General features: G+C 49.6%; 2 protein-coding genes across 3 annotated transcripts; both read left to right on the top strand.

Moving 5' to 3' along the window:
* The first annotated feature begins 75,246 nt into the window (after nt 1-75,246).
* On the top strand, nt 75,247-134,661 carry LOC142571207 (longicornsin-like). Of its 2 annotated transcripts, XM_075679478.1 has the most exons (4): nt 75,247-75,402; nt 75,469-75,564; nt 87,640-87,681; nt 134,400-134,661. In XM_075679478.1, exons 2-4 carry the CDS (start codon nt 75,522-75,524, stop codon nt 134,570-134,572), a joined length of 258 nt encoding a protein of 85 aa, XP_075535593.1. In that variant the 5' UTR covers nt 75,247-75,402; nt 75,469-75,521; the 3' UTR covers nt 134,573-134,661. The 2 variants fall into 2 exon arrangements, with proteins under 2 accessions (XP_075535593.1, XP_075535594.1); XM_075679479.1 differs by lacking the exon at nt 75,247-75,402 and having other exon boundaries at nt 75,410-75,564.
* A 3,904-nt stretch (nt 134,662-138,565) lies between these two features.
* LOC142570712 (uncharacterized) lies at nt 138,566-143,407 on the top strand. The gene is made up of 4 exons (XM_075679059.1): nt 138,566-138,784; nt 141,087-141,440; nt 142,026-142,149; nt 142,796-143,407. Exons 1-4 carry the CDS (start codon nt 138,566-138,568, stop codon nt 143,392-143,394), a joined length of 1,296 nt encoding a protein of 431 aa, XP_075535174.1. The 3' UTR covers nt 143,395-143,407.
* Nucleotides 143,408-144,179: the final 772 nt, after the last annotated feature.

Genomic DNA, 144,179 nt, shown 5'->3' with positions numbered 1-144,179 from the left:
GGCCCAGATGGCGTCACTAACAGTATGCTGAGGAATCTCGATGATGAGTCGATCAACTTTCTTACTGAAAGCATTAATGAAGTCTGGCGCAGTGGACAGGTCCCCACACAGTGGAAGGCGGCCTGCACGGTACTCATCCCCAAACCCGGTAGAGCACCAGGAATAGAGAATCTAAGACCAATTTCCCTGACGTCCTGTGTCGGTAAGGTGGCAGAGCATGCCCTGCTCAACCGGCTCAAGGTGCACATCGAGGCCAATGGCATGTACACCCACAATATGATTGGTTTCAGAGCCGGCCTCTCGACACAGGATGCCATGAAGCTGATAAAGCACCAGATCATCGACCGGAGCATGGGAGATACCAGAGCCATCCTTGGACTAAACCTGCTGTAGGCGTTCGACAATATCTCACACGACTTCATTCTCCAGTCTATTGCCGGCCTCGGGATCGGGAAGAGGGCCTACGACTTCGTCCGATCCTTCCATAGCCAGAGAACTGCCAAGCTCAAGATCGAAGGATACCTTTCGCAAGAAATCACCCTCGGTTCACGCGGCACGCCTCAGGGCTCAGTCATCTCGCCAACATTATTTAACATCGCAATGATCGAGCTTTCTAAGGAGCTCGCGAAGATTCAAGGAACCAACCATACCATCTACGCAGATGACATCACCATCTGGTGCGTCGGTGGGAGCGATGGCCAAGTTGAAGCCGCCATGTAGAGCGCTATCGATGCGACCGAGCGCTTCCTCCTCCCCACTGGGCTCAGATGTTCTCCATCAAAATCTGAGCTACTTCTCTACAAGAAAAAACCCAGAGGCGGCGACCATCGTGATTGGAAACCGGCGTCCGAAAGCGAAATACGGCTATTCACTGGTGACGGGTCTCCGGTGCCCAGAGTGGACTCGCTCAGAATATTGGGGATGTATATCGAGTCGAACGGTTCCAATGGAACCGCACTCAGAAAGATCGCCGCCAAGACGGAGAGTGCTCTAGGCCTCATTCGGAGGATCGCCAAAAGGCACCGGAAAATCAAGGAAGGCAATCTCATCCGCATTCTACATACTTTTGTTCTCTGCCACCTTTCATACTCGGCAGCCATGCATAATTGGCATGTTGCAGAGAAGAACAAGCTCAATTCACTCATCAGAAAAGTCTTTAAGCTTGCCCTCGGCTTACCTGCAAGCACCAACACAGAAAACCTGTTGAACCTCGGAGTCCACAACACGCTCGAAGAGATTATCGAGGCACAAGAGCACTCACAGCTGCTTAGGCTATCCGGCACCACGACGGGCCGCAAGATACTCGACGAGATGGGCCTCAATCCTGTCGACCAGTGCCCTGACGCCGTGCGGATTCCCAGCGACATCAGGTCTCAACTGCACATCGCGCCCCTTCACCGCAATATGGACCCCGCAAACAACGTCGGCAGACGACGAGCCAGGGGTACAGCTCTACTCGAGCGTGTCCGCAATAACCACATTGAGGCAAGCTTCGTGGATGCCGCGGCATATGTCCAGCAAGAGGCATTCGCCGTCTCCATCGTAAACTCCAATTCAAGGCTCATTTGCTGCGCTACGGTACGCACTTCGAGGCCCATGGTAGCCGAACCGGTTGCAATCGCGCTGGCTGTGCTCGATGGTCGCAGAGAGGCAATATATAGTGATTCCAAGGCAGCCATTAAGGCCTACCAAACCGGTACGGTCCCCCCCCCCCAGGCCCTCCGCATTCTCCAAAGCGCCAAAAGTATCTCTCCGCATTCTCTCATTTGGTTTCCCGCTCACTTGGGGTCGATTGAGGGTTCTCCCTCTAACCCTAACGAGGGCGCACACGAGGCCGCGCGAGCACTCACTGACCACGCCGCCTCAGCAGTCCCCCTGCCCCGCGGGGAACCCTTGCTTACGTATAATGAAATCACCACACACTACTATCTGTCAAGACGGGTATTCCCCCTCCCGCACCCCGCCTTATGCAGGGCGCAGGTGGTTACCCTTCGACTTTTACAAGCCCGTGCGTACCCTAACCTGGCGGTTCTTCATGCCATATACCCTGAAAGATATCCCAATGCGGACTGCCCTGCCTGCGGACTAAGGGCAACATTTGACCATGTGATGTGGGAGTGCGAAGCCATCGGCTCCTCCTTCAGCGAGGATAGGTGGGCTGCGCTCTTGGGCAGCCCCGAACTCAGTGACCAAACCCTGGCCGTCCAGAGTACCCGGGATCGGGCCGTCAAGCTCGGCTTGGCGGTCCCTACGTGGGACTAGCCGGGTGGCGCGGGGTCTCCCCTGCGTCTTCTCTGGACCTAATAAAGTTATTTCACTCACTCACTCACCATGCAATACTGAAATTTTTATTGCGTGACTTTTACATAACAGAAACACCTCATCGTACCAGCACCTAAATCCCGTATTGATGACCAGTACGAATGACTTCGTGCGATGAGGCGTCGAGCAGAATGGAAATACAGAAGGAACGAGTCACCATTAGACGTCTCGGCATCTCGCCGGGCTGAACATCATGCCCTACGGTACCTTGACAAGCTCGACAAACAACGCTGGAGAACATTCTGTGGCTCTCTGGGCCCAAGAAAACCTATCTGAAGTTTCGAAAATTGTGCGAAGCCTTCGATTGCCTCTACAACAGCTGCACCCGTTCACACCTGCGACCATACTTTCCGTCAAAGCCGGCGTGAAGTTGAGGTCACCGAAGGTTGCTTGTGAGTGCCTCTAGCAGCTTACCAACGCAAACACTATTGGTTTTTCGATCTAATGATCGCCGTCTGGATTCGCCTTTCACTAAACACGAGCTCGACACTGCGATATCTGCTTCCCACCAGTCATCTTGTCCAGGACGATGGAATCACATAGTCTGCAATTTGTCATATTGGTGTGGAAGCTCAAGAAATTCGCCTGTCGCTCAACAACTCTACTTGGGACTCAGCGACTGTGTCTGACGACTGGAATTGCAGTCGTCCTGTGGTTCCGTTGAAACCCAGAAAATGTCCGCATGATCTTTCACATTATCAGCCGATAGCCCGGGCATGCTGTGTTGGAAATGTGATGGGGCGAATTGGGGGGGGGGGGGGGAGGGGTATTGAGCAGGCTGGAATGGATACTCGAAAAATTGGTGGATTTTGTCATTTAATCAGCGGATTCCGGTGAGGCTGATCGTCAATTGACGGTGTGGTCGACCTGGTATCCTACGTCGCAAAGGAATAAAAACGCCACCGTCTGGAAATATGCAATATTTATGGATATTAACGGTGCTTACGACAACGCCTTGCACCATTTGATTCTCCAGGCGCTTGAAGATTTCGACGTTGGTGGCTGGATGCATCGTGGCTGTACAGCTATATACAGCGCCATTTTCATGTCCACTGTGGATAGCGAGACTGACAGACATGACATTCGCAAGGGTGTTGTTGTTGTTGTTTGTTCAATGTTCAATTGTTCAATGCTGTACTGATGGGCCTTGCAGACAAGTTACCTCAGAAAACACATATCACCATGTACTCGGATGAGAGATGTATCTGGTTATCTGGGATCACACGGCTCCAACTGCGTGCAAGGCTTCAACGTGAGGCTGCCATCACAGGAAAGTACTTGCGCCATAAAGGCCAGCGACTCCCAGCAACTAAGTGTTCAGTGTTGGCACTCGCGCGCAAATGAATGCCGCAATATCCCGTCGCCGTCGGCGGAACGGCGCTCTCTTTAGTCATCCACCACATATTTCTTGATGTCATAATAGACCGCAATCTTTGGACAAAACATGTTACTGCGCCTAGGGCTAAACTTACAAACTTTATACACGTTCTTCGTTTCATATCTGGAACGAGTTGGGCCCTTCTGAACGCAGTTTGCTCCGAGTATACCAGACACTTTTCGTGGACTACATACGCTACACCATGCTTGTGCCATCTAAGGTGGGGTCATTTTGTATTCGCACGCTGGAGAGCCTTCAGGCGGAAGCACAGTGGATATGCCATGGCTTTCCACGCTGCACTTCAACTAAGGGCTAAATAACGGAAGCACAGGTTTGCCGAATCGACATGTGCAGGTCCTGTGAACCTCTGCGAACGTATCTCCGCCTGCTGACCAGACACTCACAGAATCCTCTGTCATCGGTTCCAACAACCAACCTTTACTATGATTTTTCTAAATACATTTCATGTCACGCGTGCATTATACCTGCAAGGTTCTAGGCCACCAACATCCTAGAAACACCGCCGTGGACAATACCGTAGTAAGGCTTCAGAATACGAGTAGTAAGGCTTCAAATGCCTGGAAGTACGAAAAAGTCCCACATATATTCCATTGGCTTGAAGCAGCTCACCCTGTCTCTTATATTTACATTATATATTGGAACTGTAAAAGTATATACCGATGGTTTGGCCACAACTGCCACAACGGCTGCATTTGTTATCCTGCAACTTGGCATTACTCGGCGATTTCAAGTGGACCACAAATCGACGTTAGCACGGTGGAACTGGCAGTAATATGGGGGGCTGTCCGTATTATGAGAACGCAGAAACCTCATAAATGGACGGTGTTCTGCGATGCCAAGTCAGCGTTGCAGGCGCCAAATTTTTTTTTGAAAGACAAGGCTATATTGCCTGTCCTTCCTGGAAATCGCTGCACTTCATCACAGTGCCCAGCGAGATGACCACTTGCTCCTTCTTAAATGGGATGCCTGGTCATTGTGGTGTGACAGGCAATCAACTCGCTGACAGTGAGGCAAGATTGGCATTTTTTTTCTTCTGATGAAGTTCGGATTGCCTACTCGCGACCCCACACCAACCGAATGATCGAGGCTCTCTTGCAGTACCTCACTAAGGCATACAGAACTCATCCTAACATCCACAAACGCCCACATATTATTGACTCAGACGGCAAGCTCTGTTTGCCCCGAAGGTTACGCAGAGCAAAACATCACTGCTACACAGAATGCCGCTGGGCTTTGCTTTCATCCGCCGCTACACACACCTCACCGGCCAGTCGAACAGCCCTGACTGCGAACACTGTCAGACGCCTGAAACACTTAAAGACACACTGTGCAATTGCCCAGCATATATGCTAGAGCGAAGAACGTTGGATATTTCCCTAGCCAGCGTTGTCAGATGGTGGTAACAACTTTATTAAAATTCTGCCCAGATAACATGCGTCCTAGCATGACCCCTCACAAGGATCGACCCTTTCGGCTCAGGCAATGAGGGCTTTTTGTAGTCTTTGATCTGGCGTTCTCAGCAGCTCCCCCCACGTCTGTTGTGAGGGAGCTGGCAGGAGCGGCCTCGGAGGGGGTAAGCCCTTGCGCCCCCAAAGAATGAGATTTTGGGTAGCTAACATTTGATTTGTGCAGTTTCGACATATTGGGTTCCATTGTCCATTGGCCAGCCAATGTGGGCTGGGGAACGAATTAGTCTCGATTGGACGCAGGATCAGGGCTTGTGTTCGCGTGAGGCTTCCGTTTGGAGGCGGATAGATTCGCCTTTTGTGCTTGTAGTAGTTTGTTATTTCGTGGTGTGCCGTCGGTACCTCATCCATGGGATCCGAGTCTGAAGGGCATGCCGCCCGGTTGATTAGACGCCGGGCTACCCAGTGTGCCTCCTCATTCTCTTAATTCGCCGGAATGGGCAGGAACCCATACGGGTTCAATAGTATTTTCGCTTGTGAAGTCCCGTAGGACTCGCGCTGCGCAGACGCCTATGCTGCCTCTCGAAAAGTTGACGATTGCCCTTTAGGAGTCGCTTATGACGGTTTCCACAGAGGGATTCGTGATGGCCAAAGCAATGGCAGTCTCTTCCGCTTCCACAGTGGGCAGTGTTTTTATGGTCGCGGCGTTGGGGATACTTCCCTCTCTGGTCACGATGCCCACTCCATAACTTTGGTGATTTTACTCTGCTGCATTGACGTACTTGGTGTGCTGGTTGCTTTGGTACCTTTCTTGAATGGCCTTGGCTCTGGCAGACCGCCTCTTGTGTCTCTCAGGAAGCATGTTCTTGGTTAACGATTTTATAACCAAACGGCGTTTGACCACACCGATTATTGCCGTTCATCCTGCTGAATTCATAATGGAATTCAGCCCGAGTTTACTCAGAATGAAACTGGCAGTTGGGGTGCTGGAGAGTCATTCATGTTGGGCTGTTTTATGGGGCTCCATGAGTTCATGTAGGGTATTGTGTATACATAGCTCAAATAATCTTTCAGTGCTTGCATACCTCGGGAGATCTAGCGCTGCTTTATGAGCTGTGCGAATGACACTGTTAACCTTTTCCTTATCAGAAAGGCGCAGGTCCAGCGTTGGCAGCCAACCACTGTAGGAGCAAGCTATTTTCAGTTCATGGCCTGATATTGCAACTTCAATGCGGACAAGTCAAGCCCTGTTGAAGCTTCTACATGACAGAAAACTAGACGAACGGCTCTAGTAGGGTCATTCTCTAATGTACATAAGCTCTCACCACTTCGTTTATCATCGTCATCTACCCCAGGACTTTCACCTCCCTTTCCTCTTCACCAGTGCAGAGTAGCAGACTATGGCGCACTAGCTCAGGTCAGCATCTGCCTTTCACACCAATAAAATCTATCTCACTAACATGAATACTACTTTCAGCGCCCTCAATGAAAACTTATCACACTACTTGAGTTTCAGGTAACTGTACTACGGCTCTGTTTAGATTAAGAATAACCAGTGAAGTCCACTGGGAGCGAACAGCACGTTTACTTTGTTTGGTTTGGTTTGGTTTGGTTCCTCTCGGTATGGTGCAAACCACTACGGGGGATCGGTCATGAAAAAGGGAAGAAGAAGACGCCGGAGTATGCGGACGAATTCTATTCGGCTCTTGTTTCTACCAATGTTTTCGTGGCGATTTTTCACGATTTCAAGGAAATATTTCTGCAAGACGGCTTTGTGAAGTTGCACGGACCCTGTGGACACTTTCCTGCACACCGTGAGTGTTTATCTCTACCATCTACAGCGGTTTTGCCGTCGTCACCCGGCCGCCGCCTCGCTAGCCCTAACGAGGGGAGCTTCTAATCTGACGTGTCGAGCGCGGCGACGCTTCTGGCGCGTTGCTCTCTATTCCACGTCGTCGCCGCCGCTGCATGGGCTACAATTATTGTGCTCAGACATGGAATACCAAGTGGCTGGGGAGGACATTGCCGTGGAGGACATCACCCCGGATCAAGGCTGGCAGACTGCCACGTCTCGCCGCGCCGCAGCCAAACGTGAGAGCGTTAACCATACTCCGCCATATGGCGTACTGAAACGTGGAGGAACTGAGACCCGCGGCCATGAAAACGTTAAAAACACTATCATCCGCGCGAGCAGAATGCCGCCGTTGCCAAAAGATGACATCCGTATTATTATAAGGCCTCGTGGGGGACTTAACATAGCAAAGGTTGGCCCTGCGGTGGTTGCCAACGCCATTGCCGCCTCGGCTGGCCTCAGCCCGGCACAACAACACTCGGACACGCTTTGCCCCAACAACAAACAAAATATCTTAGTGGCAAGCACTCTGCTCAGAGAAAATGCTAGCCGCTACGTGCGAGTAAAGCAAATTTGCATCCAAGGCGTCACCCACGAGATCAGCGCCTACGAAGCGGCACCACAGTCCACTTGTAAGGGAGTCATCCGCGGGGTCCCCGTGGAAGATGGGCCGACGGACATTGACTCGAAAATCGTCAATGACAGAAATCCACTGGCATTGGCCGCCAAGCGCATAGGCACTACCACCGCAGCAATCCTGGAATTCGACGGCCATTGAGTGCCCGATTTCGTGCACTATGGCTCGGTCCTCATGCACTGCACGCTGTACCGCAGGCAGGTCGACATATGTTACGCCTGTGGTCGGCTCGGCAACCGTGCGGACGTATGCCCAAACCCCGGGGACGTTATTTGCCGAGGCTGTGGCGCCCCAAACCCCACTCGGGAGCACCACTGTGCACCCAAATGTAAGCTATGCGGTGGCCCCCATCTCACCGCCGACAAAGCCTGCAAGGAACGCTACCACATGCCATACGTGGTCCGTCGACGGCGATGGGAGAGAGCACGCTCGACGAGGGACGGCGACGACTGCACTACAATGCCCAAGTCCGCCATCGCTACCACCGAAGACGCCTACCCGCAACTCCCTGGAAGTGCCCGGGCCGCTGACAACAAGCGATCCCACTCCAGATCCAGGGGCCGATCTCGGAGCCGCTCCAGGCGGGCATCGACATCCCGGAGCCGACCACGGGCCCGCTCCCGTGGTGCGCCGCGCGGCGCATCTCGGGACCGCTCCATTTCTCGCTCCAGGTCCGGGCCCGGGTCCCGTTCCGGGTCCCGTTCTGGATCCCGCTCCGGGCCCTCTTGTCAACGATTGCCAAGCTCGCCGGCACCACCAACAAGCAACAAGAAACGAGGTTCCCTCACCTGGACAGATGTCGTCCGGGGAAGAAGAAACGACACCACATCACAGGTAGTGTCGGGCTCACTCCCAGAGCACGTTACAGACACCAACACATCCGAGATAGCGTTACTCAAACGCGAAAACGCCGCTATGAAAGAGACAATCCTCAAACTTACGGCCGCGATTGCCGAACTACAGAACGACAGGAGCGCGCGCGCAGCCATTATGCCCGCCGCCAAAAACGCTGCGAAGGCAGTAGCCCCGTCACCACCGCCACACCCTGTTAGCGCTGATAGCGCGGACGGCGAGAGCGCGCTCAAGAAACGCGCCGTAGCTCGCGCCATACCAGAACAGAAACCCGAGTTAGAAGAGATTAAAAATACGCTGTCGGCAATTAAAGAGAGCCTCCGCTTTCTCGGAGAGAATATGGCCTGCGTACAGTCAACCTTCGCGGCCCACGGTAATCGGTTGGGGACAGTCGAACATTATCTCGAAAACGTCGAAGCCCCCGCCATTGCCGCTGCTAAGCCGGTCTCGACACAACACCCCACGCTCAATCCACCCACACACGCGGCCCCCTTCCAACCGTCAAGCGCCCGGGCCGACCCCTACAAGCATCAAGATGGCCAGGCGAGATGAAGCGTTCCGCATGTGGCAGTGGAACTGCAGGAGTTTCACTGCGCGGAAAGCCTCCCTGCAGCAATACCTACGCAGCCACGATGCCAAGCCCCAGTAATCCTACTGCAAGAAACTTTAACACACACCGCCACGTTTACCGGTTACCAGTGGTTACCAGGCCTCGCGGGAGGACGTGGTACCGACACGTTGGTCTCTAAAAAGCTCACCTGCCTCGCGCATGACCTCGGCACGTCCGAGGTGGACAACGTCATGACGGAGATTCTCCCAAGCGACGCGTCCCGACAAAGTGTGTACATACTCAAAGTGTACAGCAGCCCCAGACAAACGAGTCACCGTTTTCGACGCCTCTTCAAGAGAGCCATACGTCTTGCTGGCTGAAACCCGCTCGTCATTGCTGGCGACTTCAACGCTGCGCATCGCACCTGGGGTTACGTATATGACACCCCCAAGGGCACCGCGCTGTGGCAGCATTCGAACGAGCTCGATCTCACCCTAGTGATAGACAAGGCGTTCCCTACCCGTATGGGCACATCCACACACAGAGACACCACTCCAGATCTCTGCTTCGTGAAGAACACAGCCGATGCCCGCTGGTCCAATCTTGCGGGGGATCTTGGCAGCGACCACCTCATACTGGCCGTGCACTTACCCAGCATCGTCAGGAAGCCCAAGTCGTACACGTGGGTCGACTGGGACTTCTTTCGCAAGACTCGCGCCTCACGACTTCCTCCAGACACTGCCCCAAACCTCGAGACGTGGACGGCTCAGCTCAAGGCCACGAAAACATTTAGCACGGATATGCCAACCGAGAAGATGGACAGCCGCCTCGCCCACTTGCTCGAAGCCAAAGAGTCTCTAATTACATGATGGAAGAGCCAGCGTCTCAACCGCAGGCTCCGCAAACGCATTGCACAACTGAACCAGACCATAATGGAACACTGCAGAACCCTATCCAAACAGCAATGGGACGAGGTGTGTAACTCCGTCGACGGACAGGTCCGCAACAGGAAGACGTGGAACCTCCTCAAACACCTGCTCGACGACACCAACACCCGCACAAACCAGCGCCACTCGCTCACCAAAGTCCTTCACCAGGCCAAAGGCACCGCTTCGCCGGATGACATCGTCAAGACGCTTGTGCATAAGTACCTGCCGATACCCAAAGGCCCGCCGACCCTACATCCCGATTACACCGGTACCGACAACAGTCTCCTGGACGCCGATTTTTCCGTCGAAGAGATACGCCGGGCTCTCCACGAACTAAACGGCCGTTCCGCCCCGGGCGCCGATGGCATAACCAACAAGCTCCTGCGAAACTTAGACGACCCCTCGGTCGTGTACCTCACGGACGCCATCAATGACGTGTGGGGGCGGGGCGAGTTACCTGATGCCTGGAAACTCGCCCAGACGATCCTCATTCCGAAACCGGGCAAGGCGCCTGGCGTCGATAACCTTCGCCCCATCTCGCTAACGTCGTGCGTGGGTAAAGTGGCCGAGCATGTCGTACTCTCGGCCGGTATCTCGAATACCAGGACTGTTACACACACCACATCATCGGCTTCCGACCCGGGCTCTCGACTCAGGATACGATGCTTCTCCTGAAACACCAAATCATAGACGCCGGGGCTACTTGGGGCACCCGCGCCATACTTGGCCTTGACCTGGACAAGGCTTTCGATAACATCCAGCACTCGGCAATACTAAAGGCGATCACGGCCTTAGGGCTCGGGCGCCGGTTCTGCGAGTTCTTCCGCTCCTTCCTAACCCGTCGCAAGGCCGTGCTCCGTGTCGGAGACCTCACGTCGGAAGAAGTCGAGCTCGGACAGCGTGGCACCCCCCACGGCTCCGTCCTCTCGCCGACGCTGTTCAACCTGGTGATGATTGGGCTCTCCGAACGCCTGTCGAAGATACAACGCCTCAACCATACGGTATACGCGGACGACATCACCATCTGGTGCTTCGCGGGGTCGGACGGCTTTATCGAATCCGCTCTGCAGGAGGCAGTCGAAACTGCCGAATCCTACCTCGACCACACGGGCCTCAAGTGCTCCTCCGCCAAATCGGAGCTGTTGTTGTACAGCCCAAAACGACGAGGCAAAAGGCCTAAGGGATGGAAACCACCGACCGAGCGCAACATCACTGTCCGCACCAGAGACGGTCGCCCAATCCCCAGGGTTGACTCCATCCGAGTACTGGGAATGATTATCGAGGCAGGCGGATCCAACATCCAAACGGTCCACAAGCTGATGACAAAGACGGACAACGCAATACGACTTGTACGCAGGGTGGCCAACCGTCACCACGGCCTCAAAGAAGACAATCTGCTGCGTCTCGTACACGCGTTCGTCCTATGTCACTTCACCTACGTCGCAGCAATGCAGAAGTGGAAACACTCGGAGCGTGACAAGCTCAATACACTAATCCGAAAGGTAGTGAAGCGGGCCCTTGGGATCCCCATCACGACGCCGACGTATCGACTCCTCGAGCTCGGGGTGCACAATACCCTTGAAGAGATCGCTGAGGCTCAGGAGAGAGCGCAGATGATACGACTGACGATGACGAAGACCGGCCGTCACATCTTGCGCGAGCTCGGGTACTTCCCACTGAACACCCAGGATCCACCGGAGCTTACGCCGGTTCCCCGCGAGCTCCGCGACCTGATCACGATCGCACCCATTCCGCGGAACGTCCATCCGGAACACAATCGAGGCAGGCGCCAAGCCCGGGCCACCGCGTTCCTCAAACGAGTAAACAAGAAAGCGGACGACGTCGCTTTTGTGGACGCCGCCGCCTACCGATGCAACCGAGCCTTCGCCGCGGTAGCGGTCTCGTCCTCGCAACGGACTTTAAACGCCACCACGGTACGCACACGTGATCCCGAGGTGGCGGAGCAAGTGGCCATAGCCCTGGCAATGCTCGACGATAAGCGAATGACAATATTCAGCGACTCGAGACCAGCCATCAAAGCGTTCGAGATAGGAGTCGTCTCCGTCAAGGCGTTACGCATCCTCCGCGGCGCTGATCCAAGCACCCTCAAACACCACACCGTCATCTGGTTTCCCGCCCACCTGGGTCGGATTTCGGGCGCCCCACCCAACCTCAACGAGACAGCCCACGACGCTGCGCGCGCGCTTACCGACCGCGCCTTCACGCCCGGGCAACTACGTCTCGATGAGTTGGAGGCGAACAGGGATGCCCCAATAACCTACAATGAAATAACCAAACGCTTTTACTTGGGACGACGTCTCTTTCCGCCCCCGCACCCCAAACTAAACAGGCCGCAGGCGCTAACGCTACGCTTATTACAGATACCTATCCAAACCCGGCCACCTTACACATAATCTACCCGGACGTCTACCCAGACGATGCGTGCCCCTCGTGCGGGGTCACGGCGACACTCGCACACGTGCTCTGGGAGTGCAGAAACACTCCGCCCGACTCTACCTCCGACAAGTGGGAGAAGACCCTAAGAAGCCCGCTCCTACAAGACCAGCAATGGGCCGTCCAGCAGGCTAGCGCAGCGGCCGCCAGGTATTCCCTGTCGGTCCCTGCGTGGGAGACGCCCACTGCGCGCTGTCGTGCGTCCTGCAGGACTTTTATTAAAGTTTTTCCAATCCAATCCAATCTTATAGAGAAATTTGCAAATTATTACCGAGATCTTAAATATATACTAACCGTTAATGTCAATTTTAGGCATGTACCTGTATCATATCGTACCTGTAACCTTATCAGGTTTGTTTTCACGGTGAAGCAGTAACACTGATGAAATTAACATGTTAGTATCTTTGTTTCGCTTACAAAATTAAATATGGCATCTTACCAATTACGGGCAGTCCAGAAGGCCCATGATGTGGCTGAAGGGCTCGGCCTGACAGTCCCAACGTGGGAGCGGCACGCGTCAACCTAGGGTTGCCCTTCAGGACCCAGTAAAGTTCTTCATACCATACCAGATGCGTTTATGTTGCAGTATCCTTCCACCACATGCGTGGTTTCCTCTTTCCAATCCAACAATTTCCTTGTCGTGTCTGTCTTATCTCCTGCTACATAACATCTACCGGTTCCTTATATTTCGAGGCTGTAGGAGGATACACCTCTATTTTCTTCTCTATGTTTTTTGCAATCTTTGTTATTTGTTTTTCATTATCTTTTAGAAATTATGGGGCTATTATGGGAAATATGAGGGTGAACCGGCCATATCTTCAAGTTAAATTCCAATTGACATCGTGCACGTTGAGAGTCGGACCGACGATCTTTGATGGAAGTAGAATCCCCGACCTTTGTTTGTAGTCGAACCCATGAACTCTGTGGTTAACTAAGGCGAAGTTTTTTTTAAGGCACAGTTATTTAAGATATAGTTGATTAAGGCACTCGTACCCACGATATTTGGTAAGAGTCCTAGCCCCGATATTTAGTGGGAGTCGAACCCACTTGGAGATGTGGGCGAACCGGCCTTATTTCCAAGTTCGATTCCAATTGACATCGTGAAGGACGAGAGTCGAACCCACGAACTCTGGTGGGAGTTCAACCCGCGACCTCCGTGGTTAATTACGACGAAGTTAATTGAGGTACATTTAATTAAGATATAGTTAATTAAGGCACTCGTATCCACGACATTTGGCGAGAGTCGAACCCGCGACCTTTGGTCGGAGTCGAGTCCACTTGAAGGTATGGGCGAACCGGCCTTATCTCCAAGTTGAATTCCAATTGACATCGTGAAGGACGAGCGTATAAACCGCTACCGCTGTTGTAATTAGGGCGAAGGTAATTAAGGCACTATTAACTGAGGCTGAGTTAAATGACGCACTCGAACCCACGACCTTTGGTGGGAGAAAATAATAGGATGCAACAACGCATTAGAATTAAAACGTCATTTAAACTAGTGAATGTCCCGTGAGCGGGCAGGCTCTCGCCTTCATCCTCTTTAGCGTTTGCTAAAATGAGTGTCAACCTTTCTCCCTGTTAACTACTATAAGGTTCTGTTCATCACACAGATCCAGCACTGGCGAACCGTTGTAATCAGTATATGCGTTAAAATGTTCCATGTGCGCGCGCATTCATACCTCCTACAAATACTACTTGAACCGATTTCTTGAACTTAATAATAGAAAGTACCAATTGTTGAAATTATTTCCGTTGAGTTATAAGAAAGCCATGCGCTACACGGGAACATTAAAAAAATATATCTGGCTTTCTTAAATGAAAAAAAAGGTTTTATTTCTTAATGGGAGCGAAATTTTAAAACATTTACGCCAAGTTCTCCAGCATTCAGAAATTACAAGGTTGCAAGACAAAATTTTTTACCGTACTTAGAACATTTGGTTGAACCAAACAGCTCTTAACATAGGCCGCCATATATAAATGATATTTGGCTGCAAAAATGCAGCGACCCATATGGCTCTTCCTGCCCGTTCTGCGACACCACTATTAGAAGCATGAACGTTACGCATCTGCTGAGCGTTGTGTTAATAAGTGACTTTCCAGTGGTCATACATTTTTTTTTTACTTCTCTAATTTATTGGTTTGAACATATAAAGGTTTCGCGAAGAAAACTTCTTTGTAGCCAATGTTAAAGGTAGTCTCGCTATTGCCACTTGCGAAATAGTGGAGAAAGCAAACCTTGAAATGTTTTGATAAATTCTTGCGGAATCTTCAGCGACAGGTGTTCGCCTCCACCTTTCGCGCCTTTGTCAGAGCACACCTACAACATGCATTTTATGTGACCGCCAATGACGAAAACTCCAATTTCACTTCGAGACATTGTTAGCGCAAGCGTCACATTAGTTTTTCGTGGCATTAGCTGTAACAGGGCAACCTTTCATCAAAGTGAAAGTAGGTACTTGCCACAGATTCACGTAAGGCGCCAGAGGGCACCTAATGTTTGCATAAACCAGAACGGGCCTTCTTTGAGGCTATACTTTTAAACGAAGGGCAACATCACTTTCCAGAAAACTTGTTCCGTTTACTCACTTGCGCATTTTCCACCCATCTTCATTACCTGATTAACTAAACCCATTAACAATAGTAGCGAAGAATTTACCTCGGTTCATAGGTGCAGAAAAGAATGATTTAAGCGTAGCCTAATTAATTTTTAACTGCTATGTTTATTAGCAACAACACTAATGAACAATCCTCAGGCACTATGTTTCGAAACGCCTATTTGCATAAACCTCATTACCACCTTTGAAAGCCTGAGCTCATTAGTGATGTCACAAATGAATTAACCCCAGGGCGTGTGCGCGGAAACTGACATTTCAGCGGAACGCACTGTAACCTTTTTATCCCGTGAACTCATTAGCAACACTAATAATGAATGGTCCACAGTTCGCAGATGCGTGAAAGGGCATTTACGCAGAACACATTGACATCTTTCCAAGACCTGAACTCATTAGCAGAAACACTTATAAATAAACCGCCAACGTACAAATCAAATAAAAGCAAGTGCAGAAAAAATATATTTCTCCGAACCTGTTATAACCGTCTACTTAGGAAAGGCGCTTCGAACGAAGATGAGGCGTAGAATAGAGAAGGGACACATGCGCCATGTTGTCCTCCGATCTAAGCATATTTCCAAAGAGGAATTCGTGCCAACTTGTCTAGTTTGCTATCAATAATTTTTGTAATATTTGTATCATCTAAAGTCATAAGCAATACCAGGACTGAAGAAACATCGATTCGCATGCACAGAAAAGGGCTATAAAGCACAACATATTACCTTTTCTTTACCTGTACTCACTCGGAATAGGACTGATGAATAAACCAAAGGTATCATGTGCAGAGAAGGATAAGTATTGCTCTTTTATCATAATTATCGTCGTCCTCACTGGTCCACCGCTGGACGACGGCCTATTCAAGCGGTCTCCAACTAACCGACTACCACTGTCTTGCGTCAGGTGACGCCCTGCTATGCCTGCAGATTTCCAATTTTTGTCACATCACCTAATGATCTGCCATTCTCAACTACATAACTTTCCTTTATCACCCATTCTCAAACTATAATAAAGAACCAGTTATCTACCCAAAACATTACATCCCCTGCCAAGTTCCTTTTTTTTTACTTCTAACGTAAACTAGTCTATTGGCTACCCCAGTTTCAGCTTTAATTTACACCACTGTCTTTCGGTTCCTTAATGCTGCGCCTAGCATTTCTGGCTCCCTCGATCTTCGCGTGCTCTTCAAGTTCTTCTGAAACTTCTTTGTTAAGCTGCACATTTCTGCCCCATATGTCAGTACTATTAAATGTAAATATCCCGCACCTAACCATATCTTGTGAGTTCTGAATGTGAAAGCATTGATGTCCATTTGAACGCCGCTGAAAGATCCTCCTAGTTAAGAACTCATCAAGGCAAGCGAGCGAGTTGAGACTTTAGGCCTACGCCTCCCAAATACGTTAGCCCAGTGGGTAAGACGCTGGACTTCTGAGCATGGATCGTAAGTTCACAACTCACTACCGCCAACGTTTTTCCTTTCGAATTTGTTATTTCTCAAAGGGAACGTTTCTTTGCCTCTTCCTTCGCACTGCTGCTGCTGCTGCCTGGCACACTTAATCGGGGGGTGTTTCAGAGCACGCGTAAACATAACAAGAGCACGGTAGAAAGTAAAGGCGAGGCGAGAAGCTCGTTTGGACCTTTGCACCGCGTCGAATAGGCACAATGCCCTCTGGAGCTTTCTGGGCGTCGCAGCATTAGCCCCTTGACAGCTGTGATTACTCGTGAGCTGCTGCAAAAGAATTGCAAAAATTGCGGCGCTTACCTTTCTACTATCATACAAGCTAAGAGGAAAGCTACATAAAATGGAAGAGGAAAAGAGGGAGAGGAGGCAGAGAATGGATAGAGCCGACGCAGTCGCAAAACGAGTGAATAACAGCCTTTGCAGCTCTTCTCTTGCCGTTCCCATACAAGGGAGGGAAGGAAGGATAGGGAAAAGGTGACGAGAGAAGGCAAGGAAACGCTACTATTATAGACACGACCGTGGTTGCAGGCAATTGGGCTAAACCTAAGTTCAAGGTACGGTAGTGTACGTTTCCGCTATTTCTAGAAAACATTCGTGGGGCCGCAACATTCATATGGGGACAGGTTACCAGCGAAGCTGTTTAGGCTGCATAGATGGGCTGAATACATGGGCTGCGTACATTATGAAATCATCCTTCTTTTTCTTATGGCACCACACTACGGCGACACCTCCGACGCAGGTGACGTTGTAACCACAGAAGTGCAGGCCACGTGCACAGGCGCCTTCGCCGCACTCTTTCCCCCTCTCATTATTCATCAAACAGAATTGACACAAATAAAACGCACGAAGGCCAACTTGCTGCACTATCTTATATATATATATATATATATATATATATATATATATATATATATATATATATATATATATATATATATGTATATATATATATATATATATATATATATATACATATATGGGTGTGATCGAGAAGAAAGGGAACTGAGGGGCCTGAGAGGCCCGATTTTTATTAATCATAGCATGAAAAAAGCCTACAAAACAGACACTAAGGATAAGAATGGGGAAATTACTTGTACTTACTAATTGAGTTATAGCAATACTAAATTCATGGAAATGAAAGTGGATAAAAAACCAACTAGCCGCAGGTGGAATACGAGCCCACGTCTTTGCATTACGCGTGCGATGCTCTTATTAAATCAGTTACCACGGCGCCGTTTTGCCATCCAGTTTCTCGGGTATTTATGTTTCCAAGCGAAGCTTGTATTGCCTCACCCCTGTTGGCGTCGGTGTTTCCGTACAAAAAAAAAGAACCAAAGTCGCGCGAAAATAAAAATTGCTTGTTGGGCTTCGGATTCGAGCCACCGACCTCCGGGTTGCGAGACCACCACGCAGAGTCAGCCACTGTCGTTTTTTTTTTTATTATCGCATGGAATCATCAGTTGTGTCAATCCAAAATTGTTACATTACATTTGAGCATACAGGAGAAACAAATGCACGCATGGTACGCAGTCCCATGAAAGTCCCAAATTCGGGCAAACAAACACAAGCGTCCAGACGCGAAATCCATTCATGTGCGGGATCAAAGGTAGCAACCACACTACGCACTTCAGCAGCCTCTTCGCGAAAGATAGACCTTGTTGAGCGAGGCGTCTCGGCATGTCTATCGATCACTCGGCTTCTCCACAATGAATGAGGCCCTAATAATATTGTTACGGGAGAAGACGCAGACGAAAAGCTATGTACAAGTATATTTACAAGAAAAAACGCTGCGCTTGGCCAAGAGGCAACAGCCCGCGCTAGCTTCAAATCGCCGTCGTCTTCTTACTGCTCGGCTCTTCGTCATTGGAAATACTATCCCGTAGCACTACCCCCGGCGGCAAAAGCGCCGTCCCGGAGCGACTAAAGGCCGGAGTCTGAAGCAGTGTAGTAGGTCTTGAGCCTACTGACGTGCACGATATCAGTAGATGCCAGAGTAGATGACGAGGTTGAGCTCACAGGAGCAATTTCGTAAGTCACAGGCGTCACCTGGCGCAGCACGCGGTAGGGCCCTGTGTATCGCGAAAGGAGCTTTTCGGAAAGTCCGACGTGACGAGAGGGCGACCACAGGACAACGAGTGCACCAGGCGAAAACTGTGCGTCACGGTGGCGGGCGTTGTAGTGACGCTGCTGCGTGGTTTGCGAGTCCGTCAGTCGAGCACGGGCAAGCTGGCGTGCATGGTCGGCGAGGGCGAGGGCGTCGCGCGCATACTCGGTTGTTGAGATCGCAGCAGGAGGAAGTACCGTGTCAAGGGGCAAGGTCGGTTCGCGACCGTAGAGTAGATAAAATGGAGAAAATCCGGCGGTGTCATGCCGGGAAGAATTATAAGCAAATGTGACGTAAGGAAGGGCAACGTCCCAGTCGTGTTGGTCCTTCGAAACGTACTTGGACAGCATGTCGGTAAGAGTACGGTTTAACCGCTCTGTCAGGCCATTGGTTTGAGGATGGTATGAGGGAGTCAGCTTGTGTTGAATAGAGCAGGAACGCACAATGTCGGCGATAATTTTCGAGAGGAAGTTACGACCACGGTCAGTAAGCAGCTGTCGCGGGGCGCCATGCAGTAAGATAATGTCACGAAAGAGAAAGTCCGCGACGTCAGTGGCGCAACTGGTAGGGAGAGCTCGCGTGATAGCGTATCGGGTGGCGTAATCAGTTGCGACGGCTACCCATTTGTTCCCAGAGGATGACGTGGGAAAGGGACCGAGGAGGTCTAATCCAACACGAAAGAACGGTTCCACAGGGACTGTGATCGGCTGTAAATAACCGGAAGGTAGCACCTGAGGTGTTTTCCGGCGCTGGCAGGGATCACAGGCAGCAACATAGCGTCGGACGGAGCGAGCGAGACCAGGCCAATAGAAGCAGCGGCGGAGATAGAGAGAGAGAGAAACAACTTTATTTGCCACTGCAGGGTAGGAAGTTAGGGCAGGTAGGCCTAGTGTGGCTCCCAGATGGGGGCGACGTCTTGGGCCCACGAGACGAGTGCCAGTTGCGTTTTCTTGTCTGCTCTTGTCAGCAGCTGGTTTCAACCCTCCTCGGAGGGAGCTGGCAGTAATGATTGTGGGGGAGGGTTACCCTCGCATCCCCAGAGAATGTGTGCCCGAGTGGCGAACACTCCATGGTCGGACTTTGTACATACGGGGTCGTAATCCCCTCCAGTGATTAAATAAAGCCTAGAATGACTGAGAATTGAATCAGTCTGCAGTCTGCGAAGCATGGTGGCTTGCGCTCGTTCGAGGTCGGGGTGGGGAGGCGGGTACACGCGTCTCGTCTCCTTGTAGAAATTTGTAATTTCAGCATAGGATTTGGGGGCCTCTGCGAGCACATCTGGGTTCGAGGGGCCGGCCTCCCGGTTAGTTAGGCTTCGGGCTAAACGGTCGACCGCTTCGTTCCCAGAGTTCCCCGCGTGAGCAGGTACCCACACTAAGCTTACAGTTCTGTCGAGAGCGCAACCGCGGAGGATGTGTGCGGCGGGGAGACAGAGTGGGTTTTTTGAGAAATTTTGGATGGCTTGTTTAGAGTCACTGAGGACCGTGCTTGTGCGGGGATCCGCGATGGCTAGCGCGATAGCGACCTCTTCGGCAGTGGTGGAGGAGTGCGTGCGCACTGTAGCGGCACTGATGAGAGTGGTGGTTGGCGTCGCTACGCAGGCTACGTATGTGTTAGAGTCGCATTTCGCCGCGTCCACGTACATGGCATGTTCGTCAGCGGAGTAGGTGACGTCTAAGGCTTGTGCCTTCAGTTGGCGGCGCCTGTCGTGGCGGCCGGGTAGCATATTCTTGGCCATGGGTTTGATGACCAGCCGACTGAAGACTCCAGTCGGGAGGGGAGCAGTGGGGTGGATGTCACCTGTAGGGTTGATGTTAAGACGGTGAAGAATGCAACGACCGTGTTTGGTGCCAGAAAGACGGTGTATCTGTGCAGTCTTGTGTGCCTCTATCAGCTCTGTGAGGGTGTTATATACTCCAAGCTGGAGCAGACGCTGTGTGCTGGCGGACTGGGGCAGTCCCATTGCCGCCTTATACGCTGAGCGGATGATGCTATTTACCACCTCTTCGTCTTTGCGGCGGAGGTGGTAATAAGGATATGTGTAGACAATCCTACTAATGAGGTAGGCTTGTGTGAGGCGGCAGAGGTCGGTCTCCCGCATTCCCCTACGGTGAGTGGCAATGCGGCGGATTAGGCCGTCGATTTGGTGGGCTGTGGTTCGGAGGCGTTGGATGGCTTCCGAGTTCTGCGTGTTGTTCTGCACCAGCATGCCTAACACGCGGATGGTCTGTACGGGGGCTATGGGGTGGGTGGCAATATGGAGCGTGATCGGCTCTTGAGGGTCGGCGAACACGTCTGTCTCGTACAACTAACAGTTCAGACTTAGTGGGCGAACAAACGAGACCGTTTGCCTGCACGTAAGCGTGGACGGTGTCGATTGCCTGCTGAACTGAATCTTGTATCTCGCCGTCCGAGCCAGAGTTTGTCCAGAGGGTAATATCGTCGGCGTATATTGAGTGCTTAATGTGGGGTATGGTGTCGAGAAGTGTGGGAAGGCCTCGCATTGTAATGTTGAATAGGAACGGGGACAAAACAGCTCCCTGTACTCGCAGCGATAGGTCTCGGTACTGCTCATCGGCGATGTTAGCGAAGGCAGACACAGAGAAAATGCCGTCGGCAGTACTACTGTCGGCGTCGTCAGGCTCGTCTACCGGGTAGCGAGACAGGCAGTCAGCGTCCTTGTGTAGTCGGCCAGATTTGTAGGTGACGGAGAACGAATATTCTTGGAGGCGTAAGGCCCAGCGACCAAGTCTTCCTGTAGGGTCTTTCAATGAGCATAACCAGCAAAGCGCGTGATGGTCTGTGACAACGGGAAAGGGTCGGCCATTTAAGTATGGGCGGAACTTCGCAACCGCCCAAACTAGGGTCAGACACTCACGCTCAGTGATGGAATAGTTGCGCTCCGCGGGCGAGAGGAGCCTGCTGGCGTAAGCGATAACACGGTCGTGGCCACGCTGGCGTTGTGCCAGTACTGCGCCAATTCCGTGACCGCTGGCATCAGTACGGACTTCGGTAGGCGCAGAAGGATCGAAATGGGCCAGAACGGGAGGCGTTGTGAGAAGGTCGATTAGAAGCGAGAATGCAGAGACCTCGTTATCGCCTCACTGGAAAGGGGCGTCTTTTTTCAAAAGCTCGGTTAGTGGTCGTGCTATGGCCGCGAAATTTTTCACGAAACGGCGGAAGTACGAGCAAAGGCCGATGAAGCTGCACACATCCTTGACACACTTTGGAACAGGGAAGTGCGTAACAGCATGGATCTTGCCTGGGTCCGGTTGCACTCCGTTCGCGTCAACGATATGTCCAAGGACGGTAAGCTGGCGACGGCCGAATTGGCACATCGGTGCGTTGAGTTGCAGACTGGCTCGCCGAAAAACGTCCAGGACTGCTGAGAGGCGCTCGAGGTGCGTAGCGAATGTTGGGGAGAATACTATAACGTCGTCCAAGTAGCACAGGCACGTGGACCATTTGAAACCGTGAAGAAGGGAGTCCATCATGCGTACAAAAGTGGTAGGAGCGTTACATAGACCGAACGGCTTCACTTTGAATTGATAAAGACCGTCGGGTGTTACAAAGGCAGTCTTCTCGCGGTCGAGATCGTCCACGGCAACCTGCCAATAGCCGGAGCGAAGGTCAATAGAGGAGAAATAGCGAGCACCGTGGAGGCAGTCAAGGGCGTCATCAATCCGAGGTAGGGGATACACCTCCTTTTTGGTAACCTTGTTAAGGTGCCGATAATCCACGCAAAAGCGCCATGAGCCATCCTTCTTTTTTACCAGCACAACAGGTGACGCCCATGGACTACATGACGGTTCAATAATGTTCTTGGCAAGCATTTTGCGAACTTCGGTGTGAATAACTTGACGCTCAGCTGGTGATACTCGATACGGGCGGCGATAAATAGCAGGGGCATCGCCGGTATTAATGCGATGTTTGACAGCTGTTGTTTGGGCCAAAGGACGATCGTTCAAGTAAAAAATATCTTGGTAGGAAATCAGCACGCGGTAGAGCGCACGAGCGTGCTCGGAGGGCATGTCGGGTGCAATCATTTTCTGTAAGTTGGCGATGGTACAAGTTGCCGACTGCGACGGTAGAGGAGGACCGGCTGAATGGTCGTCTACTGAAATCGATGCTACAGAGTGATCCTCGAATGAGCAAAGTTGGGCCAGAGACATACCGCGTAGCAGAACTTGTGTCGTCAAGCCAAAATTGACAACTCGCAGGCAGACGCAATTCGCCGTAATAGATAAAACTGTATGAGGTACTGTGATCCCGTGTGTAAGGAGGACGTCTTGCATAGGAGCCGCGATGTAGTGACCGTCGGGGACTGGTGGGGATGACACGAAGTCAACGTAAGTCAGTGCCGAAGGTGGCAAGCGAACGAAGTCGACGGAACTGAGGCGAGTAGGGTGTTGTTCAGCGGGATCCAGAACAGGCAGGTCGAGGCGGAGAGTACTAGCGGCGCAATCGATGAGAGCAGAATGTGCGGCGAGGAAGTCTAAGCCGAGGATGATGTCGTGGGTACAGTGAGCGATGACTGTGAATAGCACGATTGTTGAGGGATCGGCGAAGGAGACGCGGGCGGTACACATACCAATTCCGGGGGCTGTTCCGCCATCGGCGACACGGACAACAGGCGTCGTGGCGGGCGTGATAATTTTCTTGAGCCGGTTACGAAGGTCAGCGCTCATTACGGACAAATGCACCCCAGTGTCTATGAGTGCAGACCCGGAAACACCGTCGACTTCCACATCAAGAAGGTTCAGATGAGTGGGCAACGTCAGGAGAGGATTTGGCGGCGTAGGGAGCAATGCAGCGTCACCTCGAGGCGCTGCATCGTCTGGTTTTCCGGCTGGGAGCGGCGTCCGAAGGGAGTCGGCGAATAGGAGCGATGGGGCTGGGGAGAGCGAGATTGTCGTCGTTAGGGCGAAGGCGAGCGAGAATAGGAGCGGTTCGGTGCAGGACAATCAGCGGCGGCGTTATCGGAGCGTGCGGCATAGGGACGAGAAGGGCCACCTGGGGCCGAGAGTAGGCAGTATAAGTAGGCCGGGTCGGGGAACTCCAGCGACTGCGACAGCGCCGAGAAAGGTGCCCGATTCGATGGCAGTGGAAACAAATGGGCTTGTCGTCAGCAGTGCGTCATGCAGATGGGTTGCGGAAACGTTGGGGGTAAGAAGATGCGGGACGGGGCGGAATCGAAGAAGCCGGGCGGGTATTAGGACGATGGGCCGAGCAGATGGTGTGAAGACCCATGTTTTCGAACTCTTGGCGGACAACTGCCTGGATCAGTGAGACCGTGACTGCAGATGTGTTGGTGGGACTGGAGTCGAAGGCAGCCGGATAGGCGGCCTCGATATCACGCCGGACGATCCTAACATCGGCAGTGTTGTTGGGACGGGGAGTGTCGGCACAGGAAGATGTCGCTGGGGTGTTGGGCAGACGGGCAAACTGGTGGTCAATTCGTCGGCTTTTAGCGAGTTCCAGGCGGCGGCACTCTTCTATAACAGCATCCACCGTCGCTACGCTGTTTCAAACGAGCAAGTTGAAGGCGTCGTCGGCAATGCCTTCGAGGATGTGGGCAACCTTGTCGGACTCAGTCATGTGGGTGTCAACTTTGCGGCACAGAGCCAAGACGTCCTGAATGTACGTGACATAGGGCTCTGTTGACGTCTGCACACGGCCGGAAAGCGCCTTCTGCGCGCCAAGTTGGTGACCGTAGGGGTTGCCGAACAAGTCTCGAAGCTGTGTCTTAAGTGAATCCCAACTGGTGAGCTCATCTTCGTGCGTGCGATGCCAAACTCTAGGTGTGCCACCGAGGTAAAAGACTACGTTGGCGAGCATAATAGTAGGGTCCCACCGGTTATTGCGGCTGACGTGTTGATACAGGCTGATCCAGTCATCGACGTCTTCCCCATCTTTGCCCGAGAATACGCCAGGATCACGGGGAGCGGGGAAAGTGATGTAGGTCGTCGAGGTGGCAGCAGGTGTCGGAGCCGGCGGAGTCGGGTTGTCGTCGCCGGGAGCCATGAAGAAGGCTCGACGTACTGTCCACTGCGAAAATCCGTGACGAGGTACAGGGAACATCCACCACCACCAGATATGTTACGGAAGAAGACGCAGACCAAAAGCCATGTACAAGTATATTTACAAGAAAATACGCTGCGCTTAGCCAAGAGGCAACAGCCCGCGCTACCTTCAAATCGTCGTCGTGTTCTTACTGCTCGGCTCTTCGTCATTGGTAATACTATCCCGTAGCAATATTGTCACAGTCGGTAATGTGTGAAGAAGAGGACTATGAGGGTGGCCTGAAAGACGACGAGGAAGAGGGTAGTTCTTTCTATCGCTGCTCTACCCTTGTTGGCCCAGCCATTAAAAGCCATCTGTAAATAGACGCACGCTTCTTCCTTTCCGTAACATCATTGGTGGAGGTGCGGGGTAATCACTTGCGCAAGACGGAGCGCCGCAGCGGTCGTAACCTGGCCACCATGCCATCCGAAGGAGAGAGTTCAACCACGGCCCCGTCGTCGCCACCGACGGTCATCCTGGCCCTGCCTCGCGACCCTGGCATGTTTTCCGGGATCGATAACGTTGACGTCGATGACTGGTTGCGAATTACGAACGGGTCAGCGCACACAACAGGTGGGACAACACGCTTATGCTGGCCCAATATAATATTCTACCTCAAGAAAACGGCGCGGGTCTGGTTCGAAACACACGAAGAAGAGATTACGAGTTGGGACCAGTGCAAGCAGAAGCTTAGAGATTTGTTCGGCAAGCCCGTCGGCCGCCAACGTGCTGCGAAGAAGGACCTTGGGACCCGTGTACAGACGTCCACTGAATCTTACGTGGCGTACATCCAGGACGTCGTCGCTCTTTGCCGCAAAGTAGATAACAATATGGCAGAGGCAGACAAGGTCAGCCACGTCTTAAAAGGCATCGCGGACGACGCGTTTAACCTGCTTGTTTATAAGACCGCAACAACGGTCAATGAGATCATTAACGAATGTCGCCGCTTTGAAGACGCGAAGAGTCGCCGCATAGTTCAACAGTTTACGCGGCTACCCAATACCGCAGCTTCATCGACGTGCCAAGACGTTTGTCCACTGCGTGAGCACACCTCCTCCGAGAACGTCGTACGTATCGTTCGGCGAGAAATGGAAGCAGCGTCTCCTGTGACGCAGTGGTTTGACGATTCCAGCCACTTGTGTCACTCATTCAGTCGGTCATTCACCAAGAACTTGCCAAAGCAGTTCTTCCGTCCATCTGCTCCGCCAGCCGTCCTGACTTTGCTTCGTCTGCTGCCTCTGCCCCTGTTCGCCGGAGCCAATACGGTCCATATCCGGGCTATCGCAACCCCGGCCGAATGGCGCACCCATGATGACAGACCCATCTGCTTTTACTGTGGACGTGTGGGCCACATATCTCGCCACTGTCGAAGCTCCTGGCCAGCCCACTCTCGACCAAGCTTTCCCGCCTACCGCCGCTCCCCACTGAATCCTCGCCCGCCATCACTCTCCACCGAGGTTGAAGACGCACCTGACAACGCTCGAGCCACCGCGACCAGCCGATCGCCATCACCACATAGTCGCCGCTCCCGTTCGCCCCAGCTGCGTCGCTCTCCATCCCCAGCTTACCGTCGCCGCTCTCCGACGGGAAACTAACTGGGGCAGCTCCTGGAGGTGACGCTGCTCTAGAACACCGGCCTGAAATGCCTCTGCTGACCCTGCCTACTAATCGGAACCTTCTGGACGTGGACGTGGATGGTTTGCCCGTTACAGCACTCATCGACACTGGAGCCCAAATTTCCATTACGAGTGCGGAGCTTCGAACAGGCTTGAAGAAAGTACTGACTCCTGCTCCGACTCGACTGCTCCAGGTCGCCGACGGTGGAACTCCGGTTGTGCTTGGAATGTGTACTGCTCGTGTCAGTGTCGCCGGTCGCCACACGTCCGTTTTGTTTAGTGTGCTCGAACGTTGCCCTCACAATGTGATCTTCGGACTCAACTTTCTGGCCACCCATTCTGCTCTGATTGACTGTTCCGCCGGCGTTGTACAACTTGACCTACCCCTACCTGTTCCCGTTGACCTTCCTGCTCAAGCTCCAACTCAGCTTTGTTCCGCGGATTTTATACGCCTGCCATCTCTTGCAGCAACCTGCATCCCTGTCTTAGCCTGCCCACCTGTACCTGACGGAGACTACGTCCTTACTCCCGCGACTTCAGTCCTGCTTTCTCACAATGTCTCCTTCCCACACACCATCGTTTCTGTTGCGGACAATCAGACATGACTTCCCATCCTAAATTTCGGACAGTGCCCACAAGTACTTCCTCGAGGCATGGCTCTTGCCACGTTGTCACTGACGCACGAATGCCACATTTCCGCTCTATCTGTTGCGCCGTCTTCGACCAATGCTCCTTCTCCGCCGTCTACATCAGCCCCCACCGACGACTTTACAAAGATGATTGCACCGGACCTCTCGACCCAACAAGCCGCAGAGCTCCGTTGCCTCCTCGACTCCTACTGCGACATTTTCGACCTGTACGATCGCCCTTTGTGTCAAACTACGGTCGTGAAGCATCGTACAAATACCGGCGATGCAGCACCTGTTCGCCGACGCCCATACCGGGTGTCGCCTTCTGAACGACACGTTATCCAGAGCGAGGCTGACAAGATGCTTGCCAAAGGGATTATTGAACACTCTTCCAGCCCGTGGGCGTCCGCTGTTGTTCTCGTCACAAAGAAGGATAACAGCTGGCGATTCTGCATTGACTATCGTCATCTAAACACGATCACCAAGAAAGATGTATATCCACTTCCCCGCATTGACGATGCTCTGGATTGGCTCCACAGTGCCACTTATTTTTCATCTATAGACCTTCGCTCTGGATATTGGCAAATTGCCGTGGATGAAATGAACCGTGAAAAGACCGCGTTCGTCACACCAGACGGCCTATATCAGTTTCAGGTAATGCCTTTTGGCTTGTGCAATGCCCCGGCGACCTTTGAACGGATGATGGACATGCTCTTGCGTGGTTTGAAATGGTCCATCTGTTCGTGCTACTTGGATGACGTCATCGTATTCTCTTCAACTTTTGCGACTCATCTTGAAAGACTTTCATCATATATGGTGTATTACTGGCAGTCTTTTTGATAGGAAGGAACCGGATACCACAAGATGTGAGAGGAAAGCCTTTTTGCTAGTTTTTTGTAAAAACATTTTTCTTTAAGCTGCACGCCTCCACCCTGCCGGTTAAAACGTGGCATCAGGAAAAAGGACTATGCATACCCTGGAATACAAATTGTAGACTTAGTAATCAACGCGAGACAGTAGAACATTGTTTTATACTTTGCCGTCACATATTTCATTTTTGGGACATTTTACAAAAAACTATCAGCCGCTGTCGGTTCATCATACGCGCCCTTTAAAGCGTGGTTTTATATGCATGGAGAAGTACACGCAGCGCAAGGCGGGATCCAACAACAGGCGTCCCCTCCTTCCTGAGGAGGGAGAGAGTGTTATCGCATGTTCGCTAGCCTGGCGCCTGCCGTTTACCGCCAGTTAAGGCCCTGCAGTCAGATAACTGCAGTCAGTTAATGCCCTGCCGCGTTTGGTTTGTTCTGCCGAAAAGCACGCTGCTTTGAAGAAACGGCAGCGGGAGCGGGCCGTGCGTCGGGCGTACGGCCGAAGAACATGCGGCGTTTGATGAACGCCGTCGGGTACTCGCCCGAGAAAAGGCTCGTCGTCGACGTGCCCACCTCGCCGTGAGGCAGCGCGAAGCGGAGGCGTTACGACAACGAATAGCCGCGCATCCCGAGCTTCGCTTTCTCCCCTCTTCCCAGTAATGGAAAGGCGGCAATCATTTTCTTTTCGCTACTATATCTAACCCTGGGGAATGTTAACCGGCACCACTACTCACGAACCTTGGCGGTGGATGTTGAACATCCTTTATGCCGTAGGTGTCAACAGTACGTGATCAATTTGGGTGACAGCAACTGGTTAATAAAGCCATACATTCTACCTGAAGGCATCAATCTTGCCGGCTTCGAGATCTTCATGTTGTAATCAACGAGAGCAAAAGGAACAGAGGGGCCCGATTTTTATTAATCATATCATAAGAAGCTGAGTGGCGTTTCATGCGGAGGACCGGTCTTAGAGACAGGCTTTAAGCAATGCCATTTTCTCCTTTCCTGCTTCTCTTCTATTTTTGCTCTTCCTTCTTTTTTTTCTTTTCTTTAACACCTCCTTTCTGTTATAATTTATTCCCCCTACCTCCTTTCCCCAGCACAATGTTACAGCCAGCCGGTCTGAGAACTGGCTAATCTCCCTGTCTTTCCGTCTATTTCTCCTCCTGCTCCTCCTCCTGGAAAAGTGGTTAAAGGCTGGCGAGAAAAGAGCACTGCACTAGCACAGCTCGCGCCTGTTCGTGCGTTATTTTCACGCTGCAAGAACATGACTGAGCGAGTATGGCTCGCCGAGCTTAGCGACTCCAGCGTGGCGAAACACGCAGTCGCTTGGGGAAACTCGAGCGCTGCCAAGAGCGCCGCCGCCTTTTCATTACTACGCGCACGCTAAGTAGTAGCGGTGACCAAGCGCTGAGCTGACAGGTGCGCTCTGCTGTGATTTACGGGTGCTCGGAGCCACACGAGGGAGTTTCCCACCTGCTCATCGCATTCGCCCCTTAATGGGAGGCTCACATAAGCCGCTATATTGAGAAACATTCGCCTTGTAGCAGAGCACAGCTGCTGTGTGGGCCCGGTGCGCGCGCAATCAACGTTTTTTTTTTTTTCTACGCCGCCAAATCCGTGGTGGTAAAGGGAGGAAACGGGTCCTCACGTGTAGTTCTTTATTTGCTGACTCTTAGCGATATAACTACACCACGTGATAAATTGTCGCTTGCGTTTCCCAAAGCTGAGGTAATTTTCCGCGGTGTTCATATTTCATTGAAATCGCGTACAGTGAAAATCAGTAGACTTCCGGTAAATTAACTCGAATAGACAGTGAAAATTTATACGTCTTATGAGAAGTTGGTCTTATTAGGAGAGATCGGTGGAACTCAATATCTATTATTCCTCGTGTCCGAACATCATACATAAAACGGGCAAAACCGAAAAGCATGTAGATGGTAAATACGTTTTTGCATGTATGATTCGCATGACACAAAATACTGATTTATGCATTCTTCTGGCATTCTTGCATGAGGTATTCAGTAAGCGTCGCTTTCCGGCGCTATTCACTGCCCTCGTATTTTGTAAGCAATGCAACCAATGTGTAATTAATTAATAACAGACAAAAATAATATAAAATAAAAAACCTGGTCGAAAACATGCCAAGCATATGCCGGACTGGCCGCTCATATCAGCCAAGCCTGCTAAATGTGCCACAGAGAGAGAGAGAGAATAAACTTTATTCAAGAACCCCGGTCCGGGTTCGCCCGCTTTGTTCTAGCTGTCTGCCAAGCCGAGCGTCGTGACGAGCTCGATCATGGCACGTACGTAGTCGGAGGAGGAGTCCGCCAGCCACTCCTCAAGTGTCGTAGGTCTACGGGTGGGTGTGAGTTTGGCAAGGCTAGCCTGAATAGCGAGACGGCTCCCCGGACAATCCCACAGAATGTGAGCATTATCCGGGAAGCCGCCACATGCTTTCAAGCAGGTTTATCAGGCAAACCTTGTATGTAGTGTTGGAAGTGTGGGGACAAGAGAGAGTGCGTCTGTGCACGCCTCCATAGTACCGCCTCTCTTCGATTCATGTGTGTATCCGCTTGTGGATACTTCATGGAGTTGTTTCGTAAATCGTCAAGTTTTTCGCGCCTTTCCGCCCGCGCGAAGGCATATTGCTCATTCAGACTCAGTGGGTCCGGCCACCACAGAGGAGGGCCCGGGAGATTTGCGCGGGATGTGGCATGTGCCACTTCGTTCCCTCTGATCCCTGTGTGACTCGGAATCCACTAAATCCGCACTCTAATGTTAGGGTGTGCGTTGAGGTGCGTTGTTAATGCTGAGTGTAGTGCCGCGGAAACGTTTCTGGCTGCGAGTGCCCTGCATGCAGCCTGGCTATCTGTTCGAATGAGCAGATTTCGTTCGTGTGGATTTGGCATGGTCGCGGCTTCCACGACAGCTGTAAGTTCCGCTTGATGTTGTGACGTAATATTGCAGTGTAAGCCCCATGATAAAGGTGTAGAGTCGGTTGCCACCCCTGTGCAGAAGCCTCTATTATTTGGAGAGGCGTCCGTGTATAGGATCCAGTCTTCGGTGTCGTCCTTGAGGTGTAGTGCTGGACTTTGTCGTCTTTCTGGTTGTGTGTCTGCCCCCATATTTCGAGGTATTGGGTCGACGGTAATATGGTCTAGCGTGTCCCACGGGGGATATTGTTGTTCCCTGTCTGGGCATTGTGGGACATCGTAGCCTAGTTCACGCATAAATGCCCGTCCCTGTCTAGATAGCTTCGGGCGACTAAATTGTGCCTCTTGGTGGAGTTGTTTCAGCTCATCCAGTTTAGGCAGCACTGCCATCTCATCCACTCGGTTGGATCGCGAATATGCAGGGGTGCCTAGAATAACTCTCGTTATCTGCCGGAGCATGGTTTCAAGTTTGCCTTTTTGTGTTTTGGTGACTTGTAAGTATGGATATTGGTACATTATTCGAAGTATAGCCAGGGCCATGGTGAGTCTTCTGAGTTGGTGTTCTTTGATACCTCTCACCCTTTGTGTTATGCTTGTAAGTAGCCTCTTGACTTCATGGAGCTGCCGAATTGTTTGCTGCACCCAAACGTCCGCCTTACCATTGTCCTGCAGCCAAAAGCCCAGGACCTTGATTTGCGTTTTTCTCGGGACAACATCTTGGTTTACTTGTAGTGTTATTAGTTTTCGCTCCTCTTCTGCCTGCGGTTCTCTTTGGTTGGTTACCACTATGTGCTCGCACTTGGCACTGGACAGGGCGAGGCCCCTTTCGTGAAGGTATAGCGCCGTGACATTAATACCTGTTTGCAGTGTCTCTTGAATTTCAGCTGGAGATCCTCTGCTGGCCCAGAGCGTAATGTCGTCCGCATAAATTGTAAAGTGAAGGTCTTCTACACGCCTCAAGAGAGTTGGCAGCTTGCTTAATGCTAGCGAGAATAGTGTGGGTGAAAGAATCGACCCTTGGGGTACACCTCTACACCTCTTGTCAGGTACCTTTTTTCGGACTCTTCTTCTTTTACCTTCACGGTAACTGTGCGGTTTGTAAGAAACCTTTTTATGTAGTTGTAAAGCTTTTGACCTGGTTGCATGGTCTGCAGTCCTTCGAGTACCGCTTGGTGGGTAACGTTATCAAATGCTCCTTTGATATCCAACCCCACTACGGCTCTGAGTTGGCTGCTGCTCTGTGCTCTGTATATTTATTGTATGGCAAGCATCACATCCTGTTTGCACATGTGCTTTCGAAAACCAATGACTCGAGGATCGACAGAAGTGCAACATTCCTGCTGCCATAGGAGTCGTGTTAGGGCCATTCGTTCCATAATCTTTCCCGGACATGATGTTAAAGAAATGGGGCGCAGGTGGCCAATGGCGCTTGGGGTCTTATTGGGCTTTGGTATTGGGATCACAGTAGCCATTTTCCAGGTCTCCGGTATGTCACCGCTTTCCCAAGCTTGGTTTATGATAGCCAGGAGCTGTTCCAGTTGTGTGTCTGGCATATTGCGTAGCATCTTGTTTGTGATGCCGTCCGCTCCAGGTGTCGTGTGTCTTTTGCTTGCATTGATGGCTGCTTTAAGCTCCCCAATTGTAAATGGCTGGTCTGCAGGTACTTCGCCGCAATCTTGTGTGAATGGTAGTTGTCGCTGATCTTTCTGTAAGGTGGCCGAAGGGAAGAAATGGTTGGCTATTTGTTCTGCGAGATCGTGCGCTCCGATTTCCTCCCTCAGTTGGATTGCCTCCAGGTGGTTCTTTCTCCTGGGTTGCCCAAGAAGCACCCGAAAAAGCGACCAGGCTCGGCTTGTGTGCATGTTGTTTCCGGCTTCTGCATCCAGTTGTCAGTTGCGAGTTTGTCGGCGTATTCTTGCGCTTCCTTGGTGATGCTATCTATACGGCATTTTAAGCGCTTGTTCAGCTTGTTCTTTCGCCCTTTTCTAAGTAGCTTGTGCCTATTGTCCCATAGATTAAGTAGGTGTCTGTCTATTTGCGGGTGGTCTTCAGTTCTTTGTACTGTCTTGGTTGTGCCCTTGTGCACGGTGCGTAATGTTTTCGCCCATTCTTCCGGGTTATCAGAACGCGCTCCTTGGAGAAGACTCCTGAAAGCATCCCAGTCTGTGATATTTGTGGCTGTAGTGCGATTTCTTTTAGTCGTGCATTGCTTCTGTGGTACGGGAATGATTATTTCTATGATGCTGTGATCACTACCCAACGTTTCCCCGGTGTTTTTCCACTCCACTTCCTTAGCTGTCCGGCCCCAGGTCAGGTCTGGGTTTGTGTCTCTTTCCACTGAATTTCCAATACGAGTGGGAGTTTCTATGTCATTCAGAAGCGATAGGTGGGCATCACTTGCGTTTCGTAGCAGCTGCCTTCCATTTGGCGTACTATGATTGTAGCCCTACGCCTCGTGGTGGCTGTTGAAGTCGCCTACCCATAGCAAGTCCTTCTTGCCATGCTCTTTGAGCAAGCTCGTCCATGCTTTGCGATAAGCCCCTCCTTTAGGAGTACGGTAGGTGTTAATAATGGTTAAGTCGTATCGTTTGAAGAAGCGGCATTTAACCAATACGCTTTCCTCTTCCCCGTTGTTCATATGACTGAGGTCCTCGTGTAAGGCCGTATGTTGGTTCGCCACCAGTGTCACCGTCATTGTAGGATAACTAATCGGATCATCGTCGGTTCGCCTTCGGGACCGGTGTGTAATACTTGGATTGTGGTAGGCCGTGTAACCCGGTAGGGAGATCGGTGCATTGGTCTCCTGAAGAGTTATTACGTCCGGCTTATGCGCAGTGTGTGTGAGGTATTGTATTAGAGAGTTCTTTTTACGGCGTATTCCTCTCCAATTCCATTGCCATATTGTAACAGCCGTTTCGTGTAGTGAGTTACGTTTGCTGTCATTAATCTCCATAACTGCTAGAATGGCCTTGTTTATAGGGGTGCGCTTCCTCCCTGGCGGGAAGTCGTTTTCTAAAGGTGCGTTGTAAAGTTTCCACGGTTTGCGTTAGCGCGGCAAGTTGTTGTGTAATAGCAACGAGTTGTTTTTGCATTTCCGCTACTATTCTGTCGCGTTCTGCATCTTCTTTTTTCAAATCTACTTGTTATTTTCGAATTTCTGCTATTTCTTTGAGAATGTAGGCAAGCGTGCTGTCATTGGATGTTTCGTGGGTTGCGTTTCGCTGTGTTCCTCTATGCAGCTTTCCTGACCATGATTCTTGTCTTGCATGTGACTGAGTGGGGTTATGAGGAGGATTAGTTTTGTTTTTGTCGTCAGTACGGCCCTGAGGAGTGGGAGCTGGCGGACTTACCTCTGCCCATGATCTCCATGCTCCTTTGACTTCTGCACTGTCTTGTTGAGGTTTCTTGTTTGCCTTGTTCTTGGCGTTGTTCGTTGGTGGTGTAGTGCCCTTGTGTGGTTGTCGCCTACTGAGGTCAGGTAGGCTGCCGTAGTTTTCGGAGCGCCTCAGCACGTTCTCAGGTGTTGGTTCTCTTAGGCAGTAGAAGCGATTCTGTGTCTTCAGCGTTGGGTAGTTGGTGTCGTTTTTAGGTGGTGGCTTAATGCGGTATGCTTTCGGGTGTCGATTGCTCGTGTTTTCTTTCCTTGACGTGTGTTGCTTGCGTTTTTCGGCCGCCAATCTAGCCATGCGGTCTGCTTGCTGTTTCTTTGGACAATCGGGATCTCTTGCCCCATGAGGCCCGCCGCAGTTCGCACACTTCATTTCGCACTCGTGCAGTGTTCTGCCCGGTCTTTGGTCCGGTGGGAATTGAAACCCGCATTGTTCACACCGCACAAAATTCCGCGCGTTGGGGCAGACGTCGGCTCGATGCCCAATGGTGAAGCATGTTGCACACTGCACCGCCTTGGGACGGAATGGTTGTATTTTGGTGACTGATCTCCCAAGTAGGGCTCTCTTGGGTAGCACTGGTCCCTTGACAGTGATGAGTATAGCTGTTGATCGGCCCAGTCTTCTCGCTGCTAAATGTTCCCGATCTTCAAGCGTTATGACTGTTGCCAATTCGTCGTCCGGGACGTCAAGTGGGAGCCCTTTAACTAAACCCCTTGCGTTATCCGGCTCATGCGCCACGTATGCTGTTATTTCGTGTTGTTCCCCTCCGAACTGCAACGTCTTGAGTACGGCGAGCTTCTGCGTCGCAGATTCCCTCCGGCTTTCCGCAACTACAAGGTTCTGCAGCTGTCTAACTTGGGTAGTGACGTCCCGAGATTCGATTGTGGTAAGTCCAGCTGCTGCCGTGATGGCAGCGCTAACATGGTAGGGCATGGCTTCTCTTAAGTTGATTTTAGTCCCCAGCCGCAGAATGACGATCTTGGGCTTGGCGTGGCGTATCACGGTTGGAATAGTAATGAATTCTTCCTCACCGTTTTGATCGTGCGGTTCCATGGCTGCCTCTTCGTCCATGACCCTTCAGGCGTCGACGTGCCCAGCCGCCGGCGAGGCTCCGGCGGTTAGGGTTAGCGACTCCTTTTACACGTGGTCTTCGGAGGAGCAGCCGTAGAGCTTCGAAAAACCATTCAACTCAGCCCAAAATGCGTCCTGAGGTGCCGGTCCACTAGCGTTGCTTTGTGGCGAAAATGGCACCAATGCTGTTGATATTTCTGGTGTTTCAGGTGATTTTGCCACAGAGACAGGTGGATTACTTTTGCCATAAAACGGACGACTGACGCAGGCATCTCTCATGACTAAATTAAGAACCCATATATAGTTGCGTTGTTGATTTGGTGCCCATCTTTCATTTATTACATTTGTATAGATAAGCCATCGGTAAAACGTTTGCCTAAAGGAGTCAACAATAAAGAGCATCGTGACGTAAGGTCGCAATAGCTTAGGCGAATGCGGATGTCAAGAGCGGATGCAGCGAGAAAACGCTGCGCGCTTGTACGTGAGCTCACATTGTCCCTGTAGAATCCGGCAGGCTTTACAAACCAGCGCATTCGTCCCCTGGATTTACATCCACGGCTCTCCCTTCCGCAAGGCTTACCGCGACGGAAGGTTACTCTCATTTATCCTCTTTGGCTTGCAGTAGCATTCACTAATACCTCCTTTTTTCTCTACGAAATATCCAGAAGTACAGAATGTGAAGTTTAAGGAAATAATTGCACACCTTTCATGCGATTCTCCTTATTAGCTGGACAAAGAAAAGTCCTCCGCACACCGATCGACAAGCTTGCCAACCACCCCCTTACGAAAAACAGACTTGTATTTTGGTGCCAGCCGAAGTCCGCCCAAATTGCGCTAAAAGCGCTAGTGTGTGTGCTCTTTTTAAGCATCGGGACTAACGGAAAAACTACAGTCGCTGTCAGATACTGTGTTTGTGCAGGCACATTTCGTTCATATGTTTTCTTGTTTCCTCATCCTCTTTTCTGACCTTACCCCATCTACCGGTGCAGAGAGTAAACAACCGGGCGGATAATCTGGCTAACCTCTTTGTTTTTCATCTCTTTCTTTCTTTCTCTCCCCCTCTCTAGCTCAGGCGATGCAGGCACTCAGCATCAACTAACTCCGTCTCGGGGCTGCCTGCGGGTAGAACAGGATAGGAGATTCGTAATAGAGCTTCAGCCACTGAACATGCGCAATTTCGTAGTCGTGGCGGCATTTATCCAAAGATGGGTTAAGGGGCTCCACCATGTTGTTGACAGAGACGTTTGCTGGGTAGCATGGCTGGAATTCGGGTACTTCGCAATTTGATTCGGCGAAAGGGGGGGGGGGGCAGGGCCGGTGGAGACCAGGCGAGTAAGTCAGAAGCATAGGGCGCAGGAGAGGCAGCGGTATCTTGTTGGTTCTGCTAACTCTGTTGTTGTTTAGAATTAACGGAACGGGCAAGCTTATCACACTCTTCCGTGTATGCAGCAACACGAGAAAGCGTAGTGGACTCGAAGGTGTTAGCGGGACATGGAAGAATAGCATCCATTGTGCAGGAAACATTCGCACCCGTAAAAAAGAAGAGAAAATGTCACAGGCCTCCGCGGCACACGCAGCAAATTCACAGCTTAGGCTGGAGTAGCGGCTCCATAGGAGCTCCCTTTTCGGCCCCACGCACTACAGGGTCTTCGCGGCGAAGACTCTTCGCGTCGTTTTCAATGACCGCCCGGCGTCGAAGTCGAGCTGCGGCTTGTCCTGCTCTCTGCACAGCGCTCTGCTGAGCCCCATGTTGCCTAGTTGCAGCCGCGCGCGTAGCTCTACGAATCGTTCCTTCAGGTTCGTCCCTTGCGAGGATGCGTCATAACGTGTACCTAAGAGTAAGAACCCGTACCCAGAGTACGTGGCATACATGTCACATCCCTATACCCGTGGCACGGTACGTTGATGTTAATGATGATGAAGATAATGGTGGTTTATTGGTACCCCTTTCGAAACGGCGCGGTACAACTAGTCACCTAGCCTGCTACATCCAGGGTCAGCTACATGCAGCATGCAACTGCTATATGCCACTGCTACGTGTCCGGATACCTTGCAGAATATAACGCAACTGAAATGGAAAGTTTGTACGTATCGATGCTACGCGGCGCGCATGTCAAATGGTACAATATGATAGTTGTGAAGACGATGCTGATTTAAATTCATTCCCTTAGAAACTGAACGGTGAAAAAAAGTCACCTAGCCTGCTTGAATTAATCAATTATGCCATGCATGTTTTTCATGGCATGAATATTTATACATCGCCCTAATTTTCATTTCCTTCCTCAAGAGTTCTCTATCTGCCTTGCAACGCTACCAATGCAGATGCTACATGGTGTACCACTTGGTGCAAGTTCGACGCTACGCGGCGCGAATCTCATGTTGCAAGGCTAGTGACACGATACAATGATAACGATGATCATGACTTATTGGCATCCCCTTTGAAACGCGGTGGTGACATAGTCACCTAACCAGCTTGATTTAATCATGTACACAATGTATATTTTTTCTAGCATTCTTGTACGCATCTCCGTAAACTTTCTTTTCTTCCTCAAACCTTGTTTAACTGCGTTGCACCGCTACATGTGTATCTGCTACATGGCGTGCCACTTGGTGCATAGTATGCAACTGCATTGCAAAACGTGCTCGTATGCACGCTGCCCAGCGCGCATGCCACATCGTGTCTTCGCGCGCTAGGACGTGTTTATAGGGAATATTTCCGCTGTATGCTAGCAAGGGCTGGCGTGGCTCAGTGGTAGAGTAGCTGACTATCCGCAGTGGGCGCGGGTTCGATGTTCTTGGAAACTGGGTCTTTCTTCCTTCGCTCATTTCCGACGATAGCTCCTACGAACACCGGACACCGGCGACGGACACCATGGCCGCCCAAAACAGTTGTTGGAATGAGCCATAACAGCTTATGCTGTAAAAATTGCAAATAAATATCAGTTGTGCTCTGCGTGGCGGTATTGTAAGCACACAACGTCAACAGTACAACACGAAGGGCCGATAGCACATCTTTGGCAAGACAAAGTCTGCAGTAGAACGCCTGAAGGACGTAAAGGGTTCTTGTGGCAGTATCCCCGTGGTTCTCAGAAGCGTCCTTCGGAACAATCTGCACCAAATTCGTCTTCGGCCAACAGCGGCTCCCAAGGCAAGCGTTCCTGTCTAACGATTGACCATCTGGTTTGTCCACACCGGGCTCAGTTTGCCATAAAGCAACCATTAAAGATCGGGCGCCCACAAGCCTCACGGGGATTCCGAACAGGATTATTCAGGAGAACCTAGACGCTTGTCTTGGCACCACAGGCTTCCGCGGCTTCACGGCCAGGAAGAAGTCAAATACCATCTCTGTGTGGCTCCCGACATTGGCTACTGTCGAGCGTTTGCAAACGCTTCAGCGTCTCTCGATCACAAGCGAAGTCACCGTGCCGGTCCAGGTGTACCTGGTAGAGGGCTCGGACTTACAGCGCTGTGTCGTTTACAACATTGACGTTGGCGAGGACCAGACTGCTCTCCAGCGTGAGCTCTATTGTCCTACTCACTGTGTCATTCAAGTGCGTTACATAGGAAAGGGACGTTCTTGCATCGTCACCTTGCAGGGCCCACCGACTCCCCCAGCCCACCTGCACTACTATGGCTGCATTCTATTACCTCGGCCATATAAACCCAGTGTCGTCTATTGTTACAACTGTTTCCGACCTGGCCACATGCGCCGATCCTCTCCGTTTACAGCGCCAGATGAAGCTGTACTAGCCGGCGGTGTCTTACTGATGTAGACTCTGCAAGACCGAGGACCACGAGATCACTTCTGCAACTTGTGCAAGCTCCGACAGCACCGTGAACTACTTGCGCGTCGCCGACATTCAATGGAATCTCACACCACTACAACTATCGATTCCGCTGCATCATCGTCTCTGTCACGCCCTGCTGTATCGTTCGCAGATTCTACGAGGTCTTCTTCTCCGTTGCCGGATAACTCTACAACATCCCTGTTGCGGTTCATGGTCAGCCAGTTATACAACCTGACATCTGTGATTTTACAACGTCTGGACTCGTAATCAAAATGGCGGGTACAGGTGCTTGTAGTGTGCTGCAATGGAACTGTAGAGGTCTCTCCACGAAAGTGGGAGAGCTTAAATCCTGTTTACGTATGAACAAGCTGCAGGTGTGGGCCCTGTTACTACTGGAGACCAACGCCTTGCTTGCCATTCCGGGCTTCAGAGGATGCGTGTCTCCTTCGATGAGTGACCGTCGCGTGCACACAGCTGCCCCTCCAGGAAAGGCGGCAGTGTATGTTGATACGCGCTATCCTTAGGTCTGCCTTTCCCTTGAAAACTGGTGTAACTTATATAAGGAGGTAGTGGCAGTAGCCGTGAAGTTACCCAGGGCAACTGTTGTGGTATAGTGTCATACTACGTAAGACCAGCCGGTGGCTCTTCTTCAAGTATTAATCTGGGTTGGTGGTATAGAATGTCCGTCGAAAATACCCAGCGTGTCCTATTTTAGTTGCTGGTGATTTCAGCGCACCTCACCTAGATTTGGTGTACCCTACTTCTAGCCCCCGAGGTAGGCGTGTGCGGGACGCATTCGTAGATACGCTGTTTGTACTACTGAACCATCCCGATTCAGCAACGCCGGCTGTGCCTCAAGCTAGACGTGCAACATACGCACCGGATCTTACGTGGTGGTCGTGTCCCGGCACTCCCACTTGGCACCTGGAGCCCGACTTCTGGGGTAGGGACCGCCACCCTGTCATCATCGGCCTTCATCTGTCGCCGGCCCGCCGATTGCGCCGCAAGTGTACTGTGGTCAACTGGGACACCTTTCGCTTCGTTCTCCAAGATACTTCTGTGGACTCGTCAGCACTACTTGTTGACCGCACATATAGCGCGCTCAATGAAGCCACAACCATCAGCTGGGTGGACATCGATCGACCGGCACCGGATATCGGCCTGCTCAACTTGTGGGCTGCTCGCAGACAAGCTGAGCTGTCAGCATCCGGAGACCTCACTTCTGCACAAGCACGTACTAGACTGAATTTCCTTACTGCTAAGGCCCGAAGATATGAACGCGACCTCTCGCGTTGGCACTGGCATACGTGGTGTGAGCGGTTTTCATCCAAGACATCGAATGCTTCTCTCTGGCGAACGTTCCGTTCCATGGAACACGGTTGCCGCCGTCCATTGGCGGCGGCCACAGCATGCTTCGCTGCTGGCTTGTCGCCGTATGATTTCGCCAGAGAAGCAGCCCGGATGTTTTTCCCTCAGTACGACGTGTTGCCCCAAACAGCCAATGGTGCTTCCTTGGCAGGCATTCCGGCACATATCGACAAGTTACCATCTACAGCAGACTCCGAGGTGATTGCAAGCTCTTTCACCATGCCTGAGTTGCTTGCAGCGATAGATGGTATCAGTCGCAAGACAGCACCCGGTCCAGACTCTATTCCTTATGAGGCTCGCAAGAACCCGAGTTGCGATGTGCTGCCTCAACTCCTCGATGCCATTAACAAGGTATGGCTAGATGGCGTTGTCCCTCCGGGCTGGAAACTGGCTATTGTGATCCCGATTCCGAAACCAGGCAAGCCACCGATCGACCTTGGCAACTTCCAACCCATTCCCCTAACGTCAACGTTGTGCAAGCTTGCTGAGAAAATTCACGATTGTCGTGGTGGCTAGAGCGCCACGGTTTCTACCGTCCTGCTCACATTGACTTCCGTCCATCCATAGGTACTGAAGATGGGCTGGCTGTCTTGGTATCCTCAGTTTTATCGTCAACTCGTAGCCACACTCTCCCTACTGTCCTCGATATGGACGTCGATGACGCGTATGATAATATCAGTCATGCTGCCATCTTGGCTTCAGTTGACACGCTGCATATTTTCTATAGAGTAAGGAATTTTGTCAAATCTTTCCTTGAAGACCGACACTATGCAATTCGCCTCAGTGGTGACGCCGTCGGCTCATTTGTCCCTCTTGGCGGCGTACCCCAGGGATCGGTATTGTCACCCACATTATTCAATATTGCTTTCATCCCTCTTGCATGTCGCTTACACGATGTGCCCGACATAAAGTTCTTGTTGTACGCTGATGACATCATGGTTTGGAGCACTAATCATGACCTGCGACTCAAGCCGCTCCCTTCAATTAGATTTAGACATGACGTCTACTTACACTTCTTCGGTCGGCCTTAGGCTTTCCGTCAGCAAATCTGCTTACAAGTCAGTCGCCAATCGCTGGGCCCGGCGTAAACTCTATGCAACACCCATTCATCGTCATCTATCCAGAACCGCACTTGAACAATCTTCAACTTTAAAAATTCTGGGTCTGACGGTCCACGAGTCCGGAACCGGAACTGGTTGGCTCTCCAGCGCTAAAAAGCAGGCGATTCAGACGTTGGGTCTGATTAGGTGCATCGCTCCTAAAACGGGCGGCGCCCGCTCATATGTTGCGCGACAGTTCATGAAGGCGTTAGTGAACCACGCCTTGTTTATCAAGCCCAATTCCAGCATTTGACGAGGGCACAATGGCATCGCCTTGAGGCTGTTAATCGCGAGGCAATGAGGGTCATCACTTGCCTTCCCCGCATCACCCCGATCGTGTCTCTCTAAGAAAATGCACAGCTGAACGGACTAGATGAGCTGGTGCAGCAGCGACGTGATGCTCGCAGGCTTACGGCCAGCCTTTCACACGCAACGTGTGCTCTCAGGGCTTACGCTTTCTCGTGCTCCCTTCCACCACCACCATCACCAGTTCTTCCTCCCTTCAGTTTTGTACAGCTGAGCGATAACAAGCCAACTGATATGCGTCGCCCGACATCAACTCACGCGGCAGCGTCGCTTCATGACCGAATTATAGCCCAAAATGCCCACCTGCCGCTTGGCTCCATCGTGCTTTACGTTGATGCAAGCATTCAGGACTGCGAACCGACCACTGCAATTTATTGCCCTTGCGCACCTGCCCTTAATAAGACGACCCGGTTTCAAATCCAAGCGCCTCCTTCCTCCTTTTGTGTTGAGTTCCTTGCTGTTCGAGAAGCGTTGCGCTCTGTGGCCGCCTTTCCCATGGACCCTACGGCCCGCATCGTCATCCGCACTGATGCCCTCCAGGCGACGCGGATTTTGCGACGCGTCAGTCGCAGCCCTGAAATATGTCAACAGATCCATCTTCTGGCGGCACGCATCCCGCCGCCAATACCTATCGAGTGGATCCCACGCGACCTTCTAAGCTTCCAAAGCCGTGCGGATTCCGCGACCCGTCTAGCGACCTCTCCATCGTCACAGCCTCAGCTCTTTCACCTAGATGATGCCACCCTCATTTTAACAAGAAAGGAGCACCTGCGGCGCCGCACACCTGCTCTCATACCTCCGTGTGCGGTAGACCTCCCCCGCGGTCTTACCCGTGCAGAGGAGGTTGCGCTTCGGAGCATCCGGGTCGGGGTTGCCCCCACTCCTGCTGTGACTCGGAAGTGGCAGCCCTTTTGCCAGTTATATCATCGCCCTGGGTGTCCACTCTGCAAGTCGCAAAATGCTGAAGCCGACAGCCACCACCTGCTGTGGGTTTGCCCTGCAATGAAACCGACGAGGCTCCGGCACCTCACAGCAGCGGGACTTTCGCTGCATAAACCGAGCGATTACACGCGTTGACGCAGGGACCAGATTATCGATCCCTCTTGGATTTCATTAGATCATCCAATCTTTTTTCATTGATTTATTCATCCTTATCCATCCCCATCCCATACCCCTGTATGCCCGGAGGCATTCACCCTCGCATTTAAAGAAAGCCAGGTAGGAGCTGACACATCGGCGCACGAATCGCTGCATTTCGCGCCGGTAGTAACTGCGCACGCTTTTTAGCGCATGCCCACGTCGCAGTTCATCGTGAAGCGGCACGCACATGCCCCAGCGTAAATAACAAGGGCCCACGAGTAACCGCCTGTAGTCGCCCGGGAGGTAGTTATGACGGTATAAGAGCGCCTCGCAAATTTTGAAGCGTGTGCTTGACAACGCAATTTAATTTATTTATTTATTTATTTACTTATTTTATTTTATTTCCAACACCTCAGCGGCCCGTGTTCAGGAGTTTTACGCGAGGCTGCAGTTTAACACAGCAGAAGACGTGTTCCTTCAAGTGGATTGAGCTGGAGTGGTGCACGGCGCGGTAGGAACACCATTCCCATCTTTCGAAGCGTCCACGACAGGACTGGGCAAGGATACTTTGCAGATGTATCATAATGCCGATACAAGATACTGAGCTTATAAGTATTTCAGGTACAGATATAAGATACTAGTAAAATAGTTGCATCCGATAAGTAACTTGTCATTTCTATCCTAAAATACTTAGATACATTAGTTGATTACTAGTCATAGCTCCACTACACAGGGTGTTTTTTCTTTAGCTGCACCAAATTTTTTAAGTTAGAAAAATATAAATTAGGGTTACGTTATGTTTACCATACGAGTTTACGGATTGGCGGCCTCTAGATATAGGGTAATTTCCTCAGTTACACTCGCAATGTCCAAAGTTACGGTAATTAACTGTCTAATTATCAATAATATGTGGCTACAGCAAGTGAGTACTTTGAGGCCCGTCGTAGACACTACCGGTCCCAACGATCTAATTTTGAGCAGCGGAGTTCATGTGGGAGCTACGTGGACAAATAGTTTCCCTTGGCAGGCTCCTTGAAACAGAAACTGGCTGGCAAAAGAGCGCCTCTGTCGTCGATGTTACGCATTACGCATCGCACTAATCACGCACGTCAGTGCGAAAATTGCTTTAAATCTAGAGGCTTCGAATCCGTACAATGGAATGGTAAGCCATGACGTTACCGTGATTTATGTTTTCTTCTCATTTAAAAAATTTGATGCAGCTAAAAAAAAAGACCATGTACAGGGGCGGCTGCAAGTGTACAGGTGTTCACTTCCAAATTTCTTAACACGATGTCAGAGACCTCGTTGCTTTGAAATTTCCTCAGCTAAAACATAAGAATTTTGTTCGACATTCTTAACAAGTATTAAATGGCTATACCGTAACAGTCTATGGGACCGGCCGGCCTTGCATCAGGCCAACGAACCTACCATGTGGAATCAGTGATCCTTCCATGCCGCTTTTGTACTTCGCAGGTCAACGTGCTATTTGTTTGTACATTTTCGTAATTGTCCTACTCTAGGCTTCAGCGCGCAATCTGCACATGACGCACTGTTTAGGTGCATGCGTTCAACGGACGTATTAATCTTTATGCCTTAAGCAATCCAATGCTATAGGTATTTTTTGTTACTATGCTTTACTAAATGACATCAAATGTGGCGTCGAGTATCACGATACTTAAAGACATAAAAACAGTAGGAAGTTGAAATAAAGAACCCTGCATCAAACTGGATGCTGATAACTTACCATTGACAATGGTATAAAGGTTTTGAAATGACGTTCAAAGTGTGCGTAATTCTATGTTATTGTTCGAGTTCGAAGTGGAGCAGTGTGCGCTGCTGATGGTGGTCTTGCACAACGCGTACCTACATTGACTTTGTGCCCGTTATACGAGGGAAAGGTAGATCAAATAACAGCAGATGTCCCATCTCAGACAGCACGCCGGCCGTCATTAATCGCGCTCAGTTCTTTGGTAGAAACTCCCAGAAAAATAAATGGCCGATTCCACGCATAGGTGAGGACTGACGTAAAGCGATGCTTTCAACGCCAGGCGCCGTTGTTCCGCTTGTCGCATCTGGTGGCAGTGCTCACGACGCTCGTCGTCTTCCATGGCCGCCACGTCTTTGAGCCAGCACACATTCGCGGCCTACATCACGATTCGCCGCGCAGCTAAGACGCTCCTGTTGCGCGCGACGCTTCTTTCGGACCTGGGTGTCCGCGCCGCTGAGTGCACGCTTTGGGGCCATTTCGCTGGCGCGTGTTTACGTGCTGCTTCTGCATACGTGGTCGGGATGCTGCTGAGACGCCACCTCCAAGCGCTCTCTTCAGGCTGTGGACGACTGTAATCTCTACACTATCACAGCCCAGCAGCTGCATTTTTGGCGCATAGGCAAGAAAGCATAGCAGGTGCCATCCGCAGATACTGTGCAACGCTGCCGCGTCGGCGCCGACCGGGATGCGTGGAGGCAAGCGCCACCTGGTGGTGTCGCAAGAAGCCCAGCGGCGCGCGCGAGCAGGACCACAGCAGCAGCAGCGCCCGGAAAGTTGGGAGAAGCACAGAAAGCTTCGCTTTAATACATCCGCAAACAGTGCGGCAGATCGCGGTGGTTGTACGCATTCGGCAACCAACTCGTCTATTGCGTTCCCATGGGCAGGCGCTGGAAATGAAAGGAAGAATGTTGGAAACTTTTGAAAAACGTTCATTCATACTTTAGAAATTGAGCAAATGTGTCACATGTATAACCACTTTATGGGCGTGTACACAGCGGAAGAGAAAACGATGTTAAACCAAGATGGAGGAGCAACGTAATGAATAGAGATGAGGAACAGGAAACCAGCTGTGCAATTACATTTAACAGCAAAGCACAAAATCAAAAACAAAGAAGTCGTTACATTTAAGAGCGCTGAGCCCTACTGTTCGAACCCATATATGCGTATCCGATTGCCTGAACGCGGTTTTATAAGGTAAATATTTGCCGATGAATATTTGCTTGTAGCATTAGGAAACAGTGTAGAAACGACTCAACATGCTATGCTACCCTGGGAAAGTGCCCATACAAAGGAAAATAAGCAGCTATTTATCCTGTGGAAAGTGGTCAGATTTAAATAGTTAGAGAAATGTAAATAAACCGGCGTTTTACATAGTAAAACCTGGCTGCAGTGATATAATGCAGCAGGACATAGTGCTGGGAAAGTCCATGCTTACTTAATTGCTTATGTAGCGCAAGGGTACAATTAGGTACGACTACAAAGCAGACACATGGATACGCCTCACAAGTGCTTGTGACGCGTATCTGTGTGTCTTCTCTGTGGTTGTATCCTTGCGCTACATTGTACAAATAGATGGAGTAATAGAGCAAAGTAAAAGTAGGCTCCATGTTTTCTTCTTACTCTTCACGTTGTCCCTAATTGCCAGGTAGCCATGTTGTCCAGCCTGACGTTATCAAAGTTATTTCTAATGGTCAGTTGCTGACCGTATTTCACGCAGCTGCTATAGAATAATACCGCAAATACTGTCTTTTAGGTAAATTGACTTAAAACCAGACGTACGTAAGAAACTAGATGTAATTATTTATTGTAAATAATGAAATCTATGGAGCTTTTTTAATTATCGCCAATTAAGTGAAGACGGCCGCGCCCCGCAGCAGCCTCGCGGATGCGCATGTTCAGACAGCCACAGGCGGGCGCTCAGTATTTATTGCTTCACCTTAACGCTCCACCGGATATTTACTGATGAACCCACGCCGCTATGGCCCGATAGCAATGGCGGCTGTTTTTTCAGCTTCTTATTTGGCCTATACAGGGTGCGCCTCGTCCGAGCCTCACCAACAACGAAGCGCTGCGCTTCATAGAGAAAACAGACGCGAGCATCGCGCCATAGAATAAACACACGATTCTCTGCTCAAAGCAGTCGTACGGTACAATGCCAATTTTCCCTCCGGCGGAAACATCGAGCGATGCTTCGGTGTCCCTGGCAACGTCTCTACGTGAAAACGAAGAAACATTACCGACAACAATTTTTAAAAGCAATTCTTCGTGAAGAGAAAGAGCGTGTGAGTGGCCGCAGAGAATGCACTGAAAGAACCAGGCCAGCTCGTCATGTTTACTTTATCTAAGCAACAAAGGTTTCGAGGACGTAAAAGTAACCGGTTACATTTCAGCAGTTGCTCAGTTACTTTCATAGGGCTTAATTGACCAGCTTAATCAAACCTGTTTTCAGTGAAGTAAGTGTAATTTTAATTTGTTAATTCCTCTCAGAATCCTGACTTCGCAAAAGACTATATGTGGCAGAACCCACGTGGACAGGCGCACTGGTTCTCGCGCCTCGATCTTTTGCTGGTACCGATTCCCTTGAAAGGACATAGACCAACCAGCCCAGCAAAGTGTACAATATATTGAGTAGTTGGTTACTATTTTTCTGTAACTTGCGCAAGTGCGCTCGCAAAGGTAGATGGTGCGACTGCAATTAGTGGAAGAAGCGCAGCAATAAGTCGCCCTCTTCCTTATTCGCCGACTCTGCTTTGAATCCCGTTGAGGAATGCCTTGGCGGGCACATAGCACTGACTGCGTCAGTACTGATAAGGTTCAATCAAAATACTAAATATTGAAAGTTATCTGCATTGCTGTTCTGCATTGTGCAAAATGTGTGTAGAAGTACTAGCTGGAACAGGAATGCATTTCACGACAGGTGTTCAGAACGTATTTCTCGAAACATATTGTAAGCACAGCGTTTCTAACATACTAGTATGCTACGCGTGAACATATGCTTGACTTCCATTGTACAGTTGCAACATTCCACCCGTACCCGTGGCTATGAACAGAAAGCTACCGAGGCAAAGCGCGCACGAGTGAAAGCGCTTCTAAATGGAGACCCGCGTTTTAATCCACGTTAGTTCAGGCTGGGGAACAAACCTTACCAGGAACAGTTAAATAAGACAAAACACACCACTGGGTGTAAAGGTTTACTTATTTTGCGGCTTTTCCCTTCCGCTTCTGGGCAAACGCGATACCATCGTACGTGGAAGCTGCGTTGATTCAGCGCCTGTTCCGAGCAACCAAAAAAACACTATCAAACGCTGCCGGACTACTTGGCGCGATGCAGCTTTCCGTAGCTTTCCCTTCATAGCCACAGAAAGTTGTCCGCGAATATAGTGACCATAATTCGAAAGCTACATAGTAACAGTTTATTATTCGTCAATAATATTGCTAGACGGCAGTTATATTTATTGCGACTGGAATTAAATGGACCCTCCAGGTGCATTTTTGCCGTCGCCGCGCGTCCTATTCTGTATGTGCAAGTGGAAGCTTGCCAGGGGAGCTGATGATCGCGGCTCGCATTCTCGCCCGCGCAAGAGGAAGGAAAGTGGGGAGAAAGCGCGCCTGCTTCAGTGGCGAGCGAAGCACCTAACGTTGCGAGGCACCGGGAGGAGGGGGGGGGATAGGCAGCGTTCTACTCTTGCTGCAACTACGTAAGCGGCGACTGCGCGCGGTCGCGCTTTAGGTCGCGCGGCCGTATCTTGAGGGCGATCTGCGGAGCTCAGAGCGATGTGCGTTCGGTGTGTTCTCTGTGCTCAGTTTGCGTTGAAGCGATACACAGCACGAAGGTCACTTCGCTCGCTCCGGCTTCCATGCTTCCCCACGCCAGCGTTTTGAGAGCGTATATCCGTAGTCATCAAGTCTCATATGATCATGCTTGTTGATTTAGTTAGCAAGCGATTGTTTACAAGTTCAGACAGCCGATAGAAGTAATATCCTCACTTCGTATATATGGCTAACTGCTAATTTGTTGTTGCAATCGGTGCTTCGTCTTTCGGGCGAAACTGCGACTTTCTTTTCGCAATCGTGTTTGGTTATTAAAGTAGGAATTAGCATAAAAGTGTCGGTCTTAAACGTTTACTGCCTTCATTGACTCCTGCTATGGGAGTCTGTGGAGGTCTTCAAACCCACAATACTTCACTTTTTGCATCGAAATTACAAATACTGGTGCACGTTTTGCTGAATGTATCATGATACAAATACAAGATACCCTAGTATCTTATGATACCATCTAAGATACGTGTATCTTTGATAATTTCCAACCCTGGCGCACGATAACAGAAGTGAGCTGCGGTCCAGGCTCCTGGAAGATGTACGGCTTTATCGTGCAAGAGTCGGAAAGAATGGTGATGACATCGAAAAATCGCCGGAGTTGCCCTTAGAGAACAACTCAAAACAGTCGTGCCAGCTATAACAGTAGACATTGTTTGAAAGAAATAACAGAAGAAATCTCTCTCAAATCCGAAAAGAATGAGTAGCTAGATCAAGCCGCTTTTTTCACACTTCAATTATCAAGCATCAGCAAACATTTATAGAATATTAAAATCATTTGTACGTCCTATATGTATCTTGAGTATTTCTTTGTTATCTTGAGTATCTCTTTGTTATCTCTTTGTTATAGTATCTCTTTGTTATCTGTAACGAAGAAGGATTTAATGGTTTTAGAGAACACCTCTTAGGCACCCATTTCCGCGGCGAGCAACTACGTTCCCGGCGTAGCCGAGCGAACGAACACAGCGAAATATGAGACCGAACGCAGCGCGCAACGGGGCATGAAAAAAGCGGCGAAAGAGAAGAGCCGCGCGGAGGAAAGAGGAGAGGACGGTGTAGTGCAACCGTAAGACGCAAAGCGGAGGAGAGTATGACGAACGTGCGAGAAGAAACGCGTAGTGCGGCGACGGTGGCAACGAGATGGCGCCAGAGTAGCGCGCGTCGTCTGGGAGGTTTGTCGGCGGCGGCTTCTGTGATTCACGCCCTCGCGTCCCGCACGCGCAAGCCCCACGCGCGGGCTCTCACGATCCGCGGATTAGCCGGGCAGTGGCGCCACACTTCGCTTCGTTTGCGACGTGCCGCGAGAGACCCATTGTGCACGCCAGCCAATTAATTGATATGAAAACACGTACAAAGCTGCCCTCAAATTTCGCATGAGGCAGTGTAATTGTCGGTAATGTTTTTTTCCTAACTGAACACTGTACACTGCGACGATATATTGACTGCGTTTGCAGAGTACTATCACTGCTGGTATTTAGTCGCAAACTAGAGGCACGAAATGTCTTTTTTTCTTTCCGGATAAGTAGCCCGCGAGAGCGACTTTCGCATGAAGCTTTCATGTTTGTATGTCCAAATAAAAACGGCTGCATAAAATGATGCGGCAACCCAACGCGCAATAGGAAAACGTTCACAAAGTTGAGTGAGATAACGATTTTTCCGTCTCAATGTTATAAAGTTAGTGCTCACAGCCCCATCACTGCATAGCAGTCTATTCAGAATATGTATTCGATCACTTATGTGCTGAATGCATGGTTCTCCTGCAATAATTGTAGCCCAAGGATGTGCCTGGGCAAGGCAATACGAACTGTAGCCAATGAGCCGAACGAATGGACAGGCATGTCACAATGAGAAATGACAAATTATAATATCGCAAGCTACGTGTGGAATCACGGAGAACCCCTCAAACACCTTCTGCATAGGGCTGACACTTTTGAGAAGCATGGAAATAAGACAGAAACACGCAAGGCAATCTATAAAGGACACATAATACTGAAAACAGCATGTGTCTTGTTTGACTGAGCAAAGAAATCGTTTTATTTTTTTCAGCGATGGATGGATGCTATCAGCGTCTCCTATGAAACAGGGTGGTGTGCTGCGCCACCGAGTTCTTTCTCTTGCGAGGCCGTACCATTCAGTGCCCTCTAGCTTTCGATACAGTTAGCGAGCGGTATTTTCGGCGCTCTTTCTTCTCTGAAGCAAATAAATAACTCGTATGTGGACTAAATAATCGCGCTCATAATACTTCGAAGGTTTTCAGCGAGTGGACGTGAGCGCAAACCTATTATGCGACAGCGCTCCTCCGGGGCAGATGCCTTTGATTATATCAACAAATTACTCGCAGCTCTTCCGTCAACTCAACTAACTATTGATTCGTGTTGCAGGCAGTTTGTGTAGCAACTGGCAGCTCAAACGATAGGCTGACGAGTGAAAGACCTTCGGAGAGCTGTTGTGAGATTGGCATAATATTGAAGTTTACAAAATGTCAGTGATGCGCTTTCGCTGCTTTCAGAGTCCTGCACGTAAACGGGAGATTCAAACGCTGTTTTCCTACTTCCTGTGGTTTATGTTTAAACAGCACTACATCAGCAAGCAGCTTCATTTTGCCTTGACGCAAAGCTACCTGACATTTCTATGCTGCTGTGGCAGTGCTGTGTCTGTACATGCATGAAAAAGAGCTACCGAAATTCTGAGAATTGTCTCCTAATGCGTAATCATTGTTTGGCTCTGCTGTGATTCCATTTTTGCTTCCTCTTGCTTACTTGCTTTCTTAGCTTATGCACGTCTACCCATGGCCTTTCAGGTGGGAAAGAATGCTCAGGCTTTAGCTGATTATCGCCCGATTTTCTCGCCACATTCGGCCCCTTCAATGCAATCGTACCAACTGAACCGGAACGCTGGGCACGAGCGCACCTCGACGCGGCAGACAGGTCGATAGGGAACACCAGCTGCCGCAGTAGCATGTGAGCCGTACCGAAAGGGAAGAGCGTGGAGTGCTCCGGTGCCCTCCTTGCCCGCCACTCCTTACATGGTGGGACAACCGCGGCGTCTACTACGGCGTTGGCCACGCGAATGGCGGATGCCGTAGTAGACGCCTCTGGCGGACGCCGTAGGGACGCCTTGCTGGCGCTCGTGTGTACCCGCCATTCGCCTGCCCAACGCTGTAGTAGACGCCTAGACTGTCTCCATCCTGTACGGAGCGGTGGACGAGGATCGAGGCTCTCTAGCGGAGCGCATGGCCTCAAAAATAGTATCACGCCACCCTCGCTGTCGCTCTCGCAAGCCTGTGTTATGGCCGCGCGTTCCTTGTCCTCGCGAGCTCTCACCTGCGTTCTGACTGCGCCTCGGGAAGGCCCTATGAGAACGTGCCAAGCGTCTCAACGCTGTCGCCTGCCCGCGAGGTGTTCATAACTCGAAGGATGCTCAGCAGCGTTCAATTGAACGTTGGGCCACTCGAAAATCTCAAGTTGGCCCAACCCTAAATTTCAGTTGGTTCGCCACCACATTTCAAGTTGGCCCACTCCCTGTTTAAGTTTGCCCACCCCCGAATTTCAAGTTCACCCAACCTCAAATTTCAGTTGGCCCAACCCTACACTTAAAGGGGGCATGACACCCAGTTTTCGATCATTATCTGTATTGTGTGAGGTAATTTTTGCGCTTTCAAGAACACATTGGCCAAATTTTAGCGCATTTGAGCCAGCCCGTAATATCTAATTGAATTTTTTATACTACACTCGAACGGGCATAACAGTGGGGCAACACTGGCACACTCCCGAGCCGTGACGCCACAGGCTGCATGCCTGCCGAGCGAGCATGTATGGGGCCGTATAACGTAAAAGTATTCCAATATGTTATTCCAATCTCCTGACGTCAAATTTGCGTAACCGCCGACGCATGCACCGGGCGGTCACCCGAAGGGTTGTCTGAACAGACCAATCAAACGCTCTCCTCGTTCATAGGAGGTCACTTTTGTCTGCTTGAAAAACGAATAACGTTACATAAACTGAGCGGCTTGCCTTGTCTAATTGGCTGACAAGAGGCGAGGAGCACGCTCAGGAGGAGAGGGATTCGATAGGGCCGACCCACTGCACTGAAAGTCGATAACCGGATGAAGAAGGCGGTGCCGGCGTCTGCGATTGGTCCGCTTTCCCTTACTTAGCTTGCGGTGGCTGGTCGAAAATCGCGGCGGCATGTAACTGAAGCTTAATAATGACGCTAAAACGGATCCTCAGCAAAGAATATATGGCAGAACGACATCGCCAACGTGCCCAAAATGCTCGAAAACATTACACGGCCTTGCAAAAAGTTTGGTTACACGCAAACAAACCCATGTTCTCCGCCAGGTGCGAGCAGCCAGTGCCTGAGCCATCGGCGGCAGCCATGTTTTATTCCTTTTGGAACGGGGCAGCCTGCGGCTTTTCAGAACAAAATTCAGTTTTGTTCGGCATAATAATGCATCTTTAATGCGTATACGTCACTTTGACACGGTGAGTTTTCGCGGTTTTGTGACGTCGCGTGACAGGCAGGTGAAGTGGTTGCAGCCCGACAGCTTTTGACCAATAGCCGGGGGCTAATGGCGAAAAGGCGTCGAATCGGAAATAACAATTTTTCTTTTTTCGATCATATCATGCATAATCAATGTGTACACGTCATATCAGATGGGGAGCTATCGCTGTTTTCGTGACGTCGCGTGACAGACAGGTGAAGTCGGGGTGGTCTAAAAAAGTTTTTGGTCAATCGCGGAGGGCTGATTACAGAAGTGGAATAGAAAATATTGAAGTAGCTTTACGTTATAGCGCCCATATTGTACGTTCCGGCGAAGAATCGTTGTGTCAGCTGTGCCGCATGCAAGAAACTTCTGCTTTGTTCCGTTTGCCATTGGAATTGTTAAACTTGTAGCGCCTGAAACAATGCCACCGCGGCGCCTATCTAGCGCTGTTGGGTGCTAGAGCGAACGGAGCAAGGAGCGCTCCGTATCGTACTTCAGGTTCCCCAAGGATCCGGTCAAACTTAAGGCTTGGAAGATTAATGTGGGCAGGAAGGACTGGCGATTATCTGACGCTTTTGTTTTGTGCTCGGAACACTTCACGCCAGGCAGCTACAACGACGATTTGCGCCTGCTCGCCGAGTTTGGGATACCCGTGAAAAAGCTGAGGCTGCAGCCAGACGCGATGCCGACCGCGTTCACGCACCGACCAATCCGACGGGCAGCGCCACGGCCAAACGTTAGCCTTGCTATTTGTTTTATGGATATCGGGTGCAATAAAGCAAGTTCAAGTGAAGGTTCAGCCAAAGCGTACATCGCGCCAAACCCTTGCGCCGCGGACACATGTGCGCGGGCATTTGTTTACATATGCTGTACGCAACTACCATCGGGAAAAAATGAACTGGTGGGAACGCGCGGCTGCTTAACAACATCGTAGTTTGGTTGAGTACGGATCCTAGAGAAATGCATGACAGCAAATAATCTACGTGCGTAACAATTTGCAGTGTGCGGAGTAGCACCAAATTTCGCCTCCCGTGAACGGATGGCTAAGCAGTGTGCTGAACGCATGAAATATCAAGAGTGCAGAAAAGCATCAGCAGCATTTAGGGCCCCACCAATGTCGCCATCTGTGTTCACCGCCTTTACTACGCGGTCTTCGTCCATCGACTCTGAAATTTGCGCATGCCAGCCGGTGTGCGCGAATCTCCGAGGGCTGTGTTTCGTCACTTAAGCTGGTGGCGATGAGGCAGTCAAAATGCGCAGCGTATAGTACGCCATCACTGCATGTGCTGCTCAAAGATTCCTTGCTTGATTCATCATGCGAAGTTTGCAGTGTCGAAGACGTGGCACGCGACATCTGGAGCAAATGCGGCAACAAACGGCAGCTATGCCCCGACCTCACATGGCGCGATGGCCGATTTTGTAGCAGACGATGGCTCGGTGCCATGCAGCGCATGAGGTCACACATGGCTTGGCAATATGGCAGCGGGCGCCGGAGGGTGGGGCTTAGAGCCATCGAGTTCATAGCTCATATTTTGTACAGAAATGTGCTTTTACTGCCAAGTTTTTATGCGTTATAGCCATACTAAACTCTCTGCTACAATTTCTCGCTGGAAACCACAAATTGTTGGGTAACCGTGTCATGTCCCCTTTATGATTGGCCTACTGCCAAATTTAAGTTGAGCCACCCTCAAACTGCTAGTTGGTGCACCCCCAAATTTAAGTTGGTTCACCCCAAAATTTCAGTTGGCCCACCCTTAGATTTCAACTAGGCCCACGTTCAAGTTTCAAGTTGGCCCATTACACATTTCAAGTTGGCCCACCCACGAATTTCAAGATCGCCCACTTGCAAGTGACAGGCTGGCCCACGCCTAAATTTAGGTTGGCCTACCCGTCAATGTCAAGTTGACCTACACCCAAATTTCAGTTGGCCCACCTCCAAATTTCAAGTTGACCCACCCCTAAATTTCAGTTGGCCCACCCCTACTATGCGCTTCCCCATGCATTTTCTAGGCAGCCCTATGTATCTCTATGGGTATTCTCTTTCTATTGTATTTGTTTCTTGAAATTCTTCCTTGTCGCTTAAATGCTGCCAATCACCTTCATTTACACTATAATATTGATTAAGTGTCTTTGCAAATTACCCATTTTGTGCATACACAAGGCATTACACTTTTCGTGTGACAGGACTGGGGCGCTCGCGAAAGAATGTTTACGCATTTAAAAAAAATGCAGGAACATTTTACGGAGGCTGTACGTCAGCTTTATTTTACAACTTTGTATTCAGTTAAACGATATTCCACCAAGCGCATCCGTTAAGGAAACATCTGTCTTTTCCTTGCCGTCCTCAGTTTTTGTACAAACTGGAAATGAACTTGATTGATTGATTGATTGATTGATTGATTGATTGATTGATTGATTGATTGATTGATTGATTGATTGATTGATTTAAACTCCGATGTGCGCGTACCCTATGGCAGCAGCGTATCCCAATAGCTCGCTGTAAAAAAGTCAAGGTGTGCCCATACCACAATAGCTTTTTGCACGCTAGTTCAAGAACAGGAGCAACACACCTCCATGCAGTGCTCCACCCGTGCATGAACTTCCGCACTTATTGAAGAAGTGCACATGAAGTGCATGCTCAGGAATATCTTTCTCATTTACTGGGCACATCTTCAAGAGGGCCCAAATGCGGTTAACAAGCGATGTTCTTTCAGTGATCTGATTTTAACCACTTCCAAATGTTGTTTTCTCATTCACAAAAAAGCAATCCCAATGTACTGCGGTTACTCTGAAACGAACAACGAGAACTCGAACTGTATGGATTATGAACTTACGCTTCACGAAGATGTTAAAGAGGGATTGGGGCTGGAGATTAACCTTTGGCACTGATATTTATAAAGCATGGTAGGTTTACGTCTCTTTTTCTTTTAAATGCATATTCTAAATGTCATTAACACAGATTAAATGGAAAATAAGTTATGGCTGTAACACGGACCAATTAGGCATGTCACCATAGGGAAGCTATCATTGCCTAAATAATGAAGACACACTGATTATTTTTTGTTAGATACCTTCGAGGGAGGTTATAGGGCTGGAAAAGTCCAGTCTGGCGTTTTTCATTACATTTTGTAGCAATGTTATCACTTTGTGCTAAGTTGATTTTTTTCGTTCTTATTAAAGTCAGGCATGTAATAATTTTTGTTAAAAAAGTTAGAAATATAAACACTACCTCATCTTGTTCCTGACAAAACTTCAGCCCAGACACTACATTGAACTCAGGTTTTGGCGAAGCAGTTTGGAAATGATAGTTTTCCTAAAGGTTTGCTCCGACCAAAATGTGCAAACTGAGAAAAAGAGCTCAAGGATTTCATAGCGTACTATATTATTTTATGTCCAAAAATAATTAATTAAAGTGTCCTAGGTTTGACCCACTTCTTCAATTCTAACCTGCTCTGCGGCAATCGCTTCAAGTCATCTTCGCTTTTTTTTCAGCTTCAGAGCAGTCCAACGCCCTTGTCTGCGCTCGTAGGCAAGAGCGCCGTAGCCAGAGTAATGCCTTTCTTTTTTAGTACAGACGTGTCTCACATGGGCTCTCGCATCTCGTGCTTCTCACCCCGAACCCAAGTTTCGCACTGGTGCAACCGGCAAGACGAGAGGAACCGGCGGACACTAGCCACTTTCGGGTGAGTGCACCTTATCTCAAGATATCAAGCGTTATTTCCGACGACCGCCCGCCCATCCGGTTAAGCCTAACGCCCAGAACCAGCTCCCGCAATCACATCGGCAGAAAGACCCTCACGCCGCGCGCCGCGTGACCACGTGCACACGAGCGCTCGCCCGCGCCGCGGTGAAGAGCCCCTACGATGAGCCGAAAGGCAGCTGCTGCAAGCGAAATGTCAAAGAACCAGAAATAAGATGAAGCAAATGCGGTGCAAACAGACCGGACAGAAGAAAAGACCGGGGAAGATACCTGGAACTATGACGCAGAAAGCGGCCGAACAAACGAAGCGGAAAGCGCCTGGATCACAAGAAACAAGAAAGCCAAGAAGGACACCTCGAATTCAAAGACGCCGGCAAAAAAACCAACCTATGAGCAAACGCCCAATCCAGCTCCTTCGCAGAAACAACGCAGACCCAGGGGTCCGCCCCTGCCACTTGACGATTGTAAGATTGTCTACCGCCCGCAAGCAGGTCTCGACCACGCCAAATGGAATACCGTCGCAATCATGCACGCCATCGGTAGAGCGAGTGGACTATCGCAGCAGGAATTCAATGACAAAGTACGCGTACAAGTACAGAGAATCGAAAATTTAATCATCGCAAGCCCGGCCGACAAGGAAGACGCCAAGACGCTGGTCAGCATCAACAGAATACAGCTCGCAGGCACTTACCACAACGTCAAAGGCAACATACGAACCCTTGACGATGTCTCTCGAGGCGTCATCAATGGCCTCATACCAGGAACAAGCACCGCAGAACTTATGGCAGGAATCCGAGCATCGGCACGATACACCGTTCTTCACGCCCGAATGATGGGTCAGTCGACCGCGGCAGTCGTATTCTTCGAAGGACCGAACGTTCCCTACTACATCATCTTCCAGAGCGCATACTTCCGCTGCAGACCATATCGCAAGTCAGTGCAGTACTACCGCACCTGTGGGAACACGGAACACCGCCAAGACGTCTGTCCGAAAACGATCCCAGATTTTTGCTACAAATGCTGCAAGACTGGACAACCACAAGACCATGACTGCAAACCGACCTGCAAGCTCTGCTGAGAAGCGCACGAAACTACAAGTATAGAGTGTGAGAAGAGACTGAAGCCAAGCCCTCCACCCTACAACATACGGCAACAGCGCCTTAACCAACTACAAGAAAGAGACAACCGCTGGAGCTCCAACAGTGAAGAATGCCTGGAGCTGGGCACCTCGGCCACCAGCTCGAGCAGTGTCAGTGCGAGCAGCTTTCCCAGGCGCAGCAGCTCCAAGCCAATACTGCGAAGTGCCTCGCGCTCGCGTTCCCGCTCAGTCAAGCGCGCGAGCTACGCCGACGCGGTAAGTGGCTCGAGCGACTCGGGTGGTACGAGAAGCTTGGATGCATCGGCCGAAGCCGCAGTCGTACGGGTCCTAGAAAACAAACAGCAGAACCAGCAGAGCAAACTGCAGAATCAGCACAGCCAATTGCAAAGCCAGCAAAACCTCATAGACAAGCTACTCCGCAGTCAACAGAAACAGCAAGAACTCACCGACAAACTGCTTCAAAAATGCAAAGAACAACAAGAACTCACAGACAAGCTGCATCAAAAATGCCAGGAGCTCGAAAACGTAAACAGACAGTCGGGAACGATGTTGACCAAGGCCGACGTTGAAGCCATATTAAATGCAAAGTGCCTGATATTTCAAGAAGCTTTTACGAAGAACATTCACGCCACAATGCAAAAATTTGTCCAATCAGCAGTCGAAAAAACAGCCGCTACCTACGAAAAGAAGATCGCTACGTTAAACGCAAAAATAGATGGGATCGCGCCACAGCTTAACAATTTTATTGCGCACGTAAAGAATAACTACATCACTAAGGCACAGCTCGACAATTCGCGCCCTACGACTCGGAAGGCACTGGTGAACAGCCACAGCGACTCTCGCTTGGTCTCGCCCACTCGCGATTGCCGACGTGAATTCAAATCCGTCGATGATGGCGACCCCTAACCACAAGGCAAAGAACCAGCGTTCAACTACACGCATATGGCAATGGAACTGTCAATCATACCGCCCTCGACACGCCAACCTACAAGAATTCGTCAAGCTGTATCAACCCGACGTCATAGCACTACAGGAAACCAACACACAGAACGTCCGACTACAAGGATACGCCACATATGCACAAACCCGACGAAGTGCCATACGGGTGAAGAGAAGTCTCACAGCCCAAAAACACGACGTAGAGAACACCCAGACAGAACACACCTTAATCGAGGTTTTACGGGAACGAAAGACGCAGAAAAGCTTATCCGTGGCCAGCGTGTACAGCCCGCCTCGCTACCAGTTACCGGACTTCGATCACTTTGTACGAGAAATCAGGAAATCCACGAATGGACACCAACTCGTCATGTGGGAGACTTCAACGCCTCGCACACGGGATGGGGCTATCATACCACCACAAAGAAGGGTGCTAGAGTGCACGATGCTGCCCAGCAACACAGCCTCACCCTCTATAATGATGCTCTTCAGATCACAAGAATTGGAAACGGCGTCTCCAGGGACATAAATCCCGATCTTACCTTTAATGCCGACGTCCCCTGGGCAGAGTGGAGTCGACTCCAGGACACCTTAGGTAGCGATCACCATATCCTCCAATTGGATGTAGTACACACCCGTAAACAGACCAAGACCTAAATTGCACGGCTAACCGAATGGAACTCCTTTAGGGACAAGGTAGATTCCGGAGGAAGCATTGACGAGTGGCTCAAAAATGTATTAGGCACAGCAAAACGTCGCACCAAGATCGTACAACTCGATGCCGATACACCCGCGGTCGACGCGCACCTCCTCCATCTCTGGGAGGCTAAAAGTGGCTTCCTGAAGAGATGGACGCGACAAACGCTTAACAGAAAGCTAAAGACACGCATCGCTCTCCTTACCAAGCAGGCTCAAGACTATGCGGACCACCTCGCCAGGCAGAACCGGCACGCTTTCTGTGACAAGCTACAGGGGACTTTGAGCACGAACAGGACCTGGCACCTCCTATGCGCACTCCTGGCCACTGAACCCACCACAACGAAACAGAAGCAACATCTCTGCTGTCTTATCCACAACCACGCCGGATCAGAAGAACACCTCCCACGAGAACTACAAAAAAAACTATGCGGGGACGCACCCTCTACCGCGTCAACTCGCAGCAAAGAATACTCTGAAAAACCGAATCCAGAACTCGACCGACCATTTACGCAGGCCGAAATAAACGTATCCCTATCCAAGCTGACTAGAAATACTAGCTCTGGTAAAGACCAAATCGTTAACGATCACCTACGCGACCTATCGCAGCAGACCACCGAGGCTCTCCTCCGTTACTACGAGTGCTGGGAGAAAGGAGAACTGCCTGCTGTATGGAAGCACTTGGAGATCACCATGATCCCCAAGCCCAACAAACCTCTCAGCTTGGAGAACCTACGCCCGATCTCCCTTACCTCGTGCGCGGCAAAGCGTTTCGAACATATGGTGCACCACCGCATTACCCAGTACCTGGAAAACAACGGCCACCTACCAGACGCCATTTTCGGCTTCAGGCAGCACCTCTCAACGCAGGACGTACTCTTACAACTAAACGAAGGCCTTCTAGATCACCTAAACAATCGAACCAAATACTCCATAGTGGCAGTAGACGTCAAGGGAGCTTTTGACAACGTTAGCCATGACGCGATCCTCAACAATCTCGAAGGCACCGGCTGCGGCACTAGTACCTACGCATACGTAAGAAACTTTCTGACGGACCGCACGGCAACAGTCGGAATCTGCAACATCCGCAGTGAAAGCTTCCTACTTCCAAACAGAAGCACCCCGCAAGGGTCGGTCATTTCACTGCTACTCTTTAACTTAGCTATGATCAAGCTACCCCCACTCCTCAAGGCCATACCCGATCTGCGTCACGCGATGTATGCTGATGACATCACGCTTTGGACCAGAGCTACGAACGTTGGAAGGCAAGAAAGTAGCTTACAAGATGCCGTAGACACCATCTAAAGCTATCTCCGAAACTGCGGCCTCCGCTGCGCCCCAGAGAAGTCTGAGCACCTCGTCCTGAAAGCAAGAACGAGAGGCCGGCCACCCAACTACGAAGAGCCCGACCACAGCGTCACCCTCAACGGGATAACAATCCCGAAAGTTGACACCATGCGAATACTTGGACTCCACAAAGACGAATCGGGAGCTGCCAGCCTACCGAGACTACAACGCACCCTTTCGCAACTCACACACCTGGTCAAGAGGATCTCAAGCCAAAGAAGTGGGCTCAAGGAGCAAGACACGCTATGAATAATACAAGCACTGCTCACCAGCCGCATCACATACGGCACGCCGTACCTGGCTTTGAAGAACGCTGAAATAGAAAAGCTCAACATCATGATAAGAAAGGTAATCAAAGTAGCCTTGGGACCCCCCGCAATGGCCTATATTTCACGTCCCCTTAAGATGGGCGTCCACAACACGTAGAAAGAGCTCGTCGAAGCGCACAAGAACAGCCAGCTGGAACGAGTCACGCTCACTCCCACAGGGAGATAAGTACTCCGACACCTGAACTACAGTGAGATGTATGTCGCAGACACGGGCAAGAAAGAGCGAATCCCACGAGACGTTCGAAAGTGAATTTGCATCGCACGTGTCCCGCGCAACATGCATCCCATATACCACAAGATTAGAAGACAGGCTACAGCCAACGCCATCAAACGAAATTTCAAGCATGACCCGAATGCCCGCTACACCGACGCGACCAAGTATCCGCATCGAAATGCGCACGCTCTCAGCGTCGTAGACTCCCGAGGCTGCGAGCTAGCATCGGCAACCATCAAGGCACGCAACCAGGAAACGGCTGAAAAAGCGGCAATCGCTCTCGCCACCACCACATGCAGAGGCGCAGTGGTTATACTCACCGAGAGAGAGAGAGAATAAACATTTATTTCATAAAGCGAGTAGAAAATTTCCTCGATGAGTGGGGCCCTCAGTCCAGGGCTCCATTGCCATGCGCGACTTCGCGAGCCCGCTGGATCAGCCGTTGCTGTTCCTGCTGGCTTGTGCTGAGCAGCGCAGACTCCCAAGAGGAAAGGGTAGGGTTGGGTATAGGAGGAACACCTGAAGGGTTAGGGCATTCCCATATGGAGTGATACACCGTGGGTTTGGCCCCACAGTGGGGACAATAGGAAGGGTACAGGGTGGGATGAAAGATATGTAGCATGTGGAGACAAGGAAATGAATTGGTCTGCAGTTGCCGCCAGACCGCGGCATCTGCTCTATTAAGCGAAGGATGAGGAGGGGGATAGTTATGGCGACTTTGTCGGTAGTACTCGAGCGTCTCAGTGTACTGTAGGGGCTCTGGCGGTGCGTCGTCTGGGTTGGACAGCTCTTCCGATGGTGCCCGGCCAGTCAGACCTCGGGCTACCGCATTGACGCGTTCATTACCATGGAGAGAGGCGTGTCCAGGAGTCCAGACGATACGCACCCTGTGTAACGTGGGAGGGGGGACAGAGGAGAGAATTCGATGTGTGTGTGCAGTCACGAGTCCTTGCGCGAAGGCCCGGCAGGCAGCCTGCGAGTCTGTCACTATGGTGATGGGGGTGTCCTGTGCGGAGAGGGTCGAGGCATGGACAATGGCCAGGGCTATTGCCCCTTCCTCTGCTGAGCAGCTGTGCGTTGTTAGAACTGTGGCACACACCCTAAGCGCGTCTGTATTGTCAGTTACAGCTAAACACATGGCCGGCCTCTCTGGGTAGCGGGCCGCGTCCGTGTACAAAACCGGTGTAATTGTGGTGCGGTCTTCAAAAATGCGTGCCAGGGCCTGAGTTCGGGCGCGTCTACGGCCGGCGTGTCGCTCGGGATGCATATTGCGGGGAATTGGAGCTACTTGTATGCTAGCGCGTAGAGCAGGAGCGAGGCGATATTGTGGGACGTGTGTGGGTGTCTCAGGGACAGGGTAGCCAAGGCGAGAAAGTATAGCGCAGCCCTGATGACTGCGTCTGAGACGTTGGAGCTGACCATTGCGATGAGCCTCCAAAAGCTCGCCTACGGTGTTGTGGATACCGAGCTGAAGAAGCCGTTTTGTGGAAGCATGTGGAGGCAGCCCAAGAGCCGCTTTCACTGCCTTCCGCAGAAGGGCGTCCATCTTCTGAGTTTGAGTGAGGGTGAGATTGTGATAGGGGAGGTGATATGTGAGCCGGCTGATTATCAGAGCCTGGACTATGTGGAGGACGTCTTTCTCGCGAAGGCCTCTTCTACGATTAGTAATGCGGTTTATCATATGTGTGACTTGTGCTATCTGCTGACCCAAAAGGTGCGTAGTGTGCGAGGCTTTGCCATCCGATTGAATGTGGAGGCCCAAGATGCGGAGTCTAGCTGCCTGAGGGATGGGGCTGCCGTGCAACATCAGGGAGATATTAGGGGATTCGTCGGTTCTGCGGCGCCGCCTGTGCACGAGGAGCAATTCGGACTTTTCGGCTGCACAGGAAAGGCCTCCCGTGGCTGCATAGTTCTGCACAACACGTACAGCTTCCTGGAGAGCATCCTGGATGGCCCCGTCGGATCCCTGGGTTGCCCAGATCGTAACGTCGTCGGCATAGAGAGCGTGCCGGATGGTGGGTATCTGGTCTAGTAAGGGGGGCAGCTTAGCCATAGCCACGTTGAAGAGGGTGGGCGATAAGATCGAGCCCTGTGGTGTTCCTCTACCTGTGAGTGCGATGACGTCCGACCGGAGCTCTCCTATGCCAATAGTGGCTGTGCGGTCCGACAGGAAAGCTCTGACATAGTTATAGGTACGTGTGCCGCATTGGGAAGAAGCCAGATTGTCGAGAATTAGATCGTGGGAGACGTTGTCGAAAGCCCCTTTGAGGTCCAGGGCCAGAATAGCTCTGGTTTGTGCCGTAGTGGGGCCATCCACAACGTCCTCCTTAAGCTGCAGCAAAATGTCTTGCGCAGTGAGGTTAGGGCGGTAGCCGAAGAGTGTATCCGGAAAGAATTGGCTGTCTTCGAGGAAGGGTTGTAGCCGCGAAAGTACAACGCGCTCGAAGAGTTTACCTACACATGAAGTTAAGGATATAGGTCGGAGATTCTGGAGGGACAGTGGCTTGCCTTGCTTAGGAATTAGCATGATGTCCGCATGGCGCCATTCCTGTGGAAGCGTGCCATTCCTCCAGTGGTCATTGTAGAATGCAGTTAAGTCTTTAATGGCCCCATCATCTAGGTTGCGTAGGAGTGTGTATTGAATCCCATCAGCCCCGGGTGATGTGTTGCGCCTAATACCCTGTAAGGCCGCCCTAACCTCGGCTTCTGTAATATCGGCGTCTAGGGAGGTGGCATCTATGTGTGGGTAGTCTCTGTAGGTGGGGCGGGTGCCTGTAGCAATGTAGCGTTGCTGTAGAGTGTGAAGTAGAGTAGTGTCATCGAGGCCTGATTTGTGGAGGATGGTGCGGACTCTGTTGCTAGTGTGTATTTTGGTTTGCGTAGGGTTTAATAATGCGCGGAGTAGCGACCAGGTCCGAGGTGTGCTTAGCGTGCCACTGAGGCGATCGCAAAGGCTATACCAATTGTTATTAGTGAGGGTGTTCGCGTAGTCATCTGCCTCCGTAGTTAGGCGGGCAATACGCAGACGAAGTTTCCGATTATGTTTTTGCCGGCGCCACCGCCGGGTCAGGCCTCTACGGGCCTCCCAGAGATGGAGCAAATGGAGATCCACATCGGGTGTCTCTGTTGTCGCAGTGATGTATTGAGTTGCCCTTTTTAGATCAGTTTGGAGTTGTTTGATCCATTCCTGAAGGGAGAGGGTGTCCTGAGGAGCTAGGGAGTACCGATTACGCCTAAATTTATCCCAATTGATTAGCTTAACAGTACGTTCAGGAGTGCGTGTTGGTTGTACCTGCAGTTCAGTAGCTAGAATGTAATGGTTGCTGCCCAAGTTCTCCACGAGATTGCGCCAAGAGTGTTGGCCTACCCCTCTGACCATGGTGAGATCAGGGCACGTGTCTCTGCTTACGCTGTTGCCTAATCGTGTTGGCTGATCTGGTTCTGTCAGCAGAGTCATGCGATGTAACGCAAGAACTTGAGCAAGCCGGCGTCCTTTCGGTGTTTCTGTTTGGTAACCCCAGGCCGGGTGCGGGGCATTGAAGTCGCCTACAATGACCATCTGTTTAGCCACCTTGCATAGATGTGCAAAAAGATGTCCGAACTCATGCTTCCTCGCATTAGGTGCGCTGTAGATATTAAGCACAAACAGGCTGCTATGGGAGCGAGAGCACGGGACCAATTCGAAAAGTACATGCGGTATGGGTGAACTTTCGAGGGTGTGTTCGATAACGGTCAAATGTTTGGACACTAAAGTGGCTGTGAGGTGTGGTGTGTTGCTATTTATTGTGTCTGTGTGTGTGTTGTAGCCGGGAAGTGTAGGAGTACAATGCACTTCCTGCAACGCTATTACATCGGGGGGATGGGGCTGTCTGGCAATGAATTGCGTAAGGGATCCGCGTTTCCGGCGGTAGCCCCTGCAATTCCATTGCCACACGCTTAGGGGTTGGGGGGTAGCGCGTGTCCCTTTACGGTTGCTGGCCATGATCAAGTATTATTTGTTTGTGTTTTATACCTGGAGACTGTCCGGGTGGCGGCTCATCGGCTTGGGAGGTGCCGGGAAGTGAGTGTTCCGGGCCCAGTGAGGCGGGTTTTCGGTCCGGTGACGGGGGACAGGGAGCGTTTGGATGAAGGCGGAGGGATCGAAAGTTGGCCTAGTGAAGCCGCTATTTGTTGTTTAATATCGGCCACTATCTGCTGGACAGCAGGTTGCAGGGCTTGTTGTATTAGCTGTTGAAGTGGCGCTGTGACTTCAGCCATAACGAGCTCCTTCATTTTTTGCATTTCTGCCTGCATTATGGCAACCAATTCTGTCTTTAGAGAGACGGCCATTTCGTTCAGTGCTTGTTGTGTACAGTAGTTGGTGCGAGAGGTTCGTGCAGAGTCATTAAGATGCGGCTCATTGTCGGTCACCATGGGTTGCGGCGTGGGTTTAGGTTTAACGTGTTGTGTGACTGAAGGGGTGTGGAGATGTGGAGAGGGAGACAGAGGTGGGAACTGCGCTGCCCAGCTTACCGCTTGCTCCTTCTTGGCAGATCCATCTCCCTTATGGCCGCGTCCCTCGAACGGCTGGTACTGGGAGTCCGGCCCTTGGAGTGGCCCTTGGAACGACTCCTGTCAGTCTGGCGGCGATCCCCGGCTGATCCGCGACTGCGGCTGCGTCCTCTAGTCCAGGGGTTCTCCGCCGAGTTCCCCGGTGTCGTTGCTACTTGGGTCATAGTTTCCAGAGCCCTCTGCTGAGTCGTCGTCCCAGGCTGGCCTTGCGCTGATCCGGGCGGGGGGCGCTCGTCCTTATGTTTGTTTTTTTCACGAAGTACGCGCGATTTGTTGCGTTGCGGCAGTTGACGCGATGGACAGCGAGGGTCAGTAGCGGGATGAGCGCCGTTGCAGTGAATACATTTAGGTGTGCACTCATGTTCCTTCGGTGGGTTTGAGATGCCACACGCCGGGCAACGGGGTTTGTCGGGCGTGGGACAGACGTCCGCCCGATGGCCCATCGACAAGCACAAGCTACACACCTGTTGGCGCGGTCGGTATACGTGACAGCGGAGTTCTGCTCCGTACATACGGACGTAGCGGGGTACGTGGGTGCCGGAGAATGTGATCAGGGCCGTTTTCGTAGGTCCCATCATGCGAGCGTGTAAGACAGGGGCTTCTGAGCAGCGGAGGTTTTCTAGCAGCGTCGTCGTAGTGGTGTTGGGCTCAAGGCCTGAGACTACACCCTTGCAGGAGTTGTCTGGGGCGGCTACGTACGCTTGGACGGCGTGTTGAGTGACGCCCATGGAGATGAATCGAACTTTCTGCAGCCGTGCCGCGAGGTTCTCGTCCGGTGTGCTGAGCACCGCAAGGTTTTGTTCAGTGCGGATACGAATGATGAGCTCGTTGAGCACGGCGCTGTCCAGCCCCGCTGCTATGCCGATGGCTCGGGCAACAGAAGTATGAGGCCACGCACCGAGGTTCAGGCCGTCTCTCGGGCGGAACACAATCTTGTAGTCGTCGACAGGCAGTGGCGGGAGTCGCGCGTTCCTCTTGCGCGGTGCTTCGGGTGTCGGAGGAGGTGGCAAGTTCGCAGTAGCTTCTGCTAAGCGTTTCTTTTTCCGAGCGACGAGAAACCAGTTGGTGTCGTCCTCGGCCTGATCGGACGAAGCGTCGGCGTCCGTCGTGTCAGGGGAGCGGGTGTCGTCGGTCTTCATCTGAGCGGAGTAAATGGGCGTTGGAGAGGACGCGCGCCCGCGTCTAGGCTGGCGAGGTGAACGCAGGTAAGGCCCAGCGCGGCGGCGTCGGTGGTGCAGAACTTCCAAAGCCAATAAAATGTGAGGATCTCACCAGATCTTGGAGAAATTGGGCTCGATCGATGCCGCTCGCCGAGCTGCGTCGTTTGATGGTATTTTCAGTGGTGAGAAGGCAGGGGAACCGCTCGTTGATGGTTCGAAATGCGGAGCCCATACAGAGTGCGGCCAGTCACTACGGCAGCAGGTGGCGCCCCCTCTATACTCACCGACTCTCAGGCCGCCTGTAGAAACTTCTTGAGGGGCCGCATCTCGGCCGATGCGTTCAAGATATTGAAGTGACCAAGCACTCCGCTCCCGTACACCTGAGTAACGTGGGTACTCGGACACTAGGGACTAGACGGGAACGAAGCAGCCCACGCCGCTGCCCGCGAGTACGTAAGCCGGGCTGCCCCCTCCCCACGCGCTCTCTGACCCGCGACAGAAGAGGCCGAGGCCGTCATCATCATCATCAACATCAGCCTGGTTACGCCCCACTGCAGGGCAAAGGCCTCTCCCATACTTCTCCCAAAACCCCGGTCATGCACTAATTGTGGCCATGTCGTCCCTGCAAACTTCTTATTCTTATCCGCCCACCTAACTTCCTGCCGCCCCCTGCTACGCTTCCCTTCCATTGCAATCCAGTCCGTAACCCTTAATGACCATCGGTTATCTTCCCTCCTCATTACATGTCCTGCCCATGCCCCCCCCCCACATTTCTTTTTCTTGATTTCAGCTAAGATATCCTTAACTCGCGTTTTTTCCCTCACCCAATCTGCTCTTTTCTTATCCCTTAGCGTTACACCCATCATTCTTCTTTCCATAACTCGTTGCGTCGTCCTAGATTTGAGCAGAACCCTTTTCGTAAGCCTGCAGGTTTCTGCCCCGTAGGTGAGTACTGGTGAGACACAGCTATTATACACTTTTCTCTTGAGGGATAATAGCAACCTGCTATTCATGATCTGAGAATGCCTGCCAAACGCACCCCAGCCCATTCTTATTCTTCTGATTATTTCCGTCTCATGATTCGGATCCGCCGTCACTACCTGCCCTAAGTAGATGTATTCCCTTACCACTTCCAGTGCCTCGCTACCTATTGTAAATTGCTGTTCTCTTCCGAGACTGTTAAACATTACTTTAGTTTTCTGCAGATTAATTTTTAGACCCACTCTTCTGCTTTGCCTCTCCAGTGAGCATGCATTGCAGTTGGTCCCCTGAGTTACTAAGCAAGGCAATATCATCAGCGAATCGCAAGTTACTAAGGTATTCTCCATTAACTTTTATCCCCAATTCTTTCCAATCCAGGTCCGTGAATATATCTCCTGTAAACACGCTGTGAATAGCATTGGAGAGATCGTATCTCCCTGCCTGACGCCTTTCTTTATTGGGATTTTATTGCTTTTTTTATGGAGGACTACGGTGGCTGTGGAGCCGCTATAGATGTCACAATGTCACAAGCTGTCATGTACCACGCCTGCCGCGCATCCATTGGTCACTGAGACCACGCAGTGCGGAACTAACACGTTTTTCTTGAGGCAGTTCCGATGTACAGGTTCCACTGCAGCATCGAACGAGATAGGAGTCGGAGATGAACAGGCGACGGCAACACGCATCGCTGATAAGGCGGGCACAACTGTATCCTCAGACACGCACAACACACTCTCCGGGCAAGCTTCACCTTCAAAGAGCACAGGTGAAACACTGGTGTCGACACTGAGTTCTCCCGTCCGGCAGTCAACATTCGCACCACACAATTGCAAAAAGTGAATCCCCAGAACCACGTCATGCGAGGAGCGAGGAAGAACAGTAAACTCTGCATTAAAAACTTTCCCACCCAAAGACACTTCCACGTTACACACACCAATCGGGTGTAATGCTTCACCACTGACTCCACGGAAACTCGTGCACTGTTCCCAACGAAACATAACCTTGCGTCCCAGAAGGCCTTTAAACCCAACACTCATGACCGAGATAGTTGCTCCCGTGTCGACTAAAGCCATTGTAGAGACCCCATCAATCAGTACATGAACCTTATTCTTTAGCATGAAAATAGTTGGAGGCAGTTGAGTCGGCAGCACACATTTCCCAGCGGCCTCACCTCCATCGGCCGCGCTGGCTAGTTTCCCGGCGGGGGCGACACGAAACGGCGCCGAGGCGATGGTGACGTGAATCGCGGCCGAGGGGATGGTGATCGGGAGGCTCGGAAGGCTGGTGGTGGCGTCAGAGTACGGTCGGAGGCAGGGGAGCGGTAGCGGTTCCGGGTTCTTTCTTCTCCAAAGTAGGTCTCCTGGGCGGTGCATCGGTCCTCTCGAAAGTGGCTTCCTGAAGTGAAGTCTCCTGGCCACTGAGTGCGCAGTGTACGACCGCTAGACCGCATAGTCGGCGCTGACGATCCGTAGTTTGATGTTCGGCGTCGACTATAGTACCTAGCTATATGGCCAGGCATGCCGCAGCAGTAACACACTGGCGAAGGGCGAACTTCAGAATGCGGATTGAAGTATTCTGCCGAAGACATCGGTTGAGGGTAACGAGGCTCTTCCCCTTGAAAGTCGTAGGTAGCGGTGAGTCTTCGTGGACGAAAGATCCGTGGGCGTGGATCAAAACGTTGAGGGGGCGAATCATTGCGTGGTGGTTCGGTCGTAATGTAATGCGGTTCGTCTCTCGAGCCGTTAAGATCCGCGATGTTCACCGAGTGGTTCCAAGTAGCCGAAGGGGGTTCCCAAAGAGTGTCTCGAAAAACTGAGGAGCTGCAACGTGGCGCCGCATAACGTGCCTGTTCGTCATGTCGCTGGAGCTCCTTGCGGACTATCTGGCGGATGGCGGACGAAAGGTCTGGGAGCGGAGACTCATGTCAACACTTGCTACAGTCGTTACATTGGCCAGCCGTCCAAACTTTGGTGTAATTCGGAGAGTCTTCAGCGCCTCGAACGTACAGCAGTGCCGTATCAGTTCTGATACAGTGTGCAAGTTCTCTTTACCAATGAGGAAGTTGTACACGTCTTCCGCTATTCCTTTTACCACGTGCCCCACTTTATCTTCCTCTGTCATTTGAGGGTTGACGGTTCGGCACAACTTCAAAATTTCTTCGATATGGGTAGTGCAAGTCTCGCCGGGTACCTGAGCTCTCTGGGCTAATGTGAGTTCCGCACGTTTCCTCTTTGCGTCCGAGTCACCGAAACACTTTTTGATCTCCTCAACGAAGCGTGTCCATGTAGTTAGCATGTCCGCGTGGTTGTCTTACCATACCAACGCCGTACCGGCCAAGAAGAAAACAACGTTCCTAAGCTGACTGGCAGCGTTCCAGTTATTGTATTGGCTTACCCTTTCGTAATGGGTTAGCCGCTAATCCACATCTTCCTCTGCCTTTGCCGAGAACGTGCGTGGCTCTCGGTAGTGCTGGATAGGGACTGGGCTCGCCGAGGCATTGCTGTTGAGGGTATTTTGCTCTGTGGCCATGGTTGAGCGCGACGGCGAAAGTCCGGCGAGGCGACGGCTTCCGCGTAGCTCTTGTGCTGGTGGCTCCGTTGTAGGTCTTGGGAGTTACCCCGCACCTCCAACAAATGGTACACACGAGGTGTTTAATGCAGAACCAGATGAATCTGGTTGACAGGCGCGGTTGTTGCAGAGCGGTCTCGCGGCAGCTTGGCTAACGTCGTTCTCCTCTTTCTTTTATCTGGTTGTCTGCGCGGCAGGCGTGGTTCATGACAGCTTGTGAGAATATCTTTCAGTATTTTAGAGCGCAGCTCTTTGGCGTCCGTTCCTGGGTTTCGCGTCGTCGTCGGCGTTGTCGTCGGCCTCGTAACCAGCTCCGCCCCCCTTTCATCCCCCAGCGCTAGCAGCGACCGACTGATACCGCTGGATGCCGCTGACGCCGCTAGAGAGTCAAGATAACGTGACTGCATAGAACACCGTCGCCGCCATGCAGAAAGAGGAGGAAAGGGTCCCCCCCCCTGTTCTTGTGTGGCGGATAGGGTGCTCTTCAGTTGCCGACGCGCCGGTTATTTCACGTAGGCCCCGGCACGTCGACGAATACGTGACCACCTTCCCACGGCTAGACCTGGTTCTTAGCGCTGCGGAAGCGAGGGTATCATATTGTTTGTGTCGGCATCGGCGGCGTTGTCCCTGAAACCAACTCCGCAGCTGGGGTTGACTCACTATCGGCGTCAGCGGCATCAGTCAGTCGCTGCTATCTCTTCCCTCCTCCCTTTATCGTGTTGTCCGCTTGCTGCGCGCGCTTCTGCCCCCATCGTTTGCCGCTGGGTGTACACGCCGCCCCCCTCCCCCCTCTTCCTGCGAGTCTCCGGTTGTCAAAGCGCCGGCTCGAACTTAATTCCTTTCTTCGCTCCTCCTCCAATGCAACCCCTGTGCGGTGGCAATCAGAGAGCCAGATCGGTGGCGGCGGATCTGTATATGTGCACCGCCCGAGCCGAAATTGCCGCTGCCGTTCGCCCTGTGCGGTGGCAATCAGAGAGCCAGATCGGTGGCGGCGGATCTGTATATGTGCACCGCCCGAGCCGAAATTGCCGCTGCCGTTCGCCACTGCGAAATTATCTGCCAGTTCTTTCTGAGCCATGAGCGAGACGACCGATGGAAGTCCTCCGTCTGCTGCTGCTGCTGCTGCTGCTAAACGAGCTGCCAGAGCAGAGGCCCAGCGCCGTCGCCGTCAGAATCCAGAGGTGCGTGCCGCCGAAGCAGAAGCTTACCTAGTGGAGTCTTTGTTAAAGGAATACGTGTGAAAAATTTAAAAAAAATTCTGTGATAGCGCATACATGTGTTGCTCGATTTCTTTGCCTCAATCTATCGAAAAGGTGAAACAGCTTATTTGCTGCGCTCAAATTTCGCATTAGGAAGTAACGTAATCGTCGGTAATTTTTTACATACGGCTCGTCTACACCCTGATTCCGTAATGCTTCCATGACTGCTGAGGTTTCGACAGAATCAAACGCTTTCTCGTAATCAATGAAAGCTATATATAAGGGTTGGTTATATTCCGCACATTTCTCTATCACCTGATTGATAGTGTGAATATGGGCTGTTGTTGAGTAGCCTTTACGGAATCCTGCCTGGTCCTTTGGTTGACGGAAGTCTAAGGTGTTCCTGATTCTATTTGTAATTACCTTAGTAAATACTTTGTAGGCAACGGACAGTAAGCTGATCGGTCTATAATTTTTCAAGTCTTTGGCGTCCCCTTTCTTATGGATTAGGATTATGTTATCGTTCTTCCAAGATTCCGGTACGCTCGAGGTCATAAGGCATTGCGTATACATGGTGGTCAGTTTGTCTAGAAGAATCTGCCCATCATCCTTCAACAAATCTGCTGTTACCTGATCCTCTCCAGCTGCCTTCCCACATTGCATATCTCCCAAGGCTTTCTTTACTTCTTCCGGCGTTACCTGTGGGATTTCGAATTCCTCTAGACTATTTTCTCTTCCATTATCGTCGTGGGTGCCACTGGTACTGTAAAAATCTCTATAGAACTCCTCAGCCACTCCGAGGCCGTACCCACCAACTATTCAGGCTCGAGCATCGAGTGTACCCTCCACCGCACCCTAAACTCGGCAGAGAAGAAAGCCTGATCCTTAGACGCCTGCAGAGTAATACGTACACTCACGGAACGATGATGCATCGCCTCTACCCGACGCTCCACGGCTACCTCTGCCCACTCCGCAACGTACCCGACACTCGGGCACACTTGCTCCTGGAATGCCCGTGGCAGGAAGGCAGCGAAATGCAACCAGAAACGGACGCAAAACGAGCACAAGAAGCAAACTACCTATTCGAAACGTGGGATTCCAAGCTAACCCTCGGGGACCTGGAAGGCCAACGACAACTCGTCGCGAGGGCTAAGAGGGCAGTCGAAGCCAGTAGGTTCCTGGACTAAGGAGCCTTCCCACCTTAGGGTGATACCCGGCCTCGCTCGGGACACTGTTTCGTATAATGAACGTTTCTTTCTCTCTCTCTCTCTCTCTTTACACTGCGGCCAACTGTGCTCTCGATGGAAGGTCTCCCATGACTAAAGAGCGCCAACAACAAACTTTGTGAAACGGGCATTCACTCCGTGTTTCGTGACTTGCCCGCGCTGCGTCCGCGTCTCGAGCACGACGTTCACGGGCGCTCTCTACACCGAGCACGCGCCATCGTCACGAGAGCTGATTTTCTTCTTTTCCTACAGCGCAGACTGCAATCAAACTTCGTAATGAGCTTCTTTATACGTGTCGGATTCCAAAATAAACAAAATTAGATAATGCGTTTTTCTGGAGAAAATCGCGATTTTATCCCCACTCTGCCCCTAATACCACTGTAAAACCTGCAGTATGATGTATGTACTGTATGCCTACAGTTTTACGACCCGAATCACGCGGGCTTCATTGATATTATTGCCTAATGAGACTCTACTGTGTCGTAGCACGTAACCAATGGGAGTTCATGCTCTTATGTGGAACAATAAAAACAATAATAATAATAATAATATATTGCATTTCTCGGTTGTTTGCATGGGAGCAAACAACCGAGAAAAAAAGACGTTCTTCAACGACGTTTTATTCGAAAGCACTAGGACAGGTATTTCGGCAGAAAACATTATATCGTACTTCACATCGTTACAGTGGCTCAGAATTCTGGGTTTGAAATCAAGAAGAATAAAACGCGATCACTTGGTTTCCTATTAATACTTTCATTGCCATTATTAGTGTATTGTAATTGTTTGATTGATTTCTCTTTGTAGTTCATGGTTCATGGTTTGTAGTCACTGGTACCAATGTAAGTAGGTTGTGGAAGGCTGATCAAGTAATTCGCATAGAACAATGTATAAATACAGCGAACAATTCGAGATCTCCTAGCAATATTACATGGAACGAAATGGGCAGATTTGGGTCATTTGTAACTGTATTTCAACAATATCTTGCTTTCTGATTAATATTATTTGGAAGATACATCAGACTTTCTTTTGCCCTGTAATTGTACCGGCGAAATTCTCTTACTCTCTTTTATTTTTGTTATCCAACTTTCCTGGTTATGCCATTATTTTTAGGTTACAGGCGGTTTATGGACACAATAAATAAATTGATTGTGCTCTCGCGCGTGCCTCATTCAATTTACACCACATAGTTTATGCTATTCGAAATTTTAAGCATGTACACGCAGGCCTTGTGAAAGTTGATGTAGTAATGAGAGGGTAAAAAAAAGAGAAAACGTAGTTGGAAGCACTCCTTCAGAAGAAATCTCGTGATGCATTTACAAGAATGCGGAAGCAGTGGTCCTATAAGCACGTAATCGCAGTCTCTCTGTCTGATCCAATTAGACTGTCTGCAGGAGCAGCCAATCAATCGGCGCTATGCGTTGCTAAATTCTCGCACCGGTATATTATGACTACTCAGGAACCACAGCTTTTGGCGAGCAGTGTATAACATTATGCACGCCATGTAGGACACGAATATTTATCACTCCGTACTCATAATGATCAAGAATGTTCACGCTTAAGGTACGTTTGTGGTAAACGTGCGCACCATTCAGTGACCATGATTTAGGACACATGCAGTGTAACTGCTAACCATATATAAGAGGGGAAGGGCCGCCAGCGCACATTATCACTTAGCGTCACAAAACGTACTTAATTCGAAACATCGGAGTCATTAGAGCCTAAGTTTATTTCCTTACGTGAGGCATTGTCTTGATTTGCGCAGGCTGTCCGGCTAGCCATGACTGCGCATGTTTGTGTGCGAAATACCACGCGTTTCGAAGTTCTTCTTTTTCAGTTATCTTTTTTATTCGTTATCCAGATTTAATAGTCAGTGATCCTAATCTCCCTTCGTCTAAAACAAACGATAAAAAACCCACCCGCAGAGTCCCTAGGCGCAAATTGACCGGAAAAAGCGCTCGCGCCACGACGAGCATCCCTCGTGCAAGCGAGTTTCCTTTGAATATGGGTTCAGAATACTATAGTGTCAGTCCGGGGTCTCTCATTCTGTTGTCATCTTCGCTCTGAACGCGCCACTTCTCCGTGACACCTACGGCCAATTCGCTCGCGGTTCCCATCAAGCGAGAGCGCCCATCAACGGCCTTTTTTTTTTTTTCCGAGGGCGCGCAATAGCGCAGAAAAGTAGCGGCGCCGAGGAGAAACCAGAAAAAGCCCTTCTCCTGGAACTGTTGACACTCCACTTAGCTGCAAGTAGTAACGAGAAAATAGAGAAAAGAGGAAGCCGCGCAACTTAGATGGGGCGTAAACGGCGGCTCAGGACCGTCGGTGCTCGAGTGTGCGCCTGCCACGTTCTAGCTTAATGAGCAAACACGAAGCGTGGGCGCCTCGTAACACCGGGCGGCGGCACCTCAGCCCGCCGCTTAAAATTTGAGCCCCGAAATTCCGCGAAGAAGATCCTCCCTTGAGCCACGGGGCGGACTTGGGGCGCGTGCCACTCGACCCTGGGCGCGCGCGCGGACCGATCGCCACTTGCCAGAGGTAAGGGAGGGCGGAGAGGAGGAGCGAGGGAGAGGAGAGCGACTGATCTCTGATCACTGTGTCCAGGGTTATATAGGCTTCCTGACCAAGCTGCCTCTGAACGTGCCACTTTACTCAACATGGATCCCCGAGTGCTTCTCTGCTTGGTCCTGTTTATAGCAGGTGGGTTGGATCGCAGTAAACTTAAAGTTAACAATAAATGGCTCACGCAGCAAATTTTGTTCCCGCTGCTTATACTACGATATCTTGTGGGACTAAGGAGAATCAGATAGCGTAAGTGTTAGTTTATTCGCGTTAAACAGCTACATATATAGGTAATATAGAGAGCATTATGGAGAAAAGCTGCTCGTGGCAGCTTGGTGAGTCAATTTACAAAAATATTAACAGCAGAAAGCAAACATACAAGCAATTGTAAATAACTCTACAGTGCTAAGCGCACAAAACAAATTTAGAAAAGAAAAAAATGGTCCCTACCACAGACGACACAAACGTAGCAACTGCAGCTGGTATCAGCAACGCTGAGATGACCACCAATTACTCAACTTGGGAAATTATCACTGGATTGATGGGTGCCATTTGAAATGCCTGATGACTACTTCAGTCATACCAACTGCTTTTACTTGTCTATTATTGGCCTTTGCACCATGTTTTGCCCTACCGAACAATAAGTTTCTAATGAGGTACTGTAAGGGCACCGCAATTAGATGAGACAGACATTTTTTGTGAAAGTAAAACTGCCACATCCTTCGGTAAAAAAAAAAGAAAAGAGATATTTAGAAGCCATTTTGCACAGAGGTCGTCCAATTCTTGTTACTCAGATTCATTTCATAGGACCACTATTGTAATAAATTACGGCCTCGATTTTGCTCCGAAAGCGTCTTGAAACCCTGCTCAAGTAGTTGTGGTTGCAAGTCGTCACATCGAAGAAGTTGTCGCTGTGGGAAGGTTTCTTACTTGGCCTGTTTTGACAGATTCCTGCACAAGTTAGTCCATGGGTTTAAGTCCCACAGTAAGCGTGCCACACGTTAAGAGTCACGTGGTGTTCAAACGACCTCTCCATCGCGCAAGTATACTGTTCGTTCATTTCTTACGTTTATTACCCTTTTCTCTGGAACTGTCACCAGCTTAGTACTATTCTTTAGTTCACCGCAGATCAGTTCTGCGGAAGCCGACAAGGTGGAACAAGGTTTAAAACAGGAAAAAAATGCCATCCATTCGATTGTAGCACAAAATTACAAAGGAAAGTCATTCGTCTTTATCAAAAAAGAAACATCATGGTTTTAATTTTCTTCAACTCTGAAGTTTTGTTTTTGAAAAACCTGTTTTTGTAAACTCCCCGGGATGGTTTTCTTTGTAGCTTGTAGGTGCAGTCGTGTGAATGACAATTTTCCCTTTGGTGGTCATTTTACTGTTCATTTTCCCCCCCAACTGCGAGCCAGTGGTTCTCCTATACAGGTATTTAAATGACCCAGTTGCCCATTAATCTCTTTTTGTACTTAACATACACAAATCCTCTGCCTCCTGCACTTCGAAGAATGGCCAGCCTACACACTTGCGGCGCACCTTGTCCCACAACGATAATCGCCATCTGTCTTGCTTGCGTTTCCTTTCTTGTAAACTCTGGGCTCGCTACTTTCCTGTCGAAAATGATGTGTCACGCTGCTAACGCGCATGCCTTTCGCGACCTGTAAGTACCGGGCACGCAGCCTTCACGAAAGGAAATGTGTGCAAGATAGATGACGATTATCGTTGTAGGACAAGATAAGCCCCAAAGGGTGCAAACTTTTTCAAGAGTGTATACCTCCCTGTACTGCTTAATTCGTAGCTTTTACGAGTGCACCCAAAGATAGCCTTCCCAGCAACCCTTTACACTCCGTTGGACTTTCTATTCTAAGCGCGTATGAATTATTGACATCAGGCGCTTTACGTACTAATATAGCCAACGGTAGCCAGTAGCGGGATCATCAGGACGCCCCCTGGTTCGTAGAGCGTTTCTAGACATGTGCGCGCTCTAAAAAGATTGTTCAGGTAAATTAATCAAGGAACAAAGCATATCCGTCTTAGGCATAATATATCGCTGCCTAAGGATAAGCAATTTTACAATTGGTAAATCCGTGTCCAGCACAACTCAATCGAAATATTCAACTTCTGTTCCGCGCACGCTTCTCAAACACATACATAGCGAAGTCACACAAATCCAACATGGCGACGAGCGAATCCCACGCAATGCTGCTTCCCGTCCGCTGCGCTCCGAAGTGATATTTTTCTGTGTTTGCATCTTTGATTCCACACGAACCAAGAACGTGCATATAAGAAGATTTTTACAGCGAAGCTGTACACCTCTACCATCCAAGGAAATACTCCCCATACGTGTGCCGATCCGGAGACAGTGCAATGCCGGGCCGACCCGCGGCGGAGGTGAAGCAGGCGTTAAGCACTCCCAATACGTGGGCCAATCTCGAAGATATTGCAATGACAGGCCGACCCGCGGCGGAGGTGAAGCAGGCGTTAAGCACTCCCAACACGTGGACCAATCTCGAACATAGTGCAATGTCGGGCCTACCCGCGGCGGTAGTGAAGCAGGCCTTAAGCAATCCCAATACGTGGGCCAATCCCGAAGATAGTGCAATGCGGCGCCGACCCGCGGCGGAGGAGAGGAAGGCGTTAAGCACTCCCCATGCGTGGGCCGATCCCGAAAATCGTGCCACAACGGTCCAACCTGCGGCGGAGGTGAAGCAGGCGTTAAGCATTCCCAATACGTGGCCCAATCTCGAAGATGTTGCAATGCCGGGCCGACCCGCGGCGGAGGTGAAGCAGGCGTTAAGCACTCCCAATACGTGGGCCAATCTCGAAGATAGTGCAATGCCGGGCCGACCCGCGGCGAAGGTGAAGCAGGCGTTAAGCACTCCCAATACGTGGGCCATTCCCGAAAATAGTGCAATATCGGCTTGACCTGCGGCTGATGTGAAACAGGCGTTATTCACTCTCCATACGTGGGCCGATACCGAAAATAGTGCAATGCCGGGCCGGCCCGCGACAGAGGTTCAGCTCGCCATTATGAGCCCACATACACAGCTTCGGTTGTCATCCTTCTTCACAGAGTGGAAGGGCACTGAGATTTTTTTTATTTTATTGATTTTATTTATTCACACTATCAGCGTATGCCAAGACAGGAGTTGCGGTTACATTATACTGTCATGCACAAACTGAGATCTTGATTAAACAATTCAATATATAGCTACCAGGATATGAAGAAAGAACACAACAAAATATGAAAACAAAAATTACATGAGTTAAGAACATCACCGTGTAAGATATCAAAAGTATTTGAAGAAATCTGAAACAGTGTAACCCGCCGAACAATTAAAACCGACAAACAGCCAACAATACAGACGATTCCAAAGATAATCATGTGGTAAATTAATCCCAACCATTTACAAATATTCGGAAACAGCCTTTTGAAAAGCTTGCAAATGGGGACACACTTTACTATATATTGTGGTAAATTGTTCCACTTACCATCCTTCGAACCAAAATAAGTGCTTGAATGATTCTGTTTCATACCTAAGTGGATTCACATGTTTTTAATGCTTTGTTCTGGGGTTAACAGGATTCTATAATCTGATGTGTTATTTTTTTTTCTAAAGCGACCTTATATCCCCGCTCAACACGTGGGAAAAGAATATGAACCTCTTTAGCTGCATTTTCCGCTTGGCAGTCATGAGTCCAGCTCTGCCTCTAAGTTCAGCGACGGACTAGGTTCTAGCGTATGAGTTGAATGGCTCCTCACCAGGCCTGGTCATTTTGAGCTCACAGTGCGCGCCAACGATCGTGTCTGCTAAGTATAACATCGCTACGCGCCGCGGAAGGCAATGTCAAGCGCCGTTTTCACTTGCCCTCGCGGGCACCGCGCTCCCAGCCGGAGAGCTGACGTACATGCGAAAGTGTGCCTACGTACGTGTATATGTTGTGACGTTGCTCAGAGCGACACGTGACTTCAAGAATTATTCAAGGCAACATCTCTTATTTGTGTAATCTGTTGCTTCGAGAGACGAATATAAAGTTTAGAGAAGTAATAAAACACAGAACCTAATGGCTGCGTGTCTTTGTTTTACTTCGTACCGTAGCAAGAGAGACGCGCTTTCGTTTCGTCTGCTTTTGCCCACGTCGTGCAGTCGCGCGCGCAGACAACGAAACTAAGTCATTTTCTACCGTGTTCCAAGGCGGGATCGTGCTCGGTAGACCGCTTGCGTCTGACCCAGTGTTCGTGTAGCACTGACTTATACCGCTAGTCAGGTGTTCTCGTGCAGAGCGCGCCACATTGTGCGCTGCGCGCAACGAGACAAACGCAAGAGCTCGCGCGCGACACCGTCAGCGGAAGTGCGCCGCGCAGCAAGAAAAGGAAGAGAAAAAAAAGAAGGCGGGGCCTGTGACGTACACGTCGCGCGATCCTAGTGCTTCGGTAGAGGAGAATGCAGGGAAGGAGTTTCACTTGCGGAGGCTAGGCGGGGCGAGTGGAGGGGGAGTCTCGCTATGCAGTGGAGCTCGCATCCGGAAATCATGGTTCGAGGCACTGAAATATTTCTACCCATGCTATCAATGAACGAATTTGAAAAATTCTTGCGGTAGAGCGTTCCCTAGAGGGCACGTAACAACTTCCAGTGAATAACCAAAATTTTCTATGTGGCCTGGTGGGGGGCTCTTTAAAGATAAGCCTCAAGAGTTTTTACTCCACGCGGCCAAATTTTAGCGTCTCTTGTTGAGTGTACGGCACCTGAATATGATTTGCATAAGTCAATGCAGTCATTGCACTCATTTTTACGCCACTGTTTTTACCTCCGGGGTGGCCTAATGAAGTTTTTCTAACAATGACCAAAGTTTACGCTTAGTCTTATTGCAAATGTAGACATGTACTGACCATTTTAAATTATGTGTAAGATGAAGTCCTAGTTCCTAGTTATATAAGTTCTGTAACTGCAGTTCATTCTGCGCTGCTGATGCTGCAGGGAAACATTAATTATCGCTTTTTACTCGTCATACGCATAAAATTGTTTTGGATGCGTTCATTTCTATTGACCACTCGTCACAGCCGAGACCAACTTTATTTAAATCGTGGCGAAGCTGCTGTTAGTCATTAGGGAAGCACATTTGAGCATACATAGTGGTGCCAACTGCACAATGTTGCATTGATACTTGTGGTGAAGAACCTGCGCCCATATGGCTAATATAAATGGAAAAAAATTAAAAGCTTAGAAAGGATCTTACGGTACACCCGATCTAAGTGATTTCTTTTGACTGCAAACAGGATTTATGGAATAGAATTGTTCCCTTCCTGATAAATGTGCCTCTATCCAGTTTCATAGCTGAGTATTACGTAGAAAACGAGATAACTTTATAAGAAACTTTCTGTGGGATATACTAAAGAATGCTTTCCGGAAATCAATAAAGATATATATCTGACCCTTTCCATCAATACATTCACTGATTTCCTGTGCAACCCCAGTAAGAATTGTTAGTGTCGAGTAACCTCGTCGAAATCCGTGCCGATTTTTACCCAGAATGCCGTTTTCTATCACAAATTTTATTAGGTGAGCAGTTAAAATGTGCTCCAGCGTTTGGCAACGTGCACAATTGTCAACGATATTGGCCAGTGGCGTAATTTGTGGAACCTTGTTGGTGAATTTGTATTATCTTAGCCCGCCTCCAGTCTTTCGGAACGTCATCGGATTTAAGAGATTTGGTAAAGATATCCACAAGAAAAAAATTTGCACCGCTCCGCGTATCGCTTTAAAAAAAGCATTAGAAATTTTATCAGCTGGGGCCTGGATATTTTGTCTTATCTAGTTCAAGCAGCAGACTAAGAATGCCTTCTTATAGTTATCTCACATCTATTATCTCTATTATCTACATTATTATCTATGGCTTACCAGAAAGTCGTGTTTGTAGTGTAGAGCCATTGTCCCAAGTGAAAACTGATCAAATAATTATTGAAAAGGCAAGCTGTTTCTGAGCTATTCGCGATCATTGCATTTAACTTTTCAGAAATAGAATTCCAGGTTAGGGCCCTCAAATGCACGTAGAAAATTTTCCAAAGACGTTTTAATGAAATTAGTGTTTGATTGACATAGCAGTGTTTCGCATGAATAATTTCGCTTTTGAGCTCCTGTAAAACTGAATTAACACAATGGCTTGCTGTTTGTCTTTTTAGCCCTTTTCCGTTTCGCAAGATGCTTTTTGTGAATTATTTTTGGTGTAATCCATGCGTTTCTACTGTTACCTTCTTGGGGTGCTTTGAAACAAATAGTTCAATGGATTTTCGTACCATACGTTTAAACAAATCTCAAGCATCATTTACTGGTGTAATATTTAAAGAAATAAAATTAGTGAAATCATCATAACTTTGATGTAAATGCTTCAACGCTGCAATATTCTCTGCTTTAAATAAGCCAAGGACTAGCAGAATTTTAATCTTTTCTGCTCGATTATATGTGGTCGGTACACACAAGATCACCATTTTCTGATCTGAAATCGCTTCTAAGACGTCACATCAATATTCAGATTGTTCGACAAACCTGCTCAAAAAGACCAAATTTAGTAGTGATCCTCCCGATGCGTGGGTTCATGTGGGTGTAGTCACAATTGTTGTAAAGCCAAGAGAGAAAGACGTATCCAGAACACGAGATGTCATTAGTTCATTTTGACCTTCCTGATAATTAACCCAGACAATATGCGGGAAATTATATTGCTGTCCGTTATGATCTTATATTTGCTGTGGATAAACTTCCCCAATGCGCAATTGTTCAGCAGTACCACGTATTCTTCAGTGGTGAGCTCAAAGATGCCTAACTAATCCTTGCCCTCCACCAGGCAGTGGTTGCGCATTTCACTACGTAAAGTCTTTAGAATGAATATTATCAAAAATAGAAAATATCTAAACCATGTTGCACACATAGCTGAATACATCCATAACAAAGGTTTATAACGCAAACTTTTAAGGAAACTTAAGTTTCCTTAAAAGTTTAGCGCTAAAATAAAGCTCCCAGCATTTATATATCAGTTTCTAAATAGTCACGCGAGCACGCAGGTGCATGAAAAGTATTAGAGGAGCCATATGCACTAGAGACATCGAATTACCGGCGCAAGTAGTCTGCAAATGTGGAATGGAAGAAACGTGCTATGGGACAGCGCAAGCATAGCCGAACGAGGTCATGGAGGAAATATTCTTACGATGTTATCAGAATAAGATTCTTTATCAATAAACGCGATGTGAGGCGCGTGACCTACGTTCAATGTTGGTTCGCAGCGTTCACGTGCGCCATTCTTCTGGCAGTAGAGTACGACAGGTGTTTATTTTTAGTTCAGCTGTTTCGAGGAGACGACTGCGCGCTCATATTCAAGCAAAGCTTCTATGGCCTCACTCGTGTCGGCGTTCTCGGGCTGCGGATTCGAACCACCGACCACCTGGTTGCAAGACCACGACGCTAACCGACTCAGCCACTGTTCGTCGATCATTCGCGCCGTTTAAAGCGGGGTTTTATATGCATGAAGAAGTAGACGCAGCGCAAGGTCCTAGCCAGTCACAGGCGTCATCTCCCTCCAGAGGAGGAGGGAAAGGGTGTGATCACATGTTTGCTCAGCTCGCGCCCACCGTTTCTCATCAGTTCAAGCCCGGCAGTCAGATGGGGAGGCTGCATGTGGTTCATTCTGCCGAAGAGCAGGCTGCGTTAAAGGAATGGCAGCGGGAGCGGCACGCGCTTCGTGCGTTCGGCCGAAGAACAGGCGGCGTTTTATGAACGCCACCGGGAACTTGCTTGAAAAACTCGTCGTCGACGTGCCAACCTCGCCGTGCCGAGACGTTACGAAACCGAAGAGCCGCGGATCCCGATATTTAATTGCCCCCTTCTTCACAATAGAGGAAGGGCGGTCATTTTTTTCTTTAATTCAAACAGGCTCTGCTTCGTTTCCTTGGCGGGAAGTATCTCAACAAAGGTGTGTTCAATGTGATTGTTAATTTGATGCTGTCGTGCGACTAGTGGGCTTTTTGTTAGGATTGCCGTGCGGATCCTCCCTTCCGCTATGTGAGTTTCATGTCCCCTGATTTTAATTTTGTGTGTTTCGGTTTCTTGCGACACTATGACGTCTGGATTCTCTTGTGTAGCCAGTTGTAACAGGTTGTGTCTTTGGGTTCGGATGGATCTACAATTTCATCGCCATATCTTGATACTAGTTTGCTTTTGTTCTATCTTATCCTTGGGTGTGCTATCCATCTTCGCTTTTCATGGTTTTATAGTCTTTTCATATTCAACGTATACAGCCCCCCCCCCCCCCCCCAGGGGATTTCTCGCCAGCTTCGCTGCCTTCCGGAGAAAAGTGAAGTATGCGAGAGGGCACAAGCTCATGGTTTTGGGCGACTTTAAAGCCTACCACACGGCTTGGGGCTATCACAAGACGGACAAGAAAGGAACGAATGTCCACGACACTGCACAGCATCATCAGCTAACATTATGGAATGGCCCGCACACCCGTACGAGAATTGAAAACAGTGTATCAAGAGGCAGCTAGCCGGATCTAACCTTCAAAGCGGGAATACTCCAGGTGCAGCGGACGAGGCTCGAAGAAACACTGGGAAGTGACCACCAGATGGTACTGACGGAAGTCGTTTACAGGATAGCACCCCTAAAAATTGGCAAGGAAAAAAGAAGGGAATGGACCGCTTTCCGAAAAGAAGACCCCACAACAACTGCCGAAGACCTCGAAGAATGGACCGAATTCATCATAGAAAAGGTAGAGAAGTGCACTAAGGAAATTCAATTAACCACTAAAATTCCTGCAGTGGACCCCGACCTACTCCACCTATGGGAAGCTCGTCGAAGCCTTACCCGTAGATGAAAAAAAGAGAAACGGAATAGCGTCTTGAAAAAAAACGCATTGCGCAGCCGACCAAGCATGCCGAATAATACGCCAACCAAATAGAAAGGCAAAACTGGAACCAGATATGTGACAGACTTCAAGGAAGTCTAAGCAACCGCAAGACATGGAACATCCTCAAGTCGCTCTTAAGCACTACGGAATCAAAAATCAAGTGAAGAAAGAGCCTGGCGAAGCTCCTCCATAATTACGCAGGCTCAGAAGACGAAATCTTGGAAGAACTAAAGCAGAAGCTGACAGGAGGCACACAAGGCACATCAACTTCTGAAATGCACCTAGATTACACAGGCAACGTAAATGAAGAACTCAATCGCCCATTCACACAGGCAGAAATGGAAGCGGCACTGGGAAAGCTCACCTGAAACACATAACCAAGTAGACAATATATAAACAACAATATACTTCGCAACCTAAGCAAGAACGGTGCAGAACGCCTCCTAAAGGCAATCAACGAAAGCTGGGCAAGTGGAACAATTCCAGCAACCTGGAAGCACGCGGAAGTTTTCATGGTGCCGAAGTCAAACAGGCCACTAGGCACAGGAAACATGCGACCCATATCCCTAACATCACGCGCAAGCAAGCTGTACAAGCATATGGTCCTTAATAGACTAACTCCATATATCCAAGAAAACCGGTACATGCCCGCCACCATGTAGAGATTTCTCCCCCACTTATCAACTCAAGACATCTTACTGCAACTAAAGGAGGACGTCACTGATCATCTAGGTAAGGTCAGCAAGAGCGCAATCGTGCCCATGGACGCGAAAAGATCCTTTCACAATGACTCTCAAGAGGCAGTGCTCAAGAATCTCCAGGACTTTCACTGTGGCGAAAGAACATACCGCTACATACAAAACTTCCTCACCAGCAGAACAGTGACAGTTGCTCTGGGCTGCTTGAAATCGGCCAACTTTGAAATGGCGAAAAAAAGAACTTCGCAAGGCTCTGTCATCTCTCCTCTCCTTTTTAATATAGCCATGCTGAAACTACCAAATATATTGAAAGGAATACAGGGTATAAGACACGCACTCTATGCAGACGACATTAGCATCTGGACGACAGGCGGATCCCCAGGAACTCAACAAGATACACTTAAAAAAGCGGTGGATCGCACAGAAACCTACTTCAAGGCTTGCGGGCTGGCCTGCACGCCAGAAAAATCAGAGCTCTTCATACAAAAAGCGAGAACCAGAGAAAGACCGCCAAGAAGTGAAATCCCAGAACCAGAATTGTGCTTCAATGGAATGCAAATCCCTAAAGTAGAGTCGCTCAGAATCCTCAGTCTTCATATACACAAGGACAGATAGGACGCCGCCACCCTACCCAAACTGCAAGAAACATTCACGCAATTAGCACACCTGGTACGACGGGTAGCAAACATAAGGCACGGTTTGAAATAACAAGATGCAGACAGAATCATTCAAGCCCTCATCATCAGCAGAATCACGTACGATACCCCTTACTTAGACCCCAAGAATGCGGAAATCCCAAAGTTAACATCCTCGTCAGGAAGGCTATCAAGATTGCCATAGGAGCCTCCGAACGCGCCTCCACAGAACGAATACTCTGCTTAGGTATCCACAGCACCTGGGAGCAGTTAGTCGAGGCACACAAAGTCAACCAACTTGAACGTCTCGTACTCACTGAAACAGGTAGGAACACACACAGTGTTAGGATATACTGAAGGTATGCAATCGCGCGACGAGAAAAGGATAATCTGAGACAATTCGAGAGTACATCTCTGTAGCCCTCATTCCAAGAAAGATTCCAACCCACCATGAAGGCAGAAGAAAAGCCAAAATAGAGACTCTCCGAAAAACCTATGGCCGAAATCTGAACACACGATATACCAATGCAGCGAAATATTCGGAAACTCGAGCGCATGCTATCCCGTTGATGACAGCAAGGCCAAAGAGAGAAGGCAGCTAGCATCTTAATAAGAGAAATAGATACGGCAGAAGAAACAGCAATAGCCCTCGTCATCTCAACCTGCCGGGATGGAAGAATAAAACTCACTTATTCACAAGCGGCTTGCCGAAATTTTCAGGAGAGGAGAATCTCCAGGCAAGCCCTACAAGCACGGCAAACACAACCACGGCAAAGAAGCACCTACAAGATATATACATCGTTTGGACTCCGGGCCACGAGTATCTGCTGAGAAATGCAAGGGAAACACGGGGAATGCGGGAGATGGTAATTCAAGAAGATCGTCTTGCTGGGGAATGAGACAGTCGACACCTCTGCCCGACCTTACGTTCACCGACCTTTCTCACAGGACGCGATAAGGAGGAAGGATGAAGTTCGGAAAAAATACGCCGATATTTTGCAACAGTACAGGCTAGACAGGAGAACTTACCTGCCATCTCACTCCAGCCTAACTTTAGAAGAAGCAGTAACACTTAGGAAATCGCAAAGCAATACCTATGGCCACGGTATCTTATTGCACCGAATTTCACCATCTGAGCACTCATACATCTGAAAGTACTGTGATGTCCCTGACACACTATGTCATATGGTACGGGGATGTGTACGAAGACATGGCAGAATAGACATCCAACCACTGAGGAGCAGTGGGAGGCCAAGCTAACTGACCCGGACCTGAAGAAACAGCGCAGCCTGATCGAACGGGCACTGAAGATGGCCATTGTCCACGGTTACCTGGAATAAGGAGGCCGCCCACCTAGGGCGCACACTGCACCTGCTCAGAATAAAAGTTTATTCCCGCTCTCTCTTTAAATCAAATTTCCAACAGCACAGCAGCATGAAGACAGTATTTGGCAGTGCCGAATGATCCAACAAAAACATTCTTGAATGTCAGCAATATTGAACATGACCTAGTGTGAAAATTTCAATGTTGCCACGGTCCTCGCTGAAGCAGCATAATTGTCTACACGGATGGGCTAGAGGTGCGAACTTCAGATGCTTTGCTTCAGTATTGATAAACGGGAGCGCAGTAGAATGAATGCGATGGAGAACACTGTTTCGACTGTATGCCTGTGTATTCCCGAGATATAGACTAAATTATGGAGTTTAACCTCCCGAAACTGCACAGTTCGTAATGAGAGATGCCGTAGTGTCGGACCCCGGATTAATTTTGACCGTCGAGATGATTCCTTAACGTGCACCAAAGCATGGTACACGAGTTTTGTTGCATTGCTCCACCATCAAAATGCGGCAGCCACTGCCGGAAGTCGAGCCCACGACCTCGTGCTCACCAGAGCGACACCATAGCCACTGGGCCACTAGGGCGGTTTATTCTCAAAGCTAACCGCCTTGCTAAACTGAATATCTTTTTCCTTTGCATTGCAGGTTCCCTAGCTGCTGAAGCGGAGAAGGCGCATTCCAGATCACGTAAGCCTGAGATGAGCATTCAATTGTTTGATTTTCTTTTATTTCTTGTTCATGGAGCGAGCAATGGCTCTATGTAGCTTATGCGTTCTTTACTGAATGTACAGCAGCAACATGGAGTGCCGCCGTGCCTGCTCGGAATAATTTTCCCAGGCGGTTGTTCCGAAACCATTAACTTCACTCTCCAAAGCAGAGACTGTGCCTCGCTGCCCCGCATCAGCACCGGTAGTGCACGGCGCTACGAACACACTTCTCTGAAACGGCCCACGAGTGTTACTGTCACACAAAAAAAATTACCGACGATTACGTTACTTCCTAATGCGAAATTTGAGCGCAGCAAATAAGCTGTTTCACCTTTTCGATAGATTGAGGCAAAGAAATCGAGCAACACATGTATGCACTATCACAGAATTTTTTTTTATTTTTCACACGTATTCCTTTAACAAAGACTCCACTAACAGTTCTTGACAGTCATGAAGGAAGCTTTGTGGTCGGAGAAATAGACTGATATATGTTCGACTTGGTACACCAATGCTTGATTCTCAAAGACGAGATCTATACAAGTGCCTCGCGAGGTTGTCACAGCCGTGGGACGCTTTACGAGCGAGAGGAACGGGATGTTCTCCCGCATAAGTGTTAGGAAATTGCTGTTTGTCTTTATGTCAAGCCGCCACCGATCTGGCTCTCTGATTGCCACCGCACAGGGCGAACGGCAGCGGCAATTTCGGCTCGGGCGGTGCACATATACAGATCCGCCGCCACCGATCTGGCTCTCTGATTGCCACCGCACAGGGGTTGCATTGGAGGAGGAGCGAAGAAAGGAATTAAGTTCGAGCCGGCGCTTTGACAACCGGAGACTCGCAGGAAGAGGGGGGAGGGGGGCGGCGTGTACACCCAGCGGCAAACGATGGGGGCAGAAGCGCGCGCAGCAAGCGGACAACACGATAAAAGGAGGAGGGAAGAGATAGCAGCGACTGACTGATGCAACTGAAGAGCACCCTATCCGCCACACAAGAACAGGGGGGGGGGGGGACCCCTTCCTCCTTTTTCTGCATGGCGGCGACGGTGTTCTATGCAGTCACGTTATCTTGACTCTCTAGCGGCGACAGCGGCATCCAGCGGTATCAGTCGGTCGCTGCTAGCGCTGGGGGGATGAAAGGGGGGCGGAGCTGGTTACGAGGCCGACGACAACGCCGACGACGACGCGAAACCCAGGAACGGACGCCAAAGAGCTGCGCTCTAAAAAAGTTAAGGGAGTCGCACGCCCCGAGAACATACGAATGTTGGCACGTCTTGCGCAGGGTGCCACCATCACGCATGCAGCAATATTTTCAAGAGCATCGAAGTTCTGAAACCTGCTTTGTTAAAGAAAGGCAATAACAAAACGTCCATCTGTTTCCAGCTGTAATGCACAGGACTAAACAGGCACACAAGTCAGGCATAAAATCAACGCGAGGGACGGAGCCCTTCATCTCTACATGTCGGAGGAGTGGGCGCGTCCGCCAAGGCCGGGACCCCGACGAGCCGAAGCAACTAACCATCGGCCGGCGTCGGACAAAGGGGCCTCCGCCGGCAGAAAAGAACACGTACGCACTTTCCAACGCCTGGATGTGGCCTCCCCAGGCCTCGTCCTAACGCGCGCGCACCAAGAGCGCGCGCAAGCAAGGCCAGAATCCCGACAGAAAGTCGGCCGATGGGGGAAGCCCGTTGACCTTCCCGTGGGAGGGATGACAGCCGAGTGACAGTGCTTTATGACCCGCTGCCATCCCGTCCAGGCAGGGATGCGAAGGACATGGAGGTCCCGGAACTACAACGCAACGGAACGGCTTCGCACAACTATTGCGTGCACCCCAAACCCCACAGTTTTTAACACACCGTGAGACCCATTACGTCGCATTTGAAATCTCCCTGCAGGTAGAAGCAACTTCTTTTCCTCCGTTAGCACCACTTTCCTTGAGACTGTCACAGTACAACTGCAGGCGATCGTTCACTTAACAAGCAATCAAATAAGTATTAATTCCGGCAAGAAAGAAACAGAAATAACAGGCATTCGGGCTAGCTTGGAGAACAGTTACATCGGGAAAGTGCCGCACAGCACGCGTCCTCCAATCTTGAGAAACGAATGAAAACATTTGACAGCATTTGAAGAAAGCAAAGGCGTTTACGTCCATTTAAGCTAACATAATTTATAGTTATACGTGTGAGCTGGATAATATATCCGCCGAAACAAACACGGTGCACGAATTCGGGATGCAAGGGCCCCTTCAGCGGGTGTAGTTAAACAACCAATGCGTGGTCTTGTTACGTTACCTGAGGTGGTCTGCCCAGTAAGCAACGACAGTGATGACCCCCACTTGAACCTTCGCTTTCACAGGTGATAAACTCTGCATTGCCTTCGCTTGTCGTATACACAATAAAATAGCTATATAATTTTCCCTGTTCCTAATAATGCCCCCAGACGTGCTGAACCAATTGCGGCCCAGCAATGCAGGGATGGAAGTTTTTTGCCTAGAGGCACGAATGTTTAGCTTTTTAAAAATACACCAAATGCGTAGAAGTGTGAACGCAAGATTGTGAACAACGAGGGTCAATGTGTCTACCGAAAGATACTTCCGGTAGTCATGCCGTATATTCTCACAGTGTCGCCCATTCATTCAGTATAATATAAGCACAGTCACCTGTAAACTACCACTGCCTCTCTTCCGGACTCTCCGACTTCCCCTTACCCCGCTGAGAAGTAGCAGGCTAGAAACTCGCTCTCCAGGCGAACCTCTCCTCCTTTCTCTTCCTTGAAATCATCTCCTCCTCCTATTCTCCGAAGCGTCATGTTCCGATTATTTTCTTGTTCTTTTGTTTTTCAGCTCTGTGCAAGTTAATGATAGCTCGCACCCGTTTTATGAAGATAAAAATGCAGACCCTGCAGTACAAAAAAAAAGAAGCAGAAAGTAATGAGTGGTGCTTTGGTGGTGTCATTATTGAATTTGCGCCGAGCAGCGGTAAAATTATATTGCGGTAGCACGTGCGCACAACTTTAAAAATCGCATGGGCCAATCTGTGCTGAGAGAAATCCTCGATTACAGGAAAATAAAAAAAATTTACCGGGGGCATCAGCTAGCCGAGACAACGCTTATGCGAAAAAACTCGACGAATACAAAGTCTCATAATCTTATTCATGAAAATAAATTTTCTTTTCGAAAAGATTGTTCTTCATTGTATGTTGCCATCTACACGTGTATATTGCTGCTCTGCGCATGTGCTGAGATATACATGTTGGCCGATCCCTTCTCTGGATAAACTACTAAGCTGCGTGCGCTTATCTACGTCCTCTCCATCGACGTTGGCTAACTTCCTCGCGCCGCATTTTTGTGTTCTCAAAATTCACTAATGTCTTAAGGGCCAGTGGTGACCGCAGCTGACGCCAAGGTCTTTGTCGTGCACTAACCCCAGAGCACTAACATCACGTTGCTGGAAATGTCCGGCCCTGCTGAGATGCAAAGCATTCCTTTAGGTTTATCGGTTATGTCTGACTCTTCACCACGCGCTGTTTGAATCACGAGCTCCGTCACTATCGAAGCCAGCATTTCGTTCAGTTACATGACATCAGCCGCCACTTACCTGCAATGATTTCGAAACAATGCATCCATACGTGTACCAGCCAAGCTTTAAAACCACGCGGGTTATTTATCACAGCGATGAAGAATGGCTCTGGGATTGCATCCGGATGGGGTACTACCCACCCTGCGCACTTGGCTAGCGTGGGCATTCGTAATGCAACTTCAGCTCGCAGATACGCCATAGTTTCAAAACCACACTATCAAGAGGCTAATGTAGTAAATTGGATGACTCCAGTGGTGTAAAGCCGCGTACTCGGGTGAGTGGGTCTATTCGAAAGTAACGAGTGGACAGCAAGGCACATAAAGAGGAGGAAGGAGGAGGAGGAAATAAATACAGAAGGCAGGGATGTTAGCCAGAAATGCGCCTGGTTGCTACCCTACTCTGGGAGACGGAAAAGAGGGAATAAGGCACACAAATAAAAAAAAACGAAGCTGCCTCCGCAACAACCGCGTTTACTACCTCTATTAACACAGAAGCGCGCCCGTCAGAAGCCCACCCGCATGTCTCATGTGCTGTCGTTGATGAGATTACTGAGAACAGAAGACGTACGGCTCCGGCACGTCTGTGAAGAGCGGGAGGAGAGGCCCATTAAGGCGACTCGGGTGATAACAGCGATGCTAAAAGAATTATCAAGGACTCCACCGTTCTTGGATCATCTCACTTGGATCATCCGACTCTCGTCATGCCGCCGTCGTCATACCGTTGTCCTCGTGCCATCGTCGTCACGCTGTCATTTCACCATCGTGAACAGTTCAACATAGTCATGCAGTTGTCGCCATGCTGTCATTGTCATGCCACCTACGTCGACCTATGGGCGTAGCTCGTCATACTATTGTAATGATGCTGTCCCGATTACATCGTGATTATGCCACGATTGTCATTCAGTCGTCATCATTGCGTCGTCATCACACAGACGCTTTCAGGCATCCGTCGTCATACCGTTGTCGTCATGCCGTCTAGGTCGTGTCATCCTCGTCATTCCCGTTTCTTCATCCGGCTGTCGCCGTAACCTCGCCGTCACACAATCTTAGTCATGCAGTTGTCGCCAGCTGATGGTCCTCATGTCCTCATTTTATCACGTTGTCGTCGTTATGCGATATCTACATTTAAAGAATCTACATCTCATTTTTTTCATGCCATCGTCGTTATACACCACTGTTGTTCCGTCGATATCATTCCTTCTCCGTCATTCAATCGTCAGTGCGTCGGTGTCATACATACGTCGTCATGCCTATGTGCTCATGAACGGCCTCGGCAAGCGAATGCCATAGCAAATTGCAACTATATCAAAGTATGTGGCAAATAGCCGAACCAACGAAAGTCGCAGAATTACCACAGCACCTGTCAAATAAACATGACCTCAGGAATGTGGTCTGTCGCTTTCTCTACTGCTATTTGCATTACAGCCGAGTCATGGTGATATGAGTTCTGCCGCAATTTTTTGAACGCGCGTACATGCATCGCGAATACTGATAACTACACTTAGATGAATTTTCATGCGATTCACATTATTAACCTTCTTCGGGCGTTTGAGCTTATCTGTGTATCTATCTATCTGCCCAGCTTTTTACGCCAATGCAGTGGCACCAAGTTGCCTACCAGCTTGGGCCACTAGGCAAGTGCTCGTGACCGAGATGCATTCGTGGTATTTCCATCGTTGTCATTCCAGTCTCATCACCTTACTCACCTCACGCCGTCATCGACACGCCTTTAACACTGACCGAATTGTACAGTTCTTTGATAGCTTGGGCAATTTTTGCTCTTTTGATAGCTTTCGCTCTTTGGCGTCACAACACTGAAATCACCACTTGGTCTTCCCACTCTGGTTCATCGCCGCAAAATATCTCGACTAAATCTTTATGACAAGCTTCTTTCACTCTTTACCGCTCGACACGAGCTCGACGTTGCCGTTCATCGCATGTCTCCCAACGACCATCCAAACGGTATCGTCCCTCCATGTGCCTGTACCACATTTCATCAGTCATATGTTATTCGTACCGCGTGTGACTGGAATTGTCCTTTCCAGCCATATCGCTACAATCACCGGCCCTGCAGAATTCAAATTCACCAACGAAAAAAATCACGTGCAACGACGTTAACCCATAGGATCATCGTATCTACTGCTGCGCATCATTATGTTATATTATTCGTTGGGTTTTATATTCACTGCCTTGTTCGTTTTTACCTGTATACACTAATTTTTATTCACTGTAATTATGTTATTGTGTTCACTGTACCCACCCCTCATGTATATCTCCCTCACGGGGTCCTTGGGAAAAAATAAAGAATGAACTAGGTGCTCGTGGAAATGATGCCTTCGTGGTCGTTGCATAGTCGTCATTTCAGCTTTGTCTTCCAACTCTCGTCGTGCCGTCGTCGTCTCACCGTGGTCGCCATGAAGTCATGCGTTCGCGCTATTATAACGTCCTCGTGACGCCGTCAAAGTTGTTCCATCGTCGCCATTGCAGCTTCGTCATCCGACTCTCGTGCTCCCGTCAACGTCACACCGTCGACGTCGTCACCGACCAGCGTCATAATGGATTAATTGTCACAACATCCTCGTAATGCCGTGATGGCTGTTCCATCACCGTCATTACAGCTCCGTCATCTCACTCTCGTCATGGTGCCGTCGTCACCACGTTGTCGTAACGTCTTGCCGCCAACTCAGTGGCCGAAGTTAACAGCTTGGACCACTATGCCTGTCCTTATAATCATGATGCGTTGCACCGTCGTCATTCCACTTTTTTCACCTGAGACAACGTCGTCTTCAACGTTGTCTAAGGCGGCTTGGAACAGTCCTCAGGCGCCTTGGGACAGTACTAGAGGCCATCAAGTCATCAAAGCTCACTCTGAAGCCGGAAAAGTGCCGCTTCGCTTACGACGAGCGTCTCTTTACGGGCCCCGTCATCAGCAAATCTTGAGTACGCCCTGATCCGCAGAAGGCATCTGCCATCGCTAAGTACCCACAGCCCACCGAAAGTAAAGGAGTGCGCAGATTCCTTGTCTTGTGTGCCTATTACAGATACTTCGTTAGGAACTTTTCACGCATCGCCGAGCCATTAACTTCTCTCACGAAATCAGACGTCCATTTTAAGTAGGGAAGCGCCGCAAGCTGAAGCCTTCCAAAAGCTTAAACAGCTTCTGCAGTCACTACCAGTGCTCGTCCACATCAACGAAGGCGTCGACACCGAAATCCACACCAAGTAAGTAGTGCGGCCGAAGTGGCGAAATTCTTCGTCGAGAATATACTGCTGCGACATGGTGCCCCAGAAGTCTTCGTCACAGACAAAGGAACGGCGTTTACAGCAGAGCTCACTCAAGCCATTCTGCAATAAAGCCAGACAAGCCCCAGGAGGACAATTGCTTACCACCCGCAGACTAATAGTCTTACGGAGAGGCTAAACAAGACCCTCGCCAACATGTTGCCAATGTACGTCGACTTCGAACACAAGACGCGGGATGCCGTCCTTCCGGACGTAACCTTCGCTTTAACACGGCCCTGCAAGAAACAATGCAGATCACGCTACTCAAGCTGGTTTACGGAAAGAACCCGACGGAGAGAATCTCGACGTCGCCACCTACCTTCAGCGCGCTGAAGAAGCCTGGCAACTCGTCAGCCTGGCAATCAAGAATAAGCAGAGGACCGACAGCTGGCACTACAATTCCAGACGACGGTACGTGGAGTAACAGCCCGGCGACCTTGTTTGGGTTTGGATCCCGATACGCCGACGAGGTCTCAGTGAGAAACTTCTGCGACGCTACTTCGGACCGTACAAGATCATTTGACGAATTGGCGCTTTCGACTATGAGGCCGTGCCAGACAGCATTTGGCTATCACAGCGGCGCCACTCAGGACCTGAAATAGTCCATGTTGTGCGGCTTAAGCCCTTCTACCAGCGCTGACAAACTTTGAGGCTATGTTTCTTTGTTACTTTTTCTTTGCTAAGCGTGCTTTTTTTTTTCGCCCTCCTGTCTAGAATCTGCGCGAGGCCTTTAAGAGGGGGCATTGGCACGTGTATTTCTTTAGCTGTCTAGGATGACCTAGTTTCACCGTCTAACAACTGTTGGCACTCACCCAAGAAGGCGCCTGCATGTATCGGAAGTTTCTCGAATGTTATCAATGGTTCTATTTGCTGCCTGTTCACCGAACCTTGTGTAGTATGATTGCGTGCATGCGTGACGCGAATTGTGTGGAGCTTTCTGGATGACACGCGGGCACCAGCGATAATTCTGGAACCTTCCATGACTTAGTATGAAAGCCGCCGCGCCTGCCCCGCGCATAATATTTTGACGTTCACCGACTGTGTTCGCCGCTATCGTTGCTCTTTAAGTGTAGTTTGCCTTTCAGGTCCCATGCTCGCCCAATAAATAGTTAGCTTCGCCATTCACAGTGTTGCTTGTGTGTTGTTGACCATCACTGCAAAGTGACAATATGACTGGGTATCTGCAATGTTCATCAGCGACGTGCTGTAGAAAGTTACGAGGCCCTGCACTGAGACCCCTAGTAACCTGTACATCAAACTTTCCCCCAAATAAACTGCTTCCTCTCTTCCTCTCTCTCTCTCTCTCTCACACACGCACACAAGGCCTTGAAAGTGACCATAGGCGATATCCTCAGCTGGTTACCAGATTTATTTTTTCTGAGCGACGACAGGGCATTGAGACGAAATAGCTCATTGTTCTCGCTTTGCGTAGGTTCTTGCGCTGAGCTGAGCCCCTTGCTAAAGGATCAATTTTTTTCACGTTGCCGTTGAAGTCCCATGCATATGCTGAGTAATAATTTAGTAGAGCTGTCGAAAGGTTCTGCTAGGAAATTATAACCGTAGGTCTTGCAACTATTTCTGCAGCTGCTGAGTGTCTCGCTTTGGCTTAATAAGAAAATGATGAATTGCTCATTCTATTTCCCGGAAATATTTTTAGCGATTTGCTTGTGCCCAGCCACTTCAAAAAGAACTCAAGTGTTCAAATTTCTATGTACCTATATTATGCGTAATTTTGGAAAACGTCGGCTGATCATACATTCAGCAGAAGACGCCTTTAATGGGTTGAGGAGGCTGGCACATTGAAAAGGCGTTAACGCTGTTATTTGAACATTCTTTACGTCAACGTCTTTCCCTGGTCAAAAATGATAACAACCCTCCAAGTAAAGAAAATTTATTGCTGCCAGCAATGCATTTGCTTCAGTAACGTTTTATTTACTGTTCCTTTACCAGTTCACAACGCGAATGCTTATCAGATGTAAAGCGCCTATGCCTATAAGATGGCAAGTGCAATTTTTTTTCTGGCACTTCAAGCATAGCGATAGGTTTCTATGTGTATTTTCGGGTAGCATATGTGCTCCTAATATTTCGTATTTCTGACTGCATTGCTGGTGTAAATGTAATGACTCTCTAAAAGTTTTTATTTTAGTTTTCCAAGAGATACGAATTCTATAGATTCAACTTCAGGGATGATTCAGGTACAATTTTCCAGGCATAAAGTTTGAGAAACCACAAATGGGGAAATTCTGAAACTTAATTGAAAGATGCGCCCCGTGATGGATGCATTTTGACGTTGTCTTTCAGGACATGACAAAAACCTACATGCCTCCCTAAACTTTACGTCAGAAAATGCAAAGAATGAGATATTGAAGTGCTAAAACACTATTCACTGCTTGCTTCGTAGGTACTTAACTCAATCTCCTCAGAAAGGCCAGATTCTAATTAATGTAGACGCTGTGGAAGTCTAATACCTGGTTACCCTCCCTACCTTTCGACTTCATCTCTCTCTCTCTCTCACCTGAATGAAGCCAGTATCGGATATCTCCAAACCCCCGCGAACAATCCACATGCTAGTTTATTTTTCTCACTGGCTTAGGAAACGGAAAAAATACATATGATGGACGCATTGAACGAATACTAAAGAACGTTCTCTTGCAGAATGTACTGTAATAACACAGTCGTTCACGTTGTGTACTAAGCCTTAAAATTGTACGATTTAAGAAGCATTTATATCTAGGTGAAGTAGCGAAAAACATGAATATTATATCCATGATTAGCCAGTAAAAGCTTCAAATAAAACATGACCCAGCTTTTCGGCAGGAACAAAGCCCTACTTCCGACAGCGCACTTCGCGCGGCGACGGCCAAGGCAGAGAATACGGGCCTTTAGGATAACCCCGAGAGAAACATCCTGTAACCCAACGATTCAAAACAACTAGCACCAAAGATAGTGTTTGATCACTGATACCGTGATGCCGATGATGCCAGGAGCTGCGTAATATTGCTACAGCACAACCAACAGTGGCGCCACTCAGAAGACAGTTTGACGTGTGTAGGTGGAATCGGTCTCCAGAGCCATCTTGTTTGTGCATCATTGATTTTCTAGTAAATATTGTAAATACATCGTTATATGTGGCTCCTTCACAGTAACAAATTAGTCAGAGGTGCTGGGTGCCCACAAGAAACAGCAACGGAACTCCGTAGTGGTCGTCACCTCGGATTGGACAACATGACGGACGAAGCAGGACCTGACATCGCGTGGCCCACATCAACGCCTACAACCCCGACGGTTGTGCTGTCTCAGCCGCGGGATCCAGTAACGCTCTGCAGCACCGACCACCAAGATGTGGAAGACAGGATTGCCGCGTATTAACCTGTAAGTGTCCACAACAAAGGGAATCCGACAATTCCGTTGACTAACTTGGTCTTCTACCTGCAAGGCACGGCGAAGGTGTATCTCAACCACGAGGAAGAGCTTAACGACCGAGAGAGTGCAACCAGAAGCTCAGGGACTTGTTCGGCCACCCGGCCGGCCGGAAGAGCAGCGCTAATAAAGGAGTAGCGACCCGCGCCCAGATCTCCACAGAACTATACGTCTCTTACATCCGGGACGTGCTGGCTCTGTGCCGCGAGGCCAACAGCGATATGGCTGAGTCAGACAAAGTTGGCCATGTACTGAAGGGAATTGTTGACGATGCTTTCAACTTGCTCATGAAGAAAAATTGCGAAACAGTACATGACATCATAAAAAAGTGTCAACGCTTTGGGCAGGCCAAGAGCCGCAGCATTGCAGCGCTCTTCGCACGTGTGCCGAACACAGCTGCAACATCCTCTTGTGACGACAGGCTAGGAGTGCAGCAATCATCATCATCATCAGATGACATGACGCGGATAGCGAGGCGAGAACTTCAAGCCATGACTCCTGCAGCCGTTTTTCCCCGCCCCAGTGAGCTGAACAACTTGCCTAAAGCGCCATTTGAGCAGGCAGTTGTGCGTGAACAACTTGCTAATATTGATTCATTCTCTATGTGCGGTTGCCGCTTTACAGCTATCTCATGCTCCAAGCCCATGGAATGGGACTCGGTATCCTCCCCGCTACCGAAATCCAGCCGACTGGCGAGCCGCAGACGATTGGCCAATCTGTTTTGCCTGCCGACGTATCGGTCGTGTTTCTTGCCAATGTAACGACCATAGTATCTTCTCCCCTCTGCGACCGCCATTCACCCGTTATTATCACCCCGAACAGAGCAAACGTCGTTCCCAGCCTCCATTGGCACAACAACAGCCAAATATTGACGCCCATGCTCCTTGAAACAGTCCCTCGTTGTCCTTCCGACGTCACCAGTCCAGTTCGCCACTAGCTCGTCGACCATCGTCCCTATCGCCGCAGGCTTGTCGCCCACCATCCCCGATGCAGCCCCGACGCCCGTCTCCAGGAAACTAAGCGAACTAAGCCGCTTCCGGAGCTAACACTTCTTTGACAACTCGACCCCGAAACCCTCTCATCCCTTTGCCGACCAAGCAGAATTTGAAGGACGTTTTAATCGATGGCGTCAATGCCGCATCACTGATTGACACTGGCGCGCACGTATCCGTGAAGAGTGTTCAATTGTGCCAACGCCTAAACAAAGTTCTCATACCCGCTAGATCACGCACCCTCCGCGTCGCCGACGGAGGAACGCCTATTGTGCTTGGTAGGTGCACCGCTCGCATTGGCATCGCGGGGTGCCTAAAGACCGTTTTGTTTGCCGTTTTAGAACAATGCCCTTACGACATTGTTCTTGGTTTAGACTTTTTATGGTCCCATTCAGCCCTCTTTGAACGCGCGTCCAGTGTCATTCAGCTTGAACGGTTGCGATACTCGACCATTCACACAACCACAGTTGTGCTTTCCCGAAGACATCCGCCTGTCGCATCAAGCCACTACATACGTCACTCTAATGTCGTTCCTATCTGTCCCAAACGACGTCTATGTACTATGTCCCACCGCTGACACACTTCTTGAAATAAATTTGGCCGTTCCCCGTACCGTGCTCACTGTTACAGGCAACCCGACTTCGCTCCCTCTCCAAAATTTTAGCTACTCGGCTTAAGTTCTTCCAAGAGGCACGTCTTTGGGCGACATCTCGCATGTGAACGAATGCGAGATACAGCCCTTGTTGCCGCAATTCCGTCGCTGTCTACAGGAACATCCAATGAACCGATTCTCACCGACGAACCTAGCAAGATTATTGCACGTGATCTTATTCCGGCAGAAGCTGCGGACCTCCGCTAACTCTTGGAAACTTACCGCAACGGTTTTGATCTTGATGGCCACCCATTAGTCCATACATCGGTGGTCACCCATCATATTTGCACCGGAGACGCCAATCCGATACACCGCCGACCGTACTGTGTTTCATATGCTGAACGACAAGTGATACAACGAAAAAGTCAATAAGATGTTGACTAAAGGTATTATCGAGTCATCGTGGAGTCCGTGGGAGTCTTCTGCTGTTGTTGACAAAAAGAAAAGACAGCATTTGGCGCTTTCGTGTGGATTACCGACACCTCGACAAAATCACACGCAAGGATGCCTACCCCTTGCCGCGTACTGATGACGCCTTGGACTGCTTGCACGGAGCCAAGTACTTTTCATCGATAGACCTCCGATAAGGCTACTGGCAAATCTCGGTAGATGACAAGGACGGTGAGAAAATTACCTTCATAACACCTCACGGCCTCTACCAATTCTAGGTTATGGCGTTAGGCCTTTGTAATGCCTCAGCAACCTTCAAAAGAATGATGGACTCCTTACTTCGCGGCTATAAATGGTCGACATGTCTGTGTTATCTAGACGATGTCATAGTCTTTTCAGCAACTTTCACGAGTCATCTAACGCTCATGATTATATTGCGCTTATTGTTAAACTGACGAACATAAGGGACAAGACGCGGACGTACGTAGCGCAAACTACCAACTGTTTAATGTTTTTAAAGAACACGCTTATATACAAGGAGATATGGCGTGGCTGGGAGATACAAAAAATATGACAAGGTGACAGCACGTGATGATACTTTGGGCCTTGTATATAAGCGTGTTCTTTAAAAATATTAAACAGTTGGTATTTCGCGCTACGTACGTCCATGTCTTGTCTCTTATGTTCGTCAGTGTAACACTAAGCACAATATAATCATGAACGTCCACCAACTAGCCCCGTTTATTGCTTTACTAAACCATCTAACGCGTGTATTGGCTATTCTTGCTGTTTTCGGACCCGCCGGCCTGCAATTGGACTCATCCAAGTTCCACTTTGGACGACATCAAGTTACCGTTCTTCGCCATTTCGTCAGTGCCGCCTGTGTTCAACCCGACCCTGACAAGATTTGCGCTTTCCAGAACTTTCCTGTTCCGTCTTCCGCCGCAGACGCAAGAAGCTTTGTTGGTCTATGCTCGTATTTCCGTCATTTTATCAAGAATTTCGCCTAAACCGCTCGCCCCCTTACCGACATACTTAAGAAAGACGTTGCTTTCGTGTGGAGCCTTGCTCAAACAGTCTTGTCCGCTTTTCTACGCTTGTTCACGGCTCCCTCAATGCTGCCTCATTTTGATCCATCTGCCGCCACTGAGCTTCACACGGATGCCAGTGGCCATGGAATTAGGGCTGTTCTTCTTCAATGGCAGCATAACGCAGAGCGCGTAATTGCATACGCCGGCCGCCTCCTGTCACCCGCCGAGAGGAATTTTTCAATTACCGAACGAGAGTGCCTGGCCTTAGTTTGGGCAGTCACCAAATTCCGCCCCTACTTGTACGGCTGCCCATTTTCCATGGTTATTCACCACCACGCCTTGTGCTGGCTCTCCTCACTTAAAGACCCCACTGGACGACTGGGTAGATGGGCGCTACGGCTCCAAGAATATTCATTTGCTGATTTATACACGTCAGGGCGTTTGCACAAGCAAGCCGACTGCCTCTCCCATCATCCTGTAGACCGCCCTGAATATGATGCGCATGACACCGCCTCTTGCGTCCTGGGATTTCTTATCTGCACGACATCGGCACTGAACAACAGCGTGATGACTGCTTACGTGTTCTCATCCATCGCCTCAATTCTGAACATTCCAGGCCCAGTCTGCGTATGTTCGTTCTCCGCGACGATGTTCTCTACCATCGCAGCTTCCGCCCTGAAGGACCAGAATTTTGCTAATTGTACCACGCCATCTTCGGACATCAGTTCTTGAGCAGTTGCATGACGCCTTTTACTGCAGGCCACCTCCGCGTTTCGCGTACTTACGACCGTGTATGGCGCCGCTTCTACTGGCCAGACCTGTACCTTTCTGTGCACCGCTACGTCGCAGCCTGTGAGCTCTGTCAGCGCCGCAAAAAAACTGCTGTTCTGACCACTGGACGCCTTCACCCCATCGATGTGTCCTCCAATCCATTGTTTCGCGTTAGTCTCGATCTTCCCGGCCCCTTTCCCACGTTGGAATCTGGCAGTAAGTAGGTTGTTGGCGTAACTGATTACTCGGCGATTACGGTACGCAATCACGCGAGCTTTGCGCGCAAGCTGTGCAACTGAGGTAGCAGATTTCCTTTTACATGACGTCATCCTCCATCCGGGCGCACCCTGGCAGCTCCTCACTGATCGCGGCCGCACCTTGTTGTCCAGAGTAGTTGAAGACCTGCCTCACTCCTATTCTGCCGGGCACAAGCTTTCCACCGCCTACCACGCAGACAAATGGACTGACGGAGCGGCTTGATCGCACGTTGACAGAAATGCTGCAGATGTACCTTTCTGACGATCATAGTGATTGGGAGAGCGCGTTACCCTTTGCCACCTTCGCCTATAATTCGTCCCGTCACTAGACCGCTGGCTTTTCACCCTTTTACCTTCTGTTCGGCCACCAGCCTTCTTTGCCCTTTGACACAATGCTTCCTTCCTCGACGAATGCTCCCACTGAATATGCCCAAGACGTCTTCGCCCGGGCTCACACGGCCCGCCAGATTGCCGGCTCCCGGCTCACTGAGTCTCAGGCCATGCAGAAGATCCGGTGCGACAGCCGACATTGGGACTTTCGACTTCCTCCTGGCTCTGTTGTCCTCCTATGGACACCATGTAGCCGCGTCGGCTTGTCTGAAAAGCTGCTGCCGCGCTACACAGGACCCTACACGATAATGCGTCAGCTTGGCGATGTGAACTACGAGATGCCTTTGTTGCACTTGCGAGTCCCCACGGACGTTGTGCATGTGTCCCAGCTGAAGCCTTACTTTGCCGTGAGTTCAACTCCCTTGTAGTTAGCGCCGAGAGGGCACCTTTAAAGGCGGGGGTTATGTTACAGCGCAACCAAAAGTGGCGCCTCTCAGAAGAATACGCTTAGACGTGTGTAAGTGAAATCTGTTTCGATAGGCATCTTGTTTGTGCATCGTTGTCTCTATCGCAAATATTGTAAATACATCGTTATATGTGACTTCTCGAACGTACCAATATTCTTATATTGGTAAGAATATAATATATTCTTATAATATATTATATTATTATAACATATAATATGCGAAATGCGAATATTCTTTCCTATGTGCCACTCACTGAAATCCTTAACATGCACTTTACAGATAGTTATCTGTAAAGTGCTTTTTTTTTTCAAGACAAATTTCTAGTAGGAAGGCCTACAAGTGTGCTACAGAGGCATAGAGTCGTGGAGTTAGATGATCATTTACACAGAGCACAATTTGTCTCGCAATGCTGAGGAATATGTTTGAAGTATGCTAAGAGTATGCTGACTATAGGTGATAAGCGCAAAGTGCGTTTATGACCTTTTCTGTAAGAAATATGTTTGGTCCATATAACTATTCGACTGCGGTACGCTTATGGCATGTTTTGTGGTTTGCTTGCTTTGCGAGTAAACATGCTTTTTCTCGACCCAGATGCGCGAACATCAAATAGTGAAAAATAGAGCGCTTGCACAGGCTCAATGCTGTCGATACATTGTTACGGGGTGAAGAGACGCCACAAAATAATTTTGAAAAATAAACAGACATTAAAGGAAGACATCAAGGCGAATAAATTACGAAGTCAATCAAGGTCATCGTCTACGATCTTGTTTTATTGTAGAAAATGCGAAAGTATTTTGGGTGTATAAAAAAGATAAACAGCACCGTGATGACATGTCCTAAGAACGCTGTTGCAGCTTTTCTGATAGGTCATCATGTTTGATCTTTTGCTGCCAATACACATATGCATTTTTGTCTGTTGGCATGTAAGAGGCGAAAAGCTACTTGCCTGTGGGCCTACTGGCTAAGGATAAGATGATAGGTCGCTTAAGCCGCCTTCGTTTTATTCATCCAGCCACCGATTCATGAGTAACGTGGGGGAAAACTACGGATACTCGTAACTCTAAAGTGAGCCGTTCGAAGAGCTCTCAAGAGTAAATCAACAATGTTCTCCCTCAAGAATTTCGACTATGGTCAAAAGTGTGAACTCGAGGCAGCTAAGGTAGACATTTTCAATCCTGTAGCGTACAGAGAGAGAGATATGGGACGAGGAATCCTCCATCTCATCGACCATACTAGCACATCCGTAGTAGAAACACCTTTATTGAGGGCATAGCCGCAAGGCCTGCTATGGGACAGCGGGAGCTTTGCCGTCATGCCATCAAGAAAATTTCAGCGATGTCGCTACTGACACGTGCCCTGTTAAGTCTGTTCAATGGAAACGTTTAAAATGGTACGAGCAAGTGCTGAACTTCAAGCCGCTGCTTTAATTGTTACATGAGGTAGGCCTACATGTTTTCATTTAAATAACCATGTATACGGCGCTGCACAAGCTGTTGTAGAGAAAAAGAGTGCACGTCTTACCTAACCACGTTTAGCAGCATTGGAAATATTCAGTAGATATTCCAGACGAAAGGGCTGTTTTTTGTATGTTTGTGACAGATGTCAACGCTTTTCCACATTTGTTTCCTATTGCTTATGCAGGGGGATGCTGGCTTCACTTTAACGAGATCTGAAAGGTTAAAACTTATAGCAACGCCAAGAAACACTTGCCTTCACTTTCCGCATGTGCATATAATATTGTTGCGGTGCATTTGGATAGGACCGTGTGCGCAAGAGAGAGACGAATAGGAAGTGGTAGCCTGTCTCCTGAAGCTGTGACCTTTGTACCAGCCTTTGTGCCATTAACTGAGGCTTCATCATCATCACCATCATTTGTACCAGCCTGCGGGATTACCATTACATTTTCCCCATGTAAATAGCTGTAAATACATTTGTACATCAGGCTTCTTTGTAACATTTGGTGGAAGTGCGGGATAACGACTCAGAACCGAGCTTCGCAGTGGCCGCCGCTTTGGTTCTTCACTGATGTCGCAGGAGACGGTGCCTACTTCAGCAACGCCTGCCTTGACTGCGTCGACTGTCGTACTCGTGCATCCGCGTGATTCAAGAACCTTCTGCGGCACCGATGGCGCTGACGTCGACGACTGGATGGAAATGTATGAGCAGGTTAGAAGCCACACCACATGGAATCCGATAGTGGTGCTGACGAACAAAATTTTTCACTTGGGGGAAACTGCGCGAGTGTGGTTTAAAAACCACGAAGAACTCTGTGACTGGGATACCTGCAAGCAGAAGCTGCGAAATCTCTTCGGAAAACCACTGGGTCGGAAGGTCGCCGCCAAGAAAAAGTTGGCATCACGAGTGCAGACGTCCGCCAAAGGCTAAGTCGCCATATACAAGACATGCTAGCACTCGGTCGCAAGGCCGACGCTGAAAGGACGGAGCCTCAAAAAGTCGGGCATGTCCTAAAAGGTATCGCCGATGACGCCTTCAGTTTACTCAGTAGTAAGAACTGCACTAAGGTTATTGACATGATCACGGAGTGCAAGCGTTTCGAGCAGGTGAAACGCCGTCGTATTTATCAGTCATTTGCACGACTTCCCAATACGGCTGCAACATCGTCTTGTGAAGACCGACAGGACTCTCTTTCGCTACAGCAGCAGCCTTCAGAGCAGCCAGCGAAGATCGTGCGCCGTAAGCTGCAAGCCATATGTCCCACGACTCTATACCCACCTGTCAACTATATATGCGCTTCCTACGGCTCCCCTTGTTCAGGCTATTGAACTCTCCACTGTCGGCTTGCAGTCAGTTTGCACCATGGCCAGTTCTCGGACAACCGAACGTCCTTCGCTCGTGCATGCCTAAGTCAAATACCCTCGAGGTTCTCGCAACATGGGGGAGTGGCGAACACCAGATGACCGACCTATTTGCTTCAGTTGTCGTAGCGTTGGTCACGTCGCCCGATTATGTCGCAACCGCTGGTTCTCGATGCCATTCTCAAACAGCTCTCGTCCAGACAGTGGTTTTCGCCACATCCAGCCGCAAGCCGATCCGAACCTGCACGCCACTGACGGTACGACCACATGGCACCGTCGATCACTGTCGCCGAGCAGTCACCAGTCCCATTCGCCGCAATGCCGTCACCCATCGTCCAGGTCACCCCAGTCCCTTCCCCTGTCGTTGTCATTCCGACCTGGGCGCATAGCTTCGGAAAACTAAAAGATGCAGCTCTTGGAGGTGACACTGCATTGTCGACGTCTACACCAAAGCCCCTCACCCTGCCAACCAGACGCAACATAGTTGATGTAGAAGTTGATGGTGTACTTATCCCAGCGCTTGTTGGTACTGGAACCCATTTCTCGGTGATGAGCAGCCATCTTCACTGCCGCTTGAAGAAAGTCCTTACACATGCCGCATCCTGTGCTATCCGGGTCGTTGATGGAGCAACGCCCATTATCCTTGGCATGTCCAGTGCCCAAACAATTGTTGCTGGTTTCAACACTTCCGTTTTATTTGCTGTTCTGGAACGGTGTTCCCATGACTTAATCTTCGGCCTCGACTTTTTATCGGACCATTCAGCACTAACTGCGCTGCTGGCCTCCTCCAACTCGAGCTGCATATTTACTGCAGTGTTCCAAAATCAGCTAAGGTTCCTTTATGTTCTATAGACTTCGTACGGTTGCCGCCTCAAGCCACCATGTATATACCTTTGACGTGCTTCCCATCTGTTCCTGACGGTGACTATGTGCTGACTCCTTATGTCAATGTTCTCCTGCTACGTACACTTGCCGTTCCTCATACCATCGTGACCTTTGTCGATAACCGCGTATTCGTTCCTGTTTTAAATTTTGGTTTAAGTGCGCAAGTTATCCCGAAAAAACGTCGATGGGAAATTCGGCTACGAATTTCCCATCGACGTTTCCGCCATCTCTGTATTAGATGTTCTGTGCTAGTATGCAGCCCCTGCTGTCCGATTAGTTCCGCAACCTACGATCTACGCATATTTTCGAAGACGAACGCTCAAGATCTGCTTCCCAAACACGCTGCGGATCTTCGTTGGGTCCTGTTGTCTTATCGCGACGTGTTTGACTTTGAGGATCGCCCGCTGGGACTTCCATTGTGACCTACAAGACTGAGACTGGTGATGCTAGTCCTATACGCCGACGACCGTATCGCTTGTCTCACAAAGAACTCCACGTTATCCAAGCTGAAGTAGACAAAAGAGGCTAACCAAAGTGTAACTGAGCCCTCTTAGAGCCCTTGGGCATCGCCGGTTGGCTTGGGCAAAAAGAAGGATGGCAGCTGGAGCTTTTGTATCGACTACCGTCAATTTAACCAGGTCACGAAAAAGGATGTGCACCCTCTCCCGCGGATTGATGATACTCTCGACTGCTTTCACGGATCGAACTACTACTCTTCAATCGAGCTCCGATCCGGTTATTGGCAGATTTCAGTTGATGAACTCTACCGTGAGAAGATCGCTTTTGTTACATAGGGCGACCTTTACCATTTTAAAGTTATGCCTTTCGGACTTTGTAATGCCCCAGCAACTTTAGAAAGAATGATGGACTCTCTCCTTCGGGGCTATAAGTGGTCCACCTGCTTATGTTATCTGGACGATGTCATCGTGTTTTCAACTACGTTTGACAACCACCTCAGTCCCTTGGCCGCTATTCTTGAAGTCTTTAGGGAGGCTGGCCTTCAACTTGAATCTTCTAAGTACCATTTTGGACACCGCGCAGTCCAAGTTCTTGGTCAGCTTGTCAGTCCTGCCGGTATACATCCTGATTCTGATAAGATTCATGCAGTCAAGAACTTTGCTGGACCCTGTTCAGCAAAAGATGTGCGCATCTTTGTGGGCTTATGCTCATATTTTCGTCAGTTTGTTAAAACTTTTGTGGATATCGCTCGAACACTGAATGACTTTCACAAGAAGGACGCGGCGTTCTTTTGGGACCGCCAAAAAGCTGACGCCTTTGACGCCCTCGTCCGCTTGTTAAAAACGCCTTCAATATTAGACCGCTTTGATCCATCTGCACCAAGTCAAGTTCGCACAGACGATGCTGTCCTCGCCCAACAGCAAAATGTAGTCGTGCGCGTCATTACCTACATCAGTTGCTTCTTGTTTATACCCCAGTGGTTGTGCGTCTAAACTTGGTGAGGCTCATCGCGCCCTACTTACTTTTCTGGAGTTAACTAACTTAGGTGCACGTTTGTAGCGCCGCAACTATTCTATTAAACATTTTGTAGTAGCGTGGACTTCAGGGACCGGCCCTAGTGTGTATGACCTGTACTTTGTTCTACTTTAGTCTTTCGATTTGTCCTGTTGCTCTTCCTTTTCGCTTTCCTCCCCTCCTTCCTATCTTTCATATCTGTGTTGCTGGCACCCCCCTTCTGAAGGGTAGGCAGGCGTTGTGCCCCTTTCGGTGGCAGTTGCCAGCCTGCTCCTCGCTTTCCCTTTCCTGTTAACTGTGTATATGTGTTCAAAACAAATAACAAATAATAATAAATAATAATCAGAACCTGTCGGGTCGTCTACTACTGCGGCTGGCGGGCGCCTCCTTCTGCTGTAGGAAATGGTCATCATGACAATGATAAAACCAAGTATAAAAGTTCGAAAAAACAACGTACCAACATCACAGTTGTGTGATGTTTGCGGTGGTTTGTAAAGTTTCCTCTATGTTGCCATCACTGCCGTGGGTGGTCCACAGAGTGATGTCGTCTGCATAAAGGGTGTGGTGAAGGTGAGGGATGTTGTGAAGAGCGTGGGCTAAGGGAATGAGTGTGGAATTGAAGAAAAAAGGGGAAAGGACAGAACCTTGCCGCGTGCCCACTCCTCTGAAGGTGTATGGAGGGGATGCATAGGAGCCCATATGAATCTCGGCCGTGCGTCCCGAGAGGAAAGCCTGCATATAGCGTCTAGAATGTAACGTCCTGTGAAAGGTTAAGCTAAGCGAGTGTGTTGTGCTTGTCTGTAGGCCTCTATGAGTTCGTGTGTGTTGCTGTGGAGCCCAAGCTGAAGAAGTTTGCTTGTTTGCGTGTTAGGGGGTATGTGTAGGGCCACCTTGTAGGCTACATACGGGCGCTACGTTGAGGGGGGAGAGAGCCGCCATGATCGCTTGGTGTTCTACGCGATCAAAGGCCTTGGACAAGTCCAATGCCAAGACGGCTTTACCATGAGCGGGAATGAGAGGGCCGAAGATGTGCGTCAAATGAAGCATGACATCTTGGGCGGAGAGACCTGAGCGGAAGCCCACCATGCTGTGCGGATATAGGTTGTTGTGTCGCATATGCTGATTGAGTCTGTTTAAAGCGACATGCTCGAGTAGTGTCCCTAGACATGATGTGATTAATCTGGGGCGGAGGTTTGATATGGTGTGGGGTTTGTTCTGTTTCGCGATGAAGATAATTTTGGCATGGCGCCAGGACTGTGGTAGGGTACGTGCCCTCCCTCCAGCACTGATAAAAATATTCTGTAATTTGTGTGATAGATTGATCATCCAGGTTACGGAGCATGGAGTTTGTTATTTTGCCCTCTCCCGGAGCAGCGCTAGTCCGGATGTTTTAGAGGGCTATGCGGACCTCTTGCTCCAAAATATCAGTGTCAAGGGCCTCATTAGGGCTCCTGTGTCGGGTGATAGAGGGAAGGAGGTGCCGCGTGCCGTGTGTTCTGTCCGGAGTTGGTCCAGAAGGATGTCGGGGGAGAGCGTGGAGTTGTGAATGAGCGCGCAATGTGGTGTTGCGATGCTGTGCGTTAGTGTGTGGGGTCAACAAGGTGCCCTAGGAGTTGTCATGCGCCTTTGGTAGAGAGGTTGCCAGATATACTGTTGCAGACCTGACCCCAGTTGGAATGCCACAGCTCCTCGGCGTGTGCAGCGACTTGTGTCTGTAGCGTGGCCAGCCTTCGTTTAGCTTTCTATTATATTTCTGTCGTTTTCATCTCTCCAGGATGATGTGGTGTGCCTCCCAGAGGTAGGCTAAGCACGACTCCAGCGTTGAGGTGTCGGGTGACGCGGCAACGGTTTGTATGTGTGCGGTATGTCATTTAGGAGAGATGCGACCCAATGATCAATGTCTTGTATCAGGGTGTCTGGGAGTTCTCGGAGTGCGGAGCGGATTGTGTCCCATTTAATAAGATTGTGGGTGAGGACTCGAGGGCTGTGTTGTGTGTGAGGCATTTGGATGCTGATAATGTAATGGTTGCTTCCGAGTGTGTGTTGCGTACGTGACCACCAGAGACCTTTGAGGCAACGGCTGAGTTTAAGGTCCGGACTAGTGTCCGTGGTTACACTATTGCCGATTCAGGTTGGTGTGTGAAAGTTGTTATGTGTAGTAAGGCGTAGGTATTGGATGGTAGTCCAAAGCCTGCGACCCAATGCTGTGGTGTACCAATAACCCCAATCTGTATGCTGAGAGTTAAAGTCGCCTCCTATGAGTAGGGGGTTTTGGCCCGCGATGAGATGAATTTTCTGGAGTAGAGCATCGAGAGTGGTCATGGCTTGGCGTGGGGTGTAGTATATGTTGGCAATAAAGATCGGAGGGCTTCATGGGGGTGGTTTCGATGAGGACAAACGGGGTGGTGGAGGTGATTGTGTGTTCTTGGTAGGTCATGGTGCGATGAAGCAGTGTGGACACCCGAGGGTTGTCGGTGGTGCCTGAGTGTACTGCGTGGTAACTAGGAAGTTTGGCTCGGTGTTGTGTGTCCTGTAACAAAAGGACCTTAGGTATGGTAGGGAGGGACGGTATTAAGAGTTGCAGTGGCGCTTGCTTGCCCCGAAAGCCGCGGCAGTTCCATTGGATAAGTGATAGGTGGGTAGAATTATCCCGGCCCGCATATTGGAGCGTGGGTGGGGCGAGAATAGGCTCTCGGGGTGATAGTGGAAATGGAATAGGAGTAGGTGGTTGTAGGGTGGAGGTAGGGGACCCCTCATGCGAAGAGCTGGTATTTGTCTCTAGTCTCTGAAGGTGGGTCTGAAATTGCGCAAAAGTACGTTCCAAAGTTCGGTTTAAGCATGTGAAAAGCGTGCCCATCTGTTGCTCAAGGCGAGAAGACAGCTGCTCGGCGAGTGTTGTGAATTTGGTTTCGAGGCGCGCCTCCAGAGCTACCAATTTAACATCAAATTTGGATTCTAAGTCTGAGATCAGCCTGATAATCGTTGTGCGAGTCCAATGTGCGTTTCTTTTTATGGGGGGGGGGCAGGGGGGGGCGAGAGTGGTATGGCAAGTGTGTTGGGTGACTCCACAATGGGTGGCAGGATTCGTTCTGGGGAGAGATGTTGCGGTGGGGAGGAGGGGGGAACAGGGTTGTGTGTTAAAAGTGTTGTGAGGCGGCTTACCTCCACACGCAAAGCCCGAAGCTCCTGGTCACGGGGGTCCGGGTTAAGCGGGGTGTTGCTTGCCGCTCTTGTGGTCAAGTTGGGCGTCTTCAGCTTGTCTGCCCATGTCGGTCGGTCCGAGCTCTTCGAGCGGCCTCTTTGTTGGCCGGCAGATGGTTCCGGACGTTGGGATCATGCACTGCGCGGTAAGTGGTGGTCTACTCGTCGCCGGGATCATGCTTCGCGTTCGGAGGTGGGCTTCGTTGTCCTACGGAGGTTGCGGTGCTTGCATTCCCGGGTTTCAGACAAGTTCGGGTCTCGGCAAATGATGCAGACTGGAGTGCATGTTGGAATTTGCTCTTTCGGGTGTAACTCGCCGCATCTGGGGCACTTCTGTGTCCTAGGTTGGATACAGACATCCGTGCGGTGGCCTATCGTCCGGTAGTTACTGCAGGTCTCGACCCTTGGCGTATAGGGCGTGCACAGATGCAGTCCTCCGCTGTAAACAATTTTTCGGGGGACGATGGCTTGGCCGAAAGGGATGAGTATTTAGGAAATTCGCAGGCCCTAGTTGGAATCGGTTGGCGCAGGACAGAGATAATTGGAGATCACAGGGAGAGGACTTCGTCCTTCAGTGGACATAAAACAGGATTATTATTATTATTATTATTATTATTATTATTATTATTATTATTATTATTATTATTGTTGTTGTTGTTGTTGTTGTTATTATTATTATTATTATTATTATTATTATTATTATTATTATTATTATTATTATTATTATTTCACTTCGAATGCTAATGAAGTATTCGCGTGTCTGGAAACTGTGCCGAGGCAGAGAAACTGAAAGAAAGTTATGGGCAAAGTCAACAGCAAGGAAAGCTTTTTCATCGATAAGTGTTACCACGCATTACCAACCTCCTACGCAACGAGGGTGTTTATTTCCCGACCCAACTTCTAATAATAAATTCTGATTCTGATTTGACAGTTCGCCGCATCAAATTTCAGCGCCACATGTTGATAAGCGTGTCAAAAGATTTATACGCGTATGCTAAGATTAAGCTTCGTTAAACATTTTAGCGTCACTGACGTACCGGGAAGCTTCCGCATTTCTGTCCCAGCATGCTACTGACGTACCCGTATGTTCTCCGCTATCCCCAGTCGGATATGCGCCGTAACACGATGCTGGCGCACTCCCAGGTAGTTCCGCCATCTGTTGCACATTTCTAGAGGCTTATTTTCTCATCTGTGTGGGTTTGCACAGTCTCGGGTTTTGTTAGCGCGCTGCGGAACGTGTTTCTTCGTTCGCGTGGTAGTGCCGCGCGTAGCGGGCATCCGCAAATGATAGAGGTGGCTCCCGGACTTTGTGCACCACTACCACGGCGATGTTCCGTTCAAGTATTCGCGCCGCAGCGGAAGGGCACAAACTTCGCATATTTCTGCTATGTGCGAAACGCACCTTTACAGGAGTTTTTTTGTTTTGTTAATGTTGATCCTTAGATGGCGGCGCTATCGCGGAAGAGTGCGCGTCAGAACGAAACTAGAACACGAAGAAAGGAATGTGAGAACCAAGCTAAACGTGCATTTGCAATTGTCTCTGATATTTTACCTTCTGCATAACCGAAAACAAGTAATGGTGTTCGTCTTACAATATCCGAGAAAAAAGAACACACGTTTTTGGCTCACGTTAAAACGTGAGCCAAACAATACTCAATTACATGCAGCAGGAAACGTACAATGCCTTTTTAAACATTGGTCATGAGTTTCTATGGCTCCGCCAAAACTCCCGAAACCTGAACCGTACATGATCACGTCATGGCGTTCTCATAAGACTCTTGACTAGATGTCTGAAAACATCACTGGAAATGTTAACTTTATCCGCAGCCACAAAAGTCTATGCAACGGTAACAATATTCATGATTCTTGACGTCTTAAAAGTTATCATAGTTTCGACATAATGTCGAAGGAATTAATGCAATAGCAACATTTTAGAATATTGAACCAAGTGTAAGAGTTGTAGCTGTAGTGGCAGTACGAATTCAAGTGAATTCAAGCTGACTAAGTAAAAACGAGCTGTTATGTTTGGGCTTGTATGTATGAATCCTGACTTCAGAAATTTACGTTTACGTTTATTAATAAAAGGCCACGTCTAATAGACCTTAGCACCACTTTTCCGTACCGTCGATGTTGTAAGTCTCTTTCCTGGGCCGATTCCGGAGGTAGTGCACAGACTGGTCAATAAAGTTACATCTTCAGCTTTGTGCTTTGTTATTGTTCCGCACTTTTATTAGATCAGTCTTAGAAGATTCAAGTTAAAAGGCATGCGCTATCTGTGTTTTCTTTTCGTGACATTTGTTTGTGGACTGCCATTCTCAAAATTCTGAGGAATAACTTTCTCAAAATTGTGAGACCTGATATGAGCAACTTTGGTGATTTAAAGGTGTCCCGATATAACCCTCATATGTTGCATGTCATATAGCACGGCATGGTATATAACATACATATAGCTAAATAATGAGACTTTTCAACATTTGTTTTGCGATTGCCCTCTCTAAGCAACACAGCAGAAGACGCTGGCTTTGCAGCTAGCAGGCATTGGTAGCCAAGCATTGTCCGAAAGTACTATTTCGTTCGCAATGTGTGATCGTAGAGTAGCATCAATAGCTACCAGGGCTGTTCTACACTACTTGAACGTCACCAGACTACGCGCAAAACTCTAGAGAATCTTCAGTGTGAGTGTGTATATGCATCCCTTTTCGTGCCATCATCTTTCACCACTCTTTTTTGTCCCCTTTCCTTTTTCCCCGGTGCCGAGTAGCAGGCCAGAGCATGCTACCTCAGCCTGACCTGTCTGCCTTTTCAATAAACTCTCTCTCTCTGTCTATATATATCTATATATATATATATATATATATATATATATATATATATATATATATATATATATATATATATATATATATATATATATACGCAACCTCGCGTTGAGTCGGACGACGGCGGCAAAAATTTCCTTGGAGTGTCCATATATTTGCTGTCGCGAAAAAATTATCAAATACCCCTGCTTTCAGAGCGCCAACACACCCATGTCTTCTCGAGTTGTACCGCGTCCTCCGCAGCACAAAATCGGGACGTCGCTGAAATTTCGCTGACTACTCACAGTGCGCGTCTATCCTTCGAGTGTCTTTCACTTCGCGTGTAAAATTTGTGCGCCCGCAGATTCACTGCACGCGAGTAGAAGCGCAGCGCGAACCTGGAGTTTATCGCTTTCACAGCTGTGGAAATAGTCGGAGACGCTCTTCACTAGCCCTTTGGTGAAAATGAACGAAAAACATCAACGTCGGTGTACAGTTTGCTGCAAAGGCCGCGAGCGCGGTAAAAATGCACTGAACCGGTTACCGCAAGACGAGCGAATTCGGCGATGCTTCTTAAGTGTCAGCCGCTGAGCTTAGTTTAGCGTGTCGCAGGGGCGAAACACAAAGTAGCAGCGTGTACGTGCACATCTAAAACGAATTTGAAACTAATATTTGGGGTTTTACGTGCCAAAACCACTTTCTGATTATGAGGCACGCCGTAGTGGAGGACTCCGGAAATTTTGACCACCTGGGGTTCTTTAACGTGCACCTAAATCTAAGCACACGGGTGTTTTCGCATTTCGCCCCCATCGAAATGCGGCCGCCGTGGCCGGGATTCGATCCCGCGACCTCGTGCACAGCAGCCCAACACCATAGCCACTGAGCAACCACGGCGGGTAATTTGAAACTGCGCGCCGCTCAGGGGGCCGAGCGTTGCGGCCGCCGCCGGCTTAGCGGTGCAAGCCGTTGAAGAAGGATCTTTGAATGCCGCTAACTCTGCTTCCACTAAACGAATTGAAGTACTTTTTGCTCCGAAATATTTCTAAAAATGTGTCCTTTCATGTGAACGATATCGATACATAAAGTGTTGCAGGGACCTCTTATGCACGTCCCATGGGCACTTTTCTTGTTTCTTTTTTAAGATGGGAAACATTCACAACTAAAGACAACCTGGCCTGCTCAAGCTAATCTTATCCCGGTAGCGACAGCGGGGTGGCGCGTGTTAGAAATGTCTGCGTAGTCGAGCATAAAATGACATAACTTTTTTTTTTAATCTACACATGGTGCGCGTTGTCTGTAGCTCGGTGCTTGTTAGTTATCGACACGCTAATGTTCGCGTGCTGTAGCAGCTGTCGCGGAAGAATGCCGTGAAACGTCATTATCATGTGTCACGAGAAATTATATGCAGACGCGTGTAAATTTGCACATTTCCGGGACAAAGAACTCATCTCGGAAATGTGGCGCCCCATTTCCAAGAAATGAGGCGCCACAACAAGGTGTACAAAGCTAATGTTACGACGACGCATACTGGCAGGATGGCGCCTAAGCATAAACTTGTATTCATACGCTGTAAATGTAACGTGTGCTTGTTACACTACAGGACAACACGGCCAACACCAGGTACTATAGAAATAATTCGTTAGAACACTCCCGTAATACGTTCTAATTTTGTAAAGGGTTCTAATCTCTACATGAGTTATCTACGTAATCTAATCTCTAAGCTCCATCTCTCCTAATAACTAATTTCATTGACCTACTCTCAAGACCCACAATTTCAAAGATGGACTCCTCGCTAGGCCCGTTGACAACATGCTCTTCCAGTGGTGCGCGCCTAGACACGAAAAACGATCACCATCTAATAATGACTTTAAAAAAGCTTGGCTAAAACCTTGCCTAAACGCTGCATAGCTTCAGTTGCAATTTTAATGGCCAGCTATATAGAAGCAACGAGCACAGTTTTTTTATTGAACACTACATCTCAGTAAATGTAGCAGCCCTTATTTGAAAAATATTTACCTAAATGTGAGCCCGCTGATTCGCCGAGTTAATTGTTCAGGCACTCTGCTTAGTCTGCAAGCGGTAGAGCTTTGCTGAGTGCTTGGCTGTGCCAGATGTGCTTGATGTCGGCGCTTCAAGAAACAACAAAACCGAGGCAACCACTCTGACAATGGCGGGTGCTTCGGCGACCACGTGCGCAGGACGCGACTTCGGCTGCCTCATGGGGAACCTGATGCGATGCCGGTTGCGTTGCTCTCGGATAAACCCGGGGACCCTGGGCTACTGCCAGGGCGGCCGCTGCATGTGCGAGACGGGCATTCCTGTGCCAGGCCCACCGGGTATTATGCGGCCCAGATTAGTGCCACAAGCCGGGCCTATTGGACCAGCGTTCGGTCTTCCGGTAGGGGCTGTTGGTCCACCTCTAAGGGCCCTAGTCAGTCGACGCATTGGACCTGTTTTCACGCCCCTGACAAGGGCTCTCATCAGTCCGCGGTTAGGGCCTTTTGTAGGACCACCTGTGGGGGCTATGGTTGGCTCGCGGGTAGGACCAGTTGTGCGCCCACTGGTGGGAGCTGCATTCAGCCCACGTTTACGGCCTCTAGTAGGACTACCTTTGGGGCCTGCTGTGCTCCCACCTTCTGGGGCTATATCTGTCCCCAGACTGCGACCTGTTGTGGGCCCAGCTATGGGAGCTATTATTAGCCCGCGGTTTGGACCGGCTGTAGGACAACCTCTGGGGGCTGTGGTGCGACCACGCTTACAACCTCTTCTACGACCACATGTGGGTCGTGTTGTCGGGCCACCGATGGGGGCTATTATCGGTCCGCGAATAGTACCTGTTGCGGGCCCCTTATTGGCACCTGTGATCTACCCACGGTTAGCCCCTCTTGTAGGACCATTTGCCAGTCCTATGGTCAGACGACGGTTACGTCCTCTTGTAGGGCCACCTGTAGGGCCAGTTGTGGGCCAACCAATGGGAGCCATCAGGCCACGGTTTGCACCTAGCATTCGACCATCGCTGAGAACTATAGTTAGACCATGGTTACGACCTTATTTGCGAGCACCGGTGGGGCCTCTTATCCCACCAGTGAGAGCAATCACTGGTCCTCGAATAGGACCTGTTGTGGGCCGACCAATGGGAGCCCTGATAAGCCCACGGTTAGGGCCTGTTGTAGGGTCACCTGTGGGTCCTATGGTTGGGCCACGTTTACACACTTTTGCTGGACCACCGGTGGGTCCTGTTGTGGGCCTACCAAATGGAGCCATCATTAACCCTCGTTTCGGACCAGCTATTGGGCCTCCTCTAAAGCCTGTCATAAGGCCTGTCATTCGGCCACAGTTACGACCGCTTGTACCAGCTATGGGACCTCTTAGTACACCAGTGGGCGCCATCATCGGTCCTCGAATAAGACCTGTTGTGGGCCCAGCAATGACAGCCATGATCAGCCCAAGGTTTAGGCCTACCCTAGGGCCTCCTCTAAGGCCCATGATAGGCCCGCAGTTACGCCCTCTTGTAGGACCCATTGGGAGCCTACCACAGGGAGCTATGATCAGCCCACAGTTCGGGCCTGGAATAGGGATTCCTCTAAGGCCTATCGTAGGTCCACGGTTACAGCCTCTTGTAGGACCCATTGGAGGCCCATCAATTGGAGGCATAACCAGCCCACCTTTCGGGACTGCTATAGGGCGTCCTCTAAGGCCTGTGGCAGGTCCGCAGTTAAGGCCTCTTGTAGGACCACTTGTGGGGCCCATCAGGGGCCCACAAATGGGAGCCATTATCCGCCCACGTCACGGGCCTACCATAGGGCCTCCTCTAAGGCCTATTATAAGGTCGAGGTTACGTCCTCTTGTAGGACCACTTGTGGGACCAGTCAGGGGCCCACCAATGGGAGCCATTGTGAACCCACGTTTTGGGCCTCCTACCAGGTCTATAGTAGGGCCATGGTTACGCCCTCTTATAGGAACCGTCAGGAGCCCACCAATGGGAGCTATAATCAGCCCGCGGTTCGGGCCTGGCATAAGGCTTTCTCTAAGGCCTATGATAGGTCCACGGTTACGCCCTCTTGTAAGACCACTTGGGGGCCCACAAATAGGAGCCATTATGAGCCCACGGTTCGGGCCTGCCGTAGGGCCTTCTATAAGACCAATGGTAGTTCCACAGTTACGCACTGTTTTAAGGCCCATTGGGAGCCCACCAATGGGAGCTATAATCAGGACCCCGTTTGTGCCTTCTGTACAGCCTCCTCTAAGGCCTTTGGTACGTCCACGGTTACACCCTCTTGTAGGACCACTTATGGGGCCCGTCAGGGGCCCACCAATGCGAGCGATTATCAGCCCACGTTTTGGGCCTACCATAGGGCCCCCAGTAAGGTATATGGTAGGTCCCCCATTACGCCCTTTTGTAAGACCACTTGTGAGGCCACCAATGGGAGCCGTTACCAGCCCACGGATCGAGCCTGTTGTGGGGCCTCTAAGGCCTGTGGTAGGTCCACGGTTACGCCCTCTAGTAGGACCCCTTGTTGGGCCTGTTGTTCACCCACCGGTAGGTACTATTCATGGCACACAAATACGGCCTCTTCTGCGATCACCAGTGGGGCCTCTTGTTAGCCCGCCATTACGCCTTCGCACTGGGCCTCCTCTGGGACCTGTTTTCCACCCACCGATGGGGCCTATTATCAGACCACGGTTACGATCTCTTATAGGACCACCTGTAGATCCGGTTGTCTACCCACAGGTGGTGGCTGTTGCCGGCCCTAGATTACGCCCTATTATAGGACCCCATGTAGGGCCTGTTGTACGCCCATCTGTAGGTGCTATTATTGGCCCGCGGTTGCGTCCATTTGTAAAACCAGCGGAGCCTATTGTTCGCGCACCAATGGTGCCTTCAATTCGCTCAAGCTCACCTGTGGGGGCTATGGTGGGTCCGGGAATCGGACTTGTACGCTCACCAGTGGGAGTTGCTGTCGGCCCACGCTTACACACTGTTGTTGGCCCACGGACAAGTCCCGTTGTCGGACCACCGGTTGGAGCTTTAGTTGGCCCAAGTGTACGTCCTGTTGTAGGCCCACGGATAGGTCCTGTTGTTGGCCCACCTATAAGGGCCGTAGTCGGCCCACCGGTAGGGGCTGCACTTGGTACACGGATAGGTCCTATAGTTGGCCCACCAGTAAGGGCTGTAACTGGCCCACGGCTACGTCCTATTGTCGGTCCACCGGCAGGGGCTTTAACTGGGCCACGTTTAGGTCCGATTGTTGGCCCACGTGTTAACTATATGGTTGGCCCACAGATTGGCCATCTTGGCGGTTGACGTCTAGGGCATGCTGTAAACCCACCAGTGGGCGCTGTAGTCTGACCCCGGGCTGGTCATATTCATAGCCGACCAGTAGACATAGGATCACGATTAAGTTTTATAGGCGGCCCATCGGTTGCACCTGTACTAAGCGCACCGATAGGACCTATTGTAGGCCGACTGGTGATACCCGGAGGACGCATCCTCGACCCGCTCGTTGTGCCTTGGTCTGGATAAAGGCATAGTACTCTTAATTTGTACAGACTGTCCCAGTGTCTTTATTAATGGGTCGTACAAAGCAGCAAACGAAGACCGTCCTGCACCGCCCACCCTATTTATACAGATTGAGCAGTGTATTGCAAGTTGCGTACTTCAGTAGGGGTGTTCAATAAGTTGCAGCTGTCATACTGAAATACAAACTTTATGATCGCCAACAATTCTTCATTTTCTAACTGAATACCTAAGAATGAGAGTGCAGTGCAGCCATTACTTTCCATATAGGTGGCTACTTGGAGCTCATACTGCAATATCGCTGCAATATTTCCATGTTGGAAGGTTCTTCCCCATACGTACTAATTAATAGAAGTCGCTTCAGCAACTGTATGATGCTGCGTCACTCGTGACTTCGAACACGTGTTCCTGTACAGGTTCTTACTGAACGTGAACGTATACTTGAGGCACAATCATGCGGGAGCTAACATTTTGTTAAATTTATATCAGCCGTTTTGCTTAAAAATTTCAAATAATTCAAACAGCAATACGGCTTAAACAAACAACTGCAATCGACGTTAACGGCTGTAATCACTTACACCCCTTCAAAATATGTCATGACGTTTTCTTCACATATTCTCTCAATTTCAGAGGTAGAGGATAATTTTTGTGTCCAGACAGCGTCTACAATTCCTGTGAGAGCCGCGGTAGTATACATCCTGGTTTCATTCTCACTCATTAGCTACTCGTAAAAGCTGCTCTAAACAGCGTGCTCACCCGTAACCTTGAATTCAGCAGCGCAGCGCCATAACCGCTCAACTAGTGTAGCAGGTGGAAGTGAAGCATTGTGTATGAAAAGTCACCGGTTTAAGGCCCACTGCTTCTTTACACGTAATAGTTTTAACACAGGGCAATAACGTTCACAACGCTGCGCGGTTTCTTCGGCAGCGTTACTTGCAAGATAATATAATGAATTTGCTATGATGTGCAGGATCTCTTTCCCAATCTGGCATGGCAGCGTTAACGTATTCGCATAGACGGACAAGGTCTTAAACTTAAAAAGTGAACGTTTCAGCCTCATTCATGGCGCGTGTGCACAAACGCTGTTCGGTTCTGAAATTGCAAGCAGTTGTGATGAAAAGCTTTCATGAGTGAGCCTTTAAAATTTCATCATGTTCACGAGTTCACCTCATAATTATGCATCAAAGATTGGCCACATTCACGAGATAGCATATCTGATCAAGTATTCCAATTATTGTGTGCGCTCACCTGCTCCTAGAACACAAATAATCTTCAACGTCGTTGCTGTTCATGTGCGTGAAGATTGCAGTATGCCTCAAGCAAGAGCGCCAGCGCAATGGATGGGTTGCGACGCGAATTTAAGCTTGTCGGTGTTGTGCGTGCTCGAAAATAGCGTCCGAGAGTGGAGTTTCAAAAGGATAGTGAACGAGACACCCGCATATCTAAATATGAAAAATATTATTACATGCAAAAGGATGATGGCTAGAGCGAGTCACTACGCACAAACGCGGTGTCCAAGCTTGCAAGGCAATTTTATTGTTCTTATAGAAATGGCACGTGCCCACGTGGGGGAACTGGCCAAAGTTCACCGTAAAAATCGAAGAACCCCATCATCCACCAATTTTGGAAGTAATTATGCAAACATGTATAATAGAAGGCAACGGAAAATGGCAAGGCCGATTTCTTAAGGAGGCGCAAATGAAAAAAAATACGAATAAATTTTTTACTGAGACGAAGAGACGGCTCTGAACCACTGTGGGAATCATGTCAGAACGCGTCTGCGTTAAGGGTTTATTGAGTGAGGTGCGTCTTCATCGCCCTTTGTTCTCGCTTATGTGGATCCTTGTACTTATTTCAGGCGCATGTTAAGTTGCTCTCCCATAGGGCGATCAACTTTTCGTACACCACTCGATCATGGCCTAAGGATTAGAGCATGAAGCTACTGTGACGCAATAAATAAAACTAAAAGTACTTCAATATTCTGAAGAAACAATCATTTGTTGCATAAGCCTCCACGTGACCACTGTGCAGTCGTGCAGAAACTCACAGACTTACGGGCATGACCCAGGCTGCCGCACCAAAGGATAACAATAAAATATCGGCAGTCGAACGCTTAATGCCGATTCGCGAAAAAGCTAATCCTATAGTACTTCACTCTTTCAAAAGCACACCGCAAGCAAAAGAGAAAGAAAACTTCAAGGATTCAACCTCCTTGTATTGGCAATACTGCTGCCTATTTGGGAGCTCACGTCGTCTTCAATACTAAAAAGCGCTACACTATGGCATAGCCCTTTATGTCACTTTAAATCGGCAACCGGCTCGTGCGTCGTTTTTCATTAATTCCAAGCCTTGCCTAAAGAGAGCTAGCTATCCTCTCATACTCGCAAAGCGAGTTTCTTATGCCACATGTCTTCGATACGAACGGCTTCTACGAAATGCAACATACCGCAATCGCGAAATGTTTCACGTGTTTCGACTTCAAATGCCCTCCTTCCGCAGTGGCCGCCCATGGCTCCATTAGCCTGGTACTCATAACGTGTCACCATTCCACCATGTACTACGAGGGCAAATCAGGAAGTTCTTGCCCCTCTTTTTTATTAGCGAAAATAATATACATATGGGTAATTGCAACATGCGCACTCTTTTACGTACCTTACACTATTTTTCCACTACTTCCCACACTGCTTCAGACAATTGTCCCATCGCAGCACTAAACTTGAGATGCCCATGTGGTAGTATTCGCCCGGCTGACTGGCATGCATGTCCGGTTGTCATGCAAGTACTCACGGCTTTTTCCGAGCTCACAATACCCCCCTCTCACAGTTCTCAAAGCGAGGCACCTTTCCCCATACGTGGGCTGCATTTCCCTGTAGATTTCTATGGGCGTTCGTCCCTTGCTCCAAAGAAAACGAATCACACTTCGTTACTCGTACGCCGTGAACGTGTGAAACACAACCGCCGTCTTCAACAACTGACAGCAGCGCCGTGTCGCGGAGCTACCGACAGATAAGGCCGGGCCGGTCCAAGAAAGATCCACCGCTGGGAATGGATATGGTGACTTCGCATTTACAGCCGTCATTTGTCTAAAAAGAAGGGGGCAAACATTTTCTGATTCACCCTCCTATTAGGCGAAAATGAAATGTGAACAAGAACGAACAAAAGACACCTATTACGCTTGATTAAATAAAGGTGAAGTCTGTTGTGATATAGTGCAGTTGGGCCCCTAATCGCGCTCTAGCCCCAAAGCTACCTCCCTATTCTAGGAAATTCTGCCACTCAGCTTCCATTTCGACTCGAGTAAATGGATAGCAATGCCGGCCCTCGTCTGGCAGACGGTTTCTGCGGTCACATAGCAAGCAGTTCACAATATGTGAAATAAGCCGATGCACTACTTGCTAGTGCTTCTACCTCCTTTATAAAACATTCTATTAGGGCATTATCCTTGACTTTGTCGGTTAGTTCAGCCGCTGCTCGATAGCCACCAGGATACGTATACTAAGCAAGGAGATCCAAAATATCCGCAAAATATCTGCCCTACGATTGCGCCATTGATATTAGACGCTATAATGCCTTCAGACTGTTGCCTATATGTGAGTTTATAACTTATTAACACCCCTGGTAGCTTCAGAAGCATGTTTCTCCCCTTCGTATGGGGCTTTGCACGACCACTGCTCGCCTTTTCCTCCCTCCTAATGTGCGCCCAAGTGTGCCTTTTCTATAAAAGCAAGCATTGGCAGGTTTGCGCGAATTCATCTCAATAAAGCAACACAGGAAATCCGTAAAAAGGAAGTATTGATGATTCATTACAGTTATGTACGAGTGACCAAGTATTATGGGAGCAGTGTATGCTGCACAAAGCCATTCCTAACGAAAATACAGGAGCGATGTTGTCAAAGGCAGCTCAAAGGTCCCTTCCAAATGCCTTGGCATAGCTAAGCAATGTAAAAGTTGAACAAACTGAAACATTTCTAGTATCCACAGGCGTCTAAGTCGCCAGAAAGCGACGACAGCTTTAGTCAGCGCCACAATTTAAAGTAAAAACAACTTAAGCAGAGGCCGTAAAGGAAAACATGGTGTTATATTTTTCGCTTGTACTAATCACTAATCAATTTCTCCAGTATTACAGTCATTATTTCGCTTGCTCGCCTTACCGTGCGTTCTCTGTGTAAGCATTCTTTTTGCAAAATGTTCGCCAATGAGAGCTTGTACTTATTTAATAAAAGCCACCTTCTGTAGTGGTGGGCGTCAATGATACTACGTTTCTCTACCATGCGTCACTGCATCGTTTCTTGCGACGAAATCGCGGTTGCACCAGGCAGCTAGCGCAAGCGAAGAAGGCGCTGAAAGCAAACAAGTTTCTTGCTTCCCATTTTATTACAGCATTTTTTTTTTCAGAAAAGATGCTGTTTTGGTTAATTAAACATCGAAAACGTCTATCTCCTGGCGTGGCAGCTATCGCTTCTCCTCCCTTATCTCAAGCGCACGGCCATCTCCCTTCTGGCACACCTTCAAATGAAGCAGCCAGGCGACGGCACCTTAGCTCCTCCTCTACGTCTTTCCAGCACTCGACGCATTTAGTATATTTGTTTCAGTTGCGTAACATGGCACATCTTGCACAATACTTCATCCTTAACATCAAATGTTACACGCGCTCATGCTGCAGCTACATCCGCTCATGTAACCGTCATATATAGCTTACTTATCACCATATAGATTAATGTCACGGCCACTTAAATGATCCACAGACTTCTGTCGCAATCAGTGTGTTGAACGCGTATGCGCAAGTCTGTCACTTTCTCAGTTCACACCGCCATCACGCAGTGAACGATCCACTGTCGACCCGGAAACATTCACTATGCGCATTTACCTTCCGCAAGACAGATAGCTGGGATGGCAAAAATACGTATTAAGAATGACCAGCTTAGGTCACTAAGTCAACAGAGATCTCCTCGAATTGAGAAGTAACTACGTCCTTTGAAGTAGATGTCCGAGAACGCTACGCTCCAGCCAATCTCTCCTTTGTTTTTGTGACATGGTTTAATAGGAGACGTTGGCGCTTTTAAGTTGGCGTCAGGTATATTTCTTGTGGCATGACGAACAAAATGAAATCACAAGAAAACACAGGAAAACAGTAAACACAGTCAAAGAGCCTGAATGCATACAAACTTCTGCACCCTAGTCCAGGAATCCACACAATGTAGTACAATGCACACAAACATGCACAAACATATATAAACATGCACAGTTACGCAAATGAATATTTTCTTCGCGATGTCTCATTTTCCATAGAAATAATGAACAATTATTTGGCCAATGCGGGACACAACTTATTAAACAATTTTTTTTAATATATCCACTGTCTAGAGGAATGTCCATTGATATGCACACCGAAGATAAATTTTGAAGGCTTCGAAACCTTGCAATTGCGCTCACATCTGATACATAGGCTCCTCGGAAAGCATCGACTGTTTTCCCCAAAAGAAATCTTGATGACAAAATATGTAAAACGTAAAGCGACTATAACTTGGCCTTTACCGATATTTTTTCTTCATAGCCCTAAATTCCATTTCAGAAGTAGGCTATCAAGCCCCGCCCCCCCCCCCCCCTCTTCTTCTTTTCATCCTGCTTTTTAATGCCTGCTCAAATATTGGCTTTAGTCAGCTACCGGTGCGTAACAAAGGCTGTGATGCCTTTACTCATACTTTACACAAATGTACCCGGCATTCAGCATACACTCTTTGAGCAGGACATCTGCGAGCTACACTTGGCGGCCGCTCACGCACCCTCCAGATTCATCAGGTCCCCACGTCGCAGGATTTTGTTCACCATGCAGGAAACTTTCGCATCGTGCGCGTGTATCGCACACATCGTTGCCGGATGAGCTTCTTTCTTTCATGAAACTTCACACCCTAGCACCGCACAGAAGCGTGATTCCAGTTCACCTGCACGCGAAGATGTGACGGTCACGAAAGAAAGACCCGCACTCACACCCGACCACGGACGGACACACAAGCGCTTCTGCACCACTTGTTCAGAAGTTCCCACCAGTACATGGCACCCCGCCCATTCCCAGGTAAACAAGAAGTTCTACTCCAATCAGCCAAAAAATAGCTCTCAAAGATATTACAAATACAGTAAAAACTAGCCGAACCAAAGCCTTTCACATACTCATACAAACTCATAGGCGAGACTTTATTCATTTAGTATCGAACTGGAATTCTGTTGCAGTAACACTTTTTCGCCGTCGAAAAAGTGTTAGCGAGATAAAAAACTGTTTAAGCCAATGCAACTTACATTTTTTTGCCATAAGAAAAAAAATTCCTAATTAATCTTTTGTGACATCAAAATATTACCAACATTGATCAAAGAAGGCATCAGTCAGCTGTGTGGTTATGCTGGCGAATCTATTGCACTAACCTACGGTTACTGTTTCATAACACTATTGTCATGGGAATATAGACATTTTCCAAAATCCCAACAACCCTGTGCGTACGCAGGGCAACGCTGTGATTCCGCCACCATTGTGAAGAGAGCAGCAAATGCGTGGGAGCTGATCGTTGGCGGCGCGCACTTAGAGGTTTGCTGCTGTGTTCTCACATAACGTGACCGCACATACCATGGCCCTGGATAGGAAAACTTGATTAACCGCAACAAAATATGTGAAAATATCGGCGTTTTTTCCACGGCTGCGTCAAGATCACTTCGCTGACTACTACACAGCAAAAGCGGCGATGGCGGAGGCCTTTGCTGCAGCAGCTGCAGCTCCGTTGTCGAGTCTAACGTAGTTTCGGTTTTAATAAGAACAAACTAAAAGGCAAGGAAACGAAGAAGAACGGCATGCTGTTGTGATGTCGTGCCCATGTACTGCTGTAGCGATCCCGCGCAGTTATCTAGCGCGGCCGAATGGTCCTCGAAGCCGCTAGAATATTCGTCGATACGATTGGGTCAGTTTAACACAGCCACCGTTTCGCGACATCTCATCATTGGCTCAAGAAACACGACTGCTGCACCTAACATGGCGTATAGGAGAGTGACGCAGCCCATTACAACGGTGCTGTAGCTGATGAGGGCGAGAAGAGGATAAACAGCCACGCGTGGGCTGAACAAACTTATTTATATGCACTGACCAACTGGTGAACCAAAGCGTCTGCCCTTAATTAGTGTAAAATACGGGCGAACGGTCAAGTCGTGCCACGCATATACACTCTGATAACGGTGCACAGAATTCCACATTGTATTTTGAGCACTTATGGTGTACTTCATTTCTGGAACTCTCCGCGTAGCAACACTGCTGATATAGGGTGTTTTTTAGCTGCACAAAATCTTTAAAATTTGGGTGTGGCAGGTAGCCAAATTTCAACCATGGTCAAGATTACTCGGTGATGCGGCCATTACTTCTACGAGAATTCAAAATTATTGATTATTTAAATTACGATAATTATTTTTAATTACATGCTTTACGGCGCACATATCAACGTATAAATTCCTAGCTAGTGAGTATGCAAGGCCGTAAACTAAATAAAAAGTTAATTAGCCTAATTCCGCTGCAAATTCAATTACGCATTTTGATTTCTCTTCGAAGTAATGGCCCCCTCATCGAGTAATTTACATGAAGAATTAGAATTGCACTGTCTGCCACAGGCAATATTTAAACATTTGGTGCGTCTGGGAAAAACACCCCGTATAGCGGCACGCAGCAGTAAATCGGCATTTCGAATTTCAGCGACGGAGCGCGCCAGAAAGGACAAAATGCGCAAGCGCGTGGAGCTCTGGCAGCCGTTTACCATACTGCATCTCAACAACTACGTAAAGTACAGTGAAAGCTACGCGTCACGTAAGACAACCCAAACGAGAACAGGAAGTGCTCCTTCACTGTCCATCTGTGGTGGCCCTCCCTGCCACGCTGACTCATTGGTGGTGGTTTTCACTGGCCGATCTGGGGCAGGACTTTTGGCTCTGCCGAATCTCGATTTCACTGGTAGATCTGAAGCGGGTTCGCGCTTTCCATTGGTCATTTCGGGTCAACGCGCTCCGCGCCGGGTCCCGACTTAACAATTGCCAGTACAGCGGGGCTTGGCACTTCCGGAGGCGCCGGATGTTTGTGCGCATGCGCGAGTGAGAGCGGACGCGAGAGAGAAAATGTGGGGCATTTTGCTCCTTTAATGTATGACTCTGCCTGGGCACTACGGAGAAGTTTTTTAGCGTGTGTTGTATGCGTTTGTCCCTACTGGTGCCGGCAGTGCGGAGTGGCGTCGAGTTCGTTTACGCTCGGACGCTGGCTGCCGGCGCGGTGAAACAGGCGAAGTAGCGGGCACTGACGCCCCACATGGCGACCGTTGTGTCGGACAGACTGGCTCGCACCTGCGGCGCTCGTGTTAAGTCAGTCGTGGTGGATCGTAGCTTTCTCACTCCTTACGGCGATGTACCTTGAAAATAACATCACAGACGTTACCGTGAGAGGAGTAGGGGCCGTAGTAGAGGCTGGGCCGCATATATTGAAAATCTAGATGGCAGAGCGCCTTAGCAACCGCGGTTGAACGCAAGTGGCTGAAAGGCCTCCGGTGATGCTAGACGCCCCTGCAACCACTGTGAGAATACGTCGCACTACCCTAACGCATTTTACGATAACGTAACCTAACATCATCATCATCATCATCATCATCATCATCAGCCTAGTTACGCCCACTGCAGGGCAAAGGCCTCTCCCGTACTTCTCCAACTACCCCGGTCATGTACTAATTGTGGCCATGTTGTCCCTGCAAACGTCTTAATGTCATCCGCCCACCTAACTTTCTGCCGCCCCCTGCTACGCATCCCTTCCCTTGGAATCCAGTCCGTAACCCTTAGTGACCATCGGTTATCTTCCCTCCTCATTACATGTCCGGCCCATGCCCATTTCTTTTTCTTGATTTCAACTAAGATGTCGTTTACCCGCGTTTGTTGCCTCACCCAATCTGCTCTTTTCTTAACCCTAAACGTCACACCCATCATTCTTCTTTCCATAGCTCGTTGCGTCGTCCTCAATTTCAGCAGAACCCTTTTCGTAAGCCTCCAGGTTTCTGCCCCATATGTGAGTACTGGTAACACACAGCTGTTATACACTTTCCTTTTGAGGGATAGTGGCAACCTGCTGTTCATGATTTGAGAATGCCTGCCAAACGCACCCCAGCCCATTCTTATTCTTCTGGTTATTTCAGTCTCATGATCCGGATCCGTGGTCACTACCTGCCCTAAGTAGATGTATTCCCTTACCACTACCAGTGCTTCGCTACCTATCGTAAACTGCTGTTCTCTTCCGAGACTGTTAAACAATACTTTAGTTTTCTGCAGATTAATTTTCAGACCCACCCTTCTGCTTTGCCTCTCCAGGTCAGTGAGCATGCATTGCAATTGGTCTCCTGAGTTACTAAGCAAGGCAATATCATCAGCGAATCGCAAGTTGCTAAGGTATTCTCCATCAACTTTTATCCCCAATTCTTCCCACTCCAGGCCTCTGAATACCTCCTGTAAACATGCTGTGAATAGCAGTGGAGATATCGTATCTCCCTGTCTGACGCCTTTCTTTATAGGGATTTTGTTGCTTTCTTTGTGGAGGACTACGGTGGCTGTGGAGCCGCTATAGATATCTTCCAGTATCTTTACATATGGCTCATCTACACCCTGATTCCGTAATGCCTCCATGACTGCTGAGGTTTCGACTGAATCAAACGCTTTCTCGTAATCAATGAAAGCTATATATAAGGGTTGGTTATATTCTGCACATTTCTCTATCACTTGATTGATAGTGTGAATATGGTCTATTGTTGAGTAGCCTTTACGGAATCCTGCCTGGTCCTTTGGTTGACAGAAGTCTAAGGTGTTCCTGATTCTATTTGCGATTACCTTAGTAAATACTTTGTCGGCAACGGACAGTAAGCTGATCGGCCTATAATTTTTCAAGTCTTTAGCGTCCCCTTTCTTATGGATTAGGATTATGTTAGCGTTCTTCCAAGATTCCAGTACGCTCGAGGTTATGAGGCATTGCGTATACAAGGTGGCCAGTTTCTCTAGAACAATCTGACCACCATCCTTCAACAAATCTGCTGTTACCTGATCCTCCCCAGCTGCCTTCCCCCTTTGCATAGCTCCTAAGGCTTTCTTTACTTCTTCTGGCGTTACCTGTGGGATTTCGAATTCCTCTAGGCTATTCTCTCTTCCACTATCCTAACCTAACGTTAACTTAACCTAACGTCAGTGGCGTAGCAACAGGGGGGGCCGGGGGGCCGTGGGCCCCGGGTGCAAGGGGCCAGTGAGGGGGGGGGGGTGTCATATTCGTCTGAAGACACCCCTCTTTCCGCCAGCTACACCCGGGGAGGGGGGTGACAGAAGACCTATGGGCCCCGGGTGCCAGATGACCTAGCTACGCCACTGCCTAACGTTAACCGAACCAAAGGTGGCCGAGACGCAAAGACAATAATCCTGACGGCGTAACCACTGTGATAATATGCCGCGCCACCCTAACGCCTTTTGCGCTAACCTAACCTAAGCTAACTTAAGCCTAACCTCAATGTAAGGTAACCTAACCCGACATGGGCCAGACGCAAAGCCCATAATCCTCAAGGCGTAACATCAGGCAGTGGTGTTCAACCGCGGTTGCAAAGGCGCCCTGCGTTTATTTCGCTCAAAGGGGACCACTCAAAAATGTTTCTGAAAAGTGACGAACAACAGCATACGAAAAGCCTCCCAAGAGCGAAGATGCTGCACCGGGAGAGCCGGCCCAGCCTCTACTGCGGCCCCTACTGCTACACCGGAAAAATCAGTGATGTTTTTTTTTTTTATGTAGAGTGTCATAAGGGGCAAGAAAGGTTTAATTCGACAGGACTGACTCAGCACCAGCGCCGCAGGCGCGAGAAAGCCTATCCGACGTACCTTCAGACACAGCGATTGCCTAATGGGGCGTTCGTACCACTGCCTGACCACGCAGGTAGCCAGCGCCAGAGCGTAAACAAACTCGACCCCGCTCCGCAATGTCGGCCCGCCTAGGTACACTGTAGCCTACGGGACAAACGCATACAACACGAGCAAAGAAAATTGGGAGGACGCTTAAGCTTCGCCTTCAAGAGTGGAACGCGATAGCATTCAAAGATCCCCGACTGCTTCTCATGCTTCCAGGCAACTGGAGCGTATGTAACCGTACTGTTTAGCGAGAAACCCGGACCGCGAACGCTATGCACGAAGGCGGGATTTCTGGTAGAAACACGGCCTCTTGCGTGGGCCGCGACGCGGCGGAGGCGAGCGCCAGCTGGAGGTATTGCAAGGAACCGGGCGTGGCACTCCGTGGCCCCTGAGACACCCGCACGCCGGCGCGCGCCAATGGCGGACGCCTCGGACGCTCTGTGAATTGTAGAAACGCCGGAAAATGAATTTCTTTGTTTTCGCGTAACATAACAATATTTTCTCGTATAGTCAAATTACAATCCGAAAGCTGTCATTTCTGTAGGTTGTCTGTACGTCGTAGTTTACGATTTATCGACGTATTTTAGCTTGAGAAATTCAATTAGTTCAGTAAATTTCTTACGTCACATGGATGGCCTGGGTATAGGTGGTTCGAAAATCTTGCCGAAATGACGTCCGACGCCGGATTTTCTGCGACACGGGCTTCTTAACCTTATTGCGTTAAATCTTCTCCCCCGTAATGCCTAGGCAAAGTGAGAAATTCAAGGAGCAACGTCGGGTGCCTCCGAAAGTGTCACGCTCCACTGTACTTACTGGCAATTGTAAAAATACCACTGGGTCGCTCTCGCTCCGCGGGCGGGGCGCGGGTTCGGGGGGAAATAGGCATAGAAGCATGCGTCACTTCCGCTTGCAGTGGGACAGCGACTTTGGTTGCCATGGAAATGTACAGAGCGGAAGTCGGTTTGTGTGACGGGTGCGCGCAGACTTTCAGCATGATCCACCGCGGAGCATTTTTGTTCTCCGCTGGCAGTTTCGGATTGGTGAAATCCGAGCACTTACTCCAGTATTTCGGCAGCCGCTCCAGATGTACCAGTGAAAAACACCACGAAAGTTTCATGGAAGGATCAGTAGCGCGCGTGGGTGAACGCTTTTCTTTCTTAGAACACGCATATCTTTTTTGGTTGGTAACAGAAGCCCTAAGCTTCGCAGCCCCGCACAATGTTGCTGAGAGGGAGCATAGAGCCTGCCCAAGTCTAAATCCAGAGTTGACTAAACCTCAACTGAGCGTTGCCCAATCGCAGCACAGGGTTGTCGGATTTATGGATATCACCAATCAAGTGTTTTGATTTGAGCTGTGGTAATGTCGTAATGAATAAAAAGCCAAAACAATTTTCTGTTTTTTTTTTTAGTCGTACAAAAAGATGACTGGAACCGACCGCAATACAGCCTCGCTCATTTGGGCATGTGATGGTTACCGAGATTCGAGAGCTAGCGCAGTGTGCTAGACACAGCACTCACAATTTGTGAGGTGGAACTGTCACGTAGCGTGACGTGCTGAAAATGTGCTACAAATTCAACTAATTTTCAATTCATATTTTACATACCCTTGCAACGAAGTTGCAAGTGCTGTTTTCATTGCATTACTGCGTCCATCCTCTTTTTACACTGTAAGTTCAAGAAAAAGTAAAGAAACTGAAGCGACTGCACTGAAGCGACCTCAGTAAGTGCGCCTGTTCAATGTCCTATACAGGTTTTCATCGTGACATTTCATAGAATAAACGTTTTGTTTCATTTTTTTTTACCAAGGTGTTCGATTGATCTTAGCCGCGTGTACATGAACGCGACAAGTGCTGCATAGCATCCATGTATACGGCGCTAATGCGCTAGGAAGGCAAATCGTGTTAATGCACCAGAAGAGGGTAGATCGAGACGGGTGAGTCGACTCACGCGGTGCATGTTAGCGCTGGTGTATCGCATCGAACGAGAAGGGAAAGTCAGACGGCTGCCGGCGTGTGCTCTCCTTCACTCAACTGCGAACGGTACCCAACGCTATACTGCAGCATGCATGTAAACACGACCATACTTAACTGGCGGTAGTGTAATCACTGTAGAGTAAATATATTTACAATTTTAGTACCATTTACCAGTAGTTTATGCAACTACTTTGACTTCACTGGAGGTAACAGTATTTTATTCCGGAACTCTACATTTTCCATCCGGTTCCCCCATCTCCGAAGCTCCGTTTTATCGCTTACGTGTGAACGCATGGCTGCAAGCAGGAGAAAGCACGTAGCCGTTATGTTTTCGTCTCCGAAACCTCCTCTGCATGGTTGCTCTCAGAAAGGACGCAGTAAAACGTAAGCAATTGGGGACTGCAGTTTCAGTCAACGCTTGACCGTTGCCAACGAGAAAACGCGAGGCTTGACATGCACTTCTTTGTTGTTGTTAGAGAAGAGTTTCAAGCCACTGGATATTTAGTACAGTCAGCGTTTTGACGAGGTAACGGCAAGCATCTTGTGGAGTTGTCTTCGTTCGAAATATCCCCGTGCAGCATACGCGGACAGTGTACAGGGCACAATTCCACGGGAGAAACCACTCCATACTTGCTGCACTTAAGCCCGTTCAGACTATAAAATTATTCGGTGTGATAACGGTAATGCGCTTCGTCAGGTTAAAGAAATATCTGTTGCAGGCGGCAGTGAATTAACCCGCTTACATAAACAAGCTTCTCTGAACGGCTACTTCGATTCTTGCTGATTGTAACACCACGAAATACGCGGCACAGTTCAAGAGCTTCATGAGTGGATGTAATTGAATAATTTACTAAAATGGTGAATTATAAAACGAAATGACATTGAATTGCTATCGAAACACCGAAGTTCGCAAGCGGGTCCTTCCTTTGGCATTTTCCAACAAACGAACAGGAGCTACCAGGACTATGCTAATTAAGAAGCGCGTATTAAACTTCTTACACGCTTCTGAAGCAGCTCTTCTTCAGTCAGCGATGAGCGTTATTGGAAAGCAGTGTTTTTTTTGTTGATGTATGGCGCTATGCTTCATTCGCCGGTATGGTCACTCACTAGTCGGTGGTGAGGTCAGTGGAAATTCTTGCATTTACCGCACTCGGTGGAGTCAAGCAACCGCTTCCAGCGGAGGCCCATTTCTAAATAGTAGGGATTGCACAGTGGGTCAAAGAATGCTGCCCGTCATCTGAACTTGTTGGTAAATATTTAGCTTATTTAATAGCGCAGTCTATGTGAAACGTTCCCGTTATACATTTTAAGTCAAGAGAACTGATCGGCCTGTAGACTAGCCACCATTCAAAAATTGAATTTACGCTGGAATGAATGCCTCTCACTTTTCCAAACAGTAAGCGTCTTACGTATCCAATGGTTAAAACGTTGTAGTAGCACGTGGGTTACACAAACCTAATGAACATCCCCAACAAACTTCAACGCCTTCTGGGCTTTCAAATATCGTCGCTTTGCAGTACACCAATCAAACACGATCCATTAATTTTAGTATACGCCTTTCACGCTAACAGGGATTGCTCAGTGGAGTGGTTACCGTCATCACAAAAGCAAATTACAAAGAAGTAGAGTGAAATTGCCGTCACGGTGCAACGTTATCTAAAGGAGTCTTAATATACGCATGGTCTGCTACGGTAGCATATGCGCAGAAAGGAAGGTCATTGCCCTTTTCGGGTATTGGTGACAGGCGTGCCCGAAAGAAAGCACACATTCCGAATGATGCAATACCAATTTTATGACGATTATATGCTCGAGATTACACGTAATGAGGAGATCAAAACAGTTCGCCGTGTAGCGAAAGGACGATGAAATATGCGATGGAATACAGCCGCTCGTCATTTACTCACGCGTCCCGTCCCTACTCGGCGCGTTCGCAGGTCGTGGCCTCGCGTGCGTGATGGGCAACCCGTTCTTGTGCCAGCAACGCTGCTTCATGCTGTACCCCGGCAGCACGGGCTTCTGCATGGGCTTCCGGTGTCGATGCATTGGCGGCCCCTTTGGACCAATGGGAATGCTGGGAATGATGGCCAACCCGCTCCTCCTTGGATGATGAACGAGGCTGCCGTTCTATGCTGCAGCATGAGCACGGGTGCAGTGCCGTTATGCACCCTGTCCAATAAAATGGGCCCGTTCGGCGTCGTTTCTGTTATGTTCTTGTCTTCACACAATCGCTGGAGTTGCGTTTTTATTACTCGCACGAAAGCGTCAAATGGCCCATTGAGCGAAAAAAGGCCGGCGGCGCTGTAGCAGCGAAACGGTACCTAATTTCCCATTGGCTGCGACGCCACGCCACGAGCACACCTCGTGACGCTGGCTCGGGCCTCGACGGAGCAGAACGGGCGAAGGAGAACACCTGCTGCCGCTGCATTGATGATGGGGTGAGGCCACCGCCGTAACGCCACGTCACCCTTGCTCTCGCTCTCGGAAGCCTGAGTTATTCGCGTGTTCCTTGTCAGCGCAAGCTCTCGCCTGCGTTTTAACTGCGCCTCGGCAAGGACAAATCAAAACCCACCATGCGTCTCAACATGCTTGCTTGGCCGCGAGTTCATAACCGGAACTACTGCGCAGCGGCGTTCAGTTGGACCATTAATGCTTTCGCATTCACAACTCATAAAAAGTGCTTAGGCAGCGCCTCCACTATTTTTTTTTTCAATGCCAGCCACCACCCTCTCCTGTCGTCCTATCCTAGTCTCCCCCGACGGCTAGAGTTCGCGCCTGCTTCGGTCATGGGGGAGAGTACCATCTGGGTGGCGCCTCACAGCGGAAGTCGGAGGAAGATTGACAGACGCGTAATAACCTCGCACTTGACAGACGCAGGGACGGAGCTTCTACCACTTCTCATCGGGAACGGCTGCGGCGCGCGCTCAGACACCCGCGTTACGCAAGCAGGCGTAGCTAAATTAGTTGCACGTAAAACCTCTCAATCTTCAAATGTAGCGCCAACAAATTCTTGTAGGAAACTCTATGGCGCCAACCACTTCTCTCCTCATCCGCTCGACTCCCGCGCTTGGCGCGGCCTCAACAGTTGCGCCGCCTATGCTGGCCCTGGCGTAGCAGATGACGGCTAACGCGCTACAGGAGGAAATTCGAGGAAAAATCCGTTCCAGCCCTGCGGAGCAGTTTTCGAGGCGAGATTTTGCTTCGTCCGTCGTTAACGGGCCTTAATAATGTCGTGTTTGAATTGCGCAAAAAATAGAGAAAAGGACCATTATTTAAGGCGTAAAGCGCCCGCACGTTGAGAGTTCGTGTTGATGAAACACGACGCATGCACATGATGTGCCCAAAACATTTGCGCAATTACCTCAGTTTCAAGTTTTGACTGCGTGAAAGTATGTAGGTTCGTTTACGTACCTGCAGGATACTTTTGTTCGGGCAGCGCGTGGGAGATTCCAGCTGTCTGGGGCCAGCAATGCTTAGCATCTGGGCCGTTTCTGCTCCGCGCCTTCTAAGATGCGTGTGACTCATGCACTGGTTATGGCAGCCATGAGCAACATTTTCACACATAGACAGTATCGATAATTTGAACGTACCAGCACATCAAATATTTATTTATTTATTATAGTAGAAGTGGTTGAAATTTGATAGCAAGAATGAACTTGATAGGGCAACTGGAAAGAACTTCCGAAAATAATTATCGCCCCCTCTCATTAGCACCAGTTACACTTTTGTTGAAGTGCTAATTATATATCTGTATACTACGTACGTCTGTATTCTTCGGCGTTGTAAGTTTTCGCACGGAAGCAGTGTTGCTTTAACTGGAACACTCAAGGCACACAAGAAAGAGAAAAAAAGTGATTCTTGAGTTTTACGTGACAACACCACGATCTGATTATAAGGCACGTAGTAATGGGGGACTTTGGATTTATTTTGACCAGCTGGGGTTCTTTACCGTGCCCCCAATGCACGGGACAGCGGTGTCTTTGCATATCGCCCCCATCGAAAGGCGGCCGACGCAGCCGCGATCAATCCGTCTGCGCGTGCTTACATCGCACTGGGCCAGCAATGGCGGTCGGAGCGCGCTGGAAATAAATACACAAAAGCGCGACGCGTGCTTCCACGTGACACAGATTGGCAAATGGGGGAGCGGAGGATGCTGTGGTGACAGGATGCGTGGAGGAGGAAACGCCGGGAGCGCGGGCTGGCGCAATGATCTAAGAATAGCGCTACTTTTGGAAAATTTACGGGTTTTAGTCGCACCATCTGGGCAGCGTCACATCGCGGCAACTCACTGGACTAAGGCGCACCAATGGCGAGCAATTGGGGAGCGAGCGATCGCACTGGCACTGAAAAAAAATTTGAGGACGCTTAAGCTTCGCCTTTAAAAGTGGAACGCGATGGCGTTATCGCACCCCGTTCGCACCGCCCACTCATTCGCTCGGCATGCCCTTGACGAGACGAAGGGGAGAAACGGGCTAGTGGGGCGCCACCTGTCGGGGCAGCGCCATACATTGTGAGGAAGGGGTCTTCTGTGTTTGCCGCAAGATGGCTCTGCGTGTGCGCCAAGCGCAGAAGAAATGTAGCGGAAACGTACTTCGTTTAACTGCGACTTCTGTAATTTACATGCTCATGATTACCGATACACACTGCATTATAACTTTCTACGACACGTTTATAAGGCAACACCGCATTCATTAGAGGCGCTTTTGTCCCGGTTTGAACCATCGATCTCATGGCTGTGTGGTAGCGTCTCCGTCTCACACTCCGGAGACCTTGGTTCGATGTCCACCCAGCCCATCTTGCGAGTTGTTTTTATTTATGAACTGCCTTCCGGGATTTTTTCGCTCACGGCCAACGACGACACCGACTTTTCTGCGACACGAGCTCCTTAACGCTGTCGCGTTAAAATAGAGGAGGCGTTGGCTTAGGTTAGATAGAATAAAATTTAACAAAAGTCCTGCAGGACACGCGTGAGAGCGCAGCGGGCGTCTCCCACGCCCGGATTTTTAAAGCGAAGCTTTCTTTGGCTCTTAGACTTTCCCAATGCTGCTGCTGCTGTGGTCTTGCACGCCGCTAACGCCGGCCACATCGGGACGTAGTTGGGACGCACGTCACTAACGCCGGCCGCGTCGGGACATGGTTGAGACGTGGCCACGTCACAAAAACATAATATACATGCGCTGTCGGTGTTTAGTTTCATGACATTTGTTTATGAGCTGTCATTAAAACTGCGAGGCATAACTTTGTAAAGAATGTAAGACAAGGTATGCACCACGCGGTGCGCAGTTGTGGTTCAGAATGATCACATCATCACATCACCTTATTACCTTAAAAGCCCCTGTTCAGGGTGTATTGCCGTATCGCGTCATTGCAAGCCCGCCTATCGCATCACGAAGTGCGCATGCACCTACTGATTCGTACAGAATAAAAGCAGCCACGCTATCTTCAATGAACATTGCTTGCACCTACTGCATCTGTTGTTGTTACTCGCACTACAGCAGTGGCGACGAGGATGGGATTTCATGCGAGCATGGTCAGCGACTGACAGGATCGAATGATGGCATCTCGCCCACCGGTTTTCCACGAGACGGTGAGCAGCTGGAGCGCGTACAGGATACGGCTGGAAGCTTATTTTGAGGGCAATGGAATTACCGACACGGCCAAACGCCGAGCTCTGCTGGTGTCTTCATTGAGCGATAATGTCGTGCGCATGTTGCAAGGACGCCTTCCAACCAAGTCGGTTAACAGCCAGACTTACGATGAAGTCGTTGAATACTTCGAAGAACAATACAATCCTCACGTTAATAATATAGCGGCGAGTTTATCGTTCTTCATGCTCAAGCGAAGGGACGGAGAGAGCGTTCAGGAATTCATTGCGGACCTTCGGAGACTGGCGGAAAGTTGCAACTTCGCCAACTCGCGCACCGTATGCTGCGAGACCGCATAGTATGCGGAATCAGGGACGACGACGCACGACGCTGCCTATTAACGCGGAAGAAGCTCACTTTTGAGGAAGCAGAAGAATTTGCCATAGCTTCAGAGAAGGCACTAGGCGACGTTCGTGACATGCGAGAAGCAGACCCAGTGACTACGGGAACCAGCATCAATGTTGTACAGTGGCAGGGAGGACGACGACCCTGGACGAAGTGGAACACTGCAAAGAACAACCATTCATGTGAACATTGCGGCGGCCCCCACGCAACACACATGTGCCATCATCGAAACACCAAGTGCCACCATTGCCGCAGGAAAGGTCATCTGGCGACGGTTTGCAGCAGTGGCCGTCCTCGAGAACGTGGTGCCTTTGCCGTCGAGGAAATGGAAGGTGAGAGCGAAGAAATGTTGCTTGCTCTTGTCGCTCACAGCTCCGCCGACAGAGTTACGTTGAAGCCTCTCGAGGAAGAGTTGACACGGCAGGGCCGGAAATCGCGAATGATTCTAGACACGGGTTCTCCGGTCAGCGTCATACCGAAGAACATATTTAAGGAACATCGCAAATGGTGGCCGGTACTGGAAAAAAACGTCACTCCGCTTAAAGGGCCCCTGAAACGGTTCGGACAAATTTTGTAGACGCGTATGGTACAGCTTAAGTAGAACATTCGCACCACAATTTAAGTGAAGCGTTACGTATTAATGGAGCTACAAGCGATTAGAAGTTACCCTCCTCCCCATCCACGCTTTTCCTCCTCAACTCGTTCGCCGAGCGAGCGGGGCTACGCTCCGCTCCGCCTTCACTGGTCCTGCGTCACGATGCGACGTCACATCGTCCACTTCCGGTTGTTTTGGAGCCCGCCCCCGCCCGCGCGAGACCTCTCCGCTAGCCGCTTGGCCGTCGACCCCAAGCGCGAGCTATCGAAGCAGCGTGCGTTGCGAGCATTCTGTCGTAGCGCCGAACGTGTCTGGTATTCCGTTAACCACAGGCAAGCTGGTCATTTCGGCAAATCAATGGAGGCATAAACTCAAGCTGATGAAGGAACTTTGGCGTAGACGTACGTGAGCGGCCTGATCGGTCTACACGGTCCAGACACTTGTTGGCGTAGCGCTTAACCAGCCAAAGAAAGTGCTAATATTGCTCTAACCAAGTGTAAAACATTTTAAACATTTATAAAAACAACGTGTCGATGATTACACTCCTGCGAAAAATACGCACCAGCAGCACAGAAGAACACGCTTCGTTGCTGCTTCTGTGTATGGTTGCGCTCTATGCCACCAGGTGGCTGCACCGTGCAGACCATTCACATTTGCCCTTCTGCTCATCTCGGCTCATCCCGTTACGGCACAGTCAAGCGGCCAGACCCTGTCCCCTTGCGCTTACGTTTGCCCTAATACGGGACTCGCGAAACGCTGTTGCGTTAGTAATCTTCCGGTGTAAAGTGACGGCCACAAACGCGCAAATCCTGGCGCCGATCGGATAGCGGTAGTCCGATGCGCAGCAGCCAGTTCGCTCGTACGCTGCCTTGCAGAGGGACACGATGTCGCAGCTTGACATATTGCCAGTCGCTACGTTTGCAGTCCACAAGGCAACAAAGTCGCATCATAGTGCTCGCGAAAAGACTGAGACCAACTGTGACCGCGGAGCTCTCGTCAAAATGGAGTACGTTGTAACAGAAGCAGACGACACTTGCTGTGTGCCGGAAGTGCTTAAGTGTACTGAAAAATTGTTCTTGTGCATTCTCTTTATGCTACTTTCTTTTCATAAAAACAAATTAACTAACATTCCAACTATTACGAAGATCATTTGTTTACCATAAAGTTGGAAAAATTATCGATCACGCGCCCTGGTCAGCCAATCGGATAGCTCGCCCCACTGACGTCATATGGGGGATTTTGGTCATATGGGTAGGGGCGGCTTAAAATTCCGCCGAGCAGTGCGCTGCGATCGGCAGCGATGTGCATTTTTAAAACCTTATAATAAATTACACGCTTTACGCAGAGCACTTAGATGTGTCAATTAATGATCAGAAGGACCTACTCTAATGACTCAGTACGTTTGCAGAAAATCGTCAAAAGCGTTTCAGGGTCCCTTTAACATGCTTCCTCGGGCCATTGCCAGTTGTCGGCGAGATAACCATGAGGGTTCAGTCTGGATCGACTGTTGTGACCAGCACGCTAATTGTGGTAGCATGTAACGGACCACTGTTCTGCGGCCGGAACACGATAGGGGCCTTCCGTAAGGCGGGTGTGTCCTTCTGGGACACTAGAACCACCGCAAGTGTAAATATTCTTCGTGATAACAAGATGACGCCTCTGCTCGATGAATTTTCGGATCTTTTCGACAACAAGCTTGGCTGTTGCAAGGGCCCCCCTGTGCAGTTACACCTCAAAGAAGGAGCCCACCCACGTTTCTGTAAGGCACGTACAGTGCCTTATGCCATGCGTTCCAAAGTTTCGGCCGAGATCGACCGTCTTGTGCAAGACGGAGTGCTTTCGTCGATAAGCATTTCAGAGTAGGGAACACCGGTGGTTCCAGTAGCAAAAAAGAACGGCGATATACGATTGTGCGGCGACTTCAAGTTAACAGTCAACCCGGCGTCTCACTTGGAACAGTATCCCCTGCCCAAAGTTGAAGACATATTTGCGGCGTTTTCGTGAGGCGAAGTCTTCAGCACTCTGGACGACGAAGCTAGAAAGACGGCGGTACTCAACACACACAACGGGGCCGTTACTGCTACCATCGCCTAGCATTTGGAATTGCTTCAGCCCCCGCCTTGTTCCAGCGACGCATGGAATCAATTTTGCAAGGTTTGCCGAATGTTCAAGTGTATCTCGACGACATCATTGTGGCGGAAAATGAAAACGACACATCGGTACTGCGGCAGGTGTTTCAGCGGCTTCGTGAACACAACCTGAAGTTGAACAAAGCCAAGTGCCGGTTTAGGGTAGCACAAGTGGCGTTTCTGGGGCACCGCATCGATGCCAACGGTCTTCATCCTCTGCAAGATAATCTTGAGGCGGTACTATCCGCGCCGAAGCCAACATCGGTAAGCCAGCTGAAATAGTTCTTGGCCTTGGTTACTTATTACGCTAAATTCTTGCCCAACTTGTCAACGACGCTGGCTCCTTTATATCGCTTGCTGGCAAAGGGGGTGTTGTGGCAACCCCTTCCACTGGAATGTGCCTCATCGGTCGGCTTGGGCGCAGTGCTGTTCCACCGCATAAACGGCGAAGACTATCCGATAGCTTTTCGCTCTAGAACCTTGACGCCGGCGGAGCGAAATTACTCGCAACTGGAAAAGGAAGCGCTCGCCCTAGTTTTCGGTGTGACGAGGTTCAGAGACTATCTTTTCGGTAATAAATTTTGTTTGATAACGGATCACAAGCCCTTGACAGGGATGTTCCATCCCGAGAAACCAATTCCGCAGATGGCGGCGGCCAGGATACATCGTTGGGCGCTCCTTTTATCAGCGTATCAGTATGACAAGGAATTCCGGAAAGGACCATTACACCCTAATGCCGATGCTTTGAGCCGTTTGCCGCTGCCGGAGCAAGGGCAGCCTGGTGAAGATGATCCCGTCGAATATGTGCTACATGCGCAAGCTTTGACAGATTTTTCTCTTAGCACAGAGCAGTTGGCAGGCAGCACGAGTGAGGACATGCTTCTCCGTCAGGTGAAGACGTGGATCCTTCGTGGTAGGCCAAACCAGCTGGGGCCGGAGCAACAGTGCCTTCAGCCGTACTTCACCCGCAGATAAGAACTCACTGTGAGTAAAGGACTAATATACTGGGGTCATCACGTAGTTTTGCCAGAGACCATGCGAGCACTTATTCTGAGAGAACTTCACGAACCCCAACCAGGCATGGCTGCGATGAAGCGCCTGGCCCGTACGATGTTTTGGTACCCCGGATTGGACCACGACATAGACAAGCTGGTACAAAGCTGCCAGCAATGCGTACAATGTTGGCCCATGCCCGCGGTACAGGTCCCTTCAAGCTGGCCGAAAACCAACAAACGTTGGTCTTGCCTGCATATCGACTATGCAGGGCCAGTGGAAGGTCACATGATCTTGGTGGTGGTAGATGCGGAAACGAAATGGGATAGAGGCAGTACCTCTTAAAACAGCAAGTGCAGAAACTACAGTCGAAGTACTGCGAGGGATCTTCGCGCATTTTGGTCTGCCCCATACAGTCGTTTCCGACAATGGGCCACAATTTCGCAGTTCAGTGACTGAAAGATTTTTTAAAGATAACCATGTGTGTCATGTTACCTCCGCTCCATACTATCCGCAATCGAATGGTTTGGCAGAGCGTGCAGTGCGCACCATTAAGGATGGTATCAAGAAAAATAAGGATGGAAGTCTGCTCAGTCGTATTTCCAAGTTCTTGCTACGTTACAGGGCAACACCGACTCGAGATGGCAAGTCGCCCGCGGAGATGTTGCTGGGTTTTCAACCCAGGACCCGCATAAGTGCACATCTTCCAGAGGAAGAGGTGGCACGGGATCCCACGTTGAGCAGACCCCCGGCACCGTTGCCACAAGTCTTTTCACCGGGAGCGCCAGTTTGGTCGCGGCAGTACAATCAGGCTTGCCAGAGCTGGTTACCCGGCACGGTGACGTCAACAAGCGGTAGGCGTATGGTAACGGTGGACACCACAGGAGGGGTGCAGCGCCGTCACGTAGACCAAGTGCGGTCACGACTTGCATCGGATCAAGTAAAGCAAGAATTCTACGCAACTCGACCTGGAGAGAACCAAGTCACAGAGAGTAATCAACCCTCTGCAGTGGAAGACGCTGAACCATGGTCAGACGGATCACTTGGTACATCCCAGGCTTCCAGTGAAGCAACCTCAAGTGTACCGTCGGGCTTAGGACTTCCTAGGCGCTCTACGCGCACAAGGAGACCACCCGACAGGCTAGGCTTCCAAGGGGGAGAAAGTGCCGTATCTCGTCATTGCAAGCCCGCCTATCGCATCATGAAGTGCGCTTGCACCTACTGATTCATACAGAATAAAAGCAACCACGCTATCTTCAATAAACCATTCCATTGCTTGCACCTACTGCGTCTCTTGTTGTTACTCGCGCTACAGCAGGTATTACATAAGGAGTGTGCTAAAAAATGAAGGTTACAAATAAGTCTTTATGCGGAACAGTGTGCTGTGACATTTTCTGCAAAACTTGATGGACACGTGATTGCTGCAATGTCTCGGGGAAGGCCAGTCCACTGCTGCACGAAGAAAAAATGAGGCAGCGAAGGTGGTAGTGCAAGCACGTGAGCGTGCAATTTGATAGAAATGGGTAGTGCAGTGGGATATGCACGTAGGTGGGATGATGTAGAGCGCGTGACTGCGGAAGCTGTGAAGAAAACAGAGGCTGGCAAAGCGGCGACGCACGGAAAGAGTTGGAAGACCAGTTTCGCGTTTGAGGGATGATATGCCATATGTGTGTGAAGAATGAATGAACCTAGTTGAACGATTTCGCACGGATCATAATCCATTGATTAAGTATATCTGGTGCGGACTCCAGATGGGCGTCGCATACTCTAGTTTAGATCTTATTGGAGATTTATACGCGAGAAGCTTTATGTCCTGCTGGGCGTGACGCAAATGACGCTTTAGAAAACCGAGAGATCTGTTCGCTGATAACATGACCTTGGTGACATGTGCGCGCCAGGAAAGATCGCAGGATAAGGTGACGCCAAGGTATTTATGGGATTGGACTTGTTCAACAGTGGAGCTAGAGATTACGTAAGAAAAAAAAAGCAAAGGATTACGCTGGCGTTGAA

Source organism: Dermacentor variabilis, chromosome 2 (assembly GCF_050947875.1).
Source record: "Dermacentor variabilis isolate Ectoservices chromosome 2, ASM5094787v1, whole genome shotgun sequence".
Taxonomy (NCBI): Eukaryota; Metazoa; Arthropoda; class Arachnida; order Ixodida; family Ixodidae; genus Dermacentor; species Dermacentor variabilis.
The sequence above is the reverse complement of the archived record's forward strand: the minus strand, read 5'-3'. Positions and strand labels throughout refer to the sequence as shown.

Coding starts and splice junctions, on each gene's coding strand:
- LOC142571207 (XM_075679478.1), top strand. CDS start 75,522: ATGGATCCCCGAGTGCTTCTCTGCTTGGTCCTGTTTATAGCAG. Junction 75,565..87,639: donor CTTGGTCCTGTTTATAGCAG/GTGGGTTGGATC, acceptor TTTGCATTGCAG/GTTCCCTAGCTGCTGAAGCG. Junction 87,682..134,399: donor GAAGGCGCATTCCAGATCAC/GTAAGCCTGAGA, acceptor GCGCGTTCGCAG/GTCGTGGCCTCGCGTGCGTG.
- LOC142570712 (XM_075679059.1), top strand. CDS start 138,566: ATGTTGTACAGTGGCAGGGAGGACGACGACCCTGGACGAAGTGGAACA. Junction 138,785..141,086: donor TGCCGTCGAGGAAATGGAAG/GTGAGAGCGAAG, acceptor CGACGAAGCTAG/AAAGACGGCGGTACTCAACA. Junction 141,441..142,025: donor CCGCGCCGAAGCCAACATCG/GTAAGCCAGCTG, acceptor CTTAGCACAGAG/CAGTTGGCAGGCAGCACGAG.